The 144,179-nt window shown below is 34.5% G+C and overlaps 1 protein-coding gene across 6 annotated transcripts; it reads right to left on the reverse strand.

Moving 5' to 3' along the window:
* Positions 1-2,644: 2,644 nt before the first annotated feature.
* Positions 2,645-103,529, reverse strand: CDH19 (cadherin 19). Of its 6 annotated transcripts, none has more exons than XM_048939765.1 (13): positions 103,421-103,498; positions 59,176-59,230; positions 44,922-45,148; positions 41,795-42,086; positions 32,814-32,933; positions 32,005-32,169; positions 31,079-31,263; positions 29,576-29,829; positions 26,340-26,476; positions 18,443-18,564; positions 14,441-14,558; positions 12,226-12,477; positions 2,645-7,638 (listed from the first exon to the last, which is right to left on the reverse strand). In XM_048939765.1, exons 2-13 carry the CDS (start codon positions 59,204-59,206, stop codon positions 7,148-7,150), a joined length of 2,394 nt encoding a protein of 797 aa, XP_048795722.1. In that variant the 5' UTR covers positions 59,207-59,230; positions 103,421-103,498; the 3' UTR covers positions 2,645-7,147. The 6 variants fall into 6 exon arrangements, with proteins under 6 accessions (XP_048795722.1, XP_048795723.1, XP_048795725.1 ...); XM_048939766.1 differs by lacking the exon at positions 103,421-103,498 and adding an exon at positions 63,407-63,591; XM_048939768.1 differs by lacking the exon at positions 59,176-59,230 and having other exon boundaries at positions 103,421-103,529.
* Positions 103,530-144,179: the final 40,650 nt, after the last annotated feature.

The following is a 144,179-nucleotide window of genomic DNA, read 5'->3' on the forward strand; positions in this document are numbered from 1 at the left end:
ACAGCAACATTATTAATTACATCCAAATATTGGATCTTCCAAATATTGGATCTCTTGGAAAGAGTCCAGCGGAGGTCCATGAAGATGGTGAAGGGCCTGGAGCATCTCTCCTATGAGGAAAGGCTGAGTGAACTGGGTCTGTTCAGCCTTGAGAAAAGAAGACTGAGAGGGGACCTGATCCAGGTCTATAAATATCTAAGGTGTGGGGGGCAGAATGGCGAGGCCAGACTCTTTTCAGTGGTGAGTGGAGACAGGACAAGGGGAAACGGCTGGAAGCTGCAGCATAGGAAGTTCCGCATAAATGTGCGCAAGAACTTCTTTACAGTGAGGGTGATGGAGCACTGGAACAGGCTGCCCAGGGAGGTGGTGGAGTCTCCTTCTCTGGAGATGTTCAAGACCTGCCTGGATGCCTACCTGTGTGACCTGCTGTAGGGAACCTGCTTTGGCAGGGGGGTTGGACTCGATGATCTCTGGAGGTCCCTTCCAACCCCTACAATTCCGTGATTCTGTGATATCTGCTTCAACCCCAAGGGATGATATGGGACTGCACAGTGGCCTGCTATAACAGGTGCATTTGCACTGTTCCCACAATGATTCATGTCGCAAAATTCTCTTCCTGAACAGTAAAAAAGCAAACAAGAAGGAACTAAACCGGAATACTTTTCTCTGATTTCTGCTATTGAAAAAGAAACTGTAAATTCATAGCAGAAACATTCACTTTCTGGATCATTTTTAGAATATTTTCTCTATAACTATCAGATCCTAATTAAATTTTTCTCTAATGGTAATGGAAAAATAACACAAACCAAATAAACTAAGTATTGCTTGTGATAATTTTTTTTTGTTTGGTTTTTTGTTTTTTATTTTTCTGATTTTTTATTTTTTCTTTTGTGTTGTTGGGTTTTCTTTTTGTTTTGTTTGACAGTTGTCAATGGAGAATTTTGTGAATATTTAAACTCTCTTGTTCATTTTTGTTTTTCCACGATTAGCTGTGGAATCTTAGTTATGGATTGCTGTTTCCAAAGTACCTATACGAAAGAGGACTCACCTCCATATACTAAGGCTTTCTATTCCTTTTACAGCACAGCAGGGAAAATGTAGAACTGGGTAAGTTATACATAATCTAGAGGACAAGAAAATGCTTACTTATCATGTTCAAGATCTGTTTTACTGAATGATGCCCTAACTTTTTTGTCTTTAAGCCATTCATGTACTTACGCATACTTCTGGGGGAAAAAAAAAAAAAAAAAAAAAAAAAAAAAAAGCTTAAATAAACAAAAAAATAGCAGTTGCATTAAATTTCCCCTTGTTTCTTAGAGGTCAAATACAAAAAACTATTCCAAGTCATCTACAAAAACAGAACTAGTGAACTCAAGTGTTAAGAGCATTTTATTTAAATTATTATTCATATACACCAAAAAGAAGCAGAAATAGAGCTGAAAAACAAAACAACAACAACAAAATAAAAAAAATAAAAAAAATAAAAAAAAATAAAAAACAACAACAAAGGATAACCTAATACATGGAGTCCAGGGAATATGGCAGAGGACTGAGTGGAATATCTCAGAATTTACTGCTTGTTTCCAGCTCAGGTGATGACCAGGTACATGAATCTCTTGACCTCTTTTGGCCTTGATTTTTTTTCTCATTCTCTGCATTTCCTGAAATATGTGACCGTGAAATAGCCATCTCCACCAGGAGCTGACTTGGAAATATTTAGCTTTTAGGAGAATACTATAAAGCAATATTAATCATTTAAGGCTGACAGGCAGTATTGTCAAAGAAAAATATTTATTGGGTTGCTAAAAATAATCCCAGCCGTATAGAAAGGAAAGAAGACAAGGCAAGAACCTTATATCACCATCAGATTGTGGAAAGCAGGCAAAGCTTTGTGAGTGATTTATCATGGATTAGGGTCCTTAGTGATATGATAGAGATGTGCTCACAGGAGTTCTTCAGTGTATAATATTTACTATGCGTAAGCTGTTCCCATAAGGATGCTGCAATAATTTTACAGTTCTGGAGCATGTCCAGCTTACCCCAAACTTCTGAGTTGTTGACAGGACAGGCATACTGAGTTCACAGCAAAAAAGGGAACACAAGGTAGAAAAGAAGACTTTGAGCCTTAGTATTTTTCAGTCTTCTGCTATAGTCAAAACTATTCAATACCATGAGTCTGGTACTTTCAGACAGAGATTATGAGCAGTAATTTGGGGGGGCACTGGATAACTTGCAGCAATTTTTAAATGATTAATGTTAGGTGAGATTAAATGCAGTAAATGCAAACAGTTTGAGAAGATAACTAGAATGCTTTTAGATTCAGTAATGGTGATAATGGGATAAAATTTTTGTGAGGAAATGCTGGTTTGAGAAGTTCAGTGAAGTACTGCTGGAGTTGCAGTAATTCTTAATGATTAACATAAAATTGTCATTGATTAATATAAATCTCAAGCCACTTGAAATGATATTTTGAATTTGAGTGTAATGTAGATAAAGTGTCGTTTGTAACAAAAGAAATGAATTAGACTATAAAAGGAGATGTTCAAGGATAATATCTTCTATCTCTCTCTTTTTTTTTTTTTTTTTTTTTTTTTTACTCTTATCTTTTATTGGGCACCATGTTTGGTTTTGCCAGAGAGTATTTATCCTCTGGAAACTCTTTAACAATAACTAATATTAGAGCTACTTTGGTTATCTGTTTCTGTGTCAGGGTAATATTAGTGTAATTGGTCACTCAGACAAAAGACAAGAATTAAATGTCAAATACTTGAAACATTAGATAATCAATCTTAATATAATTTCATGGTCTGCACTTTCTTTTGCCTATTTTATTTTTTATTACAGCTTTGGTATATATTTTATATTTTATATTTTATATATTTTTTAATTTGCATCTTTTAGGCTGTTCACTGTAAGTTTAGGAGCTAAGATATCCTTTGTCTTGCTTAATTAATCCAGATAAATGCCCGGGATAAAACTGATATTTTTTAATAGCTATTACTACAGTAGATGATCAAGTATTTTGTGCCATCTATTTGTAACTATTTTCTATTCTTCATTCTTCAAAACCATCTAGTTCTTGCCTTTATCTCAGGCATCCTCATTATATGTGTTTTTTCTATGACATTTGTAAGGCTAACATACAGAATCAGTACTGCAGCTCACAGGCTACCAAAACTGTTTATGATATCCTTTGTGAAATCAATAATTTGCTGTGGAATTTATAATGGCAGAAATGAATTTACTCATAACAATGTCAGAAGTGGTACATCATATATCTGTGCATAGATTTACATACTTCTATGTTTTAATCTTTTTTTTTTTTTTGTCAGGTATATGTGTGTAAATATTGTTTCTCTATAAACCAATGTTACTTGAATCCCTACATATGGAATGCTAATCAAACTGTAAACTTCAATGTTATTAAAACACATTCTAAATCACAATTAATCTGTCTGGGCACTATTAGACATTGATACCCTGTTCCGGTCTCTGCTGTTGTAGAGATTTGTGAAGTTGTGCTGGTTCCCAACCATATTTGTTAATATTTGCTTTCAGTGCCATTTCTTGAGTCTCATGCATATTTTTGCCCATTGTTGCAATCCATCTGCCTTGGGTAAAGTGTTTCATACTTATCTAAGTAATCTGTCTTTACATATATTGTATCCTATCTGTAGCTTACTGTCCTTTAGACTCTGTATGAGACATAGGGCTGATTTAAAAACATATATGAAGATATATTTTTTTCAGAGTAAAGTTACTGTTACAAAATGCATCAACTTTTTCAAAATATTTACCTATTTTATTTTACTTCATAAATTTCTGGTAGAGAAATCATTGTAAGTAGCTACTGACATTCTTTTATAATTTCTTTTATGTTTGTTTATATTCTGGATCAAGGATAAATTTATCCTTTGCCAACATGTATAATCACATAATCTCCAACTTCTGCTCCTAAGAGAGCATATATTATATCTGACTTCAAACATAAAATTCACACTCTCTTATCAAAAATATTTTACTCTCATCAGACAGGGCTACTCCCTTGCCCCCTAAAGTTAAGAATGAGTGTTAACCACAATTCCAATGTTAATTTTCAAAGCAAAGCAAGAAATGTAATGACAGTGTCTGTGAGAAAACACTATAAAAAAAATTACGAGAACTAAAGACTGAGATTGTCTTGTGTAGCAATCAGGAGAGATTTCAATGTTATAGTTAAAAAAACCCCTCCATCCTGATAAAAAAAAAAGAAAATTAAATGAAGCCATTTTATTTTGGATGAACCAATAAACAAACCCCTCCCTCTACAGTCACAATAATAAGTATGAAACTGCAATATGATATCAAGCAATTTTTTTTTTCTTACCTTCAAAGAGTTGAACATTATTTATTAAAGTATGCATAGATTTCATTTCCTTTAAATAATAAAACTAATAACACGTAATTAAATTCTTCTGAATGAGGACTGAAAAAAAGGAAAATTATCTTTAGTCATGTATTTCACCAGTTCTTAACCTGTTACAGAATACAAAACAAAAACAAAAACAAATAAACAAACAAACACACAGAAAATTTCTCCAGAGTATTTGTACAGAAGACATGATCTTCTCCTTTGACCAGATAACACTTAGATAACACTTCTTTATAGTCACTCGGGCAGGTCAAAAACACTGAATATATATTTATCTTTTGTTACTACATTTTCACTCTTCAGCCCACAGCATGGCTAATCTTAGTTACTAGTGAATTTTAAAAGGTAATGGAAGATTCCCTTAAGAACATCATTACACAGTTTGCCAGATCTCATCAAATACTCCAGTTTATAACTTCTCCTTTATTAATTTCATACTAGTAATTGTTGGAATCTCTCAAATTTTTCATTTCCCTTAGGTAATCAGATACTTCTATAAAACTTTTCTGCAGATCTTTTTTTTTTCAGCTAAATTAAGTACAAATTATCAAATGGAATATGAAGTTACATAGTCAATCCAATGATTCATTTCTCACAAGTGGAAAGAAATCAACAGGTTTGACTTAGAATATCAGGAACCTAACAAGATGCGGCCCAGTAACAACTAAGAATATTTTCTTACTTCAGAGATAAACACCGTTTCCCTGTTGTACAGATGTGATTTTAGGACTTTGTTGGATAATGGGTAAAAAAAATTATTTGAGAGCTACTGTAGGTCATCCTTGTCTTTCATAAAGAACTCTCTGGATTTGACAACAGTATACACTGTTTACAAAAATTATCTATCATTACAGTTCATTACAGTCAACAGAAGAAATCATAATGTCAGGCAAAACATGATTAGGTATTCAAAGTTACTTCCTCATCTAAACAGAGAAACTATTTCGATTGAGAAAGGATCAGGCATTTTTATCCTATTTGTACTAAATACAACATGAAAGTATGAGGAATTCTAGTAAGGCCAATGTGGCTATCTGTGGATTTTTTAGGGTAAAATCTGTGTAAATCTATAAACCTAATACTAAAACCGTAGATCTCACTATCTCCAAACAATAAGGGCACTCTCTTTCTCTTTGCTGCTTGGATCAAATAATTAATATGCACAATATTATATGCATATATATATAAAAAAGAACACACTCAAAATTGCAACTTGAGAGCTGAACACAAGTATTAGAATCATCAATACAGCAGTAGGTTTAGGTTGGACGTCAGGAAAAATGTCTTTACAGAAAGGACTGTTAAGCACTGGAATAGACTCCCTAGGAAGGTGACTAAGTCACCATCCCTGAATGTGTTTAAAAACCATTTGGATGTGGTGCTCAGGGACATGATTTAGCAGAGGGTTGCTAGAATTAGGGTAGTATGGTTAGGTTATTGTTGGACTTAATGATCTTTAAGGTCTTTTCCAACCTGAGCAAGAAGGAAAACATTGATTGAAAATCTGTAAAGTAAGCAACTAATGGAAGAGAAATAAATAAAAAACAAGTGGGTCCCTTTTTCCAGACAGAACGTTTTGATTATATTTGATTATTTGATGACGCTTAGATCCAAAACTGCTGCTGAGTAGCTATATATGTAAAAGCATAGAAATCGTCTGAGATATCTTTGTATTGACTGTAGACTATTTGCAAAAAACACAGTGGGAGATTAATTTTGAAGTTTTATTTGAGTCTAATAGAATGATACAGGATCATTTTCAGAAGAAATGAATCAACATTAGAACATTTTTCTATCCTATTATCCAATGTTATACACAAAGTTTTATAACCATCAGCTTAGTAATTTAAAGATCCATGATAGTGTTATGGTAAAATTGATTACTTCTGATAATATTGCATTCCATAATAAAAAAAAAATAAAAATAGCTCTATGCTGGTATAACAGTCATATTTAAACTCTTAAAGATAAATACTTATGCTTTGATAATATTTTGTTATAAGTACAGTAATATAACATGGTGGACTACAGTATTTATGTTGAATATTGATTCTAACTTGAATTAATTTCTTTTTTTTTCCTATCTTATTTGCTAAAATAAGTATTAGTTTTATGTATTTCCCAATAGCTCCATTATAGATATTAGTATGCTGGTGTTGTAACAGGTATTTATTTTTACGTTTATAGGAAAGAAGATTTATTTTAGTTTTATCATCTTACAAACAATAAATAGATTATTAAGTACTTCTGACAATTGTATTCTACTTTGTCACACAAGTGTTTTTATATAATGAAGCATTATACAAATATGAATATTTAACTTTGTTTTATGAATATATTCAACAGTGAGAGCGAAAGTCAACTTTGGAAATAGTTTAAAGCTTGTGGATGACAGAATATTTACAATAACAATTTATGGCTTATATTCCTTCTTCCGTACTTGCAAGACCCAGGTTTTCTGTGCCCAGTATGGGGATCTTGATATCCAAAGCAGCACAATCTTAGTTTACTCTTTTTTTTTTTTTTTCTTTTTTCTTTTCTTTTTTTTTTTTCTTTTTCAAATGGAGAATGCCCATCCTCTCAAATAATGATAGGTATGATTTTTCAGAAAATCACCACATCCAAGATTTCGATCTTTATTTTTGTGCTTGAATGTGGTATGACCTCCTTTTTAAAAACTGAGTTGATTTTGGTTGCTGAGAACTTATGGAAAAAAAACAAGTGATCAAACAATAACTAATCTCTAGTACTCCTTTGGGAAGCATACATGCCTGCAAGCTGTTTAAAGTGAGGTCCCCAGCCTACAAGGTATTCATAATTTTGATCTGCATCTGACATATTTGAGCCTAAGGAGCTGAGAGATCCTGCTAAAGAGCCAGTGCCCTCAAATGCATATGTCTGAAGTGAGTCATATGGAGGAGCACTAGGGTCTGTATTGGCTTCTTCAAGCTTTTCTGAAATGAATTGCCTGAAAATAGCACTATCAGGACCAACCTGCAGAGACTGTCTGTAGAGACTGTGGATTTCTGTGGTGATTTTCTTTCGAGGTTTGTGTGTTCTCAAGACAGTGCGTGTCCTCAGTGCTGAAATGTCAAAAGCTTCTGTGTCCTCCTCACCACCTCCTTCATCATCATACCTGACAATGTTCTCTCTGAATTCTTCCACTTTCTCTGGAAAGAGAGTCTTCTTCCTCTGCTGTCTTATGCCTATAATCGCTGAAAAGAACACTGACAAGACAAACAAACAAAACAAAACAAAAAGAAAGCGAGGGAAAATATAAACAAAGCCAGAGACTTTGAATGTGCCTAGAAAGCCTTTAAAAATAATAATGTTTCTTAATATCACTGCAATTGCAAAGTGAAACTATCTTATCAAATTTATAGAACTGTGATTATTACAGATTTTATGGTTTTGAACTGAGTATAGTATGTGGTGGAAAAACTGCTACAGAGGGACTTATAAAATGGGTGAATGAAATGGAGCAATTCTTTGAGTAGATGAGAGTTGGAAGCAGTGATGGAAACAGATTATGTTTTTTGAAACTGCTTTGTTTTATCACATAATATATCAATTTTATATTCAGAATTTAAAGTTTTTAATCTCTCTTTCACATTAGAGACCCAGGAAGAACAGATGAAAAATGAGGCAAAGAGCTAAATATCCTCCTCAATTGGCCAAAAATAATTCAGTTCCATAGATCATGCAGGGTGTGGCTCAATTTTTTATACAACATTGATTTAGAAATTTGAGGACTATAACTAAATTTTGTGTAATGCTGTAGCAGTGGAGTCTTATGAATAAGAACAGCTCCAATTTTAACATATGAGAATCTTTTTTCTTTTTTTAAATATGTTTTAAAGATTTTTTTAAAAATCTTATACCATTTCATTTTTAGCTGAACAATTCAGTTTAAATATTCTACAACATTCAGAGAGATTAATGTTTCCCTGCAGAAAGGATCTGTATGTCGCTGGTGGACAACAGGTTGGCCATGAGCCAGCAGTGTGCCCTTGTGGCCAAGAAGGCAAATGATATCTTGGGGTGCATTAAAAAGAATATAGCCAGCAGGTTGAGGGAGGTGATCCATTCCCATCTTCCTCTCCCTAGTGAGGCCACATTTGAAGTGCTGTGTCCACGTTTGGGCTCTCCAGTACAAGAAAGACAGGGAGCTAGTGGAGAGAGTCCAGCTGAGAGCCACAGATCTGATTTGGGGCCTGAAAGTATCTTCGTTATGAGGAAAGGCTGTGAGACTTGGAGCTGTTCAGCCTGGAGAAGGAAGACTAATAGGAGATCTTATAAACTCTTATAAATATCTAAAGGATGGATGTCAGGTGCTCTAACTGTAAGTTATGACTCAGGATATAACATGATATAACTGCCAATCATGACGGGGTTTTACCTCCCTTAGGGATATGAAGCATCTTATTTCCCCTCATACTGTTTCATGAGATCTTGAAATACTAGCATAAAACTTGGATGCACTGGAAACAAAAACTTTTATAATGTTATTATAATTATATATAATTATAATTATTAAATTATATTTAAAAAACAAACAACTATGTAGTACTCCTAGTTCTCAAAGTCCTTTGCATAGTGAACAGTTACAACAGTAAATATCATAATATCAACTAAAGTAAAAAATGAATAAAATTTAATGCTCATCTGTAAGTTGCAAATTGTTCAATTTTGAATTGTCCTAAGTATACATGAGAGGGCTTAATTCATTACTTAACTAATGGATATTAACTTCTGTCTAATTTTTTTTAATCTATATTCTTACTTTAACTTTTATGATATTCATAGCCCCAGTAGACAGCAACTGTTTTCTTCTGAGAGAGATCTGTCTGCAAGTGACCAAGATGGCCTTGATAAAGAAGTGGCAGTGACTACTTTGCGTGGTCCTCAACTCTGTAAATGCATAGCAAGTGACCAGGTTCAGATATCCTGCAACAAGCCTCGAAATACACTTTGGCCCATTTGTAAGCTTGCGCAGACTAAAAGGTATGTACTTCAGTCAAGGGAGCCTGCATTCTAATTTTCAGCTCAGTCAAGGTGACTCTGGAAGTGCAGGGAAGTCTAGAAACAGCCAATCCCTATTATATATTCCTGTTTTCTCTTTTGAAAACCAGGAGTGAGAAGTGGTGGATCTACTGTATTCTGGACCTTGCTATGGAGTCAAGAATTGACTCATTTCTGGCAAGATTACTTCCATTTAGATATAACCATAACAAAGTACTCTTTCATTGTTTTAATCACCCTATCTACTCAAATTGTTCAGAGAGAGAAGTAATTTTTTTTTATTTTTTTATTTTTTTAGAACTGTGGGTTTTCTCCATTTTCCTGCATGTTATATAATCCTAAGAGTCCAAAGACATATAAACTCCTTATTCATAACTCATAAGCATGCTGCTGCAGTGCAGTACATGCTGCTGTAGGACTATGTTATGGGTACATTCTAGGAGAAATTTCAGTGAGTTCTCATCCAGAGATTCAGTTGAAAGGTCAGAAGTAAAATAACAGGAAATAATTGGATCTAAATTCTATGCCTTGTGCTAAGGTAAAGAAGGCCATAAGCTTGTGGATAGAATGCAGAATATGGGTGATGTTCACTTGTTCAACGTAATTTTTCCCTAATCTAACATTAAAATAATTCCAATATCTGTCTGGAACTTCTTATTTTCTTGTATTGATACTACAACAAATCAAAATACTATATCAGAATAGTTGCCAGACATCATTTTCAATCCTGTTTTCTTATGCTTAGTGATAACATGCTTTATATGCTGTTAATCTTAGATTAGCTGAGGTCATACTGTATAATGAGGGTAGATAAAAGAATGTTCTTTACATCCTCATGAATTTTCATGTGAAAAGCAAACAACAAAAGAAAAATCGGGTTTATTTACTATTGTTTTATATTTTTTTCACTGATATGAAAGTCTATAAATGTTAATACTGTATTTGCTCTCACTAACAAATACATTGAGACGTTTATCTCTGAAAATTTGTTTCATAAGTCAATGAGACTTCTGCTCTTATTCCTTTTTTCTAGACATTCTATTTGAGCTGTCAGATAGTTTGTTGCAGTTTACCTGCTTGTTTTGTTTATGATTATATTTTTTTCTATTTCTTAGAAGTTTCTGAAAAACGGGTTATGCTAAGTTTTTACAATTTAAAATGATGATTTGATACCGGTGAAATCTGTTTTCACCTTCATTTTCTGATGTTGGGTTTGTTTGTTTGTTTGTAGAGTTGCACTATTGGTTGAAAAATTGTTTCCCTAAGATCTGTCAGTTATTTGGTGATATTTTGGGGTATGGTATTTCCTGTGATATTTTATTATAAAGCATAACATGGATATGCCATATTATTCCACAAGTAACAGAAGATGAAGTTGGAGCTGAAAGTCCTTCCCTGTGGCTTTATTCTCATCAGCTTGATTGATAAAACAAACCTACCCAGCTTAATCACCTTTTTTTCTTTCTTTCCTGGCCTCAAACTACAAAATCTTAACCATAACTCAGGCATAGATTTGGGAGAGACAGTTAGCCTTTGGTGAATAATTTCTACAATGGGCCTGCTGTTATAGTATGTCAGTGTCAAGTCACTCATCAAACACTTCAGGGATATTGTGTCCGATTCCCTTTTTTTGAAAAAGAGAAAATGTAGTTGAGATAATTGCATGCTTTCCAGGGAAAAAAAAGCTGTTTCCCTGAGTACTGTGACTACACTGTGTCTTGCAGGGCTGAAAATGCCAGACTAGACTGTGCAGACTCTTTTGTGAGTGTCATTTGTTGACTATGCATAATTGAGGCTTCACAAGCACATCTCCTATTTGTTTAAGGTGCCTCCTTTTCACATCCACACTTTGCAAGTAGTAGTAGAGGATAATTTTATGTTTCTTGAGAGGGAAAAAACGTCCAACATCTGAATAAAATGTTATCTGAAAATGCTGTTATTACAGAATTGCAGAAAAGCCGAGTTTGGAAGATTATTTCTGGAGGTCAGGTGGCCCAACTCCTTCTCAAGCAGGGCCACCCAAAGCCATGTCCAGGCAGCTTCTGGCAATCTCCAAGGAGACCCCCCAACCCCCCAACAACCTCTCTGGATAACTTTTGTTAGTGTCAGACACCTGCATAGCGCATAAGTTCTCCCCAGTGTACAGAGGGAACCTCCTATGCTCCAGTTTGTGCCCATTGCCTCTTGTCCTGGCACAGTGTATCACTTAAAAGAGCCTGGCTCCATCTTCTTTACACCTTTCCTTCAATTACTTTTAACACGTTGATAAGATTTCCCCTAAGCGTCCTCTTTCCTACGCTGAGCAGTCTGGACAGAGGAACATCCTGCTTGTTTCTAGAGAGAAACAAGCTTTCTCTGAGAGAATTTTCTTTAATTAAATTACACATATCTTAGCTATGTATTTGGCATAATTAAGGAAGAATGAGCATTTCTCTACCAAAGGTATCTTTTACTAACCCATCTCCTTTCATAACTGTGTCAGCTTTACCTGGGCTCAGTACAGACTTTGTCTTTCCAGATCTTTATTCATGTCAGTGCTGGAGAAATAAATAGAATCATGGATCAACTAAAGCCAACTTTTATAGCATTGTGTTAGGAATCAAATTTTACTGTAAACTGGAAAAAATAGCATTGCTTTAGAAAGCAGAAAAGAAACAAAAGATCTACATTATTATGTTTTTTTTCTCAATAAGACAATATTTCTATTTTTTCCCCAGTCTAGGAATCACTTTTGCCACATAATCTGAACTACTGTAGAAGAAAACACAACCATATATCTTACTCATACTTACCCAGGAGTATTAGTAGGCAAGCCAAAACAGCAACTAAAGCTTCTGTGCTGAGGCCTATGGAATACAGGAAAGCTCCATAACGACAGTATAAGGTGTTCACTTCAGTATCACAGTCACAGACAGTGACAGTGAGTGTATTTGTGCTTGTAAGTGGTGGAGATCCATTATCCAGAATTAAGATTGGCAAGAAGAAATAAAACTGCTCTTGTCTACTGAAGCCACTTACTGCTGTGAAAATTCCAGCTGTGTTATCTAGAAGATAAATTATACATGATATACATTTCGCATTTTGCAACAACAAAAATGCAGTGGAATCCAACCTATTTAAAAACAATGCTAAATATGATAGATGTTAAGAAAGTAAGTCCAGTTATGGACACGTGTCCTTTGCTTGTGTGAACTGTGAATAATGTATTTATTTTGTCATATATTTTCCAGTTTCACTAATAAAATTTGTTTTTAAAGCTATATTTTTAATGTTCAAAGCTAAAAAACATCCCACTGCTCTGGCCAATCAGCTGATTCTTACAATGATGCTGCGTATATAATCCAGCAGTTTGCAGATGAAATACAGAAATTTACCTGTGAAAGGTCTCCAAAAGTGTGCCTGACAGCACACAGAGAGAGCATGTGGAAACTGAAAGAACAGAAAGCAAAGAAGTCCACTGATATAATAATTTATTTCTTTCCCTAATTCAAAACTTGATCTAGCTGAGCTCTTATTATCTAAATGAAGGAAAAGCTGCTAGAGGCTCTCACCTTTCTTTATATTTAACTATAAGCATTCAGAAATCAGTTCTGTATAAAGCTCAATAAGCAGATTAAGTTCAGCTTGTGCTGCATATCAACGAACTTGAATCTGAAACTTAGCTTGGAAAACAAAATAACCTTAACTAAATCTGTGTAAAATGGAAAAAAGAAAAAAGTAAAAAAAAAAAAAAAAAATCTAACGTGAATATTTATATAATGGCAGGGAGAATTACTACTTATGTGCATATGTGTAGAAAGAAAAAAAAAAAGCACAAGTTTTTGCAATTATCTCTACAAAATATTTATGCAAGCAATCTACTGAAGTTCTTTCATGTTTCTAAGTCAAATTTTAGGGAGATAAAATGCTCCAGATCTGTTGATTTTCTCTTGCTTCTCCCTGGACCTCTTCCAGATCACCTAGCTACTCGTGTGAAATTCAGTAGAAAGCTAAAGATTGTGGATTGAAAATATGATGATTGAAAAGATTTTTTTTTTCACCAATAGCCACTGGATGCACTGTCTTGTGCAATGCTTTGCTATGATTTTGGGCAGAATGAGAAAAGGTGGGAATGTCTTATTCTTCTTATAGAATTTGACCTTTATTTAGAAAGTTATCTCCTCCTGGCACTGAGTGAGACATTATTGAAGATGGAAGATGGAAAGCATATTAAAACTTTTAATTTAACTTTGAAGATTATGAGAAAAGCAGTTTGCCATTTAACATGGTCTAAACATTCCAGAGCTTATTTCCATTGATTTAATCACCTAGCCAGAACACTAGGATACACTTGTGTGATGGCATCAGTAATGAAGGAATGTAGATTAAACTTTTAGGAAAACAGATCACATTTCTATTTATCATAGAATCCTAGAATGACTTAGTTTGGAAGGGACATTAAAGATCCTGATGTGGGCTGACTTACCACCCACTAAATCAGGCTGCCCAGGGCCCCATAAAACCTGGCCTTCAAGACCTCCAGGGATGGGGCATTCACAACTTCTCTGGGCAGCTTCTCCCAGTGCCTGACCACCTTCCCCCTTGTCCTATCACTATTTAAAGGCAGTTTAAAAAGTCAATTTTCCTCCTATTTATAAGCTACCCTCAAGCAATAGAAGGCTGAATTGAGGTCTCCCTAGAGAGGACTCCCTAGAGTCCTCCCTTCTTGCTGATGTGGTGAAGTAACAGATTTGTACTAACAGCAATTTCTTCCTGGCAGTCTTGTTGCATAGATAAGTAGTAATGGGATGTACCAACTTTCTTGTTAAAATTGTCTCTTAGATTAGGAGTATAAACTGAAAGGAATAACTATATTTTTCATCTAAGATATTTTACTTTCCTTGACATGAAATCATCTTTTGCTGCTTAGTTACAATGACATTTTCATTTTAAGTGAATAATTTTTTAATTGCTAATGTGAGGGGGGTGATGTCCATGCATCTTCATTAGAGTTTTTAATGACTCTACCTTGATTATCTTTGACAGTAAAACGCGAGTTGTTTGTGGCCTCCTGAGCCAACGAGAAGTAAAATTGGTGACTTTCTGCTGAGTCATCTTTGTCCACTGCACTGATGCTCTGAATTAGCTGGAAAGAGATATGCACAATTGTTTAATAATTAAAGTGTCTAATGCTCCTTTAAAATTGTAAAAGAGCATATCAGATATAACGTTAAATGGTTAATGCTAGAAATTAGATTTGCAAATACATATTAAGTACACGTTATCTGTTCACAAATATACAGCTCCCATACCTAAAAGTCAATTCAAGACTGGTATTCTGCAAATATTTTACTTTGTGTTCTTTTTTCCATCAGTTTGGGAGAGATGGGCTTTAAAATCTTCAGAAAATATAAGATTTCCCAGATCAAAAGACAAGGGGCAAATTAGATTTCCATAAATGAAAAGAAGTAGAAAAGAATCATACACTTGAATGAATTCCTCTATACAAAATATATTCCTTTGAGCCCACAAACACATTGATCTGATATATTGTAGCAGCAGCAAGGGAGATGTTTACAAATTCATGTGCTGAATTGTTGATTATAAATATTATAACAGACTGATTATGGATTTTCTTGGCCTATTTCTGGTCAGGAATATAAAGTTGCCTTCATTTACAAATGTGTCATGACCAAATGAAATCAAAACATATAGCGTTCATTATATTTTATCTCTGTAAATAAGTAAAAACCTTATATTTAATGAATTCTAAATGTTTCTGCTAATAATAAAAATGTGGGGTTTATTTGTTTGTTTGTTTGTTTACTTTTACCAGTAAATATTTAGTTAACTGGGCATCCACATATAGTAGTGAAAATAATCACTGATATCATTGATTATAAGGAAATCTAGCTGATGAAAAGCCAAAAAAAAGATATCTAATTTGAGCTTAGTTTTATTAGTCATCTCGTGCCTTACAGATATTTCTATCTAATAGTCTTGCACTTTCAACTTTCCCCAAACCGGAAATCACACAAATGCTACAAGCACTACTTTAAAAGCAAAAACAACAGTAAGTCAGCAGAAGCAACTACAGCCTTCCACCTGTGCCTTTGAAGACTCCTTCCTGACTAAGATTTCTTTTAATGAAAGAGTTAGGAATTCAATGTTTGTTTTCCTTTAAAGCAAGCTAAGTTTGAAATCCACAAAACAGTGTAAAGAGTTTAAAAAGAGAAGTTAAAAAGAGTGTAAACCCCTAGAAGCTTTGCATTCTTAATATTCTTCCCTTCTTATATGCAAAATTTAATTCAAACCTGTAATTTCAAAATATTTTATTGCTAATAATGAGAGTAGTGATTACACCTGGTGACAGTGTACAAAGGCTATAGCTTAAAGGCCAATCAGAATACATTGTGCTTACACAGATTTATCATGTTTTTACATTCTAAGCGATGTCAGTGAGGGCATTGCTCCAATGTTAATCACATACCCGTAGAACTCAAGTAAAGATTTTCTTTATTTCCTTCTGTATCAAATGAGTAGTTTTCATTTTTACTCTAACTGATGACTAATTTATTAAAGGTAAAGCAGTAAGTAAATTAATGCTTTTTTTTTCTTGTCTCTAGTTTAAAATGCTCTGCATATGTGATTAGTAACAAAAATTACTAAGTAAGCTGCAACACTGAAGTCATTTCATATGTGATCTCCAAATAATATGAACTCAGAATTGCCAGGATTAATATGTATTAGAGAAGCATTAATTCAGTTTGTATCCAGTGCAGCTTGTCTTCAGCTAAGTTCTGTTTCCTGCATAACAGAACTGCTATGGGGTCTAACCCAACATCCACAAAATATAGGTCTATTTTGGATGCTCAGCTTGCTTACTCAAGATGCGAGTTGTCTCATAGTTTACTTCAAATTTTTGTCCCACAAATTAAAAGTTAAATAACTAATGCCTTTAGAATTAAGCTTTCTGGGAAATAGATTTTTACTGTGATGTCTCTGGAATAGTTTTGGCTCATTTTACATCCTGATTGTTTTTATAGTTTCTTGCTTTTGGAATTCAACCCTTTGTCGCTATTGCAAATATCTAAGAAGAAGAAAATAAAGGGTTCTGGTCATCCTCTGCCAAGTTTACAAGAAGCTATAAATTCAAAGAGAATCCCAGTTTTTAGATACCTTACTAATACTGTAATATTGATTTGACACTAGTTGTAGCTGCAATTGGGTGGAAAGCTATTCTTCATAGCTACTTTCAGGCTCAAGTTATTTTGAGACTAATATATTTAATGCTGGTAGGGCAGATAAAGTGGGTTTTTTTTTGTTTGTTTGTTTGTTTTCTTGTTTTGGTTTGGTTTGGGGTTTTTTTCCCTTCAATGAAAGAAAGAAAAAAACATGTTGTGGGCAATATATAACTGACTTATGGGTTGTGAGATATTACAAATAGTGAAAAATACGTTCAAAATATCTGATAAGTATGATGAGTGGATTTAGAATGTTGCCAAAATAATACTATATTTTTTGCACTCATTTCTATTGTAAAATTTCAGAAGACTGTCTCTCAGTCATAAAAAACAACAAAATCTTTTTTTATATATTATTGTGTATCAGGAAGGACTCAAGAAAAAGTCATTAAAATAAAATTTAACTTTTGACATTATCTTTCCTTCTTCAGTGCTTTTCTTTTCTCTTCTCAAAGCTTTGTAAGTTGGGAGATGCAAATCTATTACAACGTAACTCATGAAAGCAGACACAAGTCGGCTGTGAGAAATTAGAATTCTGGAGGTATCCAGAATATCTTTCAGCATATCCTTTCCAGCTAAAAAGAATGAGAAAGCTACTTTAAAAATTGAAATGAGATAGAATATCAATACAAGCTTTGACCTCAGCTCATACTCTCTAAGCAGATTCCTGGAGTCTTTGTAGATGATTGCAGAAGTTTGCCTAAACAAAGACATGTGACGTACTGATTAAGCTCCTCCCTTACTTAAACTGACTCTTCTGAAGTTGTATTATTCAAAGAACAACCACTGCAACTTACAAAATCACTTTATAACCTCTAGGCTTCTAGCTGATGAAAAGGAATACACATTCTAATACGTGTGCAAAAGAATTAAAATCAAGAGAGAAAAAATAGCTGATGTGTCTCCTGTATGTCTATCAGTTCAGTTGTAAGTTGTAAACATTAAGGATAATAACAGTCTCTAAGTGGTTATTATGCATATCAGTAGCAGCTTTCTGTTGTTGCTCCTAAAATAATTTGCTAATGAGAAGTCAATTTAACTAGCTCTTTGAATGGTCTCCACATGTCAAACTAAAGCCATCTGAGACTCTCACAAACTGTTATTGATGAAAAAAAAAGGGGGAGGGGAGTAATAAACCTAAAAAGTAATTTAGAGCACCTTTTTGTTTGTACATTGAAATGGAAGATCTTTTTCATCCTTCATTCAAACTTTATAATGTTAAACATAACTATTTTTTTTACTTTTTAATTAAAAAATGCTTTTTAAGAGAAATCACTAGTGGGCTAATATACAGATGTTATTTATTAAAAAACAATTGTGGAGTAATAAAAGCCTTGGAAGATAAACAATCTGAGCTTTTTTATATTGTAGACAAGTGCAGAAATAGATTACAAATACAAATTTTATAGGTTTCCATGTTTTATTAATTGATACTGAGTTATTTAATTTCAAGCATTAACTGTTGATTTAAGAAATTTATATTGGTTTACTTTTATATGTTTGTCATATGATTTTTTGTCAAAAATTAAGACTGTTTTCTATGTATTGTGAAACTTTTTAGAATTATCAGTATTATTTTGTTTCAATTAAGGGGAGAAAATACATATCAGACTTCTGAAATTGGTATTTCACATTATACACATATCAACAGAACTGATTTTGAAATTAGACAAAATGCATCCTATGCTTGCAATACTGCAGTAGTCAATAATAGAGAAAGCATTAATATCTCCAATTAAATTTTCATAATAATGAGAAAAATGTCTGCTAACTCATTCACACTTACCTGACCTGGTACTGCATTTTCACAAACAAATGTTTCATAATATTTAGGAAATTCTGGTGCATGGTCATTTACATCAAGAACTTGGATATATACATTTGCTTCTGAAATTTTTTCAGGATTTCCTAATGATTAAAAAAGGCAGAAATTCAATGTTACGTACTAACTACTATATATTTTGAGGTAATGTAACATTAGAAAACTTTATTACATCTGATGGAGAAGAAAGTAGCCACTGAGACCTACAGACACATTACATACTAAACTGTTTTTATTTATTTTGTTCAAATTTAACCTGTAAAATGATTTAGCATGTTCTTTTGAAGCTAGAACAAAAAACATAATCTTAATTGCTAAAACAGATCAGAAAGTGCTGAGATTTTTCTTTTTGTTTTAATAGAGTTCTATCTACAAAAAGGTGTTGGGTTTTGTTTGTTGTTGTTGTTTGTTTGTCTTAATTATCCAATACATCATGTTAAAATACAATAATACATATTGAAATATGTAAGGATATTTCTCATAAAAGTTTAGATTTTTCACTCTTCCATTTACTGAGTTGGAAATGGAATTCAGTGTAAAAATAAAATCTGATTTGGAGAAATTAGATGAGGATTAGTTCATGCAGAACGGCTTGATGTACTAATAAAGGATGTTGTAGTGACTGGTCACAAGCTTTTAAGAAAATGAATTACATTTTCTTGCTACCGTTACTTACATGATGATCTTTTACCATACTACACTCCTGTCATGGTATTTTAAGATTTTTACCTTTTTAGTGAAAACCATACCAAAAACTTAAATACTTGCAAAATATTTCTGCCACTGTCAGCCATATATATTACTTCCAGTGGACACTGATACTTAATCCTAGTAAATAGCATACTATTTACCTAGTAAATAGTAAAGCAAGAAATTTGACTTCGAAGCATATACTTGTAAAGAAGTCAGAGTTTACCTACTCACTGGTAGACTTAATAGACTGAGATTACAATTTTGTTCTGAGTATTATTTGCACAACAGATTTAATTCTCAGGCATTCGGTACTTGTGAAAACTGTACTGCCTCTGTTACATGGGTGACTTTGCTACTGCAGCTTTAGATACAAAAAAACTATATATCTTCCTCCCCTATGAAAAGGAAATCAAAATTTGTCTGTATAAGGCACTTCTATTCCTGCAATTACTGCATTTATACAAAGTTACATTACTGTAACTATCTTAGATGAGGAAAAACCACACTCTATAAAACTGTGTGTGTATTAGGTCTAAACAAACTATGCAATACAAATGTTCATAAGAGTCACCTAACTCTGGTTTCAGCTGGGCTAGAGTTAATTTTATTTAGCTGGTATGGCGCTGTGTCTTGGATTTAGGAAGAAAATATTGATAACACACTAATGTTTTAGTTGTTGCAGAACAATACATACACTAAGTCAGGGATTTTCCTGATTCTCATACTTCCTTGCTAGTGATAGAGCCAGAGGAGCTGAGAAGGGATGGAACCATTACAGAAGACTCATAACCTGTTTAGCCTAACTTTCTTGTATGTTTCTTAATTATAACATCTGTATATTCACTGATTACACAACTGGTCATACTCAACCTTTACAAAGAACAGCTGAAGAGTCAAATAAGGTGTGCCACCCTTTATGTCAGTGACCAGCAGGAGTGCATGGAGATCAGTATCGGGAGGGATAAGGACCTGACAGAGCTTGTGAGTTGTGATTAAATGGAGAGAAAGGACAGGTGACATTGTAGTGGAGGTCTGGTACAGGCCACCTGATCAGGAAGGATAAGTGAATGAGGCCCTGTACAGATGGATAGGTCTCACATTCACAAGCCCTGGTGATCACAGGGAAATTTAACCACACCTATACCTGCTGGAGAAACAATACAGCAGAGCATATGCAATTGAGAAGGTTTCTGCAATGCATTGATGGTAGTTTCCTTCTCCAAGTGGCTGAGGAACCAATGAGGAGAGATATTGTACTGGACCTTATTCTCACCAACAAAGAAGGGCTTGCTAGGAATGTGAAAGTAAAAGGCAACCTTGATTTCAGTGACCACGAAATGGCCAAGATCCTTAAGGCAGTGAGGAGAGTGCAAGTTCACAGCCCTGGAATTTGGGAGAACAGACAATGGCTTTTTCAAAGATATGCTTGGTAGAGTACTTCAGGACAAAGTCCTAGATGGAAGAGAGGCTCAAAAAAGCAGGTTAATATTCAAAGATCACTTTCTCCAAGCTCAGGAGTGATGCATCTTAATAAAGAGGAAGTCAGGTGAAAGTAGGTCTAGTAGACCTGCGTGAAAGAACAAAGAGATTGTGATCAAATTTAAACAAAAAAAAAGGAACATTCATAGGGTAGAAAAAAGGACAAGTAACCTGGAATGAATACAGATATGTTTTCTGAGTAGCTAGTAATTAAATTAGGAAAACCAAAACCTAGAATTGAATTTTTCCAGGAAAAAGGCAACAATAAAGACTTCTACAAATACCTCAATAACAAAAGAGAGACTAGGAGAAAATGTGAGTGCTCTCTTAAGAAAAGAGAAGATACAGTTATGCAGGACAATGAAAAGACTGAGGTACTGAATGCCCTATTTGGCTCAGTCTTTACAGCAAGACCTCTTTAGGAATCCCAGATCTCAGCAGCCTGGCTGAATGGCTGGAGCTAGGAAGACATGTCCTTGGTAGAAGATTAAGCTGAGGAATACTTGAAGAAATTGGATATACACAACTCCATGATCGCTGGTGGCATGCACGCAGGAGAGCTGAAGGAGCTGGCAGCTGCGGTTGTAAGGCTACACTTGTACAAGCTGGATGAGCAGACAGTGATGTGGATCAAAAACTAGCTGAACAACCAGACGCAGATGGTTGTGGTCAGTGGCACAAAGTCTCGTTGGAGGCCTGGAACAAACAGAGGTTCTGTCCCAGTTAACATCTTCGTTAATTGTCTCAATAACATGATAGAGTGCATTCTTAGCATATTTTGCATGTGACTTGAAACAGGAGGAAATTACTTACCAGAGTGTCATGCAGCCATCTAGAGGGAACCTGACAGGCTGTAGAGTTGTGACGACAAAAAACTGCATGAAGTTCAACAAGGAGAAGTGCAGAGTTCAGTACCTGGAGAATAACAACCCCAGGCACCAGTATACAAGTGCTACTCAACTCCAAAGCAGCTCTGCAGAAAAAGACTTGGGGGCACTGGTGAACATCAAGTTGAGCATGAGTCACAAAGAGTGTGATTAATCCAGCTCCTCTCAGTTTTGGAAATGGTAGCAAAGCCCGCTCCTGAGAAATGATATCCAACCTTGACTAAATCCCCCCAAGTTTTATTGTTTAGTATGATATCACATGGTATAGAATAATGTTTTGGTCAGTTTGGGTCATCTGTCATGGTTCTGTTCCCTCCCTGGCAGGCCCTCAGACTTTTCAGTGGCAGGGAGATGCAGAAATATATTGATGTATTATCAACATTATTTTCAATCTAGATCCAAGACAGCACTATGCCAGCTACTATGAAGAAAATTGACTCTATTCCTGCTGAAATCAGGACACACCTGAAATTAACAGAAAAAAAGATCTGCACATACTGAATACTCCTGGAGGAGTCTATCATCTATCAGCAGATTCAATCCTCACTTAGATAGCACTAATCATCACTTAGCTGTTAGAAAGGTCTATTTTCTCCCCAGTGTAACGCATTACTGCAGGAGGCAAGAATTTTCATGGCAACAGTATCATTCACATTAACTTAACTGTATTGTAGGATAAGGGCCATATATGCAAGACATTTTCCAGTGAATAAAATCATCTTTAAAAATTCCACGAACCCTAAATATCTGTTAGCCTAAAGACCTGACAATATCACAAACTGTTCTGTCTAAAACAAAAGCATGTTACTTGCAAGAATATTCATTATAGCACCTCATGATGTGTGTTAGTATCACTGCTTCTGCCTCATTCAGAAGACCTGAAGGAATTTTCTTAAAATAGTCAAATGGGCATTAAAGAGAAAATCTTTCTGCCTTATCTGAAACTGTAGGATTTGGGTGGTTCTTACATTGCTTTTTAAATATATAATTACCTCATTGCTTGCAAAAAATGTTTTTTGTTTTTTTTGTTGGTTTTTTTTTGTTGGTTTTTTTTTGATCTTATGGAATTTGTGCTGAAACTTTTGAGTCTTTTGCCAAAGTGGCAGCAAAAGCAACTAAAATAGAGAAAAACAGCTGGATGCTCAGCAGTTTCACATTGCTATTTCTCCTGTGAAATCACTAGATAATATAAGAGCAATGAAACAATGCTTGGTTTAGTTTTGAAATAAATATAAAAAGTAACGCATAACCCTTTTACTAATGATATTGTAGGACTGAATCTGTTTTACATAGGTCAAGATTTCATGTATAAGGCAGAGATGTGGCTTGACTGGTACCTAAAGGAAAGTTTTATGATTCTTACTGGGAGTTGGGGAGTACCTTTGGTGGCTTCATACGTACACAAAGTGGCATGGAAAGAGCCCAAATACTTAGCCCAGTTCCTAACTTGCTTGCTCCCAAAATTTATGTATTCCACATTGGATGCCTACTGTCAAATACTTGAACAAGCACAGCACCATGTGGAATGTAGCTGTCATTCCCATCTGTTTTCTTTCACCAACTGACCTACACATCTTTTTCACATCATCACTATTTTTGGATTGTCTTTTTTTGTTTTGGACTTTTATTTTAACCTCAATGTATGGTAAAATAGCAAGAAAAATCATTCCCCACATTGCCATTGGAAAATAACACTGTAGTAGAAGTCTGTTTTTCATGGGAAGTGGGGAAAACACTAGAAGTTAAAGGTAATATAATATTTGTACTTCCTAACAGATCATTAGCTTTTTTACACTGAAAACTGATTAATAGTTCCTGCTCCATCCCTGGACAGGTTGGATGGAGCAGTCTGATCTGGTGAGTGGCAGCTCTGTCCACAGCAGGAAGTTGATACTACATGATCTTTCAGGTCCTTCCCAACCTAAACCATTCTGTGATTCAAATCCTTCTGAAATCATAGGAGTTCAGTAACAGGCAATACTGATTTTTCTTTTATTCTTTATACAGAAAAATAGTTGTCAGAATCTCAATACCGTTAATATACATTAGATTTATTACATTACTACATTAATCTAAAGATCTTTGTCATAATCACCAAGAGAGATCACAACTTGAAAATAAAATTATGTGAGAACAGAATAGCAGATGCAATAAGCTGGATCAGTGTCAAGAATGAGTTTGGTGGTCTAAATACTAAGAATCAAAATAATTTACCAATTAATTTTGGAGCTATGGGGGGGGGAGAAAAAAAGCAGTAGCAGTCCAGAGGTACAGAATAGAACTCAATACTTGCAGGGTATTAAAAAGTTTGGAATTAGTACCAGCCAGTAAAAGGAAACTTGAATTAAAAAATAATAATAATGCTGAAGCAGGTTTCTTTAGCTGCTTTATAATATATACATAATATATAAAATATACAAAATATTTAAAAGAAACTATAAAAAAGAAAAAATAAAAACAAAACAAAACAAAAAAAAGAAACAAATGTAAAATGTAAGAAGTCTATCAACAAAATTATATGTGAAAATTAATTATATGCTCCAAGACTGAAACCTTCAAAGAGCTGCACATTCTGCAGTCATGCAGTAGTTTTGAAAAGCACTGTAAATGAATATTTGCAGAACTCTTTAGACAAATGATTTGTCTCTTTAGGGTGAGTGTAGATAAATCTAGTATTAATTTTAGCACAGACATATAGATAAATGAAGATCAAAGTAAGCTCAAGGCAATTGCTATCACAGAGAACTTTCGTCATTCACCCCTAAACTTTTGTCATTCACCCCAGTTTGACTGAGAAGTTGTGACAGATATCGCTCTTCCAAATAATAATAATAAAAAGTTTATCAATTATCATATAACTTATTGAATCATTGCCAAGTAAATCTGATTGCTTAAGGATTTTTTGCTCTCATGCATGGCAAGAATGCTTCTATTTATGCTTTGCCCTTTTACTCAGTGGAAGCTGAGTAAAAAACAAGAACACCTGATCAAATTTTACTTGATTTCTCTTGATCTGGAACCATCTTTATAGCATAAAGTAGAACAAGACTCTACACATTGCAGATTCCCACTGCTTAAGTTTAAGGTCCAGTAAATAAGGTCTGCTTCTGGGTACCTTTAAAATAATTTATCCCAACAGGATGAGAACAGGATGATGAAGACACAAATCTTGCAATAGAAGACAGGTCTCTAATCTCTGATCCTTGTTATCACAATAGAGGCAGGTTTGAGTCCTGTACAAATGCTCGGACATCAATAGGCCTACAGAGATGCTATTTCCATAACAAAGTTATGAAATGTATCTCAACTGCAATTAATATGTAGTATGGATGAAGTCTAATGTCATTTTGATTTGGCTTCAGTGGAGATACAATGTCATCCACAAAATGTCTCATGCACACAGCATATTTTATGACTATATTCAAGGAATAAAATGCTACTAGTTCGTAATATAAATCATTTCAGGTATGACCATACCAAGGTGACCTAACTTCAATGCTTTTGAATGTAGTTTTATAGATAGTGATCTTATCATCATTAAAGAAATAAAGAATAAGTATATGAAAATAATGAGGGCTCAGTTTCTTTACAATAACTTTTGTTGCTATGAAAGATCCACTTTCTCCTGCTGCTGAAGAGACATTCGTTTCTAACATTTGATTCTTTCCTTTTTTATTGTTTAGCTAAACAGAAAAATCCAGACTAAAGTCATCCTGCTGTGCTTCTATAGTGCTATTCAAGATACGATAAAAAATATGCCAGAGATCAGTTTTATCATCACCTGCTAGCTGCCCAGCTACATGAAAAGTAAGATATATTTATGTTTTAAAAGTCCCAGAGAAGCTGAAAAGGAAGATAATACCATAAATTCCCAAATACAAAATAAAGACTTCAGTGAAAATTGCTGCCAGCTCTGCTGCATTGAACTTCTAGCAGTACTATTCTGACACAGATACAGTGGATGCTTCCTTCTGGGAAAAGTGCAAGCAATTAATATATGTTTAAAGCAGATTTATCAATAAATATTTTTTTACTGAGATTCAGGAATAAGAAAGCATGCTAAAAGTATTTAGAAAATCTGTCTAATCTATTGATTAGCCTCCAGTTTTGTATGTTTCTTCTCCCTAAGAAGAATGTGAAGTTATTAAATACTATCCCAATAATCCTGTTAAATCACTTTGTAAGTCAATAGTTAGTTGTTAATTTTCTGGGGCATTGTCTCAGAGTTAGGGCAAGCAGATAACCAGAAGTGCAAATACAGGCAATTTGCATTTGACTTTCAAACAAACTGACAGGTGAACCCTATATAAAGGATGTTTCAGAGATTAAATTGGCACTTAAAGTCTAGCTGATTTAAGCCTTATATTCAGAATTAATTTGAGCCACAAGTTTCTGACTGGTGTTAAATTAGACCCAGGCTAATTTTATACTAGTCAAAAATCTGGTGTGAAATTAACCAGGGTCTAATTTAACATAAGTACTTTCACTACAGGAGCAATTCATATGTTTCAGTCTAACTTGAAAGCATTACAGTTTCAATCCTATTACAATTTCTTTATATACATATATATATGTGTGTGTGTATAATAAGGTCATCTTTTATGAAAGAGCAGAGGACCTTAGAGCTCAAATATATTCTGCTTCTATTTAACCAATCATTTTAATAATGCTCCTTCATGTACCAAGAAATAGTGATATAAAGAAAAGCAAGCATATGTTCTTCATTTAAAAGAAGGCATATTCAGAGGATAATTACAGTTTGCAGTACACAAAACACAGTGTTCCTTAAAATTCTTACTCACTAGTTTCTGTGGCTGTAACAGTTATGTTGTGCCAAGAAGTTTTCTCTCGGTCCAGAGGTTCAGTTGTAATGATTGTTCCATTGTGTTCATTGATGCTGAACAATCTCTTTAAATGCATGCCTTGGACAATAGAATACCTGCATTAAAATAAATTAAAAAAAAAAAAAAAGAAAAAAAAAAGGGAGAGATTCCCTGATACTGAAAATCCCTATCAGAAACAGGGACATATAAAGCTACTGTCAGATGAGAAAACAGAACCGTGCATATATACATATAAATGTGTGCAGCAAGAACTCAGAAATAATGAAAAATGTACACTTATAAACATTCAAAATTTACTGCTGTCGAGATCAAAGCTCTTCTTTTTATAAAACTAAATATATCTCAGATCTATATTAATATGAACTGAACCTGAATTGTATTATTCATTCTTCAGGCTCACAGCAGGGGAATGACTTTGCTGAAAAGAAACAGCGAAAGTGCCACTTGTGAAATGAATAACACTAACAGTTAAGTGGATGTATAATGGTAAATCTATTTTATCATTGTTGACATGCTCTGATGCTGAGGCAATGGGCATTATAAAGAAAGACAACTATCTATAATGAGGTGCCACCTGGGCAGGGTACAAAACCCTAAAGTAGAAGATGAATGCAAATCAGTCCACTGCTCCTGAGTTGTCACTTAAAATGCTCTGCAGGCTACTTCCATATGCAGACATGCACATGCACACATACATACCATTCAAATTGTTAAAGTCTGGTCACAAGCCAGAGATGGACTGAAAAAAGATACCAAAAGTATTGGTTCAGATGGAAAGAATATTTGCAGATATTATTCATGACATTAAAGAAGGACTATGTGTCACAACTCCAAGCAGCCAATTTCAGAGAAGAAAAATCTGATTGAAGGATTGAAAGTTCTTATCATTCCAGTTTGGAATTCACAAGTTTAATTGTTCCCTCTTTTTTTGCATTTCTAATTTTGCTTGATAAAATCTTTTTTATCATAGAATCTTATACTTGTTTGAATTGGAAGGGATCCTTAAAGATCTAGACCAACTCCCCAGCAATGGACAGGAACACTAACAGCTAGATAAGGCTTTTCAGAGCCCCATCCAGCCTAACATTGAAAATCTCCAGGAACAGTGTTTCTACCACCTCACCGGGCAACATGTGCCAGTGCTTCACCATCCTTACTGTAAAAATAGCTTCCTTATACTCAATCTAAATCTCCCCTTTTATCTCTTACTGGAACTTAAGACTCTAGCTCAGATTATGTGTCTGCATTCTGATAAGTATCTAACATTTTAATAGTTATTTTTTAGCATGTTTGGAAAATCACTAAGAGAATAAATTAAGAAATCTCATAACAAAACCATTTATAATATTTTTCATTTAAGCCAAAGGCTTATCTTTTAGAAACTTCTGCTTTAGCAGCTCATAATTCAATATTATTTAAATTATATATATATATATAAAAATTATATATATATATATATATATATATATATATATATATATATATATATATAATTTATAAGTATATTCCTCATCCTCTGCATCCAAAGCTTGCTGGAGGTTTTCTGATACAGTTTCTCTTGGATGTTTTTTGTTTTGTTTTGTTTTGTTGTTGTTATTAATCTGATTAATCACTGATAATTGTTAGAAAATCAATGTTGGATGGATTTTAGTTATTTTTTTTTTTATAATTGATGTACTTCTTTTATTACTGCGTTTTTTGTTGCATACCTTTGCTTTCTTTATTTAAAAACTAGGGTCCTGATACAACACAGCCAGTTTCCTATATTTTAAGTACCTGTCATTACTTATAATAGCAACAGTTTCAAAATTAGATTAACGGCTATATGTTAGGTGCTGTATTTTAAAGTAATTCAGCTATGCAGTGCATGTTTTGCTGCACTGGGGCTACTCAGACACATCCACTTCATAGTGAGTTTTATCAAACTATTTCAGATTCAAAAGTTGCACTCTGTTTACATGTTACTGGAGATTCTGCAATATCAGGCAATATCATCTAAATGAACCATGTCTCATTTCTTTGAAGAAAAGTACTTTTTTATTATTCTAATTTAATGTAGCTTGTTTAATAAGTACCAGTAAATTAATATGAAAACATAGCTTTGCACTGACGATTCAGCCTGGAGAAGAGAAGGCTGCGGGGTGACCTCATTGCAGCCTATCAATACCTGAAGGGAACCTACACCCATGAGGGGAGTAAACTCTTCAAAAGGGCTGACAACAGCAGGACTAGGGGAAATGGTTTTAAGTTGAAGGAGGGAAGATTTAGGTTGGATGTTAGGGGGAAGTTCTTTACTAGGAGAGTGGTTAGGCCCTGGAACGGGCTGCCCAGGGAGGTTGTGGATGCCCCGTCCTTGGACGTGTTTAAGGCCAGGTTGGATGGGGTCCTGGGCAACCTGATCTGAATGTGTATGTTTGGTGGCCCTGCTAGGCAGGGGGGTTGGAACTACATGATCCTTGGGGTCCCTTCCAACCCGGGTGATTCTGTGTGATTCTGTGATTCTTCTGAATACGTGTATTTGATTTTGCCATTGAGAACCTAATAAGTTAATCTACATGCCATAAATTATTTTGTATGTCATTCATTTGTCCCTTAATGCTAACTTCTTTAAACCACTGAGTACAGTAATGTCAAGTAACACAATAAGCAATTTTTAATTATAAACCCAATTTTAAAGATTAATTACCTGTTTTCTCCCTTAAGAAACAGCATAATTTGTAAAATTAAAAGCCTGGAGGATTCTTTTTATATAATATCTCTTTGTGGTTATAGTAGCTGATGTAGGGAATTGGTAAATTTTGATCATGTTGAGGTGAGAAGATGCCAGTGGAGTTGTTCTGTGTCTTCCTCCCAGCAATGAAACCATATCTACGTATCTCCAGAGTTTTGGAAAATAGACTGGAACACCTCCATGCACTTACAGGTTTGGTTGAGGTACCCTGGCTCTTCTGTAATGCATGCCCTCTTCCAGGCCAGTATTTAATCTATTGCCCTATCACAAAATCCTCTTAAAATGCACGAAGCTATTTTATTGTTATTTTGGGTAGGGATCAAGATTTAACCTAGAATAATCCTGGTTATCACAATGAAAACACGATGAAACATGAACCAAAATAAGGAACACAAATCGCCTTGGTAGCCTTTGGAAATACTATGATTATATTTGAGACATGTTTAGATTTTGAATTAGGTACCTGACTGGGCTGTCATCATTGTCCAGATCTCTTGCAGATACAGTTCCTACCAATGAGCCACTTACAGCTCCTTCAGCAATCTCCATCACATAGCTCTCCGAAGTGAAAACTGGAGGTTCATCAGCATCTACCACACTGATTTGTACAATAGTTATGTCTTCAAATGGTCCTTCTTTCAGGAAATGGTCATCAATGTACCTGTTTACAGCTTTTACTCTAACACTATGTTTCCTCTTGCTCTCATAATCCACTCTCTGTAAAGAAAGAAAATGAAAGATATTTCCTTTTTTCACATATGAGTTAAAATAGAAATCCACAAGCAGCATGAAAAGAAGTACAAAATAATGCTGCTTTTCTGGGGGAGTGTTTTAAAGGTAGATAATTCTAAGATTTTTTAAATGTAAATAATATTTATTTTATTTTAATAATTAATAATTATTTTATTTAATTTGTATTAATTTTATTACAATTTAACTGTATAACGCCGTTGTTTGGTTCAAATGTAGGCCAGTTTTAACATTACCATTGAACAACACTGTAAATAGGTCTTTCAATAGACAAGAAAAACACCTTCTATAACATGGTTATATAATTATTTTTACTGTCAGTATGTTCTGAAATCTGAAAATAAAAGGCAAACAAGTGACAACAAAACTCTCCCAAAACTCTCTTCTGGAAAAAAAAAAAATTCCAGAATTTTAACAAACTTAAATTAGGAAAACAAACAAACAAACAAAACAAAACAAAACAAAAAAAAAAACCCACAAAAAACAGCAGTAACAACAAAAAATGTAAAAACATTCAGTTCTTCAGGCTCCTGAATTTCACTAGTAACATTATTTCAGATGAAGTGTCAGGTGGCCTGGAATGTTTCCTCTGCAAAATAAATCACATTGTATCACACCTGTGAAGTATCTTACTTCATAAATAGCATAGTAATGTATTTAGTGCATTTTTAAAGCTATGCAATTGCAAATAAAATCCTCTTTCTACATTCTTTCTATAGCTTCTTTCTTCACTGAAGTTTAAGAGGAATTGCTGTGTTTATTTTAATGATAAAGGTTTCACAGATGATGCAAAGAAGAGATTGAATATATTGTCTCAATGAGGTACACTGTGCTGCACCTCAAGGAATAGCATTAAGATATTTCGGCTGCCAGCATTTTATTTAGTGGCTACATGAATGAGACAAAAAGAAAACAGAAGGAAAAAGATGTTTTTGTTTTATCCCTCTAATATTCCAGTCAAACCACATTGCCTGAAGAAAGGAAAATAAAAATAAAAATAAAAATAAAAATAAAAATAAAAATAAAAATAAAAATAAAAATAAAAATAAAAAAAATAAAAATAAAAATAAAAATAAAAATAAAAATAAAAATAAAAATAAAAATAAAAATAAATTGGTAGAATACAAAAGAACAGGCATTTTATTTAATATATTTCTTGTTTGAGGAAGATCTTCCCCATATTTATGTATTTTTCAAATTGCTACTGAAATCTCACCTTTTTTAGTAAGATAATTCCTTCCTGAGTTTCCCTGTCAGTAATGATGCCAAAAACATCTGAACTGTCTTCCTCAATGAAATAGTTCATGGCTGCATTCTCCCCTATGTCGCTGTCTTCTGCCAGGAGTCTGCCTACAGTAGTGCCCACAGGAGCTTCCTCAGAGACGTTCAAATAGTAGAGTCCTAAGGAAAAAATACTGACACAGCTCAGTGATCCATCATGGTTAATAGCTACTGAGGCTATGATAGCCTGGGGCTCATAGAGAACTGGGGAAAGTCCTCAGCTTTTACTAGAGCAATGTACCTAACCCAACGATGGATGGACCCCACAGGCAAGGTGAGACAGACTTTCATCCTACTAGTCTTTCTCTCTGAGTTCCATTTTAGTTGTAAATAAAAGGCTTAGGAGAATCAGCTATAGCAAGTTGAAAAAACAGCTACATTTTATTAGTTTCTCCCACTAGCCCATTTAAATGACTGCAAGAAACTACCTGGACAGGCAGTCACATCATTTGTCAAAAAGGTTACAGTATCTGCTAGGAAAAATAACTAAATAAATAAATAAAAATGAAGAGAGCAGAGAACGAAAGTTCTTGAAAATTGTACTTAGAATCCTGTTGCTGAGATATTAAGCATAGGTAGGGAAATTATATGGAAAACAGATTAGTAAGTAAGTAATTTGTCTCCAAAGCCTCATGAAAAATACAGCAAAGTATAGTCTTTTGATAGTGATGGGTTTTCTGTTTCTTTGTCGTTGGTGTTTGATTATTTTTTGTCCAGTTGTTTTTTGTTTGTTTGCTTTTTAAATCTTTAATGCTGAAATCAAAGCACAGACTTGTGCAGAGAACATTTATAATTTAACTTAATAGGGCTATGGTAGATCTAAATTTTCCCATGTCTTCAACTATTGTAGCCTACACTCACTCTGCTGAAATTTGGGTGGATTATCATTGACGTCAGAGAGGTTGATGGTAACAGTGGCCGTTGTTGAAAATGCTCCTGCTTGTCCAACCATATCTTTGGCCTGGATGACAACCAAATACTGATCTTTTGTTTCTCTGTCCATTTGGGAAGCCATTCTGATGACTCCTGAAAATGAAAAGCATATTTTTAGGTCCCTAACATATAATACTTATGATTTTTCCCAAAGCTGTCCATATAATACAGGTTTAAAATCCACCTTTGAACACAGTCCAATTTTATATGGCCAATTCTAGGCTATGCTTATGGCAACATCTACAGAGTGTTTAAGATTCATTCTGTATGCTTAGAATTCAAGGGAACAGAACATACCATATATCTTATATATCATATGTAAGCACCTTTCTTTCCCAGAAATCACAATTTTGAAGGGTGATTTTGATTCCTCCAACACAGAGGTAGAAACAGTCATACAGTGAATCTTGGATCTGTTAACCCAGAAGTTTTTCTGGGTTGACTTGTTGGATGAGGTATTCAGAATCCAGCTCTTTTCTTTAGCAAGGTAATTTCCTAACTTTAGTTTATTAGGAATTATAGAAATTTATTGTTGATTCTCTAAAGAGATATAAATATTGTCAGCTTCCTTTGGGAAATGAAGTGTTCATTTTTTTTAAGTGTAGGACTTATGCAAAGATGTAAAAACAAGGTGGTATCAGTTGATATTTTTGCTGAAATGAGGAAAGAAATTCTGGCTTTCATCCATTTTATGTTAGTTTATGATTTCTTGAGGTGACAAGATCATTCTCTATTACCTGTCTTTGGCTCCACAGAGAAATAAGGCTGACCCTGAATGAGACTGTAAAGAAGCCGGGCATTATTCCCATAAGAAGGATCATCACCATCTGTAGCTGTTACCTGTGTAACAGAAGTACCTCAAATAAAAATAAAATATAAAAAAAAAAAAAAAAGGAAAGAGAATAGATTATTATCCATGTAAAAAGCACAGCAGAATCAATCTGCAAAGACTTCATCTTTGACAGAGAGCTGGCTATATCCTATACACAAGAATGAGAATGAACTTATGGGGTCTTTAGGCATGACTACCTTTCAAAAGCAAACATTCATTGTACTGTCACTTAAGGTAACCTTTATTTTTATCTCTTTTTTCGTCGCATAACTCCTGCACAAGAACACAGATAATCAGTTATAATCATCAAACCAGAGAATGGCTTGAGCTGGAAAGGATCTCAAAGATCTCTAAATTCCAACCCCAGTGGCACAGACACAAGTGCCAGCTGCTGAATCAAGTATTAGATCAGATTGCCCAGTGTCCTGTCCAAACTAGCCTTAAACACCTTCTGGTATGGGGTACTCACAACATCTCTGGGCAACCTGTTCCAGCACCTCACCACTTCTCAGTAAAATTTTTCTTATCAGGAAAACAGGAAATCAAGCTTCTTTCCAAAAATTCTCTAGCAGTTATTCATATACTTGTGTCTGCTTATAGCTGCAATATAGCTTTAGTACATTTATGTTAGAGGAGAAAAGAAGAAATGATGGATTGCAAGGAAATAGATCTGAAGCACCTTTTTATGGCAAATTCATACTTAATTTTTTTTTTACTAGTAAAACTTATATATTCAATTCTGAACTTACTATTATAGAATTGAATAAGATTTTCACATAGAAGGGTGTGCTGAACATGGCAAATGAAATGTTTTTATTATTTTCAAAAGTATTCATACTTTCCATTTACTATTAATTTAGTCAGCAGCATTCCAAGTGGCTCTGTAGTGCATGCTAACTTCCCTCAGAGTGGAGGTACACTAAGATGTTATTCATACCCTAAGATGTTCTTCATTACTAGCAACTTTTGGAGTAATATATCCTTCAAAATAGCTATAACACCAAACTTCTAACATGCATGTATTAGCTGTGTGTCATATATATGTATATCACTCCCTCTTGCTTTGGAGAAACATTAAAATGTCAGACTGTTATTTAATTGAGAAACATACATACCTCAGAAATAGCAGTATTTTTTAACAAAACCAACAGATAAAGAAAACAGAAACACTCAGTTACACAGCTGTTACGTGGAAAACTATTCTAATACCGGAAATTCAATCTTTACGACATGTTAGCATGACTATAATGAAGTTGTTTTGAAAGACATGGATTGACAAGCACTGTGGATAATACAGTAAGTACAGCCTGTTATATAGCCTATAAATGCAGTTTTTTTCTGCTAAAGAAACCTTGGAACAAATGATTAAATTCAGAAATCTATGTATTTACAGCACCACATTTAATAAATTTTCTAATTTCTTAGAAAGATGGGACAAAATAAACAAAACTGATAAGTTTATAATAACAGCTGTTTGTACCTCAATCATTTAAAGATAGATTTACTTCCTATAGTTAGCATTCAAAGACAAGTTGAAACTAAAATGGTTTTTGCTGCTTCTGTGAACCCCAGACTACTTTTTTCTTGCCTATTAACTCTTTGATAGTATCACAGAAGGCAGAAGAATGGTATTTCCTCAGGAGGGCTCAGGGAGCAGGAGCGTAATGGAAAGGTGAAGCACGGAAGGGCTGTCTGGTAAAGAGGGAGCTGATCCGAAGGGAAGGAAGAAGATATGTCTCCTGTATTAGGAGGAAGTTGATTGTAAAACTGGGGCTAAAAGAGTCCACACAAGTAGGGGCTATGATTTCTCATATTGTTTGTGAACAAATACCTCATAATCAATACATAAAGATTTAAATATTGACTACGAACTGAGCATAAGAAAAATGTTATGCAAAGTTTGAAATTTTTTTTCCCTAGTTTTTAATCTTTCACTACCATGAAGCCTGTATTGCTTTATGAAATTAACTCACATCAAACAAAGTCATTTGCTGAATGGAGCTATGTTTTTACACAGACATTTGTGTATGGATGACAGAAATTAAAGAAGTAATATTATCTCCCAATAACCATGGATGGGAGAAAATGAATCAGAATAGATAATATATTGAGAAAAAAAATCAGTTATCATTTTTTTATCTAAAAAATACAAAAGTCAACTCTTGACATTGAAGATATGAAATTATATAAATGAGAATCTAATTATGACAAATATTATGAAAATGGATATGATGCCATAGACATTAACTAAATATGCTTGAAAGTTTCCAAACATGCATTTTCTGAATGTTTGGGTATAACACTGGTATAAAGTTTAGCCCAAAATACATACTGTATGTACACATAAGTGTCTTAAGCTACATAGTAAACATATTTACACATTCTGCACTTTTCATTAGGATCTACCTGATGCAAGCAACATTTTTCCAATTGCTGTATAAGATTTTTCTTTCTATTCCTGAATCCTTGATTTTACTCCTTTTGCATAAAACATAATTTTGCCAATAATACATTGCAGCCTATTAGAAAAAATTGGAGGGTACTCATATAGAATCACAGAATCATGGAACGGTTTGGAATGAAAAGGACCTTTAAGATCATCTAGTTCCAACCCTCTGCTATAGGCTGAGACACAGTAGTTACTCATTTTTTGTAACTAGAGCTTGAAATCTCCCAAAACACTACGTACTGATTAGTGACTGCATCTGACTCAACCGTTCCATCAGACATACTGCATTTGTACAAGTTTAACAGCTATATGGGAGGCATTTAATGTAAAACTGTGCCAAACGCCTGAGGAAAACTGCAGATCTATACTCTCAGAAGAGAGTCCATTTGCTAACACACTGTTCATTTACAGTGACACCTGCATACAAAATCCTAATAAAATTTAGTGCTGAAGATAAAAGAGAGGTAAGAAAGAAGTAAAATGTATTCTAATTTGTTTTCTCTTGAATACATGTACTGATATTTTTACGTAAATTTAGGTAAAATTATCTATGCCTGTTTTTGGTTTTTCTATGATTCTCTGAGGCAAGTAATACCCAATCAGCTGTGAATTATTTTCTCATTGCTTTCTTACTTCCAGACAAAATGCTCAGTAACTATGGACTGTTTTTCAAGTTTTGTCTATGTTTTCAAGTAAATGAGTAGAAGATTCCAGGTCAAGTACCACTGAGCTGAACAGCTGCTGGAGACCTCCACAATAGTGCAAAATCAAGGCTCAACAGAACTATGCAATTTAAACTCTTTCCAATCTATGTGCTTGCTATGCAAAAGAAGGTAACATTTTACTAGAAGAAAAGCAGTGACGTAACTGTTGTAGTGACATAACGGGGCAAGGCTTTACTGAGCACGGGGAAGGGGAGATGTTGTAGTAGGCGCTAACGGGGCATTGGGATGTGACGCGATAGGACCTTCCCCTGCTCTGTGACAAAATTATGATGCATGCTTTAGGGGCGTAGACAAAGCACGTAGGATATATAAGCCGCTGTTTAGTTACAATAAACACCATTTGCTTCATCCTCCTATTGGTGTCTGTGTCACTATGGCCCTAGCGAGGGGAGATCTCTAGCCCCTGGCGGACCGGACCTTGGAGATGGGGACAACACGTAACAAGCCACTGTGATACTGATGATGCAAACTTGGTTGGTTATTGTTTCCATCTGTTTAGAAGTTAGAAATTTTCTTCTAAAGATTAATACCTTAGTATACACACCAAAAAAGTTTCATTTCAGAAGTACAGCAACTGTCCTTGGAGAAGCAGGGAAACTGAGCTCAGAGAGGATTTCATGACATGCCTCGACATTTCCACATATTGGATGTGACCACTGTTAAGGTGCATACATCACTCTACCTATACTCTCTGCTCTTGCGAGACCCCATCTAGAGTACTGCATCCAGTTCTTAGGCCCCCAACACAAGAAGGACATGGAACTGGTGGATCAGGTCCAGAGGGGGGCCACAAAGATGATCAGAGGGCAGGAGCACCTTCCCTATTATGAGGACAGGCTAAGAGAACTGGGACTCTTCAGCCTGGAGAAGGCTCCAAGCAGACATGATAGTGGCCTTCCAGTATCTGAAGGGGGCGTACAGGAAAGCTGGGGAGGGACTTCTTCTAAGTGCACATAGTGACAGGACAAGGTGAAATGGTTTTAAACTGGAAGATGGTAAACTAGATATTAGGAAGAAATTCTTTACTGTTAGGGTGGTGAGACATTGGAACAGGTTGCCCAGAGAGGCTGTGATTGCCCCCTCCCTGAAATCATTGAAGGCTATATATAGCAGGAGGTTGGAACTAGATGATCTTAAAGGTCCCTTCTAATCCAAACTATTCTATGATTTAAGACGACAGATATGCCAATGACATTAATTTGTCACTGTGTTTGTTTAACCCGGGTAGGTTGCTGAATACCACACAGCTGCTTTCTCAATCCCCGATCTCAAAGGAGCAAGGGAAGAAAATACAATTAAAAGAAGATCATGAGTTGAAATAAGGACAGGGAGATCACTCACTGTTTACCATCACAGGAAAAACAACTCTGGGTAGAGAGATTAATGTAAATTATTGCCTAGCAGACTAGAGGAGTGAGAAACTAAAAGCAAATTAAAAACATTCCCTACATCCACTTTCTTTTACCTCCTTTTTCCAGTTGGTGCAAATGGAGGCTGCAATCAGTCCATACATAACACTTTGTTTTTGTTGCTCCTCCATGATCACTCTGCCTCCTCTCTAAGTGGGTCCCACTCAAAGCATGCCATCCCTCCTGAACTGATCCCATGTGGATTTCCCACAGGCTGCAGTTCTTCCAGCATTTCTCCAACATGGCTCTGTAACACAGGGCCCACCCTTCAGGCATTGCTCCACCCTGGGTTATTCCTATGGGGGTGCCCACGAGCTGTGCTTCCCTCAGGCCTCATCCGCCTCTGCCTCATGGGCTCCTCCATGGCTGCACAAGCAGATCTGCTCCATGCAGCGCCCATGGGCTGGAATGGGACAGCCTGCTCCTCTGTGGGCTCCTAGGCTGCAGGGAGCTGCTGCTGTGTGCCTGGAGCTCCTCTTGCCTTCCTTCTGCACTGACGTTGTTGCCTGCAGGGCTGTTCTCTCATATCTCTCACCCTGTCTCCCAGCTGTTATAGCACAGCGGTTTTTCCCTTTCTGAAATCTGCTCTCCCAGAGCATACCCAGCATTGCTCACAGTTCAGTTCTTGACAGTGCATCCCTTTTGGAGCAACTGGAGCTCTGATTTGAAATGGGGCAAATGAACCTTCCTTGGCTTCAAAGCTGCATAAATACAACAGGTATATACTAGTATCTAGAAGGAAGAAGTAGATACAAGAATAACCTTGGAAATAACTATGGTATTAGTGCTAGAGGCCAAACACAAAAGGAGTGTAGAAATTATTTCGGATTCCACAGGACTTAACTAAATTAATGCCATACAATGATTGACTGAAAATCTGTGAGTTTCAGTACAGGTTTTGGGATGCTGTAGGATGCTGTCTTATTTTTAACCCATTATGAGAAATTACGTAATATTACATTTCAGTTAAATCTTTGTAATAATCTTATAGAAATATTAAAAATAGAAAGGGCTTTGCAATTTCATTAGTCTTATGCTGAACTGACACAGTACTTGTATTTTAGGAATTTAAACATGTGGTAGATGATAGGAAATTAGCTAAATACTGCTGAACCTTCTATTTTTAGGTTTTCAGATTATAGGCAACTCAAGTCAATACAGACTGAGATGTTGTACCTGTCAACAGCTTATTGTTGATTTTAGGTGAAAAACAGAGGTGCATGTGAAAATATTACTGTTCTTTGCCAGGCATACCACCTTGATATACTTATGTGAATAGTTACAGATCTGGGTGAATGTCAGTTGAGCCATATTAAAGTATCAACTACTTTAAAGTCATTTTTATAAGAGACAGAATGTCTAATAAATAACTCATTATCACTTAAAAAAAAAAAAAAAAAAAAAAAAGAAAAAAAAAAAAGGAAAGAAATTGTTATCAGAATCTTAAAATCTGTGTAATTCCAGATAAAAACACCCAGCTAATTCTAGACTATAAACCATGTTTTTTAATATCATAGAATCATAGAATGCCTTGGGTTGGAAGAGACCTCAAGGATCATCAGGTTCCAATCTTACTGCCACAGGTAGGGTTGCCAGCCTCTAGATCAAGTACTGAATCAGATTGCCCAAGGTCCCATTCAATCCAGCCTTGAAAACTTTAGGAATGGGGCACCCACAACCTGTTCTGACATCTCACCACTCACAGTAAAAAACTTCTCCCTGACATCTAATCTAAATTTCCTTTCCTTTCTTTCAAAACCATTCTCCCTTGTCCCATCTCTATCTACCCATGTAAAAAGTTGATTCCCCTCATGTTTATAAATACCCTTTAAATGTCATGATGAGGTCTCCCCACAACCTTTTCCAAGCTGAACAAGCCTGGTTCCTGCAGCATATCTTCATAGGAGAGGTGCTCCAGCCCTCTAATGGTCTTTGTGGCCCTCCTCTGGACCCTCTCCAAAAGCTCTACATCTTCCCTGTGTTGGAGACATTCAAGAAATGTAGAAATGTGACGCTGAGCAACGTGATCAGTGGGCAGCACTGGTGGTAGGTAGACAGTTGGATTAGATCTTAGAGATCTTTTCTAACCTTAATGATTCAATGGTTCTATGGTTGGAGGCCTCAGAGTTGGGCAAAGTACTCCAGCTGGGACTTCACAAGGGCAGAATAGAGGGGGGTTGTCACCTTCCTTGCTGGCCACCTCTCTTCCAATGGAACCCAGGATATCATTGGCCTTCCAGACTGCAAGCAGATGGTGCTGGCTCATTTTTTCATGTACCAGGACCCCTAAGTCCTTCTCAGCAGGGATGGTCTCAAGAAGCTCTTTTCTCAGTTCACATACATATCTGGGATTATCTTGAATCAAGCTGAAAACCTTGCACTCTGCTTTCTTGAACCTCATTAATTCACAAGGGCCAAACTTTAAAGTTTATCAACTTCCTTCTGGATGCATACGTTCCTTTTGCTGTATCAACTACACTTCTCAGTTTGGTGTCATCAGCAAACTGCTGAGGGTACAATTTTATTATGAGCGCATAAAAGAACTGCAAAGAATTCTGACAAAATGTCCATCTTCTCGCCTCTAAACTTGAGGCAAAAAGGCCACAAGTGCCCTCTGAACCACTAACAAGTCATTTTAGAAAATTATTTTAGTAAGAGCTCAAATGCAGATGTCATGAGAAAAAAACTATTCTGCCTGAATGGAAGAAAGTAGCAGTGAAGAAACAATGTAACAAGTAGTACATTGTGTAAAGCAGGGTTACCAGGAAATAAGTTGATTAAATGGACATCTTTTGCAACTATTGCAGGTAGTAAATGTGAACTACTGCTTCGCAGCAGGAATTAAGACACTAACCTCTCTTTTAATTAAACTCCAAAAGTGAGTATGTCTGGCTTGGAAAAGCTATCCAGAATGACAGAAGATGATTAAATTTACAGCTCCTTGTGAAAGATTCACTGAAACTATCGTAAAAGTTGGATAATGCTGAATGAAACATGTTTTGTTACCCAATGCTATTAAGTTAATGTGCTCATTAATTCATACAATTTCAAGTAACACAATATTAAATTTTCTTTTCATAGAAATAACCAAGAGATAAAAGTAGGAATTTAAAAGATTATTTCAGTAAGTTTGAAGAAGACAGTTATTGGGACAGTTATATAATAACAATCTACTTGTTTATGTCAGCTGCTTTCACACAAGTTTCCAGATAGATACTCCAGATCTTTTTGACATGTAGATAATGTCTTTTGACATGTAAGATAATGTCTTCCACACATGTAGAAGTGTGGAAGAACTGATCCAGAGTTTAAGTCATTGCTTTTGACATCATGATTTCAATTATTTTTTCTCATTAACTTGAAATACTACTAAATTGTCCATCATCTAATCCAAACAAAGGGAAGCTTACCAATTGGGATAGAGGCTTGGCTGTGGAAATAGGTAGGCATCATACATGATACGAGGAAGGTCATCACATCAGCCCACTTCATTCCTGTTCTGAACTCATTACTTACAGGAAGGAAACTATCCCTATATTTGGGGGAAAATCATGAGTGCTTTGATGTAAATTTGACTCTTCTCCAGTTACAATACAGTATGATTTATATTACACAGAGTATAATAAAGGTCTACTGTTTAATTGGCAAGCAAAATCAGAAGAGACTGAAGAAGGCTGCTGAGTACATTTTAGTTCATCTGAGCTTATATTTATGTGCTTAAAGAGTCAAGCAAGGTCAGTGGCCATTAAAGTTTAAGTGTATGCTATTTTTCCATCACATTGGTAGAAGCCTGAAGAGCTGACAGGTTATAACAATAGTCATACACTGAACAATTCTATAGACACTAGGGTGCTAACTTGATTAAAAAAGCAGTGAAATCTGTCTGACTAAAATCTTCCCTGCCGTACAAACTTGTTACAGTACTCTACCTATTCTGAAGTGTGATGATGTTTTTTGTTTTCTTGTTTTCCTTTTTTTTTTTTTTAATTAAGTATTTGTTTCAAGGCTGAGTCATTATAGAAAAGGCAGGTTTCTATATTCAACACAAGTATGAATCCAAAATCTGTAAAACAACTCTGAAACATGCAGGTACCTAAACATTTAAAGGCAGCAATGTTAATAGGAATTATTCACAAAATTCAGTTTAAACATATATCTCCTTAAATTTGCAATGTTGTAAAATATCATGGCTTCCTTCTCACTGAAAAGTTGTCTATGGAATATTCTATTAAGATTTTAAATGAATATAGGATTGAAATAATAATAATCAGGAAATAAAATTTTAGTTTATAGCATGCCATACCTTCAGGTGACATCTCTGGAACAGTAGCCACATAAGGTCCATCTAAGAATTGTGGTTCATGATCATTGATATCTCGAACTTTGATAATAAATTCTGAATCGGGTTCAATAGGAAGATGAGTTTTCCTATCGATTACTTGTGCTCTAAGAATGTAGAAGGATTTCTTTTCTCTATCCAGCTTTTGTCTCACATAAATTTTGCCATGTTCATTGATGAAAAAAATGCTGTCAGCTCCCTCCCCAGACAAAATATATTGTAGGCTGCCATCCTCCTTGTCTAAATCTGATTTCAGCTGTAAGTGAAAAGCAGAAAAAATATTATTATTATTTAATTCCCACATTCAGGTGGAAATAAAATTTGGAATATCAGTTTTCAGTTTTTTATGTTCTTGTTCTGCAGTAGACCCCCTCACCAGTGGACCTTCTTGGAAACTAGTATTTGAAAGGGGGCATCGTCACATTTTTACCCAGTTGTGTCTCAGTTTTAAAATACTGATATAGCTGACATATAAACATATGGTAAACCTGAAAAAGGTGCTTCAGCCACATTGGAGAGAAATGAATTAATGTTATGTATATACCTTAGCTCATTGCTTTATCAGCTTATGCTGAGAACAGTGCAAAGGTCCTTAAAAAATTATCTAAATTCTTTGTTATTACAAAAGTTAAGTGTGTCTTACGATTATTACAGAAATATATATATATGTATATATATATGTAATTTTTATACTCAGCAATACGAAGTGTAATCATCACGGAGATTGGTGTTCCAATTTTATTGTAATATTAAAAAGATGAAAAGCCATTCTGAGGTATAGGTCTGTATTATTTATTCTGAAATAAATTGACAGACATTTTCCATTTCCGTCCAGGATGATCTGCATCCTCTCTTATCTTGATAAGATGAACTTTATGATGATGATTCCTTTGATGAAGCTGAGCCCTGGAGACTAGTGTGGTCCAGCTGCATTTTTTTACATCAATAAAATATTAATGTTAACGATATGCAACAGCACTTCTGTGATGGCAGGGACTGAAACACTTAGCGTGCCAGTCACCTGCAGTTGATATTTTTCCCAACATCATTTTCCACCATATCATTATTTCCCTATTTCTTTCTTGTTTTGATTTGTTGTTGTTGTTTTGTTTGTTTGTTTGTTTTAAAATTTATTTTGGGTTTTGAACAAAACATCAAAATATTTAAGAGCAAGGATAAGTACTGAATAATTCAATGTTATATATGTATATAAATATATTCAACTTGCTTCTCCTACAAAGTAGTGTGTTTTAAAAGTAAATTACATGTCTAGCTGTTCATTTAAATAACAATCCTGTTTTGCTTCATTCTTACTTTCTTATTAAACCTACAGCTCAGTGTAGACCACACTTTAGAAAAGAAATAACTGTGGCACACTTCTCTATCAGATCTACTGAAAATGTTTTGTGATAACTGCTGATGTTGTAAAAGTTTCTGCTTTTCTTTGGAAGCTGTATTTTGAATTGTATATTTGTTCAATTTTATGCATTAAGTTGACAGTTCATCTAAAATGAGTCCAGGACACTGCTCTGAGATATGAGGAACACAGTGCAGAGTTCCTGTATTGAGTCTTTCTAAGTATTCAAGCCCTAAATTTTCAGTTGATTTCCCTTAAAAACATGGAATATCATTTTTAGGGTTATGGTGTTTAAATTCTTTAACATAGAAACATCTTAAACTCCAAAGTTTTCAATTTATGTAGTTTGTTCAAAACATGGGGCGGGTTCACATTTATGTGGTGAAACCAGGAGGCAGGATCTCTCTATGAGTAGTCTGGTCCCACTTGCTAAATTTGAACAGCCATCTGAATGGCTGCATAAGGAGTTATAATATGGAATAACAATTAACAGAGACTGTCTAACACTATCATTTTGTTCACAGAGTTTCTTCTGGTCTTTATTTACTAAAAAGTCATTAGTTGATCATAGATTTTCACTTTATTTACAGAAAACAGAGTTACAGAGTTTACTGTACTCAACAGAAAGCCACAAGTAAATGTCTGATCTACAGAGCAGTTAAACTGCATTAAATAAACAATAGTTCTCAATTAAAATTCCCCACAGTTTACCTGTGTAAAATAAAAACACAATATTATTAAAGTTGTCCAGAGCTGAAAATATATTTATGAAGTTTCTTTCATGGGAGACTGTTTTTCCCAGCTACAGGAAAAGTAATAAAGATTTAAAAATGAGTATTTCTATACCTGTTCTTCTAGAACTTCTGTAGCAGTTACTTTGGAGGGGCTGAGAGAAAGTAATTGATGAATTTTGAGCACTTCACCCTTTGGGCCCAATTAAATTTTAGTGCTAGTTAATTAGCAGTTAAACTTACTTTGGTTCATTCATCTAGAATGTACCTTAAAGAAATGAAACTAGATCTCAAGATTACAATTACTTCTAGCTTGCAAAAATAAATAATAATAATAAATAATAATATGAAAGTGAACAAAAAGGGAAAATAAGAAGTAGATAAAGTCTCATTAAAACAATTATCTTAAAGAACATTTTTAAAGGAGGGTGCAAAGTAATTGCTCGTTGTACAAAAGCTACGTTAACCTAATGAACCATGCAGATTCCTGGAGTTTCTCAGTGGTAAAAGGATTTAGTATTAATCTGGTTCATTAAAAATTAATGAGGGATGAATCAGCTGCTACTTAGTGTAATAGAAGAACATTCTAAGTACTGTTTGTGAACTACACTGCAATCAGTATAGCTGCTTTGATGCAGTGCCAAAAATAGCACAAGCAAATTGCTAGATGTTGATAAACGATTCTTTAACTTTCATTCAGAAGACAGGGTGTTTTCGTTTTGGTATCTCTGTCTACTGTGTGCAGTTTTAGTTTCAGTAACTGAGTGAGCATTGTGTTTCCTTGATTGTGGAGCCAGATGACAGAAGGCATTTGACTACTACCATGACCTCTAGTGCCAGTAGTTCTTTGATCCCAAATCAGATCACAGTAATGTTGAGATGTTGTGCTGCCCAATAACAGCTACCTTAGGTCATCTTCCTTTTTCTTGATATCTCCTGGTCAGATGGTAATCAGTATGTTAGATATAACCTTGTATTATCCTGTCATTATGACTTGTCATACCTGTCCAACATACATAGGCATCGTTGAGGTCTCTTCCTCAGTTACAAAAAGTGGCTCCCATATCCAGTCACGCTTCACTCTTTGAATTGTTGTGTAAGATTGATCTGTGTTTTGAGCACTGAAGTTCTGTGTGGTTGGAGAACAAAATCGAAGTAGAACCAGTGCCAGCACAAGAGAGGGAAAAGTGGAGCAATTCATTCTGAGATCTCTTTTCAAGAAATTTTTATCTGTGGAAAAGGAAAAAAAAGAAAAAAGAAAAATCTTTGGCAAAGCATCAAATCTATCTTCCCACTTTTACTTATATATTCTGTGCTAATGTAAGACCTGATTTGCAATCTTAAAACCTCCTCCCCTCCCAGAAAGGAAAGAGCTGAAACAAAGTCTGCTTCTGATTAAATTGGGGATTCCTTAAGATGCCCTGACATGAACATCAAGTTCCCTTTATGAATATCCTACACAGGGACTTTTTAAGCAAAAAACGTCCTCCAATTAATTCATCTTCCAAATCAAACTGGGCAACTGAATTGTAGCCCAGGAATAATTTGATTGGAATAATTGTATGTTTCTGCTTAGACAAAGCTCATTTTGAACTGCAGTCACAGTACTGCCTGAAGGTTGTAGAGTACTTTGTTTTGTTCTCAATTGTCTCCGGGTTTAAACCTAACACCATTTGAAACTTAGATATCAATTTCAGGTGAGCTAGTAGTCTGATATAATAATATATAATATAATTTATATATATATATTATATATATATATATATATATATATATATATATATATAATATTATGTATACAATATATACATTTATATATAATCAATTAATAATATATATTATAATATATATATAATATAATAATTTATTATAAATTCTGACAATAAAATACTAGGGAAAGGCAAAACAGCAATGTTATGAAGTATTTATCTATATATGGACAGAGATGATGAGCATAGTTTCTGTTCCAGTTTACATATCTGAAAAATAAGGGCAAAGACACAATTTTGTAACAAATTAATAATAACAAGAACACAAAAACTTGAAATAAGCAAAGTCTTACAATTAGGAGTTGCAACACGCCGAAACATGATAGGTAAGAAACATGAACGTAGATACTTCTTAAATAGGGGCCCTTAGGACCACTTCATATATTTACTTGATTTTTTTTTTTTTTATTGCAGGATATATTTCAAAATATTTTCTTGAGGAAAACAGTTATCTCTGTCCTTTAAAATACTGTGCAGAAAAGAGAAATACCAAAAAGAAATTCCTTTGGTGTAATTAGGTGATGTCTTTGCTTGTGTTTATAGAATCAAGCAAACAATAACAGAAAAGTAGAGTAATTCATGTGAGCTCATCAAATTCATTAAAGGGAATCTTCCGAAATACATTTTTTATCTCAAGCAGAAGCCTAAACGTGATGATGTGAGTTTTGATTTGTGTGCAAGTGTTATTATGGTTGTCATGAAATTTGTCTCCCTTGTAAGCTCTTATCTTTAATCTTCCCTTAAGTTAAAGAAACTGTGTTTGTAACTAACAGCAATGCATTATTGAGCGTTAGAAAAAGGTTGGTTAAACAGCAGCATTCCTATTTTCAACTATACATATGTTCATTTGTAGTATATCTACTATTTGTCCCACTTTATTTTATGTGACTGATAACTAGTAATACTAGTGGGTTACAGTGCAGCTTCTTTATATCTCTTCAAGAAAAGGTTGCATGTGGACTCATTTTTACTGCCAGTTCAGGCTCTACCCAATGTGATAGACACTTGGTTACATTTATAACACACAGTGAAATAATTGTATGTATGTAGGAATCTATATTATGTATATATGCGTATTCATGTATTATGTACATATAGCATATTCAATTATTGAGTGTGAATCTTTGTGGGTTTTTGTTTGTTGTTTTTTGATCCTGATACTTAAAACTTACTTACTGTTTGATTTTTAAAAAAGGAAAGAACAGTGGTAAAATATTCCTATATTTGCATAATATTGGACTTAGTCCTATTCTTGCAACTTTTTACAGTTGCAGAATTTTACATGACTTTGGGCTGCTACGTCTAACAAATATGCTAAATGTAATTATACTCTGGTTACTAGAGCTATCATCTAAAATGTAATACCTTCAGTTAATTAATTAGAAATATATCAACAATAACCTTGCTAGTCTAATGCATGCCTAGCTATTTTAAAAGCTATTACTTGTCCTTGAGAAGTGTCCTCTTTAACATGTCATGATATGACACTTAACTAAATCATATTGACTTGTATTGCATATTAACACACTAACAGCTTCATGTGTCTCTAATAGTCACCCAGCACTTCACTTACATGGAAAAAAAATTACTTAGATGTTATGAATGTGACATGAATTTCACTTTATTCTAACTGGGTCATTATTTTCTTCATTTTGTAAATATGCTTTTGTACCATTAGGGAAAGACTTCAAACTGTTACATAGAATTGCCACAGTAATTATGTCAGTTATACGTGAACAAAATAGGTTTAGAAAAATTAATTTTTTAGTTGATTAGTGCCTTTACATCTGTGTATTTTAATCAATGTAGAGCTGACTGACTAGAAATCCAGCTATTGCTATTGTTTTATAATGGTGTACTGATTATTATTTTAGGCAGTACATTAACACATATCAACAGATTTCAGCATTTTACTATGTATATACTGCAGTATGTAAAAATCCCAAATGCCATTTCAGATGACAAAACCTGAGCTTTCAAATCCTGGCAAGCTGTTGGCAGAAATCTATAGATACTAAAGAGATTAAACATCTTTTAAAGTGTCAGACTGTGATATTTATTTCTCAAATGCTATCTCTAATATTAAAAGCATCTAGAAATATAGAGAAAGGTAGGACATTCATTTTTAATGAGAGGAAAGGTCAAAGTTGAACAATAAGATTTTCTACACTGACTGAATACTGCAAGTGGGATAGCCCTATTCAGCCCACAAGCTAAAGGGTATAAGACAGGATGGAAAGACATATTCTGTTCTACAGTCTTAGGCTACAATGTATCTTTGATTCTCATTCTGTCACTGAAACTATACTAATCATCAAAAGACATAAGTAAATGAATGTGGAGAAATACAACCAGACTTCTTTCTGAATTTAAACTAGTGATTATTCATCCTCACATAATATGTTCCATCTGATTTTTGTCACACGCAGCTGGCTACAAAATACTTACTTGCTAGTGACTATGAACACACAAGATGAGACATCTTTTGCCCTTTTAAGTCTTGGTCCACCAGCATTTTCAGAACTGAGCAATTGATTATCTACAGTTGACCAGATATGCATGCGTCTGGAACGAGTCCAGTATTTCTAGGTCTGGTTAAACAAGCCTATTTGTCTTCCTTCAGGGTGACTGCTGTGTGCAGAGTCCAAGAATTTTGTAAACATGAAATGATTATTTCACTCGCTTCTGTCAGTAGTACTACACGGATATGAACGTGTAGCTTCAAATACTTCAGTTGGAGAAAGAGAACTAATTTTTTTCAGTAGCAGTTCTTTGGAGTTACATTACAGCTAGTAGCAACATCTATCCCCAAAGTCTCTGGGGGCAAAGAGAGCATTACCCACACCATTCCCTTCAACAGAGCATAGCTCTTTCAGTTGGGACAAATTTCAGATTGCAGGACTCGGTCAGATTGCTTTCATTCTGTGGAAGTGACATTTTGGAGTCCCAGTTAAGATACAGTTGGATTCTGTAAGATTTTTCATGTTTTTCAGATGGAATCCGGCGAATATTAAAATTAAATCTGGAACATCAGAAAGGAATAAAGAAAACTTAAAAGAGTCTTTCAGAGTTTACTCAAATACTTAAGTGGTATCATGGATAATGTCATGCTGACATACACAAAGAAACTCCCACAGATTCTCTGTTGGTGATTAATCCTTTAAAATTTATCCAAAGTTATTGCAGCATCTTCTCTCCTTGTGAAAGCAAAACTTCTAAACATGCTACTAATTAAATAGAAGTTGGTGAAAACTTCATAAACATGAGGTATAGATATTCCTACTTCATTTTTCCTCCCTATTTATTGCAATAAATAAAATGGAAATATCTGTGTCATGTTTTCTAAATACTGATGAATTATCATATTTTGTTCTATTTTATTTTTAAGAATGTTGAAAGAATGCAGCTTTCCTCAGAAAAGTTAAGTAATATGAAGAGTATGAAGGGCAGAATCTGTCCTCCTTTAAACAGAGGAAATAAACAGAATAATATTTACACTTTTCAGAATCAGGATAAATTCAGATGGAAATGAATTAACTGAGAAACTTGCTAAAATGATATTGTTCTTTCTTGGGTTTTGTTCTGTTTGTATAGGTTTTAGATGATGAATCTTCCATAACCAGCAGATTTGAAAATTGTGCGGATATTTTCCCATGTAGTTCTTTAATGGAATAATGCTTCATGAGATTCACACCAACACATATTAAAAAAAAATCCTAAAAAGAGATTGCCTTTTTTTTTGTCTATTGATATTTCACACTCCAAAAAGTAATGATTTTTCAAACTATATTTAAAAGTTATTCCACGGATGTGAGTTACTCCTCTGATAACACGGAGATTTAATTTTGACCATTACTTCTAAAAAGGGAATGTCTGCTTTTCCATAAAATGAAGTCTCATTTTCTTGCTAGCTACTTAGTACATGTAATGTACGTCTTCCTGTAAACTGAGGGAAAAAAAGTACCATTTATGCTTGTGCAATCATTCAACATGGTTAATGCCTTACTTGGGATTGAATTAAAATATCTTCAGACATTCTCATTAATTAAAATATCTTTTATAAAACCCATTAATCAGAAAGTCAGGAATACAGCTAGTAATTTTTGTTGAAACTTGCAATTCTGAAAGTCATTGTTTGGGTTGTACTGTTTTGTTGCATTCTTTTTTTATTGGAGAGTTTAAAAATTATCAAAGACTTCAAGAGCACCATGAACATTCTGCTGATATTATTTAAGCTAATTATTGTTATTAGTTGACAAGGTTACTTATCTTCTTCACTAACACTCTTTGTACAAAAGAGCTGGGCACACAAGATAGCAAAATATTCTTTTTTTTCACCATGTTTTCTGTTCTGCATCTTTAACTCATCATTAATTCCTTTCTTCTTTTTAACAGTTTTCACCTTACTGTAACACAATTCTTCCTCCTCTTAGCCTATTTCTTTCCTAGGATGGCACTGAGACTCCCTACCCACTTTATTCATACTCTTCATTCAAAACCTATTCCTCAATTTGTACCTAAAATTGATGAATTACGTAGTTACCCACCCATCAGTTCTGTGCTACAACTGCAATTCATCTGCAATATGTTTACTGCATCTTTAGGCAAGACACATCTTTGTGTGTCAGTATCACCTCTTCACCTGTGTGAGGAGCCCCTGTTGCTTCTCAGCCATACCTCTCTATTATATGAAGATATATAATAATATGTAATAATATATAATAATATTCATAATAATATGAAGATTATTTTGATATTTGACTTCACTGAAGCCTCCTGTGAAAAATTATCTGTTTTGTATTACGTTGTTAAGCCAGAGTCCTGTGGGTCATTCAGAAGGTAATTTTGTTTATTTCAATAATGCCTTAGCTTTTGTATTCCAAATTCAGAACTATTTATGTGATATGTTACTATAATGACAAAATGCAGTAACTGAAATGTAGGAATTGTAGAAATTCAGGGCAAAAGTCCCATGTCTGGCAGAAAGCAGAAATAAATATTAAGTACTCTCAGTTGTTTCAAAAACACTCTAAAACCTCTAATTAAAAACTCTTTTAAAAACCACTCATAAAACGTCTAGAAGAGGGTGTTGGTAATGTGACATTTGTACAGTTCATTGCAGGGTAAAAATATATTCTCCAGAGCAAAGGAAAAAAAGAGGAAAAAAAGAATGAATAAAGAAAATTACAATCAGAATTGTGATCAGGCCTAGCTGATGAAGTGGCACAATACATTTTATCAAAAGAAGTTTTGCTGTCAAGAAAGGAGCAGAGTTTGTGGAAGGCAGAAGCCATATGAGACAATGTAAAAGAACTGTGGAAATCTGTGTAGCAAAACAGGAGGCATAAGGCTTGGGAATTAACCTAAGGAAGAAACATGAGGCCTTTGCAAATAGCAAACTTATCAACAGATGATGCATGTTTGAACAGGTAACAGTGCCTAGATTTCTGTGTTTCTTTTAAATAATTCCACAGATTGTGTAAAGGTGAAATACTATGTTCATGAATAAATTTTCTAATTAAAGAATGAAAGTAACAAGGAAAAGCTAAAAAAGTAATTAAAAAAATAAAAACCCTCTGAATGAAACTTGAAAATATGAATAAAAATTACCTTCTCGAACTGATTTTTCATTTCTTCTATAATTCTTTCTGATATGTATTAATTTTCTTAATTAGATGCAGTTATGTGATAACCAATGCTTGACACTGAGAATTTACCTTTAAAGCTAGAAAACTCTGGTTTTCAGCAGGCAAAATAGGAACAGAACTGTTTCTGTCGTGACTGTTTCAGTCAGTTTTATGCTTATTTAAGTTGGTGACTTTCATATGCCACTGCAATTTCGGTTAGAGATTCGTAGAGAAAAACAAGGATCTTGTTTCCCATCCCTCAATGTATATGTTAGTATTTGTGAGATAAGTTGGGGTGTTTCTGTCAGAAAGTAAAATTTTAAGAAAATCCAAGGGTAGAAGAGTAAATATGAGTAGCGCTACAAATCAAATAACTTTTGTTTGGAATAGGCAAAAACTTTAATGTAGAATAAAATGTAATTTTCAAACATGTTTTTTATATTCATTAATTGGCAGAAAAAAAAATAATCAAAATCAAGTAAAAAATTTCTGAAATGTCTTAATGCCCCTTTAATTTTAGAGACTGTTCTTTGTTTGTTTGCTTGCTTGCTTTTGACTACATAGATATTCCTTTCTGTGCATTTCTGTCTATTTAGCACATAATGATACGTGTGGACTTTCTGTGATGACCTGTATGAGCTGAAGGTGCTGAGACCAAATTGTAAAAAGCAGTTAACTACACAAACCATCAGCGTTCCCTGTACTGATTAGAACAATACCTCTTTCATGGAGATAGATACATATATTTCCGTCTATGTGTGAAAATGATACATAAGACTTCTTTCGAAGTTCATCCCCACACAAGCTCATGAAAATTGGTAACAAAGAAGTGCTTCCAATCCACTGAATTGCAAGGGTACTTTTCAGGGCACCTTTTTGTCCTGGGAACCAGCATGCCTACTTTGTAGGCATTTCCTGTTCTTATTTAGACTTCCTCAGGTTCAGAGCATTCTCTGGTTCTTACCAGTTGAGTGGATAACTTCTATCCATATAAACATATGCATGAGTCCTGAAAGATGTTCTAATTCACTATAACATATTGTATAAAACTCTGTATAAGCCCTCAAATTAAGTTCTTACTGAAATTTGTTTGTATGGATACCTCCCTCCTTCAAACTTTATTTGCAATTACCCTTTTTTCCAGGATTCTGTCAGAGTTGCTGACTATTTAATTCATTACAAGCCAGCCGAAACTGGGGAGTCCATAGCATTGCCATAGTAACTGAACAGACAAAGACTTAATTCATTAGTTTATATAAGTGAGAACTCATATCCTGAAGACAGTAATGGTTATAAATTATGTATGTCTATAAAGTCCACTGCTAATGGATTATATATATTTAATTAATAGGTGGCAATTCCTTAATAGTGAAAAATGGGCTATGGCTGCCCCAGACTCATTCAAAACCAGTTTTGTGTTGGACAGTAAGCCAATCAAGAAGCCAAGGGAAATAAAAAGGAACAAGAAACTACAGTAACAGTAATGCTTTCCATGTGTGCTTTTTGTGTTAAGAAAAGCTATGAATCATACTATTAACTTATTAACTGCTTATTTTGAAGAAGACTGAATCTCAGCTGCAAAACTCCATAAGGCTGTATAGATTTAGAGTAACATTTCATTTTAAATTTTGCAGACTTTTGAGAACAACTGATCTGAAGTTAACTATTATTATTGCCAGCCTACTAACATACTTTTCAGGGATATTGCTAGTATAACAAGAAAGAAGTGAAGGAGCAAAACTGAAGGAAAAATCTCTTGAAGATTTTTTTATGAATCACATCACTATGTCATAGGCAGCATGAATTAGGGGCACTAAATTCTGTTGTACTAAATAAAAAGAAAAGAAAAGAAAAGAAAAGAAAAGAAAAGAAAAGAAAAGAAAAGAAAAGAAAAGAAAAGAAAAGAAAAGAAAAGAAAAGAAAAGAAAAGAAAAGAAAAGAAAAGAAAAGAAAAGAAAAGAAAAGAAAAGAAAAGAAAAGAAAAGAAAAGAAAAGAAAAGAAAAGAAAAGAAAAGAAAAGAAAAGAAAAAAAGAAAAGAAAAGAGGGTTACATAGTCACCACATGCACATTTAATTCAAAGAGCAGACTGACACATATATTTCTCCCTAGATGGAATTCATGGAATTCATGTTTTTAGATTTTATCTTGAGTTTCATGTTTTGTTTCATATCAGGCGATTTGGGTCCATTAATCAATACTTGTCCAGGTCTTGTGGAATATTCGCTGAAGGTAATTTACTCAAATGTCCACCTCCTGAGAAAAGGTAAAACCTCAAGGCTGGAATGCACTGAATCATCCGTTCAGTGATAGTTCCCTAAGACCTGAAACCCTAGCTGTTAGTAAATATCAGGGGAACCTAGAATTATAGAATTACAGAATTACAGAATGGCTTGGGTTGGAAGACCAGCTAGTTCCAGCCTCTCTGCCGTGGGCAGAGTGGCCAACCACAAGATCATGAGTATAATCCAGTATGCTGAATTTAATAGAGAGAAGGAAAAAAAAAAAAAAAAGAAACATGGAATGTGGAGCAGTCCCATGGCTAAACTCTGTGATCATCTTGCAAGGATGGAGACTTGATCATACTATTGGAACCCATAAACAATCTTGCTTTCATTAGCCAGCCATGAAACAGTAGTTAAAAATATGTTTCTGAGTTAATGCACTTTACAAGTGGCCATTAGAGCCAATTTGAATGTAATTAGACGAACTGGTCAGTGAGCTATTTGTGAATCTGTAATCGTGACAGTTCATATAGTGAATGCAACTGGGCTTATTGTGCTGAATGGGACATCACTCAGAATCTAAGTTCAACCACTCCCAGTCCCTCGGATATCTGAAGACAACTGGTACTTAAGGAATTTTGTTTTCTGCCAAATTTCCCTTTTCACACAACACTTCTAACACTGTATCAGTGGGATGAGGGGAACAGGATGTGGTGGAAAGCTATTTAGAGAAATAAAAAGATTTTTAACAAAAAGGAAAGAAAACAGGAAACAGATATGCCACCACCATAAATTTCCATTGCTATCTCATACAATAATAGAAGTGTTTTCTATTTTGTGATTTGGGATTGGTGTTGTTTGGGTTTTTTTATTTTTTTATTATTATTATTTAATTATTATATTGATTATAATTATGATTATGATTATGATTTTCCTCCATGTATGTGATTTTAGGTAAGTTCTGCTTTTTCCAGGAAGATCTAATTGGCTATGAGTTAACATAGCAACTGCCTTAATAGTAATTTTCCTCTTATTTCCTTTCTCTGTCCTTCTCAGTACAGTACAATAATTTTTTTACTTTTGAGATCTCTTCTGAAAAGTGTTTTTATTAAATGATATCCTGTAATAAAAGACTGCTGAAAGAAAACCAGTCTATAAGTTTCTTTTCTTTTCAAAAAGATGTTGAACATTGAATTAAGTATGTTAAACTCTCAACAACAACAGCTGATTTTAATAAAAGTATCTGGCCTGCAGAAGCTTAGACTTGAAAGATTGCTCTGCAAATCAGTGCTTAAATTCCAGGAATGTATTTAACCGCCTGTACAAAGCAATATACCAACATAATGAATGGAAATGCATTTTTCTATGCAGAGTATTTACTGAAGGAGAAATACTTTCATAAAAAAAGGAAAGAAATGACTGTAAGAAACATGCACACACATTCTTCAAAGGAAAAGAAACAGCATGCCAACTGGAACAGGGAGCAGATTGGTTTTAGATCTTGTGAACTTGGTTTTAGATCTTGTGAACTTGGCTTTCAAGATATCTCGCCATCCTCTCTACACAATCAGTTAAGCTTTCCAAATGCACACAAATATTTAAAAAAATAGAGCAGTAATATTTTTTTAAATTAAAACTATCTTGGGAAACATATTTTACCTTGAGAAAACGGGGAAAATCTGAACTGTTTCAAAGTTGAGTTATTGCAAGTTGATCAAATTTTCTGAAATGCCACAAGAAATATATTTTCCTCTGTTAAGGAAAATTATTAAAAAAAAAAAAAAACTTTATCTCATAGAAAAACAAATAGATAATATAAACAGGATAAGAGCGAATATTTAACTGCAGCTCATACCATTTTTTTTTTCTTCAAATATTGATGTCGAACTGGATGCTGAGATATTTACAGCAAAGATCAAGTAGAGATCAAGACGATTTTGTACAAAAGCAAGTTTTGAAGAAAATATGATATAGTACCAATACTTTAGCAATTTAATCTATTTGGATTTACTGTGTCACTGTTGTGGAAACACCAATCAATTCAGTGTACCAGCCACATAATTCACCTACAATAAGCATCCTTCACCTTGAATAGGACTTCCTTCACCAACTATCACTACAATATGGTTCTATATTTAAAAAAGAAAAAAAAATCTTTTTGTACTAAATGGTAAATGAACTGTAAACAGTCTCCTTATAATTCCACTATCTTGGCCATCCACAATTCTCTTAAATCTACCATTTAAAATATTTTTGATAACACCACTGTTTCTGACTACTTTTTTCTGCTCTTATATCATCCATTTTGCTGTCAGCCCTTCTTGTTTTTTGCACCTATGAACTAACAATTTGCTTGCTGTGAACTGAACACATGTAAAATAAATAAATAGATAATGGATAAATAGATAATATAAAAACCCAGGGTAGTTTGTGCTTGCACCAGAACAACTGAAGTAGAATGTTTGAAGCAGAAAATGCATGTAAGGCAAGAAGGAGACTGAGATGCTTATGGCATGTTTAAGGCTTCAGCTCCTTGGGCAGGTAATTGTTTCATTTACAACCAAGCTTAATCTCTTCATATTGCAGGGCTTCTTCCTGTGTAGCATTCAGTTTGTTGGGAACTCTAATACAATATAAGAACTCCTTCCAACTTCACTACATGGAAATCCAAATGTTTGCACTTCATATCATTCAGAGAACGTGTTCCAAAACAATGCTTGTTTCCTGACCATAAAACAAAGACATTAAAAGAACTGAAAGAAAATACGTATTTCCAGATAATGTCTTCTGATTTTGGTACAATTTTGTAGCTGATACTTAAATATTGCAAATATTGGCTCAATGTACGAACAAGCACAAACTAAACAAAGTATCAGAAATTTCTAACTAAGATTCTTCATGGCTTTTTCACACTTTGAAATGAGTTGAGTTTAATATAGTAAATTAACTTATATATGTTATTATCAGCAAATGGCAAATTAAACTCAAAACTGGTATTCCAGTAAAAAGATTTCCATGTTATGTTTGTAACTTCTAGATCCTTCTAGTAAGCTGCTGTTGAGGTATGTTCTCTAGAGGGTTTTAAGACACTGTCTGCAGTGGTGGATCCCTGAATGACATTTTTATTTCAACTGATTAAGTAGAAAATAGAAATTATGGAGGGTTTTTTTTTTGTTTTTTTTTTTGGGGGGGGGGTGGTTTTTGTTTTTTATGTACATAAAAACTGTGTAGTGTAAATTTTAGTTTTATAAAACTCAAAGAAGCTTTTTTATTTTTTCTATTGGGAGAGGGATGGGAGGATATATAACTTTAAATTTGAGATTCTGGACTGATTTGTAACTAATCATGAAATAATTTTGAACCATTTGTTTTAATCTAATGGTTAACTTCATGAAGCAGAGCAAAACAACTTTTGAAAAATAAACCTTCTGCAATTTGCCAGCAACAGAGAAGCAGCCTTCATGCCTGATCTTGGTGTTGTGACTGGCAGCAGGGATGGTCTGGCTTAGCATCCCCCACTTATCTGCTTTGTCCAGCTGCAGGAGGCAGCAAGCCATCAGAGGCTGCTGAGACTGTCACCTATGGTTCTCCTGTGCATCAAAAAATCAATGTGTCTGACGGGCAAATACTTTATATTGTCTTTTACAGAAATGAACTTGCCACCACTTGACAGCATTTCAACCTTTTGCACCTATTAAGGAAGGAAACATTAATTCTGTTCTCTTCTCTCTAGGTTTTTCTATATACTACCTCTGACCGTGTCCTAAATGAATCAAGAAATCAATTTGCAGCCCCTCTGCCTCAGTTAAATCAAGCTTATTCACAGTTTCTGCTGAGTAAAAAAAATATTCAGCTCTTCTCTACAGGTATCTGCTGCCACTTTGACAAGGTCTATCAAAGCCTTGACCAGTGTTATGATGTCCAAAATGTACCATTTCCCTGATATTTTTTTAAGCCTTACTTGTAACACTTTTATTATTGCATTGCTTTTGTTAATAATATCTACGTGAAACAATTCTTCTCCCAGAATCAGTGCCTATTAAATATAACTATTAAATGAGGTGGAAAAATTAATGCTATTACTAAAAGAAGAAAATATAATATAAAATAAAGTCCCAGAATGCTTCCTACATGCAAGAAAATGCATATATTTGAGGGCTTGATTTGATTTCTCTTGATGTTCTTGATTTGATTTTCTCTTTTCTGCTGAGACAATTGTTTCAGTTGCAGGAAATTATTTATTATTTAATACTGTAAAGACTCTGTGTAATAAGAATTGATTATTATTTTTGTGTTGTTTTCTTAATACTGAGTTGCTGAGAGCACAGTTATTCGTTTGAGTTGTTGATGATAGAAGAATGCCTGGTAGTGACTTTTCATTATTTAAAGAGGAGCTACAGGAAAGAAGGGGACAGACTCATTAGCAGGGTCTGTAGTGATAAAACCAGAAGAAATGGTTTCAAGCTTAAAGATGATAGATTTGGGATATAAGCTTCTTGGATATAAGGGAAAACTCTTTTACAGTGAGGATGGTGAGGCACTGGAACAGGTTGTGCAGAGATGTGGGAGATACTCTGTCCCTGGAGTCGCTCAAGGTCGAGGTGAACTAAGCCCTGGGCAACCTGATGTAGCTATGGATGTCCCTGTTCATTGCAGGGAAATTGTACTAGATGACCTCCAAATGCTCCTTCCAACTCTAAGGATTCTCTGATTCTCTGATTCTACAAGAACTAACAAGCTCTGCTCATGAAGAAAAGGCCTCAGAATCTGACCTTGGACTAGGATGTGAAGAGGCTCATATTTCCATTGCGGATAGCTTGCAGTATCACCCCATGTTAGCCTCTCCTATTGATGGACATTCTTTGATTTTTACTACCTATCCATATGTGTCAGCAGTGCTAGGACATGAACCCCAGTTGGACCCACCGTGCTGGAAAGAGCCGCCCTGTTACTACAACAGTGGTTCATCCTGTGTGCAGTCACCCAGACAGATATGGCCACAGGCATATGTGCAGTGAGAAATTACTTGCATACGAGTGGGAAGATCCAAGGGGGAACAAAAACACCCCAGAGACCTCAGTGATGGCTCCATCTTGGACTGCAAGACATAATAGCAGCAGCCGTGCTTATCTGCCTGATCTAAATTTCAATGGTGCGGTCTGTTGCAGCATGGGACAGAGGAGTCATGTTTCTTGTAAAATTACATGTATTAGTTGAATGATTAAAATTTTTGACCATCTGAGCCCATTCAATTTCCACAATGAAAATCAAATTGATCTTAAGTCATGGCAGTCTTTGAGACTGGGTTCTCTTTTCCTGTAATCGTAAGAGGGTAGAAATCTCTTCTTGAGACTAAAAAATTGCTGATTTAAAGAGCTGAGTAGAACAACATTACATGTAAGGCACCAGAAAATAGTCTAATTTTATAACATTTGCACAATCCTAAAAATGCTCATATGAAAAGCTTAGCAATCAACACAGTTTATCTCCATATGACATTTCCAAATTCTATTTATGTATTTCATGGGTCAATCTTTTACAAAAATAGCTTTGTACACCATCTATCTAATGATCTGGCATTTGAAAAAATTCAATTTATACATTAAATTTGATGTGAGAGGAAAACCAATACACTTACCACTTCTTTGTGATGTAAGTCCGGATGTCATCCTAATTTGTCAGGAAACATCTTTCTATATTCCAGGGGTACAACAAGGGATATAAAGTAACATAAATCATTCTGGCTCATCTATCATAGGGATTTACTGCTAAAGGTAAATTTTGACCCAGCCACTATATATTCCAGAGATTCATAAACAGGAGTACTAGCAACATCCTAATCTTCTCTGACAGTTATCTGCATTGCGTGGAAGATGAAAGAGTGAGAGATCAGTCATTGGAGGATGAATAGGGCAGTAACTTAAACTAGCACTATTGTCCAGTTTACTGACAAAGGGGCTGCAAATGCTTGGACTAGAGTCTGTGCAATAGCAGGACAGCTAACAGCTTCAGCAACTTCAGCTTAAAGGAAGTGCTAAAACGATCACATTTCTATAAAAACAAACAAAAAAACACACACAAAAAAAAAACAAGAAATGATAAAAGATAACTTTAAAGAAACAGGTACATGATTCCTGTATCAAACAAACAAACAAAAAACAAAACAAAACACCAAAAACAACTTCAATCAATCAATAATCAATCAATCAATCAAAAAAACCAAAACAAAACAAAAAAAAAAAACAGAAAAACCCAAAACCTTGGCTGAATTCCATTAAATTCAATTGCAATTCTCTCATTTTCCTTTTTACGTACTCTCCTCACATTATTTATTTGTTGTATAATTATAGACATTCTCTTGTAATTCTTTGTGTTAGAAAAACATAGTTTCACTACCAGAGCTGAGTAAAAGCAATTTTTACAGTGATGATGGACTCTAGGAGAATATGGTAGTTTTCTGTATTCTTTGTGTAGGACGAAAGAGAGTCCGAATTTGCACCATTTGGAGAAAAAAAATACCATTTAATAATATCTTAATGTCATGGATAACAGTCAAAAGACATATGATTGCTCCTGGGCTGCGTTCGTAATCTCAAAAACGCATGTGAGCAAGGATGACAGAGGGCTTCTGTTCCTGACTGCACATTCATGGCAATCGCCACAGAAATACATAATGCAAATCACAATTTTCTGTATATGTGCATATATTTACACATCTGTTTTCAATAAAAATTCCAAAAATAGGCAAGGAATTATAGATTATATAAACCTTCAGTGCTACTGCATTACAATTTCTCTATTCCGTTTATGGACATTTTTGGCAGTTTTCTTGAATTTTTTTAGAGAGATTTCAGATGGCAAGAAAGCACAGATTAACAATTTCACAGGGTTTTTGTTTGTTTGTTTTTGTTTTCTTTCTTTTTTTTTTTTAACTAACAGGCTTAAATACCGTGTGTAATTGACTCCTAAAAAGTCTATCTTGTTCATTTTGACCAAACCTGTATGAGAATGAGAGCAGGGTGTTTTTAATATTTATACATAGAAGTCTTTAATATATTTTAACGCAGTTGCAAAACACTTTTTACTAAAAGTAAACCAGGAAAACATCAAGTGACAATTCACATTTCATCTAATGTTTTATCAAGAATTTTGCCACTCAGAAATTGGAAAGTGACAATAGTAGGAATGCAAATTAAGTTTGTTCTTCACAAATTTAATATTGTAGCAGAATAAGATATTATTGGCAAACTTAATTCAAGTATTACTGTGCTTTTATTTGTAGCATTATGTTTGCAGACACAGTCTTTTACTGTGGTGCTAGGTGTTTTGGTTTTTTTTTCCAATTGAAGACCCATTGTGCTGTTTCTTATTTGAATGTCTCTTGTTTCAGACTTAGAAAGAGTTTGACGTAATAGCTAGAACAGTGGTCTGTGAACTGGAGATTCTAATTTAATAACACTCTCCATCTACAAAGTCTTCACAAAGTTTATGTCCCTGCTAGTAAGGCTGGGGAGTAATGTCCTTTTGCAAACACTTAACAGTTGCTGCTTGTTAGCACCAGCAATTGTCATTCTTTTTAATACTGAGTCAAAGACACTGTGGAGAAGAGGTTTGTATGCCTTTATATCCAAGCATAATTATGTTCCCAGCTCTGTCCCATGTGGTCTTACTGACACTGCTCCATCCTCATTAACTTCTTCTGTAATGGATATCCACCTTGTCTGCTTAGCAGGGCTCAGAATGAAAGTTTCCACAATACTTGTGCTCCTTTTGGCCAGTATAATTGACCACACAGCACATGCTTGCTTGTTCGTCTTCAGAAACATGTATTTTCTTTGGGTATGTATGTTGAAAGGATGGATAAGGAATACATTCTGTTATCTTTTCTGCTTAGCATTGTGGCTCAGAAGCACTTACGAACATAGTTGATACAGAGAGAAGATTAAGAGACAATGGTAGAATAAATTTTTACTGCCAGTGGTAGAAATCAAGACTTTCTGTGACTTGTAATATAAATACAACCAAAATAATGCTTTTCACCTACAACAGAACTAAAACTCTGAATTATGCATTGTATTGCTAAATTTGTTGGTAAAACTACAAGTTTGTAATTAAACAGATTCTAAGTAGACAAATTAGGATTAGTGCTGAACCAGAATTTCCCATGTGTAATTAAAATCGATATGATGCAAAGGACACAGTATGAAAAAAAATTATGTCAAAGAGTTATAAAGTATCAAAGCAAAAAAAGGGGGGGAGGGAAGGAGAGTGGGGAGCCAACGATAAAAAGCAACAGGGAGCATAAAAGATGAGAACATGAAAAATCTGCCCTATAGCATGCTACATACTGCCTTATTAATTCAATATAAAAATGTGCAGGTATCGCCTGATATTTAGTTTAGGTTAGTAATTACAAATTATTCTGAAACAAGGAGGCAATGTCTTGAATTCATTTTTAAATATTCAACATTATACACATTCCAAATGTAAGATATGCATTAAAACATCATAAATTATCTGAAATAAGGTATAAATCATGACATTTGTGCTCTAAAAATGTGTGGATTTCCATGGTAGGGCTGTAATTTTTATTTTTTGATTTTAAGCTTCTTTTCACAGAATGCTTTGTGGGCAAGCTGCTTTTTCTTCCTCCCTCCTCTTTCCTTAAAATCGAATCCAACAGTGGGTTTTCATTGTCTTCTAGTTCTTACGTCAACGTGTTTTTCAGACTGTAGAGAAGCATAAATTCCAAACTCCAGACACAGGCCTGTCTGTATTCATTTTATGTAATTGCTTGGTTCAACACTTCTAACAGGAAAAAACTGAACATTGAAACGTATCTTTATAACTCTCAAAACAAAATCCACAGACCAATTTATGTACCTTAGTGCAAATTTATCCTCCTACAAATCAGAAGTAGTTTGTCTGAAATGATTTTACAACTGCAAATGACTTTAAATTACAATTTATTAAAAAGTAATGACATAATTTAAATGCCATTTAATTCTATCAATTTCATAACAAAATAATCTGTGAAAAATGAGTGAATTGACAGATATTTAGCATTTTAATAACAGTGCATAGCTGTTAAAAATTTCTGGGTTATATTTTAATGCATACATCTCAAATAGAGGCTAATCAATGAGTTTAAACATGAAAAATAGATTATAAGTATACATTCTAACAGCATACTATATAAATATTTTGATAGTATATATATTGCACTACTCTATGAAAATTTTGTTTATTGAAAAATTGCCATTTTTCATTTCAGATCCAATAAAAGTAAAATAATCTTTTTTTTTTTTTTTTTTTTTTTTTTTTTGTCTGAAACATTTTGCAGTTAGTAGAGGTAGAATTATAAAGAGTAACAAAACTTGATGTAAAGCTAAGGCTGAGCTGCATTTTAAGAAAATAGATTCTTATTGCTACAGTAAAATGGAGAACAGCAAAACAAGAAGTATTTCAAAGTATTCCTGTAAGATAACAAGTTTTCACTCTAAGCACTGTAAGCACATTTTAATGGCAATTACTGGCATGAGCATAGATGAAGTCTTCACAAACAATCTGTCAGAGGAGGGGCTCTTGCAGAAACAGCTTGATAACCAGCATGAACATTTTAATGTGCAAGTTGTGCAGGCATAGCAATGTTTTCACTTGGTAAATTCAACTTAGTTAAATTTCAGCACCAAGTGGAGCTACACAACAAACTCAGAGGAAACAGAAAAAGTTGTTTTCTCCTTTTAGAAGTTTTGGGTGGCTCCTGGCTTTGTCTTTGTCTGTCATGGATTTTGCATTGGAGACATCCAGATAAATATTTTCAGTTTAATTTTTGAAGATAACAGTGACAAAAAATATAAAAATCTTACCTGCGTAATCTCAAGGCCTTCAATGTTTGGAGAAGTGAGTATCGTTAAAGTCAAATGAAACAACAGATGAGGAGAAGGAAGAAGTTCTTTTTGACTTCACAGATCTTTGAAAAGCTTTAGGAGTTACAGCTTCCTGCCAGTATAAGTCACTCCTGCTTTTATTTTTGAAAACTCACAGTACAACACTGCATACTGCATGCTATTTTGGGTGCCCTGAGTAAAACTATGAACACAGGCACTTTTGTGCAAAACATCATAAGGCCTCTCTGATGTTCATTCAGAGTTCAGAATTAAAATGCAGAAGGCTCTAGCAAGCAAAATACGAGCTGAATTTCTTTTTCCTATTGGAAAAATAAAGTACTCCCTGGCAAGTAACCAAGGTGGTGGGAAGGTAATTCATTTTGTGTGAGAGTACTTTGCAAGTGAAAAGGATATGCCCTCTGTTTAGAGATTAGTCAGGGAAGCAAGTAATCAATTTAGAGTAGTCACAAAAGTTAGTGAAAGAAGAATTTCTGAAATCCTTTATTACTTTTTTTTTTCTTTTCTTTTCTTTCCTTTTTTTTTTTTTTTTTTTCACTCTAGACTTTTTATTTTCCCCAAAATAATTTAGTTTCAAGAATCATAAAATCTCAACAATGAGGAGGAAACAAAAACAGCAATGCCCAACATATAGTTGAATGTATTTATGTATTTTCTTATGTATTTTGACAGCTTTTTCTTGCAATTGTCTATAAAAGATGTTTTTCTATTAGCTAGAATTGTTTCTTTTTATTTTTCTTTTTTTTTTTTAACCACCTGAAAAAATAAGGAGATGGTATAAGCATCATTAAAAATAATTTTAAAACATTGTTCAATAGGAATGTATTTCTTTCATTCAAATGAAATTTTATGTTAATTAGATTTAGGAAATTTTGAACAACAGTTTATATACTTCTTGTACTCTCCTTGCACACTCAAAAAGACATTAAGGATACTTTGGGACTACACAAGAGATGTGGATTACAGTAACAGTTCTGTAATGGTTATAGTAGATAGGTTTATAGGTGAGAGAATATTAGCGCTACACAAGTATTATGCTAGGCCAAGAGGCTTTTTGAGAAGTCTAGAAAGTTAAAACAACAACCGTGGTGTTTTTCCAGACTTAAATGTATCCTGCTAATGATAAAACTAATCTAAGTAAATAAAAGCAAGCAAGCACAAACAATATTCTGTTCTGGAGTTTTCCTGAAGTTTCCATTGGTGACTTCAGGAATGCTTTCTCTTTCTTACTTCTTCCTCACTCAGACAAAGAAGCTTTAGCATCTATTCCTTTGTGGAAATTGAGAAACTTTTATATGATTGTTTATCACATTTTTTACATATTTATTTCTAAAAAAGAACAAAAGCAAGTTCAGCTCTGCATACCTTGCTCAGACATTCAGAAATCACGGCCAGAACACAGAAGACAGTATATAAGAAAACGTGATTCTTCAGTATATGTAATACATTAGTCTCACTGACTTACTAGTGCTGCAGCATAGGTGACATTTCATTCTCCAGAGCAGGATTAAGTAGAAGTATGTGAAGGAAAAGGATAAAAGCATTGCTGACAGTAGTTAAACAAGGGGTGTTCATTTGCTGAGCATGCTGTCTTTTCACAGGATATAATGTAAGATATGCCATCTGAAGGGAATAGAACAGAGCAGTAGGAAAGAAGGCAAAATGGGAGTGTTTGCTGAAGAGATTATGAGGCAAATTGACAGCAGAGAGAAGGAGACTTTTAGCAGGATACAGTTATTGTGCAACATAAGGACAAAAGAAATGAGCTATGTAGTCTGCTCCTTAAAAAAGGCATGCAAGAAGACAAATTCCAAAAATTATGAAAGAAACATTTTTCAACCAAAAGAAAAACACATGCATACACACGAAGTAGCATTCTCATATGACAAACAGTCTCCACTTCTCTTTGCCTACACATCTGTTTGCAATAGGCTTTTTTATATTAACACTGAAGGGATATAATTTTGACTGCCACATACTGATGAAAACATTTACCCTGTCAGAGATTTTTTTTTTTTTTTTCTGGTCTCATAGACCATGTTGTTTCCTGCAGAGAAGAATCAGCAATATGGCAGCTTTCAGCTACTAGCATCACTTTGGCTGTTGACACAGATTCCATTTAAGGTATATTTAAAAGCTTAAAATCATCTCACTCTACTGGGAACATCTGTTACTCACTGCCAGTGGAATTAGGAATGGAATCAGAACAAATCGACAGATCAGTTGGGAGGGAACATATAATGAACTTTGTGATTGCCTCAGCAAAATCTTGCTGGAGGTTTGGAAAAAGTTGAGCGTACACTAATTTATCCAAATAAATGAATAAGTTAACATAGAGCTATTGGAAAGAAACTTCTCCCACAGATCTACAGAGGGGATGGCAACCACTTTAGCTAAACATCATAACGGCTGCGGGTCAGAATTCAGTCATAAATTATTAGAAGATGTGGTGAAGAACAACAAGATGTGTATTTTTCCCATGTGGTTAACTGTGTAGCCCTCATACATTTTTTCACATATATGGACAGCCCACTACAAGAGTTAAAAAAACTGTTCTATCACTGCAGTGTGTAGGTAGATATGTAGGTAAGTGTTCTTACACTCATTCACATGTAGAAAAAAATAAACAGCATGAAGGGAGTGAAACATTAGAAATGTTAACCACAGATTCATGAAGGAATAATAGGGAGAAAAAATCTATAGCTATGACTGATCAAACTATTGTTCTGATCTACTATAATTTCTTGGAGAACTGATATAGACATTGGTTTGAGAATTGGTCAATTCAACCTCATTTGGAAAAGACATTTGTATATACATTTCAGTGGCCGAAAAATAACCCTGCTGGGTTTGTTCTACAAAATGAAATTAAATATTCCATTTTCAGAAATGTCAAAGGGTAGTTGTTTTAATGTTTGTGTGTGTGTTTTTTTTTAATTAATCCCCGTGACATTTTCATTCAAAAATGTATGACATTAAATTTAACAAAAAAAAAAAAAAAAAGAGTTTCTTGTCTGAAGAATCTGAAAATGTCAGTGCTTTATGCTAGTTTTACCAGCTAAGAATAAATCATAGGTTTGAAATTGATGGCTTGAAAGACAATTGTATAAAGAGAAAAGCCTTTGAGATGAGCCACTGGGTGAGGAAAAGATCCAACTGTCATCCCTGCTGCCAAGCAGAGCTGCATGGGAAGAAGAAAGCAAAAGGACAAAATATTTTCTTTTTGTCCATGGGAACTATGAAGCTTGCACAAGACAAAGTTCCCTTACTCTAATACCTGTGGACCACCCTTAACGTCTAAATTTCTGTGGCTTTCTAGGTATGGGAGAGGGGAATATAATAAGACCATTTTTCTTGGAGAGCTCTTTTTTCTAGAATGAAAGCTAGAGTTTTCAATTATGGCCTGAGAAAAGGTCTTTCTCCCAACAAAAAAAGAAACTAAAATTACCATGCTTTCTTTGATGTGCCTTTTTTTTTAGTGGGAAGGAGATGAAAATTCCTCTTTCTTTCTTTCTGTTGCTTTAATTCAGGGAGAGGGCATTTGGAAAATTTTTTCTTTTTACTTTGCAACTTGTGTTTTGCATTCAGATTCAATGGTAGATATAAGAGAAGTCAATACAAATTTCATAGTGCCATTCCTGGGACAATTTGATCTGAACTGTCTTAAAATTAATCCTAGCTTGTTTTTTTGTTGTTGATGATGATAATTGCTTTCACCTGATTCAAGCCTATCACAAACTAAAATAATTTCTTATTTTGGTGAGGTTTTTTTTTTTTGTGGTTTTTTTTTTCGTTGGTTGGTTGTTTTTGTTTTGTTTTGTTTTGTTTTTTTGTTCTTTTTTGTTTGTTTTGTTCTTTTTTGTTTGTTTTGTTGTGTTATTTTTGAACATATGAGTATATAAATAAAAGCAGAATTTAGAGCATTTAACCTGCCCATCTTCACAAAAGTACAGCAAGAGGGCCAAATGAATTACTTCAGATGAAATAATCACTCTGTCTTCTATAAAGACAGGCTTACAACATTATTTATTTTGCTGCAATTCTCTCAGTAATATCCACACTGACTGTCTCTTTTTTATGTCTGTGTATAAATGTAAATATTAACAGTGTGTTCTGTCGAAAAGCTAGCTTGAAGCTGCAGTAAAGTCAGTGGAACTCTTAAGGCAATCAGCAGATCAGTTAATATGGGCTGAACTTCAGAATTCTAAATTGTGTTCATAAACAATAATAAAATTTACATTTTTTGTTTGTGTTGCTCTGTTTTAGGGAAAAAAATGCTACTGTAACTGTTAACATGGCACTATCTCTCACAGATTCATAGCTGGTGTAAGATAAGTTCACTCTTCCTTTAAAAGGCAAAGACAGGTCAGTTAATACAGAATAACTGCTGGTTGTAAAATGCTCCCGTTTGATCTGTGAACGGGATGGGCAGAAGTAAAGCTTCATTGGTGTGGTCTACACCAATCAGAATAGCTGACGAATCTGACAATTTGGCACCAAGAATGTAAGATGTTCCTGTAGAATTAGTTCTTGTTAATGTGTGTTGTTGGGCTTTTTGCAACTAAGTAAGAAGAAAGAATATATGTGTGCAGTTGGTAGTGATATATCTAAAGGACAATAAAAATACAGCGCAAATATAAAGATTAAGCTGTTACTTTTTGTAACAGGTTGTGGGAGAAGGTTATTTTTTACAAAGGAATAGAGAATAATAAGAAAGTTGCATAAAGATATAGAAGTGATTTTGTGAGTAAAAATTTCTGAGTATCTTGGAAACCTTCTGCTAGTCCCTGGCAAATAGAAAAGGACAGGGAAAAAAAAAAAAAAAAAAAAAAGAGAGAGAGAAAGAAACAGCCAGACCTCCCCTCCAGATTACAGAGAAATTAGTCAAAATTAAATATGTTGTAGATGCAGTAAGTAGGCTGGAGATAGAGGGTAGGGAGAGACTTTGCATTCTAAATTAAGAACAGTTTATTTGTCTTCCCAAGAATAAACCAGATGGAGAAAAGTGACTTACACAGCTTGGTCACTAGCCAGACAGAGGACCATCTTTTCTGGCAGTCAGGGGAAGGAGAAAGCAATGCTTGACTAGCACAGAGTTCCAGTCAAATGAAGACATGGGAGCCCAGGAGCAAGGTCAGCCATGCCATAGGTGCTGGCCAGTTCCCTTGCAGCCAGATGGAGAACAGTTCATAAAGCAGTTGAGCAGCTGCCTTCAGGAGCCATCCCACCTCCCATGCAACCAGCAGGGTTGTGAAGTTTCACACAGGGAAGGAGGATGATCGAAAAAGGAATTATCCTTGCCATTCAATGACTCTGATATTTGGAAAGGGCTAGGGGATTCAGGAAGCTAAATCCAGTAAGGATACAAAACAGACACTTGAATTCCATTTGGTACAGAATGCAGAAGCTTCTCTCTTTTTGACCTTGGCTTAATACCTTGTCTCCCAAAATGGAAAAGAAATATCATGTTATTATTCCAGTTGCCCAATGATTTTAGGATCACTGGTAATATTTATCATAGGCCCAGACTCAAATCTTTACGTTCCTTAGAGTACTTAAAGGTCACATTCATAATATTATTGCTATTAAACTAATTAAAATGTTTAATTTTTGTTTCACATCAATAACAAAATATTCAATATTTACTTAAGAGTCTGACATAGCTTTCATTAGTACCATACTATAACTTAATGGTGCTACTCTTGTTTTAATACCAGTAGAGCAGACATAAATAATGCTTACATTGCAACTTTATAATAGTAATTTGGTGTTAGCCAAAACTTTTGTCTGTGTCCTATTTTCATCTATAGGAACATGATCAGAATCAAACAGTAACATGGACAGAATCAAACAAGACTACAAAGCTCTGGGAGTGCAAGTGAACAGCACTGGAGCCCAAGTTATCTTCCCTTCAGTTTTGTTGCTTGGAGGAAAGAAGAAAGCCAGAAATAGACATATGATGCATAACTTCTGATTATGTGAGTGGTGCTGGAGAGAAGGCCTTAGTTTTTATGACAATGGGACTTTCTGTGAAGATTATAAACTGCTAGGGAGGGATGAGATCCACCTGTCTAGAAGAGGTGGTTCAGTCTTTGGCAGCAGACTGACTAACCTAGTAAGGTGGGCTTTAAACTGAAGGACTTTGGGGGTGAGTTCCAAAGGGGCAGTGCTCATGCTGTTGCAACTGATGTGGAAATAAGTCAGGCCAATCAGATGAGAGACAAACGTTAGCTGCTTCCTGTGATATGAGGCTGAAGGCCAGATGTCTCAAGAGTATAGCTATGGGGAATCCTTTTGCATTCCTGGAGGAAAACTGGCATCCTCTGCTCCCCTTTATTCTCAGAAGTTTCTGTATACCAGTGCACACAGTCAGGAATAATCAAGGAGAACTAGAGAACTGTATGCATTTCACAGGGCCATGATCTCATTGTGACCATAGAGACATGATGGGACAACTCACATGACTGTAATGCTGTCACGGATAGCTATGTTCTTTTTAGGAAAGACGGGCTGGTGAGGCAAGGTGATGCTCTAAGCAACTGGAATATATCAAGCTCTGCTGAGATGCATGACAAATGACTTGAGAGCCTGTGTGTGAGAATAAAGGGTCAAGCAAATATGGGTGACATATCTGATATATCTGTAGCTTCATTCACAAGTACCTAAGTACCAAAAAATAACAAGAAGGCAAAGCTTATTTTCTTGGGTACATTTCTGACCTTGTGTGATTGCATGCACTCTGGGATTGATCTTCTCTACGTTAAAACAGTAGACTTTGAAATAGTGATAGGTACAGCTCTTATCTTATCTGTCATCTCAACTTCAGTGATGAGCGCTGTGTGTGTTAGCAAGGAAAATGTTTCCTGACGTGCAGGGTCCCTCTTATGCTGTGGAGGCTGCTGTAGTGATGAAGTTTATCTAGCTGAAGTGTGAAAGATCACTGATACCAGTATGAAGAAAAATACTGTGGCTATGCTTAATAACTGATGTACCCTTATCTTTATGGTTCTGTACTGCATAATATATAAAATTGTCAGCATGTTTTATTGCAAATTAGTGTCTTCATTTCACCATCTCTATACAGTCTCAGTTTTCTAGTGAAGTAAATACTTGAAATACTTGTTTAGATCTTTAATGTCATCAATCTTGTCTGCTTTTCTTATGGAGAAAGTAGAAATTTTCAGAATTGTAGAATCCTAGAATCACAGAATCATTGAGGTTGGAAAATAAATTTAAGACTATCAAGTACAACTACCAACCCATCACCACCATTCCCAATAAATTTAAATCCCATTATTTTTAACTATATTACTGAAAACAGTACGTAATGGCATATGACATTCTAAATTCTGCTTTCAAATATGCTCTAGACCTGACCTGGAAACACAATTCTCAGTATAGTCCCCTGCATAGCTCTATGTTAATTGGAAAAATAGCCTCATATACTGGAGTATATCAATACAATCAATTAATCAGCTTTATTGTCAATGACCTATTGGCTTGACTTTGGAAAAATTAATGACTCAGTGTGTGATCCATAAATTAACTTCAAGCTTCTTAGGAACTTCTTGAAAGCAAACAATCACAATCTTCTAGCTTAATATAATGACATCATTCTATTCTATTTCTACACAAAGTTTTGTGTAAAAATAACACCCCATGTCTTTGGAATTGCCAGACTTTGTTTGGACTCACTTTGAATATAATTTTTATTTGTTTGTACATTAAAAAAATTGTATAATATATAATATCAGATGATTTTCTCAGTGGTCTGCAAAAGAGTATAAGGACACTGCCTGGATGTGTGGGGATGAGATCAAGAAAGTCAAGACACAGTAAAAGGTAAACTTGGCAAGGAATGCAAAGAATATAAGAAGAAAAAAGAAAGTAAAAAGAAAAGAAGAAGAAATACAAGGGAACTACCTTGAAAGAGAATACTAAATGGAGTGCAACTACGCTGATAAATAAAATAAGAGAACAAATTGGAGAAAGCTGAGGTAATCAAATATTTTTTTTTGCCTCATGACTTCCCTGTCAGTCATTGTTCCCACAACACTCAAGTCTATCATATCTTTGAAGAACCTCGAGGCAGGGAATGAGAGAATGAAGTCCCTTCCACAGTGAGTGAAGACCAACTTTAAGACAACCTAATATTAAATTTATATAAGTCCTAATGAGATGCATCACAAGATCCTGAGGGAACTTGCTTAGGTGCTTTCCAAGCCACTCTATCATACTTAAAAAATCATGACAGTCAGAACAATCTCAAGGGACTGGAAAAAGGGGAATGTCACTGTCATTATTTTTTTTTTTTTAAAGGGTAGAAAGGAAGACCTGGGGACCTGCAGACCGGTCAGCCTAATGTCTGGGAAGATTATAGAACTGATCCTCCTGGGAGCTTTGTTAATGTACATAATAGATATGGAGCTGATTCAAGACAGTCGACATGACATGACCAAGGAAAAATCATGCCTGATCAATCTGGTGGCCTTCTATGATGGAGTTACAATAAGTGCAGACAAGCAACTGACATCATCTGTAAAGCCTTTGGCACAGTCCCACAGAACATTCTTGTCTCTAAAATGAAGAGAGATGGATTTGAAGGGTGGATTCTAGTGAATAAAGAATTGGATGGATGACCACATCCAGAGAATGTGTAGAATGAGCTACCACTCAGGATTAAAATGCTGCATAGAGGAGAGGAGGCATGGGATAATAGCAGAAGTCTTAAAATTACTGGCATAAGATGACACCAGAGATGATCATTTCCAAAGGAATTTAACCTGTTAAGATGGACAAGGATGAAAGAATAGTGTATATAGTGCATTTGGATGCAGTGTGGACATTCAGACCAATGAAGATAGAGGAAGGTACAACAAACATTAAAAAAGTAATAAAGTCCATCAGTGAGGAGGAAGACAAGATCTGTAACATCTTGCTCCTGTCAGTGAAGGGCTGGGGATGCTGAAGATTCACTGTAAAATTTCCTTTAAACCACACTGAAGCAATTGACCGCATCAGTTTTAAGGGCACTGTACACTGCTGAGCTCTTAACCAAAGAAAAGGGAAGCATACTATGAAGTCTGAGCATATTAATTTTATTAGGACATATTTGAAATACAACCTCCAATAATTGTAACCAATTATTATGTCATTAGACTGCTGAGACTTTAACTAGAGTAAAAAATTTTGATTTTGAATAGATGTGTTTGTTTCCCTTGGTTTATAATGATATTTGGAAGTGGCAAATTTAGGGGAATCCAAGAAACCTACTCTTGAACTTGGATACATCAAATTGGTAGCACACATATTCACGTACCACAGACTTGAGATTTTCAACTGAAAAATAATGAATGCTTATGAGTAGTCATTTATAATGTCCTGTTTGGTCTTCTGAACAAAGCGAAAAAAGACTTCATGTACACAATATGGATATTAAATGAAATTTGTTTTAGCTATTTGAGAAGAAAAGTTAAGAAGATATAAGATATTTGGTTTTGCATCTCTTGCCAGAGTAAAGTATGCAGTCTGCATGTAAGAAAAAGTAAACTTTGTGAATGTAGTAAAGAATAAGCTGACAATGAAAAAAAAAAAAGTTCTTCAAAGTACAAAATTCAAATAATACATTACAATAACAAGTTGAAAGAAAAATTATTTACTCCCAGTTCATAAAACCTACATGGTGGAGATATTAACAACATTAAAATATTCTTTAACAGAGTAAATAAATTCAGCTTGTAGACTGGTAATGATATTTCAAGTGGAAGTTAGATGATTATGTCCCCAAAAGCCCAACAATTGCATAATAGAAACATTTGATCATTAAACATTTCTTAATTAATTTCTCCAATTAAATATTTACAGTATGTAAAGTATACATCAATCAGACTATTTCAAAAAAGTCATCTTCAACAAAATCAAAAATAAAATTTATAGTATAATATCAATACATTAAACAAGATTGTAGTTTTTTCTCATCTTATTTTTCTGGTATCGTTATATAATCCAAAATTTGCATACCACAGCTTAGCACATTTTTTAATTTAAAATTACACAATTACTTTTAGAATAAGCAATATATAAGGGAATGTAGGATTTTTTATTTTTTATTTTAATAATTAGTGAGTATTAAAGTTAATGTACCTATTACGAGGAATAATATTCATTGTCTAGAGATCAATGATTGACATTTTATATTCAGTCACATTTGGACTTATGCTCTTTTTTGCTTCTGAGGCCAATATATTGACACAAACCAACTCATTCTTTACTGCTGCTTCTTAACCACTTGATATTATTTCATAAATCCTTCAATCTATTAGAAAAATATATGCAGTCTTGATGTAATTCTGTTGAAATCAGGGGCACAGCTCAAGAAATAAATTCAACCGTATGTGTTAACCACTTGGTTAATGATATTATTGGTTTTTCATACTATGTGCAGTAATGTCTAGGAGACTCTAAAAGCAATTAATTGTGTTAGGAAATGTACAGAGAAAAGAGTAAGTTTCTTTGTCATAAAAAGAATGTAAACTTAAAAGAAAAAGAATTTTTCTTGCTCTTTTAAATGATTATATCTGATATTCATCAAAAAGATTCATTATTTGTATCTAATCTGTTCATTTTAAGCATAACTGGAAAAATACCAGAAAATGGATTCTTCTATCAACATTAATAAAAAGCTTGCAAAAGTCTTTAGTTTTGCAACAGAACACTTCAAGTACAATGTATTAATCTGTGAATTGTCCAGTGTATGTGAAAAGGTGAGATTTTAAAAGAGTCTATATTTGTAGAAGACTATGAATCTTCTTAGTGACTCAAGCAAGTCAGAAACAGGAAAAAAATCTGAAATCTTTCCATTTTACCAATTAGAAAATGTAGAAATAAGTACAAACAAAAACTAGATGCTTAGAGTTTCCTGGATTTTTTTTTTTCAATTGAAAAAAGAATGTTTATCTGTATTTGTGTTCAGTTCTTGATTAACTCAAATGATTTTTCTTGTCTTTAAGGACAAATATAAATTAGCTAGGCCAGTTATACTTGCAGAATACATGTAAAAATAAAGTAAGACCTACTTAGTCTTAATAAGCAATAAGAAGCAGTTGATTAGGAGAACTATTCACTCCAACAAATTTATCCAGAATGAGAGGAGTAAACAATTATAACCTAAGAGTCAAGCATACAAAAAAGAAACAAAATAAGCTACTGAGTAAAACAGAATTTTATGAAATATAACTTGGTATTAAACTGAGGGTTGAAAGCAGGAAATTATTTTAAAATATGGCACCAAATTAAGAAACAGTTGGTATTTGTAAAGAACAGATGTTAAAGATCATTATAGTAACCACTGGTGATATTGTATCTCATAATAAGCAACATATTAACACAAAATAGTGCAGGAGGAAAACTAAACCTACGGTGAAAATATTCTCATTTTTTGGGGTGAAAACGTGTCTTGATTAATGTTGAGATCTTAAAAATACATTAATACCTTAAATCATCTAGCAAAGTCATGGTCTTCCCATTAAAAGAGAAAGGAGAAATTAGCATGCTTTGTGCAGAAAAGGAGCCTTAGTGGCTAAATCAGTAAGAAAGTTCATTATGCTTTGAATAAGACTAAAGCGTACACAGTGGGAGTCAAGTTTTATTGTGGAGTGCTAAGTGGGAAGGAGCTTTTCACATTTACAATGGAGCAGATGACAAATGTCATTATTGTGATCAATATCAGCACACAGGTTATGTGCACATTTGGACAGTACAAACGTATCATAAGAGATGTCACAGCCTGCTGCTAGCCAACCAAAGAAAAGTACTACTTTTCCTATAGCCTACTGCAAACATATTGTTTTAGAATCAGTGGGCCATTCAATAGATATGTCAAAGAAACAACATGAAAAGTTAAAGTAGTTGATGATCTACCTCATAGCGCATATAACAAATGAAGCAATAAGAAATTACATGTCAGGAAAAAAATGCACAAACAAAACATGCAGAGAAACTTCAGAGGAAAAAAAAAATAGTGTTCTTTCTCACCTCAGTTACACTGGAGTAGATCCAAGGATTATGTTGTTGCTTCTTTCTCTGGAATTAAAATCTAGAACACTATAACCAATTAAAAATAACTTATGAGAAAGATTCTCCTCCTTCTTCTCTTTTATTTTATTTTTTACTTTTAGTACTGATGTTTAGTTGGTTGGTGACTTTTTTTGTTTGCTTTTTTTTTTTTTTTTTTTTTTTTTTACCATCTATTTACAAAATTTTTAGGGAGAACATTGTTTTTCAAGCTACTTTTAGTAGCAATAATTTAAATAGGTTAGCATGTCAGATAGACAAGGAGCCTGGGATAATCAGATTCAAAACTAGAATCTACTGCAACAAAATATACCCAGGTAAAACAAAGCCACTGAACTACTCCCAGTTTACATGTACAACCCTATTAATGTGCATTTTTGTGTAGGAATTTAGCCCATTTTATTTCTCTGGGATTTAAAATAGCTTCTGCAGCCTGTACTTGACTTGGTAGTCAAGTAGACTTGGTTTGTGTTTTCATATTACTGCTTATTATATTTTATTTGTTCCTTTCCCACTTTCTATTTAAGAAATTGATTCTGCAAGAATAAAAAAAAAACACAGAAGGGGAAAGAATTATATAATGCAATTCATACAGAAGTGCTGTAAGTGGCTCATTTAGATATAGTTTTGACATATGGGCCAGATTAAGACTTTAAATAGGGCAATACATCTTTTAATGCAAAAGAAAAAGTATAAATGGGACTCAATCAATGAATGGAGAATGTAAAAGATATACTGGAAAAGTTATAAATTGCTTACTAAAATAAACCAGCAAAATTAATAGGTAATGAATCTTGTAGCTCGCTGTCATGTTCTCTTCGCCACAACAAGCTTATACCCAGTTATTTTACTTACTGAAGTCGCATGAGTGAACACTGATAAGGATAATTGTAAGTCTTTTCAAATTCCCAACAAAGAAATAAATCAGAACTTTGTATAAAAAGCATCTTGATTCTTCCATCCCAATGTATTCATGCCTGGCTGCCTTATTCTGAAACAGGGCATCTATTGACAAGCACTTAACTCTCAAGGTGAGGGGATAGCTTCTGCAGATGGATGAGCAATGTCAAAGAAGGCACCCTAACCATGGGAGAAGGAAAAATATAGAGAGGGGGAGGACAAAGTCTCTGTTGCAATTCACTGGCACTGATTTTCTTTCCAGGGCACAAGGCAGTAGAAAGTGTTATTTTCTTCCCTATAACTGTTGATGCTACTACATAATACTGTCTTGTAAGATAAATAATTCACTTTAGGCTTCATCAGTATTATTTCTTAACTGTTGGTTTTGACCTATTAATATAGAGATATTTTTTCTTGATACAACATTATTAATTTATTCTAAGGCAATCTAGCCGAACTTTCATCCAAGATCCTATCAATTTTAATATTACCTTAGATTTAATAAATCTTTTATTTATGTTTTTTTTTTTTTTAAATCTAGTTTCTTCCATAACTACATTTCTGTTTGTTTCTTCTACTTTCTTTCTTGATCACCACATATACTTGATACTTTCTGACTATTATTTTATGCATCATTTAAGTCAACACTGATTTCAAGGTTGCTAAAATGCCCTCATAAAATGCCCTACAAAATACCTTCTCTATGTCCTCAAATGTTTTCAGCTTCTTTTCCCTGTGAGTTCTTTTCTCTATTTGTGCATTTTAAAAACTTTTAAAAATGGTCATACAATGATATTTTAAAGGACAGGAGAAAAAGACAGAATTTAAATCAATTGAATTGAAACTCTAATACAACCTATATTCAAACTGCAAACTACAATTGAAAGGGTCCTTGGTCTAATATTCAGTAACTGATGGAAGATGTCTCTGCAGAGAGGAACTGTGGACTCTGGTGTTCAGTAAGCTTCTGATGACAATAGACATTGATATCCCTCTTCAAAACATTTCAAGTTTCACGAACAGATATTTTCACTAAGATTCTCTAAAGCAGAAATAGGGAAGATTGAGAAATCGGTCCACTTAGGTTTATTTCTTTTATTATAACTGCAGAAACCTGAAATGTTCTCTCTGTATTTAATCACAACACATTTACTTGTGTTATCTTGTTTTGGTCACATTTTAACATATAAAGCAAAAGTGCCTTTCTTTGTTTGTTCTGGGAGCAACCCAACCATAACAAAAAAATAGGTTTGGGCTTTCACAATCTCAGGGATAAATAGTGTAACAATTTAGATACAAGTTGGCAGCATGGAAAATATGATAGCGAGCAATCTTTAAATTGAGAGTGAGCTGTTTGAAATTTTAAATTAAACGAAAATATCATGATAAAGGCAACACTCCAGGAATATGATAGGTAAATAAGTAAAGAACATTATATCTGAATGCTGTTAAATCACAAATGAAATAAGAGCATATTATAGATAGGGCAATTTTTCCACAGGGCTGATAAAAAGCTTATGATATAGAATATTTTGAAATACCTGCACAGCTATTGTGGTGTTTTATAAAGACATTAATTGTGGCAAGGTAGTATATTACAGTATATAATTTAAAAACGCATAATATTCTAACATCTGCTAAGATTGTAGGTAAAAACAAAAGATATGCATGAAAGAGTAAAGTGTTCACAGTGATCATCATGGTAGTAAGAATAAATAAATAAATAAATAAATAAATAAATAAATAAATAAATAAATAAGAACCTGATTCTAAGCCTTACAGTGTGAAGTCAGATACCAGGAGTATATACATATATTTTGTCCAACAGTGAGAATATGCAAGTACTATTTCTTTGCTATAAAATAATAGTCACTGGGATAGGGATGATTGACGCAGTTAACAATTTTATGTAATAAGAAAAGGCTTGAGGGTTATAGAGGTCTAGATATGAAATTGAAGTTCTACCATTTTAGAGCAGATTATTTAAACATCTGCCAGTAATGTTTAAGTTCAGGTAAGACTGTCTTTGCGCAAAGGAAAAACATAATAACATGGAAAGGTCCAACCCAGTCCTCATTTCCTATGATTTCAGAGTTCTGGGATCTGGCCAACATAATATCTTTTATTTTAACATAAGAATGTTGCCAAAACAATTTGTTTCAGAAATCAATTTTCAAAACTACAATAATTATCCTCAGCCAGTTCTTCTACTTATTATCTTATTATCCACCACATTGACACTCAGAGATTGATTTACACCAACTAGATGAAAATCATCTTCAGTTTTCAGTAGTTTTTAAATCCAATAATTGAAACATGGATCAACCTTTTTTTTTTTGTTTGTTTTGTTTTGTTTTTACTTTATCTCTCTACTCTGAAATCTTTTAAATCTTCTGTTCTGTTCTTGTTCTTGTCTTTTGGAAGCTCTCATCAACATCGGATAGCCTGGCATCAAAGCTAGTAATGACAGTGATTTTGGTTGGCACTGTCGACTATAGCAGCTGGACCTCATTTAAAAATCTGAGTTGATTACAACATCTTTTCTAGATCATGAAAATGGTCAAGCAATGGCTGACTTCCACTCTTATGTTTATATCCAATCTCTGCTTTTGAAATTCAGTGAAATAGAATGAGCAATAATTTTTCTTCCTTCAGAGAATTTATTTGACTTCTGGATTAGCATTTATTTATAAACATCCCTATGGCTTCAGTCCCTGGTCAGATAAGAAATTACACTTTAAGGAACCTGTCAATTAATATGCCATTTACTTCTATACAGAATTAATTAACAACATCAAGCCAACTAAACAAAAGAACGAGCTGCAAAATTTGCTCCACGTATTCACATAAATACATATATTTTTACATTAAATATTTGATAGTTAAGTACTGACGTCAGAGTATGAAGCTAACTATTAATATGCAGGTTTGTCAATATTAAATAAAAGACATTGCAAAACTTCCAAATGCTTGTTTTTCTTGACGAAAAATTGATTGTTCCATTTATAGAATACTCAAAAGTGCTTTACATCAGCAAAAGTTAATATCATAGACATCTGAATGAATTTTTACTTCACAGTGAATTATTGTTTGTGTCATCCCAATAGATGTATAACTCCTCTACAACGTTTTCATTAAGATTTAATAGTTCATTCCTAATTATTTAGAATCTTTTTTCTTTGCATTTTTTTCCAATAGTAGTACTTGCAACTAACTAAAATCATATAATCCAGTGACACATACCGGAATGTTTCTGAACTGTTAGCAGAGAAATACTTAGCAAAGAATATCATACAGAGGTTGGAGTACTCTATTTTTCATGTAGTTGTATAATAAGAAGTAACATGACAGGCAAGGAGGAAGAACCTTGAAGTGGTAGCTACCTGCCTAGAAATGAAAAATTGAGGGAAACGAGTTGAGTGACCTTGCTCTGTCATACGTGTCATACTCCCAGATCAGTGATCAATTCTAGCAGGACACAGGCAATTGCCTTAGTGACCCCAGCTTGCGGTTGCTGGTGGGTGTCAGTTAGTACTGTAAAGAATAAAAAGAAGCAGTGGATTGGTGATAAATAGAAGAGACTGGAGGGGAGGAAAAAAAAAAACAGTTTGAAAGAAATCTCCAAACAGTACGAATCCTTGGAGAAGGACTGTTGGCACAGCATGTGCTATATTTCCCAATTTTATTTTCTTTCTCTGTGTGTGTATGTGTAACTTCATGAAACTTCACTCTCATGCTGAAAAATATATTTCACATTAATATATGGCCTCCTGTGCTTTATGAATTGTAATAATAGGGATGATTCTAATGAAATATTGGATTCAGAGACTTAAATGTTAGAGACTTAAATGTCTCTAATACAAATAACTTAACAGTGAATGAACAGCAATGCTGTGCAAAGAAAAGGAATGTTGCTTTGCTAATTGAGAAGAGATCATATCAGATACAAGATGAAATAGCCAAACTATTTCATTCTGGGTTTGAGTTGATTGTGTTCCTTTTGTACTCCAAAAATCAGACAGAGGTGAATTACTAGCTTTATCTTGAGTTCCTTCATAATCTATTTCATTTTCTGTAGTTTTGATCCAAACCAGAAACCCTGACATATCTTTAATTTGTGTCCTATTTAAAAATCAAAATGGCAACCAAAGAACATCTAAAGATATGAACATTAAATTGCTTCTTCTGTGAAAACTGAAAAGTAACACAAAATGAGTGATCCAGTTTAACGAACTCTACTGTGATGATAAAATTTTTTGCAAAGATATGAAGATGTAAATTTAGCTATAAATATGCATTAAAAGATGTGACATAAAGATGAAGAAACAAACCTCACACTACTTCTATTACATAGAAATTTTTTTGTCCCATGTTTACTTGTGCAAAATCTCATGGGGCAAATTAGTAGAACTTAGAAGTCACAAATAAGCCATATTTTAATGTCCAAGATATTAATAGGTTAAGATCCTAAAATTCTCTTTATTTTCAGTTCTTTTTAACTTGAATCACAAATGTCTGTCTATTTTGTCAGGCTTTTGAACATGATGAATGAAAAATTTTATTTCAACATAAAGAAAATCTTCCCACTTGAACATCTTATATTGAATAAAAAATCTATATAATTGTGCTTGCTCAATATAATCATAAAAAACTGTAGATCCTTATTGGGTTTCTTAAACAAGTAAATATGAATCAGTATGAATGAATGCTATAGTCCGATTCTAAAATGTTCTTATTGGTGATATGTACATTATGTTCTGTCACTGGCTCTTCTCACTAGTGGTTATTCCTTCTTTTTCTACTCTCACTGGATGCAGGCAGCATCATACAGGAGTGTGAGATTATGCCCTCTGCTGAGCAATACGTATGTGCCCTGAATCTGTCTGAGCCAGGTATGGGAAAAGATGACAATCTATATTCTCACTGCATTGCCCACGGTACTTGCATCCTCAGCAAGCAGGCACAGGATTTCTAATTTTTCCTCTTTTTTTTTAAATGACTTTTACTTGTGAGTACTATTATGACATCATGCTCTGTATTAAGTGCTGTGGCAAAATATTTTGTCTTATATAAATAAAAGCCATTGAAATAGATTAGCTGCCAAGACTTTGGAAATATATAGACAAACATAGACATGTACTTTCCATATACGTACACATATGAACACCTATTTGCATCTCTAAACTAATGTTCCCAAGCTCTATTACTTCTTCTTGTAAACAGGATTTTCAGATTTCCAGACAAACATCAGTTATTTAAAAACATAGTTTAAAGGCTAAGACCAGTGAATTATGTGGAAGCTGACTGCCATTGTCATGAATACAGACTGTTATCAATGCAAGCAGGCATATGGCTGCATTGACTTTGAGATACACTGCTGGGCTTTTGCACAAATGTAAACCTGTTTTGTCAAGACAAATTGAGTTGCAAATACAATAAACCAAACACTCATTGTATGATACAAACAAATGGTGTCAGGATCTTGCTAAAGAAGTAAAAGCCCCATAAGGTATAGCTTTTGCCTTCCCTGAAATACAGACTCCAAAAACTGAAGGAAAAGTAAAAACCTTTTTCTGGCTGAACAGAAGCAGCAACAAAGGTGCAGGGGGAGGGAGGAGGAAAGAGCAAGCCTGCTGTTATGAAGGTTCATTCCCCCCACCCCTACAGAAAAAAAAACAAAACAAAACAAATAGTTGTAGGTGTCACCCTGACAAGGGAAGTGGCAAGTGGCCATCTCGGTTCTGTTTGTAACTTCTTTCAGAAAAGTCAAGCTGTTTTTCCCACTCTATTCAGCATGTTTGTGAGTGCTTGATTTGTTCAGAAGACAAAAACGCGCAAGAGCTCAGAACTCAATAGAAGGTCAGAATGGCAATGTCTTTTTCTGGGTCGGGCTTCCTTTTATACCATGACATCTGGTGCTAATACCAGAACAAATTAGAGCAATTCAAACCACCAGCAGGGGAAAGAGGGCTTTCTGTTTTTCATATAGCAGAGCTACACATTTGAGGACAGAGTACTGGGGCTCCTAACAACTCAGCATAGCAATAGATTTGTTACACTTGTTTTACAGAGTCTGACTACAGCAAATATAATCAGTGATTAAGATAAAGATGTGCATCCTTCAGAACATCTCCCACAAAAGGAAGAGAAGAAATAATCATTCTGATGAGTTTGTGCTTCATTTTCAGCCTGTTAGAACACTAAGCACTAATATAATGGAGGAGGCTCTCTGCAGAAGGCATTGAGTGGCTCCCCTTCCCCCATCTGGCATTTTAATATCTGTGGCTAATGGAATTGCCTTTTTTTCTTTCTGTATTCCAGGAAGTAATGACACATATTTTCCTTGTAGATAAGGGCATAGCCTCCTTGGTCTATCTACTGTGTTAAGTAGTTACTAAAAGCAAGTAATTCTGAATATTTGGCCTTTTTAAGCTATATTGTTCATATTCCTCCCCATTTCCTTTGATACTTTAATAGAGGTAAATTTCTTCTACTCCCCACAAATAGGCGAGCTGCACAGTTAATACATCTTCTAGGTACACTAGCTTCAGGCAAAACAGGGTTTTAAACATGTAATCTGTATTTGTTAGTGGTACTCCCTTGAACAGTAAATAATTTGTTGTGTCAAATTGGACTGAATCTTTCAGGGGAATTCTGCAGTTTTTACTGTTAAAATATTTTCTCTGTAAGAATTCAATTTTCATTTTGATCGTATAAGCTTGCTTTACAACACACACCTTGCTGTGATCTTTCATTCAAGCAGAAAAAATGGATCTTGATAAGGCTGAGCAAAATCTTATGTGCAATACCAGGGTCTTTCTCCTTTAATAGAAAATGGTTCACCAGTGTCTTAGTTTCTCATAAATTATGCAATATTAACAGCATAGCACTTGTGAAAACCTCTCCCTTGGGCGTATACCTCACTTTCAGTCTGAGACCCTATGCTTGAGCCATATCTCTGACACTTAACTTCTGGGCTGATGGCCTTCAGATGCTGCCTTTCACTTCTGGTACTATTACCTGGACATCAATCCACTGCAGATTCTCTCTCAAAGTGTAGATTGTTTGACTGACTGTGCCACTGCTGTACACTTACTTATAGAGGGCTTCATCAGAGATTTATGACATAAAAATAAGCTCTTTAAACTAGATCTTTAAGAATACAATGAGTATCCTTTAAACAGGGCTAATGGCTTGATATGGAAAAACTGCACTCACTGCACATTGAGGATTGAAGGACTGAAAGGTTGAAGGATTTAAACATTGAGTTCCACTGACACTGTAAAATTAATCCATCACAAATCAAAAACTAACTGTCCTGACTCTACCACTAATTGCAACATCTATATTTTCTGTGGGTTTTTGTTTTGGTTTGGTTTTTGTTTTTCTTTCTTTCTTTTATAGCCTTGGAGCAATCCTCAATTTTCCAGAACTGTGATCTCATGAAAATAACATCTATCACTAATTTAGTTCATAGGAGCATGGGGCAAAATTTCCACTCTCTGTGTATTAGCTATTATCTACTAGTGTTTTCTCATTACATCATCTGCTTGCAGACATGATGCTGTTTTGCCAGCACAACCCTTGATACTTCAGGGCATCAGTCATCAAAAAGATCAACAGCATTTTAAAAATCTTTTTGGATACTGGAAAATGTTTCCCCATCATCTAGATTGCTAGAAAAAAATATTTCAGCACTGGTTACCCGGAAGAATTCAGATACCCTTTAAGATGGAAGCCACACTATGGAGAGATTATTACTTGTAGAAACTGCAATTTGAAACACGGTTATTTACACCGTTACTTTGTTGTTGTTCTGCTTTGTTTATCTGCTTTTTATGGAAATTGATAGAATTTCTACAAAGATGAATGCAAGACTGTCCTGATGGAATTTTATTGTAAATCCCCACTTTATAGCATAATTTTAGGTGCTAACCTATAAAACTACCAGAGCAGATATATGAGATCTGATTAACAGAAATCACATCAGTTTTTATACAAACAAACAAACAAACAGTAACAGCAAAATCCACAATCAACGCCAGTAAAGCTGAACAAACATTTCTGCCTTTGAATATAGTCTAATCATGCCAGGGTAGTATCTTGTCAGAATAAGTCATACTGAGCATGCTCTGAAAAATAAAGATAAAGCATGAGCTTACACAGATATGACCTTTTTATCCATTCATCAATGCAAAAGGTCACACCATCAATAGCACTTTAGAAGGCAATATATGTATATTTCAACATATGGCATTAGTATGGTGAAATATCTGATTTATGAACAATTATGTAGTTTATTCAGAATTTGGCAAACACCAGTAGATTAATGGATTTTGAAAGTGTACTATGGTTTCAGCTTGGTAAAACTCTTTGTTGAGGAGGTTATACTTTATTTAGTCCAATATTTACCATAACCAGTAGTTAATTTCAAATGAAATCTAAAAACAAATGCTATGGCTTCCAGTGATCATCTCAGTCTAAGGAAAATAATCTTAACATAGTTCATATGGTATATTCATTCATTTACATATCTTACTTCTCTGGAAGTACTCATATAACCTCAGTTTAGGATCAATGTCAACAGAAATGTAAGTGGAGCTTTAAGAGAGTTGCATTTCACAGAACATATTTTTACCTAGAGGCGTTTACTTGATTCCTGGAAATAATTAATGTCAGTGGGTCCTGAGGAGAGAAACAAAACTATCCAGGGTCTTCTTCATGATAAATCATTTATGACTTTTGACAGTAGCATTTTCCTTGGAGAAACAATGTTTTAGGATACTTGTTTTGTGTATTTATTTCACATTATGAATGATGTTCATTTTACTTATGCTACAAAGAAACCTACCTCTTCTTGAACATGCTGACAGAATGTGAATCACATTCAAGGCTGATAAGCATTTCTGTTAAAACTCGTGTCAACCAAGATAACATTTTATTGAGTTCTTTCATCCATCCTTTCTCCTACCTATTCCCCTTTTAAAATGCTTCATAATTAATGTAAAACTGTAATGTTAGTTATTATATTAGTTAGTAATGTTAGTTACGACAGAGAAGGAGCTTATGACATGATCAATATCATCACACTTTTCCTACAGAGATGAATCAAATTAACTATGAAAAGTACTTTCTACTTTCTCTTTTTATAGCCTTCCACCTTCAAATCTGAGGACAATGAACAGAAACTGTAATGTGAACTTATAATAAAAAGGTATGACTGTCAATATTCATGATTGTTAACCTGAGTAGTTTATTACAACCAGTAAAACAGAAGATGAGCTTAGGGGGACCATGCCAAGGTTGGGGGTGAGGCCAACAGCTCAGCTCAGCTCAAGTGCACCTACATCAATGGACACAGTGTGGGCAAGAGAATTCTCTCTCACCAAATTCTCTCTAATTTGACTAGGACAGTCAAATTTTCTCATCTCTAGTGAAGGGAAACACATCTGCCTGAACAGGTTTTTCTAATCATTTGCTGTAAACAATGACAATAATGGTTATTAAACTGAATTTCAGAGAGAAGAAAAAAAATTTATCTGTTATTCTTTGTTCTGCATGTGCAAAGTAGCAGTCCTCACAACAGTAGTCTGGCACCAAAACAGCTTAGTTTTGCAGTAGGCTTACAGCCGAACATTTTGTGCAGGCTAACAATAGAAAATGATTTCATAGGCAGAGGGTCTGCCCTGAGCTCATCCGGAGGCTTGAAGACATTCACACAAGCTTTCTGTTCCACTTGGTCCTTTCTCTCTTGTGCCCTTCATTAACATCCGGAACACAAATCTTCTTGACAAAATTTGATGCTTATACGAAGCTCTGCCTTGCCTGCTGCTGACAGATTTCCAGTGTCTTTAAGTACTTAGCTAAAATCTCTCTAACAAAAATTGGCATTCTTAGACATGATGTAATCAGTACACCCCACAATTGCAAAATGGGATAAAAATATGGTAAATACTTCAAAATAGACAAATTGATTTTCTGTATTCGAGGGCATACTACGTATTAATGATATAACTTTTAGATTTTAGGTGAATAGAATGGAAGTGCTGCGTGTCATAAAGAACACCACAAAAGTTTTAGTTTTCACCTGACAACACACAAAGGTGGAAGCAGTTGTCAGACAGGTTGTATTCTTCAGACCTGACCCGTGAGGTGCTACTGAAAGAGATTTTCTTGCTTATTCCAAAAAAATTAATATGAAAACTAAATTTCACAGCAGTTAAAGCACTTAGACACTCTATATTCAAATGATACCTGAAAGAAACTGCTTCTTCCATATATCATGTAGACCTTTTTTTTTTTTTTTTTTTTTTTTGCCTCTTCTAACACTGTGAGAGTTGTGCACTGCCCACTTCAAGACAAGGCTTCAAGGGAAATTTCTCATTGATTTCTTTAGGACATAGGCAGTCATTTGCTATGTCTGATGTGTTTAGGCCTCTCAAGTAAAAGGAGAACTTTTCCCAAATAATAAATAGCAATGGTTAGATGAATAGATAAATAGATAGATAGATAGATAGATAGATAGATAAACAGACAGATAGATAGCAATGTAATATTTTTTGAGATTAACTATTAAATAAAAGAAGTACCTAATAAACATTTTTTCTCCAAAGTTCTACATTCTTTTTATGGCCTCAAGTTGTGCCAGGGTAAGTTTAGGTTGGATATTGGGAAAAAATTCTTTACAGAAAGGATTGTTAAGTACTGGAATGGATACCCCAGAGAGGTAGTTGTGTCACCATCCTTGAATGTGTTTAAAAATTGTTTGGCTGTGGTGCTCGGGAACATGAGTTAGCTATCAGTTGTTACAGTTAGGGTAGTACAGTTAGGTTGTGGTTGGACTTGATAATCTTGAAGGTCTTTTCCAGCCTGAGCAATTCTATGATTCTATAATTCTATGATTCTATGATTAAATAGTCGCTTTACTTAGTTGTGGTTTTGTTGTTGTAGTTGTTTGTTTGGTTTGTTTCAATTCTACCTTTTCAGCAAAGAGGAAGTATGATGCATGCCCTTTTAAATAAGAAGTTGAACCTCCCCATATACTTCTAGCTGTAGTAGTTAAAGCTATGATAATTTAATAATAATATTTCAAAGGCATCACTTGCTTCCAAGTGTCATGAATTTGGTTAAATCTATAAAAAGAAGGAAGAGTTAGCAGCAAACTATATCACAGGATCTCACAGTAAGTTGTATCTAAATTTTTTCCTGTCTGCTTCAGTAACAGATTGAAAGAAAGTTTGAGACCATACTAGCCATCTTAAATGTATTCCTAACACAGACTTGATATTTTGTCTTGATATGTGGGTTTGTTTTTATCTCCTCAGATTTTCAAAACTATCCTGTAAGGCTTATTTGGAAATTCTGTTTCTTCTTTCTCTTTTCCTTATATTTCTCCTAAGAAGGAAAAGGCAAACTGATAGCATACTAGCTTTTCCTTTCTAAGTTTTCCTTTTACTATACTGCTAGTTTTTCTCTCTTCTCCATTTCTAAATTTTTTTTTTAGCTCAACCTCTTTTTCAAATTACTCTGAATGTTTTTTGCATATTCATATCTCCTTTTACACAGTTAATCCAAAAGCATTTCTAATGTTATTATAGCAACAGTTCATGCTACGTCCTTGGAATTACTGTGAAACAAACAGGTAGTGTGGTTTTTTTTTCAGAAATTTCTTGATACAATGTCTGTTTTCCACTGAAAATCTAAATGATTCTTAAGATACAATGTCCCAGTTTCCTCACTTTTATTGAACACTATTAGAATCAGTGACGAACATACAGAGTAGAAGGTACCAACTGTGATAACTAGCTTTAGGGACTTAGAAACACCCCTCGAAAGATGTGTAATCTGGCCTCCGGTGTATCTCAGAGGGAAAAATAAATTCCAAGGTAAGTGAAAAAGAAAATGAAAAAGAAAAGAGCTGTCTGGATGGCCCTTTTTACACCTCTATCACAGATATGCTAAATAAATTAAGAAAGCATATGTGTTTTAGTTCTATTGACAAGGAGAGGAAAAACTTGATTTAAACACATTTTATCTAGTCGTTTTTTTTCAAAGTAGGTTAGCTTCTCAGATATGGATATGATTCTTGGCACAAGAATGAAAAAAATGTCATAGATTTAATTAATCAGTTTCTTGAACACTGCAGGACTATTGTGCAAGGTTTTATAGTTTCAATCTCATAAACAGTAAGCTTTCCAGTACTGCATATAGACATTCTCTCTCTGCATGAGGTGCATAACGTGAACTTCTGCCAGTGACTCTGATGGTTCTGATGTCCAGGCCCCCTATGTCTCGGAAATAAGGTTTATTGCCTTCCCCAGGCATCTTAAGTGACTCTGACTGAGAATTAAATTTTTTCATCTTCACATTTTATGATTTCAAGGGTATGTGGCAGATACGCATATTATACATATGGGCATTTCGGTCAGACTTTGCTGCCAGACTACGTGAGAAGTAGCAGACAAAAGCAGTATATAACAAAACACACTTCACTGCCTTAGTGATTCTGTTGCTCTGAAGTGCTCCAGGGTACTTTTGGCAGCATACTCTGATGTATCCTCTGTATTTCAAAGGTTCTTTAAAGAAGCATTTCTTATACTTGTACTCTCTCTCTTGTCATGGCTGGTCATATAGTTAAACCAGAGTAGCATTCTATCTTCTCTGTACCTCAAGACCATAGCATCCAAAATGCATAAATCAGTTACTGTCTTTTATAAGGAAAGATTGTGAATTTTGCCTCTTTATCTTATTTCTACATTAATATGTGTTTCTGCCATTCTGAGTCTTATAGATTTTCACTCCTCAAGTTCTAGCCTTACAAAATATGTATTTCCTCTGAGACATATGCTGTAATTGTACCTTTGGGAGCAAACCGACACTCAAAGGCATCACCACTGCCTGATGGGAACACATACATGCTGATTTCTTTGTCCCTGGGACAAAAAAGATTTGTTTCAGCTTCTCTTTGCCAACAGGGGCTTCCAGAATTGAAGAAACATTCAATGATTTATCATAAAATCCACTAGCTGGAAGAGAAACTTAATGCTAGAAATTACATTCTCGTTTTTTAAACTGACAATAATTAAACACAGGAATCTTATAATCGATGTTCTGTTGAACTCTGTCTCTGCAACTCTTTAAATTAAGACTCTTTCAAAAATAAATTTTATAGCTCCACCAGATGCTATGTTCACATACTACAATACTAAGTGACAACATAAAGTTCTAAGATATATATAAGAACTGATGGAAAAAATGTCACCTTTGCAATTCAGAAGGTTAGATTAAGTGACTATAAAGTCTAATCCAATGGCTGGAAATTGATGACAGAATAAGATGCCTTGCTATCTCTTTTTAACTTGGTCAGTCTTACCTTTAATGAGAGCTGTAAAAGAGACTGCAGAAGAAGCTGTACAGACCACAGAAAGAAACACTTGTTTGGAGATAATCCAAGCTGCTACTGAGATTGAAGTAGCTTTGCAGCGAGACTAATAGCTGTAATGTTGAGATATCGTTACTGAAAATATAGCGTATGTAAGAAGAAATGTTTTAAATTCATCCAGATTTCTTTCCACTATTAATTCTTAGCTTGTTACAATTTCTAGTTGCATAAATTTATCTTAGTCCCTCCTGACTTCCATAAGTACCTATTTTTAAGTATGTGAACTGATTTAAGTATGTTTAACTGATTCAGTATGTGAACAGATTTCTTCTTTCAGGAAGACATCATAGTTTTCTCTGTGCATGTGTCTTTTCTGTGTGTGTTTGTGCCTAATATAGCTCTCACTTAAGAGTAAGCAATTGAAATACTACTTAATTCTGCGAAGGATTGTCCTTTATAAAAAACAACTTTTATACAAGAGAAAATATATTTACGTTGGAAATAGGGACAGCATTTGTACTCAATACATTCATCACTGCTTTTGCTGGTCATTTTGGCAAAGCTGAGAGAACGTTGACTTTTTTTTCTATCCTCAAAGGGTAGAGGACCTCAGAAGGAGGAATCCCAGCAACCATTCAACTGCAGAAAATCTCTTGGAAACCCATATTTCCCTAAACCTGAGGAAAACAATTTTTTAATGTGAATGTTGCCCTGAGGAGAGTTAAAGCAAACAAAACTGTACAACTGCGCATAATTCGTATGTTAAGAATGATTAATTTTCTGGAACAACATGGTAACTGGCAAATCAGAATCACTATGCTGAGCTACTATTTTCATCACAAGTAAAAGCAAAAAACGAGAGCAGTTGATGCAGTTGGAGTGCTATCAGTGGAGAATGCAAATCTACTTCTTATATTACTAATTTACTTTGTATTCATGATTTAGAATTTTCTGATGAATCTTTCTGTCACATCATCCATCACAGACTGTCACTAGAGAGACGGAAGATAGAAAAATTAAAAACCTGCTTGTTACTGTAAGCTAAACAGCATGAACAACATCCATCAAAGACAGAAAAATGGTAAATAAAAAAGTGCTAGCCAGAGTCAAGAGACTGGTGATGATTTTTTTTTAACATTTATTAAAATGCTCTAAATGCTTTCATTTGCTCAATATTTATTGTTGTTTCTTTTGTTATGGATCAAAAACTGAAAATGCTGATAAATTAATTATAAATGTCTGTAATTTTGCTCTTGTTTTTATAAATACATTTACATATACTGCTGAAATACCATTTTTTATTTTTGAATTAGCAGAGATGCATCCCATATTGGCTGTTACGAAATATGTCTCAAGACAAGGCATCTGTAATTAGGAGAGGACGGATACTGCATGGAGAATCTGTGACAAGGTTAGCTACTGCCTGTGAAACTCTTTTCATTGATTCAGTAGGCTTTAAATCACACTACAGATAATTTCTTGTATACCCTCAAATCATAAATAACTGAGCTCTTACAAACCAACAAATACAGCAGTTTACTCATTAAGAAGTAGATTGAATACCAGTCTGTTTCCAAACTAGAGCTAATGCATTCACACCCCAAAATTATACAAAATCAAAATATACACCAGAATCACTTTTCTTTGTAGATAAAATTGTAATGTGTAACATTTATGATAGCCATCCTACTGAGCGTTAGAAATGCAAGAAGTGATAAGAATGTAAAGGCTGGACCTTGCAACATAACCATGGGGAGAAATGTCTAACAAAGGTAACCCAGGTGTGTACAGAAAATTCAAAAATCCTTGCTGAGACCCAATTCATGTAGTTCTACCTAGCGATTTCACCAATAAAGCTAATGGGAATGGATAGAACCTCTTTTAGCTGCAGGGGAAGAAAAAAAGAAGCATTTTTGAGGAAATTCATGACGAAAGCACAGACGAAAGAGAGTTAGGAGGCTTGTGGAAAGTGAGTTAAAATCAAATAGTCTGTCAAAAGCTTAGCATGGGCAGATGTTAATGAAAAACAGAGGGACTGCCTGAAAATAAACATTAAGAAACATGCCAGGCAACACTCATTGTAGTCTAGAGCAACGCAATCCACCTATGAAGAGAAGAAAAAACAAATTCATGCAAAATAATATATTTCAAATTAGTTTTTTTACGTAGCAGGAAAAACGTTTGTGTAACAGCACAAGTACCACAATAAACTTTACTTCTAAAGCTAAGAAGTGGTAAAAAAAAAAAGCTAGTATTTCTTCTATCCCATTATGAGGAGGTAGAAAATGATATAAGGAAATTTTTAGTAGAGGGTTGATATGCACTGCATTATTCCAGTTTTGTGTCAGCAAAGCTCCACTAAAATCCTGTATTATCGTAGTATACAGATAGTCAGCCAGCTGTATTACATTTTGCTTGCAGCAAGAGTTCACCTCTCAGCAAAAGTATATTGGTTGCTGGCATAGCATTTTCAGACTCCTACCTCTGCAATTCTGTTTTCTGCAAGGTCAAAAATGATGCCTATGTCTTCTTCATATACTAAAAAACATGGACCCCGTGGGAAATCTCAAGATCCCTGTTTCTCCACTGGGCCATCAGGCTTAGAATGAATATTCATGTATTAACCCTATTTAACTTTGGTCATTTGATTTAGAAGTTGGCAGGCTTTTATGTTCCTTACTGAATGTTAAGTCATCTTTTGAAAATTTATTAATGTACTTAGAGGGTTGACTCTATTTTAGGTGCTTAAGCTGGATGTATAAAGTTAGACCTTGTGTTAGATCGGTATGTGGTAAAACCACATTAAATTTCTCTGTATCACAGCTGTAGCAGACCAACTCCTTGTAGCTATACAAGAAACTGAGACATTAATAGCTTGCTGCCTCCAAGAGGGAAACAGCAATATCCTCTTTCCTAACCTCAGCTCCTTCCATACTCCTGCCTACACAACTCCACTCAACCTTGAGACACTGCAAGCACTTTCTGTGTTGTAGACCAACTTGATTAATTAAATTCGAAAAAAAGAGAAAACAAAAGACAATAAAAGCAACTAATTTTCTGTTACTACAGCAATTTGGATGGGCTTATCCACCCTTTTCTTCCACAGACTCTGATGAGAATTTTCCTTCAGTAGCAGACATGACAGAGCAGATGTGAGAGAAAGGGAGATATAGCAAAAAGACTCTCCTCCTGCTACATGTATGAAATTGGGAAGGGGAGTTGGAGAGGAGAGGGAGAAGAGTATGAGTGGAAAGAGAGGGAGATACATCCTTGCAGCAGCAGAGAACAGTTAGGTCTTACTTGTTATCTTTGCTCTGCATCCTGAGAAAGGATTAACCGTTTTTTGATATCAAAATAACTGTTTTTTCCCTCTATTTCAAGAGGTTACATGAAGCAATTCAGTTACATGAGTTAATTTTTGGTTAAGTAACTGCACAGGTCACACATCAGATTTTTTGTTTAGAGTTCGCATTTCTCAATTTTTAAAACTCTAATTTGACAATAGATAGATGTCTGCATTGTGTTTATGTTTACTCACTAATTCTAAATAATATCTTAAAGATAAATGTTCCACTGCTTCCCAAAATTAATGGCATTTGCTAGTTTTATTGAAAACTGAGTTTTAGTTCAGTTGTGTTACTGGGGTTACACAAATTCCTAACCTAGTGAGACTAACACAGGCAGCCTGTAGCAAACATATTCATATCATATCCATACACCAGTAAAATAGAAAAAAAGTCTCATTTTGTTGCCTAAAAAAACTTCCCTTCTCTGTCTGAGGTTTGCTTTGTTCATTTCCCTTGTGAATTAGTTTAACTGTGAGAAATTTGGAGGGGCTTTTCTTCCTCTTCCTCTTCCTCTTCCTCTTCCTCTTCCTCTTCCTCTTCCTCTTCCTCTTCCTCTTCCTCTTCCTCTTCCTCTTCCTCTTCCTCTTCCTCTTCCTCTTCCTCTTCCTCTTCCTCTTCCTCTTCCTCTTCCTCTTCCTCTTCCTCTTCCATTTGTTTTTTTTTTTAATTTTCCTGCCTGAAGCGTAAACTCAGGCTTTAGCTTTGATCTCATCTTTACACAGACTAGAGATACCTCACTGGAATTAATGAGAGCCTTCATCTGGATTTAACTGTCCCATGTCATGTTCTAGATTAAAAATCAAGAACTCAGTTATTGTGTGCTGCTATTGCAGGTTATTCTTCGACTTTGTAAAGGAGTTGGCTTAAATGTGTAAAGCTTTGGTTTATATCAGAGTGAAGAGTCAAGATAGGTAAAGGACTAATTTTGGTATTGTCCTTAACTGTGGGATCTGCTGTGGGCTTCAGCAGGGCACTGCAATAGCCAATGACCTCTACATAACTTCATCAAAAGGCCTTAATCAAGATTCAAGCCTAATTCCAGAATAAACTTGTCCCTGTGAATGTGTTTAACGCTCTGGCTGTGATGAAATTCCCAAACAGTGCTAGTTCTAGCAATGGTTTTGCTATGACATCACCTGTTACAATCACTGAAGTCATTTTACATGTGTTATGGAAGAGATATTAAGTGTGGAAAAATTAACTTATTTTAATCTGCAAGTACAAATCTTTCTATATGTTGGAACCAAGTAGAATTTTCATTCAAACAAAATTAACTTTAAAAAAAAATGTTATGATATTTAAATATGTGTCTTATTTTTGCAAAGACCTTACCAAAAAATAAGTATTGAGTTTCTAATATTGAATACAGCTCGTAGCTTCTTTTCTATTACTTCTTTAGTTGCTAAGTTGAAGGCTAAAATCTGTGTACAGAGGCAAGGGTATGTTTGGCAGTTTACTGTTCATAAGCAAACTACATTTGATTATGCAGCTAGAAAGATAGGTTTATGAGAATATACTTGAAAAAAAACATTTCTGCTTTGGATATTGTTATGAATATTTGATGAAAACATAAAATGTGTCTGCGTGACTACAGACCATTCTTCAAATTTCAAGAGGTGAATCAAACTCTAGCTTTCCAGCTTATAAAAGAAACTGATACATGTTGATCACGGATTTTGAATCTGAAGAACATTTTCCACCATTAACAGCATAGGAGTAAATAGGAAATTGGAGCATGGCTCATATAAAAGATAATAAAACTGTAGATCAAAATACAAGGAAATGAGAATAAAGGAAAGAGTATAAATGAGTTCAAGAGATTTCTAGGACACAAGTGTTTCTCAACAAGGAAGAGACTGATGGATATGATGAAAAGGTAAGTTGAAATGTGGGAATAAGGTAAACCTCGGGGGTGGGGAGGAGTGGAAAGTACACATGCTGAGCTGCTCGGGCACTTTATATTTCAAAAGTGTCTCATGTTCACTAACCTCTGATAGAATTCTTTATCACTTTGATTTGATCTTTCTGCAGGGTGCACTGTGGCAGACTTTTTCCAGAGCTGCCCATTGCTTCAATGAGAGCTGTTAACTAGAAAGTGTGATGCTGTCTTTAATTATTTCTCTTGAAATATGGTGCCCTATTGTGTGTGTTGCATATTATTTTTAAATAAGACTCTCGAGCCTCCAAGAAAACCACACGTGGCCAAGTGGCAGTCCTGGGTTTTTGTATGCTATTTCAAGGGACATTTTCTCTTTTTCTTTTTACAGAAATATTTATATGGCTTGATTTTCATTTTAGTAATGAAAATGTCTATGATTAGCAACTATTATGTACTTGCTTGTTCAAGTCATATCATCACCCTGAAAAAACAGTGTTTCAAAGCTCATTTTCACCATTTGTACATTGGGACAGTTATTATGTGAAAACTGCCAGTTTTATAGTTCAATGAGTTAGCAACCTAGCCTAAAAATAATGAACAAAAAAAGAAAAAATGGCACAAAACACTTCTTGCTGCCACTGAAAACAGGTGACTATAAACACGGTTTGTTTTCTGCCTTCTCACTTCCTTCCCTTTTTGAAAGGCAGCAAACCTGGGGCCTTCATTTTTTTTTTTTTCAGTAGACTCTAAGTGGGTATTTTCTATACTAGTAGGAGCCAAGGGAGATTCAAAATTTCTGAATCAGACTATGAAGATAATAATCTTAATACATAATGCCTTGCTTTCACTTTGTTACTAAGCTCTCTTTCCTGTTTTCAACTGGAAAGCAGCAGACCCAGCATACCACTTATGTATAATTAAATAGACTATTATCTGATTTCAATTGGCATGTGTTGTCTGAGGAGAACACATGCACTGTTAAACTTAGAGACTTCTTGTTCTTTACAGTTGAGGACGTAACATAGGCCACAGCTAAAATCAAGAGAGAAATTTGGCAAAGAAAAATAGGGTACACTGATTACATCTCTACTCTTTCACTTGATTTCTTCTGCTTTATCTATAACAATGATCATACACAGTCTTTATGTTATATGCATAAGTAAATGTCTGAACCGGAGGAAGTCAAAGAGCATTGTCTTTTTTTTTTTTTTTTTTTTTTTTTTTGTCAGTTTTCTTTATTTGGATTTCTATCAGGTTGCTTTTTTTTTGTTTGTTTGTTCACTTCAACACAGTTATTCTAAGGCTTGCAAGTCATCCCAGCCTTCTGAACCTGCTTGATCTTGCTATTACATGAACTTTGTTTCCTGAAAGGACCTTGTATGTAGTTTGTGAGCTCTATCTGGAAACACAGAGAGGAAGATGGCCCTCTGAGGTTGGACCTGCATTCACCCAGCACTGAGAACTGTGGCTGTGATCCAGCAAAGCATTTAAGGTTAGTTCATCTTTAAGCTGTATCCCATTGAAATAAGTGGCATGACCCATATACTTAAACTCACAGTTGAGTGCTTTGCTGGATTGCAGCCAGTGACCATGGTGCTCAACACCTTGCAGGACTGAACTCACTCTCATCTTCAATACTGGCTTAAGGCAAGATATACAAAGATGTGTGAATACGTGTTCTTTATAGATGAGGGGGTTAAATAGAGTATTATTCTCAGGATTACTTCATATTCCATTCAGTAAAAGATATTCTCTTACTTCTTATAACTCTTGCCAGTTATACTGTAAGTGAGGATATTACAATTCCAAAAGAATCTCACTGAGCCTGTCATTCTTCTTTCTTTTTCTGATCATACTGAATTTCATAACTCAAGAGATTCAGGTCAAGCTGGTGTTCTGAATTAAGGTAATTTGTTAACACACATTTTTTAAATCTCTGCCATATTCTGCTGACAAAAGGTGATTTAATATTCAACAGATTCAACACATCTCTACTGCCAGTATACATTTTAAATAAAAGTGTATTTTACAGCTTGGACTACCTTGAGCCATTTGGATCTGATTGAATGTCAAGAGTTTCAGGCAGACAAAGTTAAATATTTCTGTACCTGAACAAGTTTTTGTTGTTGTTGTTGTTGGGTTGTTGTTTTTTTTAAAGCTGTTTTGAATAGTGAGTCCTACTACTCGAAATACAGATATGTTTTGAACATTTTCACAGTAGAAAATATATAGAAACAGTGGTTGAGGTCTATTGAGGTGCGTTATTGATTTGGGAACATATTTAGAATTTGGAATATTCATAGCTGTAACAGCATGAATTCAATTCAAATAGATACAGAAAAAGCAGTTGCAAGTTTTCACAAAATCTGTTGCTTTATTTTTTCATAAATTTCAAATATATGTCAAAACCACACACTGCGCTGTCTCTGTCAGGTGAAAAACAACTGTAATGTCTGCAAATGAAGTGAAATTATTGATGCCTATATTTGTACATATATTTATATATAATTTGGCTTTATCACAGTGTATTTAAAGATAACCTCAAATCAGACTACTGAGAGTAACTTTGGCTGTAAACGTGGATTAATTTGAGAGATGCTTTTCTCCTTTTTTTCTTTATTTCCCTTAAGCATCCTTGTGAAATTTGAAGTCCATATCTTTTATCTAAATATCAACCAATCCGACTTTTTTGTCTGCACAGACTAATGATACATTCCAAGTATTATTTACTTGATTATAAATTCTGGTTTGATGGGATACAATCACTTTTCTGTTCTCAATCACCCACTGAATGGTGACATTACTCAGAATTCCATTTAGATGATGCAAATGACCTAATCGGCTTGTCTTTTACCATGGCAATAACTGAACTGAAATGTCAAAGCAATCTTAGTAAACAAAATCTCTCTTATGTAACTGAAATTGTGCTACAAGAAGTGTACGGATAGTTATTACAGAAATTTTTCTTTATATTATATAGGTATACACTTTCATACTCATGTTCTGTACTGATATTTCAGTATTTTGTATTCTAAGCAATTAAGAAAGAAAAAATACAGAAGAGGTAAATAAAAAGAGATTAAATTAAAGCGGAAGTACATTTATTTGTTGTATCCATAGCTTCTATGGTAAGCTAGGCCTTTATTCAAAGTTCGAGCAAACTTTATATGAAGCTAATAATTCTTTTTTCAATAGCTGATCATAATTGGTCTGTTTTCTTTATTTATTTTACCTCCAATAAAAAACCTGAGCCAAACAAGCAATGAATAAGCATTAACAGAGCATTAGTAGAAACAGCCATAATAACTCTTTGTATTTTTATAGATGTAATATGAGTCACATGGATACGTCCAAATTTACTTTAAATTGTATAGCTTGGTAACAGCATTCAGATTGCTGGGAAACCACTGCCTGTTTCTGCTTAGAAGGCCTGTATACCTATGGCTGGGCTTGTTGTTGTAATAAGTATTAAATACATGTCCTATTTCATACATTGGTTACCATATAGGCTTTCACAAAACTACCATGTAAAGGATGGACATTGTCTTCTGATTCATATCAAGTATGCAGAGATGCCTTTCCAAAAAACAATGCTTGAAACTGTCTGGTGATCTGCAAAATGCATCAAATTTGAGAATCCTTTAGGGAAATCAAAAGTATTTAGTACATTACATTTGTGGCATTGCTGTGACAGATTTGGGGTGAGAGACAAAGATAATAAGCCTGCACATATCAGAGTCCATAAGAAATGTTTCAAATTCTTACTGATAAAATTCATGACTGCACAGTCTGTAGCTTAGATAGATCAAGCTGGTGTTGCAGAGCTCTCTGGCTTGCAAAATACGATTTCACTGTCAGAAGTGAGATTCTTATAGACATCATATTATTTACTACACCCAACCATCAGAATCTAAGAGGGAGATGAAGGCATCAAATTTAAATTAATATTATTTCTTCATAGAATCATAGAATGGCCTGGGTTAAAAAGGAACATAGTTTCTAGTTCAACCCCCCTGTATGTGCAGGGTCACCAATCACTAGACCAGGCTGCCCAGAGCCACATCCAGCGTGGCCTTGAATGCCTCTGGGAATGGGGCATCCACAACTTCCTTGGGCAACCTTGTTCCAGTGCTTCACTACCCTCCGCATGAAAAACTTCCTCCTAATATCCAACCTAAGCCTCCCCTGTCTTAGTTTAAAACCATTTCCCCTTGTCCTATCACTATTCACCCAGCTGCTGCCCGTCTTGTTTATACACTCCCTTCAAATATTGGAAGGCCACAATTCAAAGTGGGTTTCCTTCATAATGCAGTCTGTTCTGTATACAGGTGGCATTTCATAGGATTAGAAACAACATGCAGTATGTTCTGTTCTTTGACTAAGCAATGTGTATTCCAAGCCAATAAAAGAGACCTTTTAAGCAATTTAGTATGTTGTCAATCCTGCCAAACCTTGGAAAGGTACTTAGCTCTATTTTATCTAAATCATTTAGGTTTTCTCTGCTTTTGTCGTATTTGTCACATTATCTCCACACAGTCTAAGTGAATTAACAATGAATTGGTAAGTTTTGGTTAAGGTGCAGGCCACGAAAGACAAATACGGAAACTTACACAAAGGCACTTCTAATAGAGAAGTGTGATTTTTTGGTAAATTTACATATAGAAGGTACCAGGGATAAATATAGCGAATGGTATCAGCTAAGATTGGTTTTTATTCTATGAAAGATCAATGATCATGTTTCTCAGTGATGTTTTAATATGGGAAGATACCACATGAGGTCTATTGGCTGTATAAATAGTTTATTCATTTCTCTTTTGCAGCACACAAGAAAGGTTAAAACTGCAGAAGAATGTATGAAAGATGATACTGCATTGTTAATGTGTTGGTGGACTTGTAGCAAAGGTCTAAAAAGGTTTTCTGAGTAAATTTTCATATCACTCAGCCTCTGGGAGAGTTATCATTAACACTCTAATGAAAACTGCAATTGAGAATAAATCTGTATTCCATGTTGTCTACTTCTGATGTAGATGTGGATATACAGCTGCACTTTTGTATGTGTGGTAAAATTATACAGAGAAAATACCAAACTTCACTTTTCCAGAAGAAAAGTCACAGTTAAATTTAATGAAAGACTATCTGATCTTAAGAGAAAATTTTCTTTCAGTTTAAACTGGCTTGATTATTCATGACTGTACAAAACATGATTTATAATAAATCTTTCAAATAAATTAGTGTAAAATTTTAAGTGTGTCTATATAAAAATACATTTAATATTTAAAATTATTGCATACATTTGACATAATTCCGTCTTCTTTACAACCATACTGACGTATTAATTATGTGTGTATATATATTTTTGAACATTTTGAAAAGATGAATTTATTACTAAGAAGAAGTAAAACAAATCAAGACAAGAAAATCAATCCATACACAGATTTCCATAATGGACTCTATTTTTCAAGTACACTGAAAACAAAGGAAATAGATTTCCTATCCTAATTTTTGGCATGAATTCCTCCTTATTTGTGGATCATAGACCTGACAGTGTAGAAAGGCAATGATTTCTTTTATTTTTGGTGTTTCTAATCAGTTTATTTTTAGGTAAATAGGCAAGTGGTTCAGGATTGTATATGCGGAAATCAGGCTGAAGTCTGTTGATGGCCGTATTTTGCCTCTGTATGAGGAGTGGAATTATATCATATCTACTATGTGCACTGTGATCAAATGTGTTGTTCATAAATGTCCTTTTGGGATCAGTTGTACAATTTTTGTGTACAGCAATATACTAAAGTTTCTAGACAGATAAAATTTACAGAGGTAAAAATGAGCCAACCTGTACTTTAAAACACTGATATAGGGAATGTGAGTCTTTAGATCCCTGAAGAAGAGCAAAAAATAAATATTTGTGGGTAGTATACACTCCATAAGTAAGTAAATGGAGTAATTTGAAGACTAAGACCAGTTAGGCAGGTAGTGTGAAAAAACCTGCTTTTATTAAGGAAAATGAAACTCTGCTTCCATCAGAGTACTATATTCAGGCTATGGAAAATGAGTTGCTAGACTATGAATTATACTGTATTAGTTGCTCAACCTGTGAGACTTGCAATATTATAACACAGGAAAATATGCAGCAGCCCTGCCCACCCTGCAGCTGTTTGTATAGGAACACTTCTTGCTTTGCGAGGCAGTAAAGGTTTCACTGTTGTTGCTGAATTCCCATTGTCATAATCCTTTTTTAGGCCATCATAAAAATTACTGTGATGAAATGGACTTTGCACCACGTTTGTGAGAGGAAAACGTTTAATGCAGTCCAGACACATAAAAATCTTCAAACCTTTAGGCTCTGTGATTCAAGGATAAAAATGTGATTCCACAGTAACAACAGGAAAGAATAGACATAGATACTGATTACTCCTCCCTGTTGCCTTCATGATCCTTTCCTGGGGAAAAGAACTAAGAGGATTTTTTACTTCCATCTTTTATATTTCATACCACAAGCCTTTCTGCAGTAAGCCAGGATAGGAAGGGTAATTGGACCAGGCTTTCTACCATGTAATGACTCCAAAGCAGAATGCTGAAGCTTTTTCTTGGTTAGTCACCCTTATTACTGCTGCACAAGAAGTGAATGGATAAATATCCAGTACTCTTATGACTCTCAACAAACATTAGAAAAATGAAAAAAAGGAGTATGTCAAGCATGATAAAATTGCTATGATATTTTGCAGAGAGGCCTAAGATTTTTTGTAGAAATTGAATAAAAATATCATGCTAATTTTTTCCAGGCACTCAAGATTGAAAGAAAAAATACAAGAGATATTGAGTACAATGCTCTGCCATTATATCACTACTTGAATTGATCAAATATATCAATGATAAATTGGATAAATTTACTTTGTTGACTGAAGCAAGCCATAGAATAATTCTAAGCTCTTTAATTCTAGAATAATAAATTAGTTTAATACGTAGACTATGTTTTGTTTATTAGTATGGTTCTTTTACTTTCTGGACAGTTTATAACAGTTTATACTTAACTATTGCTGTTTTTTACTGAATGTATTGATAATGAACAGAGGAGGCATAAAACAACTTGTAATACTTTCTGTTTATTTATATATAAGCTGAGGAATAAATTGTAGAAACAATCTTGATTAGTGTATTCACTTTCCTATTCTTAGCTTTAAACTATTAAAAAATAAAAACAAAAATCCCTGGTCTATAAAAAAATGAATTAAAAAAAAAAAAAAATAACCATGGCCACAAAGACTTGTAATCTCTAACATTTTAATTAATATTTGATTTTGAAATGTAGATCATTCTTATTTTCCAAAAATGAAATATATTTCAGAAAGGAAGGATGTTTTAAAAAGAAATTTTTGTATATTTGGAATCTGTGTATCCTCAAGGTTGAAGGCTGCCAATTCTGACAAAAAGGATCAATCAAATCTGCGCTGAAGTGACTACTAAATGTCCTTACTGAGTCCTGTGTCAGTCTCAGTGAATCACACTTTAATACTCAGAACTCTTTGGTTCAGAACATGAGAATAGGATTGATAAAGGTCAATGATTTCCTTCAAAAGCTTGTCCAGTTTTCCTGGTATGAGATCAAAGCCTGGTACAAGATATCACAACTTTTTTTTTGATTCCTTCTTTCACACTCTTGTGCTTCAGAGACAATTATGATATTTTTTTAATTTAATGTTTGCCATACGGTAGTCAGTGTAGATTATAATACTTGTGTTTCATCATAACTATGATCTGACATAATTCTGAGAAAGAAAAAAAAATAAGCCCTGCAGTTCCTACATCAACTACTGAACTTCTCATAGTCAGGATTAGAGAATGGCTTCAAAATCAGATATTAAAGAATAGAGGGAGCCAAGACTCATAATTGAAAGATAATGATAGAGGCATTCATCTGTGAAATGTATGTGTGTTTTCAATTAGTTGCAAATGTTCTTTATACAGCTCAATATATGAGACACATTAGTTTGTAAAACCCACACAACGTTTCAAACAACAGACTCTAGTTTTAGGATGACCTAGAGTATTTGAAACTGAGGAAAATACATGAAGGAATAGAAGTGAGAAGAGGAAAACTGTGTGTGCTAGTTACTATGATGAAACAACAGTAAGGCTCAGTGAAATATAGTCAATTTCCAGCTATCGAACTTATCCTACGAATATGCACATCACTTTCTCAAAGGTTCAGAATACTTTTACATGTAATGCGTTCTCAGTCAACTTTATCTATACAACCACATCCTACACAGAAGGAAATAAGGGTTCTGCTGCTGTCAAGACCAATCCTCTATTTTGAAGTATAATACGCTAAGGGAGTCAAAAACAAGTGCTGAAGTTTAGAGGGTAGACACGCAAGTGAAAAATAAATGTCATACCTGTTCTCTTTGTAAAATCAGCTGTGCCCCACTGTCAGGGAATTCCTCTTAAGTTCCTTTTCTCTGTGTGTGGCTGTGTCTCGGCATTCACTCCTTTTGTATATTGTTTACCACTACTGGCACTGGGAGCTACACCAGCGTCCGTGGGATACGTAGTATGTTTTGAATGAAAGCTCTCCTTGTTACCTTTAACAATGTCAATTGTACTAAATCCCCAGCACTCTGCTCTCCCCTTTGGTAGTTAGAAATAACATTGTTGGCCGCAGTGAGAAAGGGTTTTGAATAAACATTAGGCAGACAGCAAACTTCTACATATAATCATTACATAAATTTGTATTTTAAACATTGGAAAGTTTTTTTGAGTGCCAAAATTCGAAACCTTCTTTATAAAGTGACAAAAATTGTCTAGGTAAACATTTTCAGCCTATACTCCAATAGAAAGAGCTAAGCACTTCTGATCCAAGATATTGCTGCACTACATGGAGAAGTCTGAACTCAGGCTTTTCAAACTCAAGAGGTTGTCACAGTGTAGATATATTGCAGACAACAATTCCATCACTCTGACCTTTTTCCTTTAATTTCTTCCTTTAAAATTGCATCCTGATATGATAGCACCTCTGGTACAAATCTGCATCACTCAATCTTAAGAAGTGTTGTGCATGAGGAAACTTCCTGATGCATGGAGAGCTCTGACTCATCTCTCACCATCTTGCTCTCCAAGCAAGCTGTCAGTGGCTGCCTTGACAGCAAGAAAAACATCTGAAGTCTATAAGGAGACTGCCTAAGGATCTCTGTGTTCCCTATTTGGGAGTCACATGCATTCAAAGCTAAGATAGAGTATTTAGAGTAATTACTCAGTTTCTGTTCTGTCCTTGACATTAGCAGTTTCTGGAGCCATCCATAGATGGGAAGCTAAAACACATTTTTTGGAAAACAACGTAACAGAGGTGTGAGGAGAAATTCCTAAAATTAGATGCTCAATGACCCTGTCGTCATAGGTGTTGAGAATGTATTTCTATCTAGACCCACATGGGTTTGGTGACTATCCATACAATTAGGATGTATAATTTATATCCAGTTATTAAAATAGCTATACACTTTCCCCCAGCTGTAGTATGCCATTCACCAATCTCATTTAATTCTAGCAATGCTCTCTAATATACTGTTTTTTGCACAGTAAAACAACTTTTCTGACTTTACAGGTGTTCATATTAGTGGATAGGATAGTTGAGAAGTTTCCTGTCCATTCTCAGGCATTGTGCTAATTCAGGACAGAGAGAAACATGCTTTCAGGGGTGTATGTGCTCCCTTACAAAAACTCTTTCTGGTGTTTCAAAGCCTAAAAAGTACGGTGAACACAGTTCCTTTTACAGTAAATTATTTCTCTGATTTTCACTCAAGTGAAGAATGATTTGGACTTCTGAAGCCTGCAGTGGAGCCACATACCTTCAATTGCTGAATATCAGTTGACACATGAACCTAGGAGACTCTTGTCTCGTACATAGTCAATTTCCATGCTCTGTAATCTCAATTTCTTAAACTAATAGTGGACACAGTAGAGCTAGAAACATGTTTAAGTGTTGTCAGTCTGTTTCACTTTGGACTTAAGTTCTGAATACGTTCAAAAGCAGGTTATAAAAATAAATAAATGCATTCAAAAGATGTGGGCTCAGGTAGGCAGTCTAATCATATGTACGACTTTACTTTTCCTCAAATTGTAAACCATGACTGAGGTATAGAGTTCCTCACTACTCCTCAGTTTCTGAAGTATCTTAAGTCGAATGGGCAGAGGGACTACTCTGATGATAACAAATGCTTACTTGCACGTCATTGCTTCCCCTCTTATGATTGTTTTAGTTTATGAAATTGCAACAAGATTTGTGTTGTTAGAAGTCTTTCTTAATTCTTCTTTTTGGACATAAGAGATTCATTTCAGATTCAAAATGGGCTTAAAGTCCATTGATTTTGAGGAGTTTGAGTGGTAAGAGGCAACTGATAAATGTTTCAACTGCAGAGCTGCTCTGTGCTTCTGTAAGTGAATATTGGTTTAAATGATTTCATTTGCATGGCCTTAGCAAAACAGAAGCACTGGCAAAAAGAGGAGAGGCAATCTGTAAATAAAGGTCTGAAATGACATTTTCCTCACGTTTTTATCAGCAATTTAATAAAACATCTGCTACCAGATTCTGGTTGCTTAACATGGTAGGTGTGGCTGCCTTTTTTTGTTTGTATTTTTGCTTCAATTAACCAGCCAATCAGAAGCTATTTTTATCCTCTGTAATATCTAAAAGAGAATCCCAGGTAATCACATGGAAAGATTCTGATCATTGAAGCTAAAGTCTGGGGAGACTGGGGGTCCACGTGAATACTGTTCTGTTTTCTTTATGATCTTTAAAGCTAAACAATTACTTTAGCTGTTTGTGCCTTTAGATTTGCACTGCCAGATGAAGCAGGTTTTTTTTTTTTTCTTTTTTTCTTTTTGTTCAAACCCAGAATTTTTCTGTGAAATGTTTAGGAACAGAAGACTGAGCACAGCATTAGCAAAACTAAGATATGATTTCCCTCACTTATTTCTTTAATAGGGACATCAATCTCCTTGTCGTGATTTCATTACTATACACATATTGCTTTTTTCTTTTCCCCCCCTCTCCCCCTCCAGCTTATTTATTCATATTTTACATTGAGGGAGACTAATAAACTAGCAAGTAAGCAAACCAAACCGAAAGAAGCACTGAATAGCAGAAGTGGAATTAAAACCTGGTTCTTACGAAGTGAAACATTAAGTGCAAGTTGTCACAGCAGGGAGTATGCTGTATTTAAAGGCATAGTGAGCATTGAAATACTCATTTCCTTGTAATACTTATAAGCATTGCTTCTTTTTTTTTTCTTTTTTTTTTTTTTTCAAACCCATTTACTGCATTGTGTGCAAGGTACTGAAAAAGTTTTCAGTTTTACATAGCACAACGTGTTTGAGACTTGCTCCTACAGTCAGTTTAAATACACTAAAAAAAGAGAGAGCAGCAAACAGCTGCCACCATCACAGCTAATGCTACCTTGGACACAGTAATGATAAGTAGTTGTCCTGTTTTAAGCTGAGGCGGTTTTATTAGCAACACCAGTGTTTTGGTTGTTGCTGAGTAATAGAATATGCTTAGAGACAGGCAAAGTCATTCAGTGTGGAAAAGTCACTGCCTTTATGCTGCTATGGGAAGGGATGGGTTGGAGACAGGACAGCTTCATTGAATTAGAACAGGGATTATGCAATACCACATGACATTGTGAAGCAAGCCATTAAATTATGGGTGGGAGTTGGCTGTGGGTGGGCTGCTGTTCAAATATTGGTGAAATACTGCATTGTTGGCTGGGTATCAGTTGGTGATTAGTTCATAGAATGGCTTGGGTTGGAAGGGACTGTTTTTTTTTTTTTACTTTTCTAATCACTCTTAAATGAGTTTAGAAATGACTGCGAACTGTTTAATAATAAGTAGCAAATAAATTAAAACAATGAAGCCTCCATGGCATCTGCCCATTTGAAACTTGTATATAAGACTGTTTTGAGGATGTTTCCTGATATCTTGGCAGTGATTAATAGAATATGCTATTCAACCATTGTAGATATGTTTACACCTATGCTTAAAATTGAAAGGTTTTGGCCTCAAGGCTCAAATTCATAAGGGTCTAGTTTATCTTGCAAAAGTGCTGTTGTATTTGCATTAATTTTATTTTCTAAATTTCTTAATTACAGCTGCTATAACTTCATGTATTGCTTCCCCTAACCTTAGTTCCACATTAGAAGACACTAAGTGTAACTGTATGGTAAATTTACTGTTATACTATTAATATTTTCCCAAATTTCCAGGAAGGTTTTGATTTTCTTATTTATGTCTACTTTAGGAGCATGCAAGGTTCTCTAAAACCTTCCACTTGTTAGGATGTGCAACAGATTCTAAAGTTCCACCCTTTCCCTTCTTACACTTCGGGTCTTCGTTTAATGACAAATACCTCATTTTTCTAGCATTGATCACATATCTATTCAGCACCTGAGAGTTAACAGTGAAGTAGGGAAGAAAGCAAACTTGCTTTCAGTTCTTTATGACCTAATTTTCAAATTGTTCTTTTGCATGACAGCAAATGAGGCCAATATCACTTTTCTGTACAAGTAATGGTATGCATGTAAACGGATCTGGAAATCAAACACTTGAAAGATTTGTCTATTGCATTTTATTAATCATTTGTCTAATTGTACCTTTTCATCTGCACTAATATTTTTTAACAATTAGGCCTTTCTCATAGAGAAAGAACAGGAATATTACTTCTTTAGTTGTAGTTGATTTCTCTTTGGGGTAACAAGAAGTAGAATATAAAAGTGTTTTCCATGCTACAAAGATTTTCTGGCCTCACATGATTTTCCCTGCTAATTAAAATAAGTAATGTTTGGTTTTTAGTTTATGTTGTTGTTGTTGTTGTTGTTATTATTATTATTATTATTAAATCTATTATTACTTTCTAGCATTCATATTTTTTCCTGTGCAATTCTGAAGCAATGACAGATAGTTATTCTGGGTTAGATAAAATACTCAAGCAGCTTTGTCTTTTAAGGAAGCATATCTCAATAAGCAACAGTTTATTTATGCATCTCTTAGAATTAAATTATACCATCTGAATAAATGCTGTTAATAACTTTGAATATGGCCCAAGGTAGGAGAATGTCAGAGTCTCATGGATTGCAAAAGATCTAAGCAACATTTTTGCCTCATATTCAATTTGATGGGTTTTGGTGGTCTTGTTTGTTTCTTTGTTTACTGTTTGATTGCTTTGTTTTCATGGAATTCTTGTTAATGTTTTTGGAAACATGTTTCGTCTTACACATAGAAAGCTTCATAACATGATTTATTATTTCTTTTGCATTTCAGAGGCAATTGTCATCATTTTCTATTTGACAGTGTTAGCAAAGTCTTCATACTAGATGCATCATGATTTCATTTTATATTCCTCTTCACCCCTATCACCCCTATATTTATGCTGTATTCAAGGTAAAAATCAATCTCTTCTCTGTGCTCCATTTATTGGTAAGTTAGACTGCTAGTGACAATTTCAGAAACAATAATTAATCAGCTCAGATATTCTGTACAAAGAGAACTTAGCTTGATGGGGCATAAGTTTTTTATTATCTTACAGCTTTTGAGTATCTGTAAAAAAAAACTTTTAAAAGTGATTTTTTCTGATTTCCCCAAAAAAGAAACATTAAAGATTAAAATGTTCTTATTTCTCTTTCTTGTGGTAGATTTTCTCAAGTGTGATAAGATTTCAAGCACATCAGACTTCACCTAGCTCTGCAAATCCACTTTGTTTTATGAAATTTAGAGAACAAGTGCAATGATTTATAAAATACTTTGAAAATCCTAAGTTAGTGATGGATTTTATTTTGCATTAGATAAGAAGGATGACATTTCCTACTCATACAAGTGTTTTGTTCATACAAGTATGTATCAAAGCTAATTTCTTCACTGCTACTTATATACCTCCCTGCCTCCCCAATATTAGGTGATGTGTCTGTTATACGAGTTATACGGACTTGGTGTTTTCAGCATCCTAGCATTTTCAGTTTTATTCCTGCTAGTTCAAGCTCAGGTCAAGGCTGTTTACAGTTATCTTCTCCTGTTAAGAGGATAGTCATATTTTTGGTAAACTCTGACAGAAAGTAGCGTTGTCTTGCATAGTTACACACAGGTCATCCTTGAATTTTTCAGAATAAGCATTTTCTAGTTGATGATAATGTAATGTGAAAGTAATGAAATACCTTTTAATAGTCCCTCAATTTCCAAGCACTGAGGAGTTAGCATGAAACGAACAGTTCTTATGAACAGACTTGTTTGATCTCACATCCATTTAATTATGTTTTTTAAGAATTACAGTTCACTGCTGTAGTTATGTTAGAATGCATTCTCTGGGAGCCTTTTATTGCTTTAGATGTACTTGCAAACGCCCACTGAATTTTCACTCAGCCCTAGTGGAACTTAAGAGGTGCAATAGGGGTCTCAGCATCTGAGCAGTGGTGTTATTTGTGTATGCTCTATAACAGAAATAGGAACCCTACAGGAATGAGTTGCAATGCTCAAAGCTTGTCAAAGTACTTTGTGGATTTGTAGAGGGAAAAAATACCAACAAATGCAGAGCAAGGTGAACCTCATATGAACCATATACTCCCTACTATCAAGTATTCCAATAGTTTTCTGAGGTTTTCAGCTAGGTAAAGGAAAATCACCTATAATTTTCTCCTCACATAAAACGGGAAGCGTCACACAAAATTTCCTGCAGGTGAACTTCAGAGAATGTGAACTTACAATTGCAAATACAGATTGAGCTCTTTCTTATAAATTTGATATTTACTTCTGACACATTTTGCATACAGGTAATGGAAAGGAGTGGAATTGTCAAAATGATCAGAATGTTTTATTTGTAGATTTTCCTGAAATGTTCATTCACTTACTCCTGCTAGAAAACTATCTTGCATCTAACAAATGTTTGTTTGAGGAACTCAGCTGTCTAAACACACAGAATGATCACAGCCAGCGGTATCCCATAAGTCAGATCATTTTTCCCTGTATTTTCAATGCACCCATAAAGCAACATCCAGTTCTTTGTTGAACAGAAGCCAGAACATAACTACAAATTGAGATTTCAACCCTCACAAAGATATGAAATTTTAGAGGATAAAATTATTTGCAAGATGCTTTATTTCATAAGGATGCTTCAGTGGATGAAAATAACTATTATCAAGAAACAAACAAGGAAATAAGAAGATGTGCCTTGAATCCCATAATTCTTCAGAGTGCAAATAAATTGAAAGATCAGATTTTTTTCTTTCCTTTTTTTTTTTTTCAGTTCTCCACCCTTCTTTATTTTTTCTTGTTTTTGTTGTTGTTGTTGTAGTTTTCAAATTGCAGCAGCAGAATGTATATAAATGATCTTAATTTTTAAATTAATTCTAAAGGTGGTAATCAGCTTCAGTTCTGTTTATTATTGAGCCTAAAGTAAACCAAACTCTTGATTTGCTGATGACATAACTTTGGTGCAATTTGTTCAGCTTAGAAGGAAAAGTTATCAGATATTAAATCATTTGATAGCACTGGGGGTGAAAGGCAGATCAAATAAATTTGTAGGCTCTCCAATTCTCTTCTTCATATAGTAGGAAGAAAGAGCACAGTGTCATTGTAACTGTCCAGCATTTGCACCAAAACTGAGACAGGAAATGTGAAAGTCACCTTAGTATGGAACCAGAAATGAAGAACCCAGCATTGTCAGAGTTGTGCAATATTAAAAGACACAATCTCTCAGTGCAGTAGACAGACCAAATTTTCTGCGTTTTTTTTTACTAGGAACTTATTGTTATGCCTCCAATACGTGAGCTTGTTTGTCCCTTAGTCTTATGGTTTATTCCAGAACAAAATTACAGTCTCATAAAACAGCGTACTGGTGCTCTAACTATGTAATTAGACTTCAGTATGAAATGTTGTGGAGTGTTATTAATAAGTGATTGTTTTGTTTAATTGTTGATTATAAAATAATATTAAATATGCACTGATAAAACTATTATAAGCAAAACATTGTAAAGATATGTTGAAATAATATACATTTTGTAATTATTAAGCATAAATATGGGCTTCTATAATTTAATAAATCTTGCTAAGTGTTTAGTCTTTTTTCTCTGACTATATCATAGGCTGTTGCAGCTCCACTAAGAAAACTTGCTTTTGTAAATACTTGAGGTAATCTCATTTTCTGGGCCCTCCTTGGAAAATATTGTGCTTCAATTTTTTTAATACCAGACTATCATCTTGTATATTGTGAAGACTTTAAGGCCAGATAACTCTCAGAATGTGAGGAATGAAGCTCAACTGTTTGAAAAATTTCTCTGTATGTAAATACTTACTTCTATTCAACTGAGAATGCTCCAACAGTTAACTTAATTAAGATTTTAACCTTCCTAATATTTCTTAGACTCAGTTAGAAAGTAATTACATTTTTTTATTTCTTATTCCAGAAAATACAGAGATTGAGATAAGACTGGAGTAAAAATTATCCTGGATGTTTAATTTATACTCTTTTTTTCCCCCCAAAATAATGAGTCTCCTTCCTTTTCTTTCTTTATTGTTCTGCTCCTATTTGTTAAATGCCTTCTTTAAAATTTACTAAAATATAAAATTAATGTGTACATTAAGTGTGCAGATACAGAAGCAATTTTATTGGCAGATATAGTAGGAATTGAACCAGTGAGATCCAGAAGTAAACATTTAAACTTTTATTTCTATCAAAATATTCAACAGACTATTACTGGGGGCTATAGGAATTTACTTTGTATGTCTGATGGTCTGATGGCTCTGAAGAGTACTTGTAATTTGTTCTTGCCAGTGGATTACATATTGCCATTACTTAAAAAAAAAAAAAAAAAAAAAAAAAGAGGAAAATATATCTGTAACACCTATAATTCTTAGGGCGTATATGGGGAATTATGTGTGGACACTTAAATTTATGAGTTTAAACTTGCTGTTGAATTTGACCTTGATTTTGTAATTGTGAGTTCTTCAGAGCATAAGAGTGTTGTGGATTTTATAGTGTTCAGTGGCCTCTGTATAGATTTCTAAAGCCATGAGATATCAGAGTCCTTCATGAGAGAAAAGCCCTCTCTTACTCAAACTGATGTTTCCAGTTATAGCTCTGTAAGAGCTTTCTGAGTCAGCTCAATGAAATTCTGTTGTCAGGAAGAAGTAGATTAGGAAGTAATCTACTGCAACTGAGACTAGGTAGATTTAGCTGTTGTACAAGAAAGGTGAGAAAGTAATTTGAGAGAAGAAAAATAGTTTGACCTAGGAACCAAAACAAGAACTTAAGAAGACAGAAAACAACTTTTTGTTTGTTTGTTTTTACCCAGACTTAGATACAGGGTGCTAGCCTGATGGATTTTTATAGAAAAAGTCATTGTCATATAATCATAGAATCATAGAATGGCCTGGGGTTGAAAAGGACCACAATGATCATCCAGTTTCAACCCCCCTGCTATGTGTAGGGTCACCAACCACTAGACCAGGCTGCCCAGAGTCATCATAATGTCTTCTTTGTTTGTTTGTTCTTTTCATATAAACATAGAATGGCCTGAGTTGAAAAGGACCTTAAAGATCATCTAGTTTCAACCCCACTGCTCTAGGCAAGTATGCCAACCACTAGACCAGGCTGCCTAGAGCCACATCCAGCTTAGCCTTGAATGCATCTAGGGACAGGGTATCCACAGCCTCCTTGGGCAACCTGCTCTGGTACTTCACCACCTTCTATGAAACACTTCCTCCTAATTTCTAACCTAAACCTCCCCTGTCTTAGTTTAAAGCCATTCCCCCTTGTCCCCTGTCGTCGTCCCTGTGATCACTGTCAACCCATGGAAACAGGGTTTTGATCATTTTTGTTTGCTTATTATCCCCAGTATGAACCTGAAACTTCTTATTTAGTGAAAGATGGTAGAAACTTAGTCTTATATGTTTATAGAACAAGCTTATGATGTAATGCTGTAAAGTTACTCCCCTTGGTAAGGAAAAGTTTGCCTTCAACCCTCTCCACAATTCTCAAAAAGAACTACTATCTTTCCAAAGAGTCACATTACTGCTGTTTTTGTGTTGTTTTTTTGTTTTTTTTTAATGGCAAGAGTTTTACAAACTTCTAAGAGTGGTGAAATATGTTTGTGAAATACTGTGAATAAATGAGTCACATTTCTGAAGTAAACATCAATAGATTTCCTTTTATTTGTTCATCAAGTTCATCAAGTTCATCAAGAAGCTACCATCACTTTCTTCATTTCAAGCGCAGATACCTTCTGGGGAAAACTGTCTTACTTCCACTGATTTCCACTGAACCAGCAAATGTTTCTACCACTTTATGAACCTGACTTTCTGTGGAAATAAGTCTTATCCAGTACAAAGTCAACATGAGCCACCTGTACCCTCACCTCTCACATTTCAAAAATATATGAACTCGCTGATCAAGTGAAGACTAATTTGAGAGAAGTGGAGCTCTTAATCTCTTAATGCTCTTTTCCTAATTCTGCATCATCTAGGAGATGTGACTGTGTGTTTCAGTTGTTGTCCCTTGAACATCAACTCCAGCATCTTAATTTTCTTTCTCTGTGATTCAGGAATAGCACAGAATCTTCCTTGACTTTTGCTTTACTTCTCCTTACTTTACTTCCCTTCTGTTTGTTAAATTAGTATACTGTAGTGTCCTGCTTTAGAATTAGAATGAAATCAGGCTATGAAAGACATAGATGCAAGTACACTATTTGAACAAAAAATACCTTAGTACCATTTTCAAATCAATAAACATGACCATGATAATTGCATTTAGCAAATAGTTTGTGAAGCAAAACTGTTGCCATTTTATTACTTATGCGTCCTAATAAATAAAAAGGAACTGCAGGTCAACTGTCGTAGCTCAGGTAGAGCTGGCAAGAGAAAAACAGTTTAAACAGATTTTTGTCTGTACTTTGTGAATGTTTGATATGAAAATTGCTGGGAAAAGCAGTAAAAAATAGGATCCCTTTAAGCCATTTGTGAGTCTTAAAAAACATCAGTGGAATATATGTCCCATAGGCAATGCCATTTGTAAATGACTTCTGTAAGAACTATTCATAAATAAAACGAGTAGAGTTCGGAATAAAAATGATAAAGCTGACATTTTTTTCTAACTGAACTTGCCAGTTGGAGGGAAGCATCCCCTAGTGGGCCATCTCTAAGAATGAGAATAACGGAGGTAACCGCTAATGAGGATAAATGTATTGGGAGCTTTTTGAAGGTTTTAAGTGCCAATAGATAATCTGCAGTCTTCCTTAACTGCAGGGAAAAAGGGATTCAGATCGATGGGGAAAAAAAGGCTTGAAAATGTGGCACTCTGTCCTTGCTTTAAGTTCTTAGATGACCATGCTAGAAAAAAGAAAATTGGCACAAAGGATAATAAAAAAAATAAAACCTCAAGAGAGCAGGTATTTATCCTTTATAATAATCAGAAAGTATGGGCAAGAAATTTTCAACAATAAAATTAAATATAGAGCTATTGAAAAATCAAATAAGGTCTTAGAGTTTATGGTAGTGACACCATTTCTTTTACAATACCGTTTGGAAGCTATTCTGTTCTTAAATCTGATAAATGATTCTTTGTACATTACAAAATTTCAGCATCCACAAGCTGAAGCCCAAAGGATTCATAGTAGTTGGAGCAGTACTATTTTTATAAAGTGGGCTAATCACAGGCACAATGATTTAAGTCCTTGTAAAATAAAGCTTTCAAGAGATCTGACTTCCCTTTTTTTTTTCTTTTTTCTTTTTTTTTTTTTCTTTTTTTTCCTGCCACACAGTAGGGGATATCTGAACTTTGAAAAATTAGTCAGGCATACAATAAAAAAGTTAAGTAGTGTCATATCCATTTGGATTTCAGCTTTGAGAATTTTTTCTCATCAAAAAAGCAGTCACCAGAAGAAAACATACAGAAAAGAGGAATAGAGAAGAAAGTTTATATTAAAGCAATATGCAGGTTAGGAGACCCTAGTGGTCATAAATCGAGAATGTCATTGTTAAAAATCTGGTTGTTTATTTCCGGAAGCATTTCCCTGTCTCATTGACTTCTATTCTGAATATTTATTTCCCCATGAAATAAGTTTAAATTGTAAAAAGTATATATATATATATATATTTGTATGCAGACAGTTATGCACACCAATGCATTTAAAATTTCATAATGGTTTAGAACTTAACAGTAACACACTTAAGTCCTATTCAAAACTTGTAATTTTATTATACATTTATGAGACCTTGAGACTGGTCTACCTTCCAAAATGCAGTTTGCAAATTTTTCAGTGCAGTCAGAGACAGTTTAGCTTACCTGTTGCCACTTTGAAAATATATTCCTAATCAATGGGAATTAAGGTATACCACAGTTCCAGGTTGATTTTAATAACACCACTCACATCCACCACCCTCGCACAAAATAGAAAGAAAAAAAAAGGAAAAATTCTGGAAAAAATTAGAGACATTTACAGACTTGCATGGTCTGCTGAACAAGGAAATGCATTTCAACAAATCTCATCTGCAAGCATGTGTTTTTTAGAGCTCCTTACAAGACATTTTGGTTTATGGCACAATCTTATCTGTCTTTCCCTGCTCTCCTCCATCTTCTTCATATAAATAATATGAAAAATGAATATAAATTAAAGAAAATGAAATCTCTTCTTATCCCTTATTATGTTGTTAGCAGTGACAAATGTTTATTTTTTTAGTGTTCAACACTGTTGCATTTAGCACCATACACAGAAGATTTTCTGAAATGGCACAACTTCCATAACTCTCATGGAAATTTTGGAGTTGTACACTGTTATAATTGTAACTAACTTATTCTCTGAAGATTTGGTCATTGGATTATGATTCCTTCCATTTAGATTTGTAGAAGAACTACACCAATAATACTAACATAAGTAGCATGTACTTTGCATGTAGCTTATTAAAATGTCTGATATCAAAACAAGTATTAGTGCCATGTCTGCTCAGCAGGAACAGTATGAAGACAAACTCTGTCAGTTTCCTCAACTTTCAGTAGTTCTTGTTTTATCTGCCATGCAGCATACATTCTATTGAGTGCTCACTACATTGGCAAAAGTAACCAAGTGTCTACCCTTGGTGACTTAACAGTGACAGTCCTTACACAGCAATGGATTTTCTGGTAGTTAAAATTCCTGGCCAAAAAAAGTTCATAGTGTCCATTGCTGAATAGTGTAACCAAGCATGTGAGACTGGAAGACGGAAGAAAGGCTTAACCATCACGTCTTCATATCTTGTGCTTCTCCAAGTCAACACATAGAGAACGACTTGCATTGACAAGTGAGTACTGATAGTCCAAAGAAATCCTGATGGCAGTACAGAAAAGCTACGTACAGACAGGAAACAGAAAGATTTAAGTTAGTATTCCTCTATATACACAGGAGATTGCAATTTTATCTGAAAAAAGCTGTATTTAAAGTTTTTTTTCTTTTTTTTTTTTTCATAGGGCTTTTCCTTGGTTTTAGAACATCAATAAAGGGGAAAAAAAATCTATAAAATTAACAAATAGATAAATATAAACATTTATATCTAGCTTGAATCTAAAACAGAAAATTGCCTACACTGTACTCTTCTCCACTTTTTTTTAGTTTGCAATTCCCAAAGTTATTGGTATGATTTTTATTCATTCTAGGTGTGTACTTCTATTTGAAAGAGTGTATATGAAGTATGCTCAAGTCAAGTAAAGGACTGATTAAATGTCGTCAATACTATTGAGTTCAAAAGCAAGGTTCTTTATTAATTTCATCCGGTATCTAGTCTCATAGTGATCCAGAAATTTTTTCAGATTGCACATTCTGATGTGGTTTCATGCTACTCTCCTTCATTTTTCAGGACAAATTACTAATTAAGAAGGCTCAGTCTCTGAAGATAGAATATTGACATTTAAGTGCTTATATAAAAAAAAAAGTTCTTGTAGGATTTTTTTTTTAAAGAAAATTATATAACATGTAAAGTATTTTAATTAAGTCTTTTAAATTGCAGAAGGAAATACATCTCTTTCTCCTTCATTAAAAGAATTTTAATAGCCTAGAGTAGGCTATTATTCAACATTGTGAGAATACTGAGTATGCTAAATTAATCTGTTTATTTCTACAATGCAATTTTCATCCTTTTAATCATGGAATAAGAAATGGCCAGGAGAACTCAGCCTTAAAACTTTTTATAGTTCTTTTTAATGTTGACACTTCTTTATATTTCTAATTCCTTTAAATTTGCATTGATTCCTGTCCTATTTACAGTGACTTTAAAGTTCAAGACTTTTAGATTTGCATTTGAATTTAATGGAAGTAAAATATCGTGTCACCAATCGCAAAGAATAGCCTTTCTTTCAGTTTTTTTATATTTTAGTATTTTATATGTTGTTTAATCATGCTGGACCATTAAGGACTACTATGCTTCTTAAAATTCTATGAATATGGTAACTGAAGTGTTACAAATAACAGCTCTATCATTTCAATATGTGCTATATTTCTCATTTTAAGAATTTTATTACAAAGGTCACTATTGAATGAAGAACTCAGAAATAAGGTATTTAACAGAACTGCACACAACTGCAGCAGCTCACTCAAATTTAAGACTATGGAGAATCTGAGAGAAGCAGCAAGGATAATTTGAAGGAGTTGTTTTCATACAATCTTACTGTTGCAGTTGTTATTCCAACATCTAATATCACAGTCTAATATGTGGTGTTAATATGCGAAGTTAATATGATGTCTACTATGTGCTAGTAAACAAGATCTATTATCTTCATAAATGTGAATATTAAATAAAATTAGATACTGACAATAACAGGATGCTGGGATGCTGACACAGGAAAACATTCCAAATTAGTAGATAATTTGACAGAACACGTATATTCTAACTGATATATCTCAACTTCATATTTAGAAAAAAGTTGACAATTCCATTTTCCAGTTAAAAGCTTCAGGAAATAAGGGCCATTTCAGTTTATTTCTAACTAATCCAGAGATGGAATGGTGAAATAAAATGTTTGCCTATTTCTATGTAACTATATAGATTCCCTTGGTTTTTAATATCAATTTAATATTAATATCAATATTAATCAAATATTTAATGAGAACAAACAAGTGAAGAATGAAGGTGCTTTGGTGACTTCTAAGAAGAATAGCATGGAAAATCACATGTTCTCTACTGAAATAAAATTTTAATATCTAAAAACAATTTGAGAGAAAGAGTTGATTTAAAGGACAATAAGGTCTTACTGAAAAGAGATCTGAACATAAAGGGAAATAAATTAGACACTATGTTAATTAATTAAAGCAGTAGTAACATTAGAGAAGGGTAAATCACAGTCTCGATATGAAGTCTGCGTATTCACGCAGAAAACATTGTTTGACTGAAAGCCACATATTTCAGTCTCTTTTACTGCTATTTTCTAATTCCATATTTAGAAACTATTTCTTTTAAACTACAGCAAAAACAGGAAGAAAGGAAAATCTGGAAAACTTGGGCTGGTAAGCCCTCTGCATCTGGGAAAATCATACAACAGTACCTTTGTGAATCAATATTAAAACACATATATGACAAGGACATTATCTGAGACAGCCAGCATGGCTTCAACAAGGACAAATTGTGCCTGACCAATCGGTTTTTTTTCTAAGATAAAGTGACTGCATCAGTCAACTAGGGAAGACCAACTGGGAAGACCACCTACCTGGACTTCTGTAAAGCCTTTGACAAACTCCTGTGTATAAATTGGAAATATATGGATTTAAAGGGTGAACTATTCTCTGTATATAATTAGAATTGTTCTCTTTAGGTCTATGACAAAAGTACTGCTGAGACCCAAACAGTAATCATAGAGATTGTTAGAAATTGTTATGAAGGAGTTAAAAAAAAAAATAAATCATAGTATCACTTATATATACATACTGTGCTTACACTTGAAAGTGATGCATAATGCTGGTTACCTCCTATCAAAGATAATGGAATCATAGAATTGCTCAGGTTGGAAAAGACCTTCAAGATCATGAAGTCCAATCTAACCATACTACCCAAATTCTAACAACTGACAGCTAAATCGTGTCCCCGAGTACCACATCCAAATGGTTTTTAAACACATTCCAGAATGGTGACTCAATCACCTCCCTGGGGAACCTATTCCAGTGCTTAACAACCCTTTCTGTAAAGAAGTTTTTCCTGATATTGAGCCTAAACCTCCCTTGGCACAACTTGAGGCTATTAAGAAATGATGAAGTAGAACAAGCAAGGCACAGAGAAGGGCTAGACAAATCATTAGAAATAAGGTGTAAATTTCACACAAAAAAAATTCTTTTGCCTAGAAAACAAGTAACCTAGGAGAGTTTTGTCTGTCTGGAAAAGGGGGATGGGAATGTGCTGTGATTTAACCCAGCAGGTGGCTAAGTACCGCAGTTATGTGCTGACTCCCTCCTTCCCATTGGGCTGGGGGAGAGAATGAAAAAAAAAACAACAACAAAAAAATCCACTCATGAGATAAAACTATTTATTGAGATAGAAAAAAAAGGAAAAGGATAAAAGTTATGCAACATATGCATATACAAATGTATATAATAAGTGATGAACAAGCAATTGCTTGCCATCCCCCAACCAATGCCCAGTTAGCCCTGAGTAGTAGAAAAGAGACTGGGAGATAACTCCCACCCCTTTCAAAACTTTCCTTCTGCATGATGTTATATAGCATGGAATATTCCTTTAGCCAGTTTAAGTCTGCTGTCCTATTTCTGTCCCCTCACAGCTCCTTGGGTGCCCCCTCATTGGTTGGACAGTAGGAAAACCTGACTGTCCTTAGCTCTTACAGCACTGCTCAGCAAGAACTAGAAACATCAGTGTGTTATCAACGTTTTTTCTCCTAAAACCAAAACTTGGCATCATATTGTCTTGCTGCAATTTGTAGGAGGGAGAGGAGGTTCTTTTAATATCTGTAAAGCCAGTGTGAGATTAAGAAACAGCAGTTCAAATGCTGGTCCGACCAGTTTATTACAGATCTTAAACAGAGAGATGGGGAAGAGGCGGACGGACACTATTATGAATTAGGGTAATGGAGAAGGGAAGGAGGGCGATAGAAAAGATAGAAAAGAGGAAGCAAGGAGTCTTTATAAGAAGCAAGAGGGAGATAGTCACCACCATGGATCCAATGTGGTTCATAGTTCAGTCATTGATCTTCAATAGCGGTGGGTCATCGAGCATTCTTGTTCTGTTGAGGACAGTGGTGACCACAGTGATGATGGTCCCTTTTTTAATGATAGTACCAACTTATTTATAAGTCCAAAGTGGTCGAGCCAGCTCTCTTTGGAATGACAGTTTCTGGCTCTGGGATCTCAGCAGAAACTCCTTTGTTCCTATCTTCCTGGCCTTGCCAGCAGATAAGGGGGAGCAGAGAGGCACCAACTTGTATCTTGCCTTCACAGGATATAATGGCATCATCCCCCAGTCTCTCATAGCAAGCTGGAGTTATTTGGTCACAGGCTAGATCTTCCGCCACTAAACAGTCCTGAGCACTATCTTCCAAAGGCAAACAGCTAAAATTGTCCACACAGCAATGTTGATTGCCACACAGCAGCACCCATCACTCATCTGCTAGACAAGTCAGACTTATCACAAGAAATACCTCAGGAAGCAAGCTTTCAGCCAAAAAACAAAGAAGGTTTCTCACACATATCAGATGCTAATAAGAAAAACAAATTCTGTCTCAGCTGAAACTAAGACAGAATGATTACTTTTTGTTTCTTATAACAGAGAAACTAAGCCATAAGAAATAATTCTAACACTGGTTTTAAAACAAATAAAAATTTTCTTAAAAATTACATATAATTGCCCAGATTAAACATGTTACTGATGAACTTCCTAAATAAACAACTGAGGTAAACTTGAAAAGGGATTTCTCTAGGGTTTCTCTCAGCTTTGTATGTTTTTTCTCTAAGTCTTAGTATGAGCCATGTGTTAAACTAGATGTGTCTCTATGCCTGTAACTACAATCTTAAACTTAAAAATGAATTTTCTGGGCTGATAAAGATTAGCTCAAGGGTAATTATAACCTTCCTTCAAACACTTCTTTTTAGCAGTTTTGATATCTCAATCTGAATGTTAACAGTATTTACCTAGAAATATTAACAAATTAAATTGTTCCACATTTCAGACAATTCTGCTTAGTAAAACAAAAACAGAAACAAAAACTAGTTAGACACAGTGAGTGCCTTGCATTACTAGTACATTCTTCAGCCCTTTCCTAGACCTTAGCAATAGCAAAGTCAGAGGAAAGGAACTAATCGAGACTGGCTGGTAAGTGCTGTGTTTAACTTCCGTCGGAGCAAAGCAGATTCTCATGCAGGCCCTATTTTTGTACAATGAGAAATTTAGAACTACAAGGGTTACTTGGTACAAGAACATATACTCTTTATTCTGTGCTATTCCCATCAATTTTGTAAGAACTCTGTAAAGTGTGACACGTTTTCAGGTGGTGAATTGATACAAACACACATATTTCAATAGAGCTATCTCATTTCTTACTAAGAATTAGATCCCTCATGAATTAATTTCATTGACTTTTATACAGCAAATGAAATTTCAGTGAATATATTCAATGAAGAGCTGCCATTCAGCCTGGTGCTTTCTCATAAATTATATCATAGATAGCATTTCTGCAAATCCTAAACTGAGCATAGTAAGTGCATCATGTAAATGAAATAGTTTTTGCAACAGTGGGTATAATATATATGTTGCTGTTTTTTTTTTATTTTGTTTTTAATTCTGCTCCCATTACAAAGATAAGGTGTTCTTTTCATGAAGATAACAGAAATCAGTAAGTTCTGTACTACAGATTTGCAAAATTTGTTGCAGGTTACAGTAAATGATACAAACTTAGGTAATGAGGACACTCATACACAGAAAAAGAATAAAATTAATGTTCTTTTGTTCTTTGTATGGTCCACCTCTAAACATGATAAAAGGCAAGAATTAGCTGTGGACATACTGAGAAATTTTCACCACTCTCGCATTCTTTCAAGTGAAGGAAACGCTTTTTTCTACCCTGCCTTACATCATTTATTCCTCCAGTCAGATTTATACCCTAGAAACCACCAGATACACATTGACTCAGGATCATTTTCATCTGTAGTCACTGTTCTGATCATCACTTCTTTTTAACTCGAGAGTGTCTTAGTCCAAGAGAACAAAGATGATATTCAGCACCAAAAGTACAAGTTTCATTCACAATAAATAGAAACATAGAATGGCTTGGATTGGAAGGAACCTCAAAGATCATCTGTTTCCAACCTTCTTGCCTTGGGCAAAGTTGCCAACCAACAGATACTAGGTATTAAATCAAGTTACCCAGGGCCTCATCTAACACACCTTTGAACATCTCCAAGCATGTAGCATCCACAACTTCTCTTGAGTAGCCTGTTCCACCACCCTCTGAGTAAAAAATTTCCCTCTAAGGTCTAATTTAAATCTCCCTCTCTTTTTGTTTAAAACTGTTCTACCTTGTCGTATTACTATCAGACTTTGCAAAAAGCATGTCTCCCTCCTCATTATAAGCTTCTTTTAAGTACTGGAAGATCACAGTGAGGTTTCCCTGGAGCATTCTCATAACCAGGCAGAACAAACCCAGCTTCTTCAGCCTGTCTTCATAGAAGCAGTTCTCCAGCCTTCCAAAATCTTGACATCCTTGTAGAGCTGGAGGACTCAGGCCTGGATGCAGGACTCCAATTCTTTATCCATCAAATAGTCCAACTCTCAAATCCATCCCTCTCCATTTTAGATGTAACAGTTTGCTGTGGGATCATGTCAAAGACCTTGCAGACTTATACACATACTACATCAGTTGGATACACTTCCTTTGTCCATCAGTGCTGCCACTCCATTGTAGAAGGCCATCAAAAGCATCAGGCATGATCTACCCTTGGTGAAATGAACTTCCTCTCCAGATACACAATACTTTTTCCTCAGTTACTTGAAGAATGATGGAGGTTAATGCATTTAGAATCAGAAAGCAAACTGAAGACTATAATTATACTTTATATACTGCTGTGCTGTAGAATAATCTTTGTAGATTTTTTTTCATTGCTACTTAACTCTTAGCGAGGTATTACATTACTTTTATATTGAAAGGAAATGCAGTCAAAGGTGGTGGGGCACACCATAGGAGAACATATGTTGTAAACCTACTTTCAGTATAGTACAGTTTTGTTCATAGCAATATTACTCCTTTAATTAAGCAGAACTGAGAAAAAAAAAAAAGAAAAGGAAAAAAAAAAAGAGGGAGATTCACCTTTGAAGACCTGACTACAAAGCTGAGTCAGCTTTTTTTTTGTATAACATTTCAGTTCCTAGATTACTGCAACATATTTTCTACTCTTTAATTTGAGATTCAGCAAGTAAAATCTCCTGAAATCTTAGTATAACTATAAACATTATTGGAAAGGAGTGCTAAACATAAATAGTTCTCTTCAATAACATAGACCTTGATGCATATCAGAAAAAGGGATGATGAGGCCACTGGGCTTTTGGAGAATGCTGTATATGTGCAACATAAACGGTAAAACTAGAAAGCTTTAGTTGTATTTAAGAATGTACAAAGTACTAAGGTGAAAGTCAACATAGGATAACAAAGCTAATGCAGTTAACAGAAAACAGAGAAGCAGAGATGTGTCATTTAGTCACATTTGGTTCTTTCTCTTCTTTAGCAGAAGTACCATGTTAGCAAGTGGATGGCTGTTCATAAATATTGGCAGTCCCAGCACAGTGCATGACAGTTTTCAATAAAATATTCATTGTGATGCTTTGAGGTCTTCAGAGGTACATAAAATAGTCCCCAAACTGCACATTACATGCAGTTTTCCATTATACACTGCACAAAATGTCCTTGACATTCAAGAGTTTGCCATACATATTTTAACATGCATCACTCCAGGGTGTATTTGAAAATACCCTCCACTTGCCTTTAATAATAATGACTTGTCAAATGGAATCCAGATCTTGGTTAATCTAACATAATATGGATTTGATGACTTTTATTAACTGTCAAATGGAGCCCAATAGCCGTCAAAAACATTTTTCCCTTCTGTCATGCATTTGTTCCCAGCATGTTTCGTTTCTGATCACAAATGTAAAAGGTTAATAAACTGCAATATTAAAAGTCGTTAATATTCAATATTCATGGAAAGTGAATAATTTTGTAGATTTTTTATTTTGAAGACATTGTGGCATTAATGTGACTGTTCTGCAGCCTTACAGAAGCACGGCATGCTGCATGTAATAGCTAATTTGAAAGCTAAAATTTCTGTGAAGTATCAATGCCATATTAGACTGTACTCATCTTTATTAAAATTCACATGATTGCTTCAGTATTTTGATTGGTTTATTTTTTCCCCATTCTGTCTCCTCCTGCCCACTTTTCTTTTCTTGCTAATACAAGCTGTGATTAATATTATCTCATAAACATTTCATGTTTAAAATATAAAATGACCATGGGTAATAAACAGAAAGGGACAATTTTTAAATATCCATTTTGGTTGCTGTTTTTGCAAGGCTGGTTATCAGTGATCATTTTTTCACATTGTTAGGCTTCTCAAACATGGAAATCAAGTCAAACCTTGCTCTAATTACAGACAAATAGCCCGAGCACCAGTCAAGATTGTTAAAGATTCACAAGGCTAGAAGTACAGAGATACTGGTGGTGGAACAATCCTACTCTCATATAATGGGACAAAAACACACTCACAAAATTTGTTCTGGTGGCATGTTAGTAACACAGGGAACAGAATTTGATAAACAGTCCTTCAATAATATTTGAACTAGAATAGAAGGCGCAACTAGACACTATAGATCTATTTTTCAAACACATATATATAGTGACTTTATTTTTCCTTTTTTTTTCTTTTATTTCCCTTTTAAGTTTACAGAGTCTTAAATATCTTCATTGATCAGGAAGAAAACTTTATGTTTTAGCATATTTAGCGTATTTAGCAGAATTTTATATATGTGTTTTCTTATATGCTTTCTTTACAAATCATACATAGATTTTAGCTCTAATCAAAATAGATTTCCCCTTAAAATAAGTTCTGTCATTTGAAACTGTTAAGTTGACACTGAATTTCCTGTCAATAAAATGCATTTATTTTAGACCTGAACGTGTCAGATATGAAAAGTAGTAGCACTTAGTGGTGCTACAGACTATATTTCATTTATTTCCTTTAATACAGGCCACCATTGGGCAAAATACATTCCATTTCAGGTCTGAACTTTAATATTAGCTGGTTTCATTTCTTCTTGCATGGCTCTGTCAGCTTTATGATTCTTCAAAAATGTGAAAATGAGGGATTCAAAGAATGATAATTTTGAGGTTTAGCTGGAAAGTTAACCCTGGTATATTCTCTTTATTACTAGGAGTAATTGCCATGAATAGTATTTTAATCATTTCAGAGAGAGACATTGAGATGTACTGATGTATTTCACTGTGCAGTAAGAACATTCATAAAATATCTGATTAGCTTTGTTACTGAGTAATACTCAATTATTTCTTAATGTAATAGAAAACACACCTATTGTTGGTATGACATTCCTTGTTTCTACTGAGTACTGAAGCTGTTTAAAAAGAAAAAGAAAAAATATTGTTTCTTGTTTGTTTTGGTTGGTTATTTATAAGTTTTCCTAAAAGGAGAGAAAAATGATGATTAGCTTGTTAAGACTACATGCAGTGAATCTAATTTCAGACAATCTCTGAGCTATGCAGGATTTTTTTCTTATTTCCAAAGTCTTAGAAGACAGAATCAAATCATTAACATCATTCTTATTGAGATTTCTGAAAGTACACAATCATTTAAAAGTCCATTGCATTTGTGGCTTAGTTTAAACCCAAGATTTATTTAAAACTGGGCCTACAGACCAAACTCACCCTATGAAGGAGAGCTCTGATGGTGAATGACACTTGCAGTGCAAGTAATCGTGAAAAGGCATAAAATTGCTCTCTTTAATGACATTCCTACTGCTAGTTGTTCCTGTGTTCTGTGAAGATAAAGCATTGCTTGAACCCTAAGATAATTCAGCATGATGTGCAATTTTCATGGGATATGGAACGTTGGTAATTCTAGTAGTTACTGCTACTGTACTTCTGTACAGTTTTCTGCACTTTCACACAATTATTAAAAATTATACCTATCTTTCTTAACTATCTCAGAAATTGTTAGCTTAAAACAAAACTAGTATTAATATATATTCACAGGTGGGAATTATTCATTAACAATAAAATACACCTATTTTACATAGCGATTCAGTAAGCTAATTATACATAAAGCTTATTTGCTACTTGGATTACTGCTTAACAAAGAGCATTTTTGGCAGATATATCAACTCCATACTGCCAATGACTTTCTTTCATATACCATATGGAAAAGAAAATCCTGAAATGATCTTTGGAAGAGTCACAGTAATTATTTTGTTACTGGTTGGGGTGACTGCATTGTATGATATCTCATTGTATTTTTAATTGGTTTTCAGCAACATAAAGAAACATAATCATGCAGTGTGCTCTAAACACACTGTGTTTCCATACATTTGGTCTCATCACAGAAATCGACTTTTTATGATATTATATACAGAACTTGTTGCCAACTTATAATTATTAGAATCCATCTCAGTACTAACATGCCCTCTATGAATTGAAGAATAAGCCAGAAATTCTTTCTTTGGGTACTAACATGATAAAAATGAGAAAAGGAAAGGAAGAGTGGTAAGGAAAGGAACTGTAATTCCTTCTTACAAACTGTAATTCCTACAGAAATTGTAAGTGGGGATGAAAAAACCCCTAAACGTTTATTTATTTAATACTTAAGTTTGTTCATCTTGTTTGGTATTTTGTCTGTCAACTTATGTCATTAAAGTAATCAAATTTATTTTTTTATAAATCATGTCTATATTTTAAAATAAAGTATAAGGCTTTTATTGAAAGAATACAAAGAATAATATTCTTTCTTCTGTATTATTAATTGTTGTTGCTTCATGTACAGGATAGAGTCTTACACTGTAGTGACAGGACTATAGCACTGTTGGAAGAAGCTGGCTGAGGTCTAACTCAGAGTTGACCCAATAGGAGTTTAGGTGTGCTCACAATCCATTACAGCGTACACCTGAAATCTGCCATAGGTGGTGATATGGATAAATACCCTACAGATTATATATTAGTCATTAGAACAGCATCTATTTGAATACACAGCAGCTCTTTGAAGCCAGGAAACTTATCTCGCGGTATTGCAAGAGATTTATTTTCCATTCCTGCAAAAAAAGAAAAAGTACCTTCAGAACCTCTTCAGAACCAAGCATTTTCAACTTCCATCTTTAATCTAAATGCTTTTACAATCACTGCCTTTTTTTATTTCGCAATTCTGATAATTCTGTGTTCTGTGAATCTCCAAGAAGATACTAAAGATACTGGAATAGCAGAATGCAACAAAGCAGTTATTCCCTTCTCCTACTGCCACTTGCTCTTTGTAAGTGTGTTTTCTGCAGGGAAGGGCAAATTTCTCTTCTACTAAATAAATGAATACACTTTAAATAAACAAACAAACAAACAAACTGCATGGTTTGAAAAAAAATGTATTTGTGCACACTTTTAATTAACAATATAAATATTTTCAAAATAATAACATTTTTTTACAATGGCTGTAAGACATTCCAAAATAAACACTTAGTGGTGGTAATTCACACTTAGTGGTGGTAATTCATGCCTAGTTGCACTAATGTTGATGTATCCTTCAGCCTCATAGCTAGCTGCAGACACTAACTATGAATTAATGCAGTCACTGTTTACATCCTACTACATTTTATTTCTTAATTAAAAATGAACTACTTTATTAAGCTGGAGAAGCTTCACCCCCTCCTTGCCTGAATGAGTCTCTGAGCAGCACAAAAGTCGCTTTCAACTTTCCTCATTTCAAGCCTCTCACAGTAGCTATTCACACAGAGATTTGTTGACTGCTCTTGAATACAGTTGCTTCTTTTGCACTCTGGTAATCCATGTATTTGCAGGATAATGAGTTGTGGGAATGTCTAGACTCTGCACCCTACCTTTCTTCTAAGCTGTCTTCCTGCCATAATAAAATACCCCTCTAGAAATAAACCCTAAATAAGTACTTCTGTTACAGCAATGTAACTTTCTCTCAGTATTTTGCAATGAAACAGCAATGCCAATGACTTACAGGGCCATGACTTCAAAAGAAATAGTTTTGTTTTTTTTCCCACTGAGTTGGTTAGGTAAGGTACTCCGGAGTCTAGAAGATAAAAGCTCCGTGTAGCTATAAAGTTAATACATATGCTACAAAATTATTTTGAATCTCACGTAATATGAACTGATAAAAACTAGTATACTTGAATTAACCTAGCATTTCAAATAGATTTCAAAGATAAATTCATGTAATTAATAAAGATTGTGTTACAACTAGTGTTACTGCTTAGTCATCGTTTTATTCTTTTAAAAGCTTATACAGACTAATTATATTGTCCTTAAACTGGTTCATTGATTATTTAGACTTTCTACTGCTTTTCTTTGTAGAATTATTTTTCCTGATTTACAGGATTTATTCCCCTCTCCTTGTCTATTGTAGGAATATATTACTCATAACAAACTGTGATTCCTATACTATACTATCCCATTCTGTGCTATGCTATGCAATCCTATGTCATATTGTACTATCCTATACTGTTAACCTATCCTGTCCTACCATATTCTTCAGGGTGTTTTCCCTCTGATTCTTAGGAACTGCCAAGAAAAGATTTCCCGGAATACTGTCCATGGTTGAGGAAATCAGTCACACAATGCACCAATATCTTTACCCACCAATTCTTCATAAAGTAGTCAAGTATCCTCATGAGATTTTTACCTTCCAACTAGTTATCTACAAATACCTCGGTAGCACTTTATCTACAGATAGCAAGGGTGAGAAATATTTTGATCCCATTGAGGTTACTACCAAAGCGGAGTTTTTCACTTGCATTTTAGTCTTTGTAATTCACAGCATCTTCAGCATAAACACGTTCTTCCTTCAGTGAAAGGGTTATCCATATCAGTGAGACTGCAAGATGTCAAATTTATTTCCATAATTATTGCTCTAACATGAAACTTATTACTGCTTTTATGCAGTTATGAGTTCTGCTTGTTCCTTTATTTTTATCATTCTAAACATCCATTGCTAAACTCTGCCACAGAATAACACCTTGAATACATTATCAAACCTTTTGGTGATGACTTAGTTAGTTAGTTAGTTAGTTATCTGCCTAATCAGTGTCACACATTTCAGTTTTCCTAAATCATTACCCTTTGTGTGTATTCGAATACTACTGGAGTCTATGCCTTTAGCCAACAATTCAAAAAAGGCAAAAAAAATTCAAAAACATTACTGCAACAAAATGATTCCATTCTGCCTGAAATATTCAGGAAAAACTGAAGAAAAGCATTTGACATTATGAATGTTTTTTCTTAATACGTATCTTGGCCCTAGCTAATATCGGAGTGCTCAAAATAATTCAGTCATATTTGTGAGTGTGTGAGGGACAAGATATGGAAATAACTAGATTTAGATAAGGCATCTAGAAGGTCACATAGCTCCTAGTGGTATAAAATTTGTATTCCATAAATTGCAATCACAATTGGAGCAGATAATGTCAGATAGAGTGCAGTTTGTTTAATGCTTCTGGTTCTGAAGTTATACTCACCTGTTAATAATTTTGCTAGACTAGACACTTGGAGTGCATGTTGTATCACTTTGATTATGAATTCTGACATAAATCCACAACTTCCATGAATTTTAGAGTGTTCAGAGGAAAAAAAAAGTACTTTGCATAGAAAAAAGAGTAAGAATTCCTGTTTTTAAGTGGCAGTAATATTTCTATATCTTGAATGAGGTCTTTAAATCCAGTCCCTCCTTACTCCTGCCTCCTTGCTCTTCTTACTTCTCCTTTGGTAATGGACTCCTCAGGTATGATATGGTAAATTTTAAACTTCTGTGTTTTAGATACAATGCAAAGCCTTCCATGAAACATTCATTGACTGTTTTCCATACAGAAGCAGGTAATGAGCATTCTGAACTTATCAGTTCTGAATTTAGCCTATATTCGCATGCATATATAGAGTACAATGTATACTTCTACATAGTTCACTGACTGTACTGTGGACAGCTAACGTGTCATTTGTACCTTAAAAACTGTTAGTGATCTTTATAGACATCTCCATTACTATTTTTTGTTTTCACTGAACTGATATGTGGTCATACTCCAACAATGTTACAGCTTAAAGTAAAATAAACAAAGAAAGAAAACCAAACTAAAATTAGTAAACTACTGATGTTTGACATTTATTAATTATTAACATTTAACTGTTAACATTTTTTATCTTGACGTTCATGTTTGGAACATGTTTAGTAGATTCCACATTAAAAATGAAAAATATTCTCCTCATGGAGTTCGCTGTCCACATAGTCCATGCAACTGCTGTGCTTTTGAAAATGAAAATTGCTTGTTTCATGTTATTTTTGAATAAGATTTTAATCTATACTCCAAAAGCCAAAGACATCCATATGCTGTTAAAACAAGGTCCTAAGTTTAGAACTTCAGGCTTTTCCTTCAAATTGACATCACCATTCTGTGTTACTGGTCTAGGCTGTCCTGTGTGCTTCCTTTTGGTGTGAAAATTGTTAGTTATGCTTACAAAGCACCAGACTTACAAAGATTCAGACCCTGGCAAGTGCTTATACATATACATAACAATTCATAGCAATTTCTTTATATTGAAACTGGTTCTTGAGAGGTTGTGACTAAAAGGTGAGACAGTGTGAATGCTCAAAGTAATTTTCCATTGAATCCTCGATCATTTTGTTTATTTGCCTTCAATTTCAAGTTCTAGAATTACCAATATTGTGTGTTGATAACATGCTATTTTAAGGTAAAAATTGATTAAAGTTTCATGTCTGTAAGTTTCTATGTGACTGCATGGCATGAAAAGAATTAAAAGGCAAATCCCTAGGTAAAAATGTTGTTATTAAATAGGTATTATTTTTTGCAGCCTTTAGGCTAATAAAAACCAGTATTATAAGCTACATTTGTATTTACGGAAATGCGCATGTGCATACAAGCATATAGCGCATATTTAAAGGCATATATGTATGTGTACCACCTGAGATAAACAGTTTGGAGTTGACTTTTTTGGATATTAAAATCAATAAGAACTATTAAAAATAGGATTCTAATACGGGTTTTCTACATTATCTTCCTTGAACACATTTTTCCAAAGTCTGACAACAGAAATCTTTTGTATTAAAACACAGGCATATACTTGGGTGAATAAATATTACTAAAAGCAATCATTCAGAACTTACGAGGCTTGGAGAGGGCTAGATAAGTTTGTTCCATTTTGGTACAGAAATAGAAAAACTCAGTTAAACTATTTTAAGAGGGAAAATATCAATGTTCTTATCTATATTTTATCCTTAATCCCCTGAGTTTGCAAAAAGTAGTGAGTTTTATAACAGCGAGGAATGGAATATTTGGTACTAGTATGATAAGAACAGCATTTTTCTCAGGAGGTGACTTTCAAAATGTTTCTCAGTTAAATAACCCAGAACGCTTTCAGGCAGAGTGCACAACAGACAGGTAAAGACAGCAAGAGGTTTATTATAATTTAGAAAATTGTCTAACTTTAAGTTAAATAGTTCTATTAGAAAGCAGAATACCAGCAATGATAGAATAATCACCTTGAACAGATATGACCAGACAAACTACAAAAAGCCTCAAGATAAAGCCAATTTCTCAGCATCTTTTTCTATTTTTACAATCCAAGGACCTTTATAAGTGTAAGCATTGGACTTGCATTTATAATGATGGGGATGTTTTGTTATTGAATTCAGTGAACTGAACCCTCACAACACTCCTGAGTAGTGTTTATGTAAGCATGTTATCTATTTACTGAAAATATTTTTTATTCTCTTTATTCAAAATTATACCTACAGACTGTGATTATAATTCTAGCATGCTAGATAAAATAAAAACAGCTTAAAATTTTGATATTTTCTCTTTTTTTTCCAACTTTTTCAGCTTTTATACTCCAAATGAATCTTTTTCTAAAAACAAGAGCCTTTTTCTTAAATCCTATGAGGAACTAATTTCTTCTGATAAAAAAACTATTTACTGCCTTTAAAAAACAAAAATTCTATAGAATGATACATCTTAATTCACATCTAATGCACTGCTCAATATGAGTTAGAACTTGATATCACACTTTTGTTTAAAATGCAATCATAAGGCACTGAAGGCTTGCAATGTTTTTCTGTAAATAGCTTGAAAATATTATGGACATGGTTTTCTTCACTTTCAGAAGTTTCACATTTCCCCCAGAGTGAATTATGAATCAATTTATGTTCATTATTTCAGAATTACAAAAAACAAAAACAAACAAACAAACAAAAAACGTGTACCACTATACAATAAATTTTGAGATATTGAACATAAATGTCTTTGAGTTACCAAGGTGATGTTATTTCTCAAATGTGAATAATGACTAAACTTTGAATGTCCTGCATAAAAAGTATATAAAAGAATATCTAGTGGTATGATTTTCATTTAAAAGAAAAAATAAACTTTCAAGTAAGACTGAAATACATCCCAACTTTGAACTTGTTCTTGTATATTTGCTGACAAAGCATACCAAATCAGACACTGTGTTAGCAGGGGTATATTAGAAAAGAGGTGGGATTATTTAGCAAAGGTTAAGCATTATGAGCATGCAGGCTTAAAATATTTATGGGAGCCTTGCATCTGCTGGCTTGAAATTCATGTGTAGATATATTCATTGCCATTCTTAAGGAATGAGTGGAATGTCATGGTTTTATGATTTTTCGTTATCGGTATTCCACATCATAACATCATGTAGTGCACTGGGACTTAAAGAGTTAATGCTCAAGCTCCAAGTACTTGTCCAGAAGAGAAGAACTACATACCCCAGGGGGCTTTGCTGTCAGAGAGGAGATACAACCCCTGGCAAGGTCACCTGATGCGCTCTTCTTCGTCAGCCTCTCCTCCCTGCTGCTCAACTGAACTGTGCATCTCACCTCAGCATTGTGGTGAGGCCTATCCACCTTTTGTACACTCTCATATATTTGATTTATTAGCTTCAGTTCTAATTATATTGTATTATAGTGTGTTATTTTGCATTCCGATACTATATTTAGTAAATTAGTTTGTTTCTCCTGAGATTGTTGCTGCTGTTTTTAATGATTTTGTGGTCCCCTGTTTCCCTTTTCCGTAGGCATGGATCTGTGGATCCTTCCACCCCGCAAGTCACGGAACCGAGCCGAACCAGACCATAAACCGTTGACATGGAATAAATCCTGTGTTAAAAACCTGGAACTATTGTCCAATCAGATGGACACTGAAACTATGAAGTCACAAGCTTGTGTCAGATCTCCTTGGAGAAAGAGTCTTCTCTCAGGACAAACTTGTTCTTAGTGCTTAAATGGTCAGAACTGAGTAGGCTAAGATTTATTGTAGACTCACAGAATGTTTGAAGCTGGAAGGTCACCTCTGAAGTGTATATGGTCCAGCACTTACTTATGCTCAGTACTTACAGTAAAAAACTGTTTCCTGGTGTACCCAGGGACCCTCCTGTATTTCAGTTCGTGCCCACTCCTGCCTCTTCTCCTGTCACTGGGCACCACAGAAAAGAGCCTTTATCTTCTTTGCACTGTTTCTTCTGGTATTTGTAAACATTCATGAAATTCCCCTTTCCTCCTCTTCTATGTCAGCCTCTTCTCATAGAAGAGTTTCTTCAGGTTCTAGTCTTTGTCACTCTTCTTTGGGCTCTTTTCAGTATGCCCATGTCTCTTTTGTGCTAGAAAGTCTAGACTGAATTGGATACAGTACTTCAGACATGGCCTCACTGGTGCTGAGCAGAGGAAAGGATCATCTCCCTCACTCTTAAAACAGCCCAAGACACCATTAACCTTGTTTGTTTGTTTGTTTGTTTAGAGCAAAGGCACCACAAAACCCAGGTCCTTTTCCCCTCACTTCCTTCCTTAACTGCTCCATTTTACTACATGGCGACACAGCTCCTCCAACACTCCATTCCTCTTAATGGACAGAGGGTCGTCTTTCCTGAAGATCCGTTTCTACTGTACAAAACCCTGTCTGTTTTGAAGCCTCTGCTATAGCTCCAACACCTGCCAAGGAAGCTTCTCTCTGGTGTGTCACCATTGTACCTGAGAGCAAGTGATTCAGTGAGTGATTGCCTTTCCCTTTCTTCTACACAAACTACTATACCTGTTGGCTGAGTTTTGAATCTTGTCTTTGTTTAATCTTCCTACAAGCACCAGCCAAAAAAGGTGCATCTCTTCGACTGGGGCAGCTGCAGCAACAGCTCCAGGCATCCTGGATTGAGGGCAGCTAATCATACTCGTTAGAATCTACTAGAGCTTTCTTGGGCTAAAAAACTTAATTGTGTCCTTATCTGTCAGCAGCAGGCACCCCCACTCATTTCAGAGAGTTCCCAGATATTTCCCTATGATTCTGGACCTTGTTCCCAAATGAAAAGAGAACTCTGGAAACAGAACTTGAGACTGCAATAGAACAGAGACTGCAATAAAGGAGCTGCAGTTTAGGCCTGTTTAATTGTTGTCCATCATTATTAAATGTTTATATACAGAATTTTCCCATAGTTCTTGTTCTACATAACAAAGTTTTCCTTTCCTCTGTTTATTGCAAAGATCCTTATGTGGTGGTGTCCTAGTTCCAGCTGGGACAGAGTTGATTTTTTTTTCCTTCTTTATAATGTCCAGTATGATTCTATGTTTTGGCTTTGGGAGGAAAACAATGTTGATAACACACCCGTGTGTGGGCAGGCTGCTCCAGCAGGGGTATCCACGGCCTCCTTCAGGCTCTTGTCTAACATGGGTCAGTTTTTGGACTGATTACAGAGCCGCCCCTCATCACTGTTGAAACTCTGCCATGCAAACCCAATACACATTCCTAGGCTACTTGAAATGACCAGTGAAACACAGCAACAACTCTTCAGTAGAGTTATGCTAGAATAGTAGAAAAAGATTAGCAATAAAAATTCTACTTTGATTTGCGAAGGCAGTGATATCTAACATATAAGTGAAAGCAAGAATCTGTTATAAGTGATTTTGGAAAAAGAATTATATAAAAGTAAACAATCATAAAACTGCAGCAATTTGCCTGCACACTTCCATAAGTGTATAGAACAAAAGTCTTGAAAGTCTGCAGGAATCAGACTGTGCTAGGTACTAGTTGCATATGCAAATGACCAACTACTGGTGCAGAACTGGGCTGTGAGATAATAAAGCTTCTCATATCTGACATCATAATAGAAATGGATTAAGAGCACAGAAAAGACTAAAATGTGAAAGGCTGGTAGCTGTTGTGACTTCATCAGGTTTTGCTGTATGAAACTGATCACCTTGCTTTACTGTTGCATATACAAGTAATGTCACTGAAAGAAATAGTAGCTTAGCATTTGCTATAGGACTGTTAACTATGCTTGACTGCTTGCTTGAACACTGGCTGTTAAAGCTGATGAATAAAGTTTTGATTTCATTTCCTTCACCTATTTCTTTAACCTTTCCTTGTTTTCAACTGCATATATTCAGGAATCTGTTACACACATCAATTACTTAATGAGAAATATTACGATTAGTACATAGAGGTATTAGTATAATGATTAGAACGCTTATCATTTACATGTATTTAACAACATTTAGTCTGTCTCTACTTGGGCTTAAATGCAGACAGCTAATCTTTGAAAGCAACTCTGGACAGAAATTGAGGGTAATGGAGTCCTGTGGTGAAGGACATGAGTGAGCAATTAAGTAAAGGAATTGGAAGCAACTTAGTTTTAATTCAAACTCTGTGAAACTGCAGTCATAAGTATTCAAACGTTTAGTGAAATAAAATTAAGAAAACTTTTCTTCTATTTTGTTAATACATGTGCTGAAGCCACCAGTGTACCATTATATCATTAGCTGAATTACACTTTCTTAATTACAAGCTTGCTTAATTACAAGATTAAGGCTGCAGTAAACTAGGAAATCTTGTCAGAAATACACTTGGTGATGAAAACCCAACTCAGTCACCTTTTCTTCTGCATAAAGACATGATTTATTGGGAAGGAAGGAAAAGATTAAGATTTCTGTTCCTTAGCTCTGTGTATGAGTTTGCTAAGTGACAGGACTCCATCAGGGTTTAAATACTGCTGTTGCAGTATGACATTATACATTCTTCTCATAAGGTGACTTAACATTGATTCACACTTACAGAACTGATGTACACATTTAAGGATACACACCATAAGCATCCTCATATAGCACACAAAGGAAAATTATCAAGAATATCTTTCTTATCTTTCTTACACTTAAATCTCGGTTTCTGCTCGATTTCTGACTCTGGTACTTGAAACTATAATTACTTTCAGTAAGATTTATGTCTTGGTGGAAGTCTATTAGTATGAAACAACTGCTGAGGTAGGAGAGATTTTTTGGTACAAGTGAGACAAATGTCAGTGCAGTGAAGACACTTAGAAAAGCTTTGACAATAGGTATTATTTTATGCATACTGAGAGATCACTAAGCATACACATATGTTTTAAGTGTGGTTTGTTTATGAAATTTGAAATAAAAGAAAATTTACTTTTTAATCCTTTTTCCTTTACATTTTCAACAGCAAAAGCTATGCACATTAATAAAATTTACTGATTTGTGTAGTAATTTCTATTGTTTGGCTTTTGAGAAGCAGGATTTTTCCAAAAGCTTTTTCTTTTTACTTTTTTTTTTTTTTTTTTTAATCCAGTAAACATTATATTATTCACTGCTTCAGAAAGGATATTTATAATTCATATATGGACGCTAATCATTGCACAAATAAATACGCGCTCAGAATAGCAAGTGTCCATATTTTTCAGTGATTTGCACTCATATAACTTTATTGCAGTGACTTCAGTGTCACAAATGTAACAAAAACAAGATTTCACTTCTATATGATAAAGATTAATTCTTGTCAATAAAAATTTGCAAACACAATTTTAAACAATTCCCACCTGATTATTAGACTGTTTTTGGACTTCTCCCGTTTGCCTTGATTGTACTGCAGCTTCAATTTATGCATTGTCTCATGTAAATGCTTAAAATTATAGCTGCAATATTATTGCTACTGAATTTTGTCTAAACAGCCCATCCTCCCTAAGAGCAGACCTGGGCTGTAACTCAAGGCAATGGAGGCTGCTAATGACTTCTACAATAGCAAGCACACTGTCTGAATAATGATTGAAAGGACAATCACTTCAATATCTCAGCATTTAGTTCTTTGAAAGTAGAAACATTAGCAACACAAAATGAAATGCATGAACCCAGAACTTCTAATTTTTTTTTTCCCAGAACTGGAAGCAATAGAGCTAAAGAGCACAAGACAGTGTATTAGCATAAACTGGCAATTTTAAGCCTGAGCTAAAAATTCCTGTGCCACTCACTCAATCAATACTGCTTCAGAACCTGCTTCTGTGTCGGGTAATGCTCTAACTTGAGAAATAGGGCTGACACTGTGCAGAAAATGCTTACAGTGATTTTTCTAAGCAGATGTCAATGCAAAGAACCAATTCAAATGTGCAGTTAAACAAACAAAACAACAACAAAAAAAACAACAACAAAACTAAAACAAAACAAAGTAACACAAACCTGTTTCTGTTTCCTGCTCTGTGCTTTAGTTATGTCTGGTGAAAATACACAGTATTTGAATTTCCAAAGCTTGAGCTTCCTGACCAATAGCTGCTGAGATATACTCTGGAAAATATGTTTCTTTTCTGCACTGCATACCTTGACTTATTAAACCAACTCTCTTTCATTAAACCCCTTTATCTTTCTTTCTTCCCTCTTCAATTATATGCTGCATTTATAGTACTGAAACACAATAAGTAATTTCATAAACTGAAAATGTTCTAAATGTACAGTATTTTAGCTTCTAGAAGATGCATGACCATTACAAGAGGATTAAAGGTGAAAGAGAAAGAGGGCATAATGTTCTATGAATTGTCAACACATGTAAAGCAGAACAGCGAAAGTAAATAGATACAAATATCATCCATTACCTTTACAAAATTCAACCAGTGAAGTTCCTCAGAATCCTGCAGTACCACTATAAAAATCTTGAAAAACATTTCTAGCTGACATATCCTTGTCATCACACTCTTCTGAATGTTTTGTAATCCTTACAATATTTTATGTTATTTTGCTAAAGCATAACTTCACTTGAATTATTTGCTACTAAAACCTCTTATATAAAGACATTAAATTGATAAATGAAATTTAAATCTGGGTTGTCAAAATGCAAGGTAAAAAATAACTATGAATTTTTCTCTATAGGTGAAAGAAGTTTTTCCATGTATCATATAAGTACACTTTTGTGTAGAGAGCAAAGGATGCAGAAACTAGAGACTACTGGGACTTAGGGAAATAGGTGGATAAGGAGATACACCTATTCTGAATTAGAACAGCATTTTTATTAAGATGCTCTGTAGAATATAGTATAGACTGGATACATAGCGTGATAAAACTTCGTCTCCTCATTTCCCCTTTTCCCTTCTGTTCCTATGTCTTTATGCCTTCCAGAATAAAAATAAACTAGGGATCAGTTTGTACTTTCAGTTACTTAGATCAGCAATTTAGAGGTGAAAAAAAATAAAGCATATTTATAGCTTACAAAGTCAAATTTATTCCTTATTGTCTGAGAGTCTACATAAACCATGTGCAAACTCAAGTCTTTCAAAATCATATCTGATAATATCCTTCAGATCTTTTCCCTATTGCAGCCAGCTACAGATTTGTATGCAAGCCCCATGAAGGTCTCCAGTTTAGCTTGTGTGAAAAATACTGGTTTTGTGATTACATTTCAAAAGAGTAGGATACATTTGAAAAAAATACTAGAAAATGAGCTTGCACTGACCTTCTGATCATTCACATTGCTAAACTGCATCCTCCTGCTGACGTCTGAACCTGTTTCCCTAGTTCTGGTTGCATTTAGGATTATTCTGATTTCAGAATGTTGTATCATCTTGTATCTCATTCATTTTTGCTATCTTGTCTCTATACTTTGAAGCCACAATTTTGAAGAGAGTTCATTACAACATCAATGTACAAAACTTTCACCAGATTTGGCTTCCCCCACTGTCCAGTGGAAAAAAAAAAAAAAAAAAAAGTAGAGTAGAAAGTAGAAAGCCTTATCAGTGCGAACATGAATATGTTAACTGGAACATCAACATGTGTTAACCTGACCTATGTGATGGGGACATATCTCAGATTATAATAATCTATTCTGATGTTACAGAGTTTCCAATGTCTCCTGCAAGAGCTAAATAAGACTTTTATTTCCTAATAGCTTGAGAAACAGCTGAGATGATTCTTCAAGTACTGATCTTAACCTATCTTTGTACAGAGGCAAATTTTTGCCTTGGTAATAAAGTCCTAATAATTTTTTTTTTTCAATAAAAAACTAATGAATTAGGAAGTATTTTGTAATCTTGCATTGTTAACAGTCATATAACAGTCATATCTCAGATACCAACTCTTTGTCTGAATTCCAAGATTACTTGTAAGGAGCATTTGCAACAAATGTGTTCTCTCTTTTAATTAGTATTAATACCTCAGTGAGTTCGATGTACTATTGAGCCATCATAGTTGCCAAAAATCTCTTCACAAGAACAACGTCATTTAGTGGTAGTTAAAATATCTATATATATATTCACATTTTAGGGGAATTAAATTTTGGTATTTTTTGGTATTTTAAAGTTGTTAAATATACAGAATTACTTTTTTTTTTTTTCCTAATTAATAAATTCATATTGAATTTTTCATTACAGAATGTGTTTGTGTTTCCTTACAGACAATAGTTTAATCTATGTCCTCAAAGTCTAGACATTATCTGTTTTCCTCACTTTGGTAATTTAATAAATCATTCCCAGGCTTCAATCAGCCACATCCATAGAGCAGACACTATGACTTAGCTCTTTCTCTCCACTGTAATATGTTCTTTTTTCAGATGTGCAAAATGTTAATCTCTCATTTAATGACTGTGAATTAATTGTAGCAAGTAGAAATGAATGGGTTACCCAAACCAGGGTACAGACCTATACCCTGACATTTTCCCAGCAGTAATGAATGCACAACTGTGGGGGAAAAAAAAAATAAAAATGGCCCCAAATCTGTAGAACACTGGCTACAAAAATGAGTTAGGGTTCAAGGCAGTCTTTAAGTTATGTACAGCATGCACAAAGAACTTTTGTCAAGTGATTAATCCATACAGGGAGTCATAGTGAGTTGAAACCTCTTGCTTTGGAAAAGCAAAGCAAACTGAACAAAAAAATTCCCCCCAAAGCTCTATACATTATATAGTCTATAGTGTCTTCCCATTTGTATTACAATTTGTAGTTTAATCACAAAGCCCCCTCTAAGTAAGAGCTGAAGAATGAGTAGAGATAAGCAACACAGTTGTTTAACACAAAGATTAGGAAGCAAGAGGGGACACAAAGCATTACTTGAAAAATTTACTGCAGTCAGAAAATTATTTTCTATCAAAAAATCAAACTGAATAGAAAATTTCAGATTTCTTTATTTATATGCTTCTTTTTCTAATCCAGGTGCCTTGTGCAGACTATAATACCAAAAATCCATTTTTACTGTTCACTGAATTTTTTTACTGAATTCTCACTACTGAATTTTGATGAAACTGTTCACAAATTAAAATGCTACTTACTTTGTGTGATAGAATCATTGCTTTCCTTGATAGGTTTTAATCACAGAAACATATGTTATAATACTCTTTAACTTGGCCAGAAGAAAAATCTATTGAATGAACCAAAGGGTAGACTGAGTTGGACAAGCTAACAAGAGTTTCAGAGAATAAGTTAATAAACTCAAGAGATACTAAAAGGTGGCTTCAGGAACTAGGTGATCATCCTTTACTGATCTTCTATGATGATCCATCTCCCAGAATTATGTGAAATTTTATCTAATCTTTGAGTACAGTTTCATCCTGAATAGCCACCTGTATTCAAGGGGAATTCAGCTCCAGCTGTATTCATGGTCTGGACACATGTATTCATAAAAAGCTACTTATTATTATTTTCATGCAGTCTTTGTTATCTTCCTCTATTTCACCTATATTTTATATCCATTGTTATAAATAAAAGAGTTTTCATAGCTTATTCTTAACTGTAACACAGCTGACTCTCTCTGATAAATTATTTTCTGTCACAAAGAGTTAAAGTCATAAAGAGTTAAAAGCCGTTTAGATTTTCACAGTCAGACTTTATCTTAGCTTTCAAAGGCAATGCATTTTCTAGGCCTCCAAGATAATGAAAATATATAAATTATGGGAAGAGGAAGGGAAACAAAAAAGGTAAAAAAAAAAGTTTATTTCTGAAAGGTGTAAAGTTTGGAGTCTCTGAAACTTCTTTTTTTTGTAAAAGACTTTGTACGTGAGAAATGTCCAGGTATGATTATCTGTAGCAGATGTTGACTGATGTGTCTGAGCTAGTTGTCCAGGCATTTTAATGCCAGTTTTCCTTAAGCATGACATTTTTTTTTCTGTCATATTAACCGTCAGCCCCTTCCACCAAGAGCTACAAACTTAGATTAGATGTTACAAGGAAATTCTTTACTCACTGAGGCACTGGCACTGCCCAGAGTTGTGGATACCCTATATGAGAAAGTGTTGGATGAGGCTCTAGGCAGCCTGATCTACTGCCTGATTTAGATATTGGCAAACCTGGCCAGGGCAGGGGAGTTGGAACTAAGTGATCTTTAAGGTCCCTTAGAACCCAGTCCATTCTGTGATTCTATTATTAAGTCTTCACAACTGTCAGGGGATTCTGACCTTTGCTAGTATCAGGCTGGCAGAAACTTATTTTAACTCAGAGCTTTCTACTAATTAGTTCCATAAGTGTTTAAGCTATCAGAGTATGACACGACTTGGGTATACTTTAAGGAAATCTGTAGACTTTAAAAATGAAATCAGCATTGGGAGTGGTGGAAAAAAAAATCAATAAAATTTTTCCATTCTGTGTTTAAAACTTAGGCATGCTTAAAGAATTAAATAACCTTTAATTCTATGACTTTAATTCTTTCTAGATCCTTTGGTATTCAGCAAGAGTAACAGCACTTCTTTAAGACAGTGTTTCTATAAACAAGTCTTTCACTACATTTTTTATCTGTACAGCTTCACTGAATTTAAGGAGGTCATGCAAAGGAACAAAGCAATACGGATCTTGGTGTAATGCCATTATGAGAGAAAAGCAATACCTGTTTCCACTTAGTCACTGGCAATACTTCACAACAGCTTTACTAAGCTAATACCTTCTGTTTTTTAGTGCATTATGTGTAACAGTAGGAAGCATTAACAAAAAGACTCCAGTAGACTTAGCTCATGAATTTGAACAGTAGGAAATGCTTCCTGCTACTAGTTTTATATCAGCAGTGCTATTATTGTTGCATGTGTTTCAATGGGTCCTAAACTATAAAAAGGACTTCAACACCTGGCTATGAATTTTATATGAAAATGTCAGCATTAAAAGAAACATGTACTAAGTCTATTTCATGCAAGGAGATACAGGATCACTCTTAAGTGCTCTCTTTGACATGTTAATTTTTAAAGCAGAAATATTTTTCTTGAATAGATAAGAAAACTCCATTACAGCAAATCTCTCTCTTACATATTCAAATCCTTTCCAGATTTGTGGTGGTTTGAATTGTACTGGACTGAATACTGCATAATATTCAAGCTGCTGGATAAAAATGTTAGTTTGGAAATATCTTCTGTTGGGCACCATCTCTTCCTTTCACATATAAGTAATGAAATTGTTACCTTACCTACATCTTTGTGTTATGTGAGAATACTCATTAGACCAAGATCATAAGTGTGTGGGGAAGTGTGGGGCACTTGACTAAGCTAAGGTTGTACGGAGGTATTAAACTTTGTTACATTTCTCAAAGTGGGAAAGGTTTGAACACATGCAGAAATAGAATACTATGCAGGAGCAGAACTTTAGTCAAGGAAAGAAAAATGCCTAGAGGCATCTTTGGAGTGAAGGAGATGCTCAAAAAGGAGGTTTGGATTGCACTACTGGATCTATGTAATTTAAATTATGTTTTGAGTTGACTAAATCCTGGTACCAGATAGCTCAAATAAGTTTTTAATATATATATTATTTTTTCTTCAGGACGTGTACCTTGGACTATTTCCTTAAGGAGCATAGATTTTATCCATTTTCAATCTAAATTGTTTTCTGGTGCTTTTCTTCTTTCTTTCTTTTTAGTTTTGTTCATCTTGTTAGTTGCAAGAGAGGAAAGTGAAAGACAGACTGCCTTATTGTTCATTGTGTACTGGCAGTACACCAAGGAAATGTAATTAAATGAACAGTCTAGGAATACAGCTGCAGTAAGCACCTTAGGCAACAACTTCGAGGGGTGAACTGCAGCTCCAAGGGAGGCCAGAGTCTAGCATACATTGTTATGTTATGTGACTAAATGCAAACATGAAAGGGTATGTCCTTGTGAAGGCAAAGCAGAAAAAAATACTGAGTTTACCTACAGTATGTTTATTCTTAGTGGTGGATGTCAGAGGAAGAAGTATTGTAACATGAATTTTGATAAAGAACTAAAAACAGCAAAAAGAATCACTCAAATTAGATAGTTCTCCTTGCTGTTTTTGTGCCTCTCTCTTCTTGATCTTCAATACCGTTTCAGAGGAACAGCTTTCTAACCTTTTTTTTTTTTTTTCTCCAGTCAGAAGAATTGATTCTTAAAGGATTCTTAAAGAAATAATTTCATGATTTTAAGACTAAGAAACACAGTGCAAGCGTGAATGAATGGGCAGTGTCCCATCACAAGATGATGGTCTGCTCTCCCTTTGCTAACATTATGGAACCCTTAATACTGGGTTACTTTACAAAGACTAGGCTGAAAATACAGGGTAACATTTGTTATGTATGGAGGTTGCTCCAAAAGTAATGCCTCCTATTTACTTCCATGGATATTACAATAGCTATAAAGAGCACAATAACACTAAGAAAGAATACTCAACTACAAAAC

The sequence above is a fragment of the Lagopus muta genome, chromosome 3 (genome assembly GCF_023343835.1).
Source record: "Lagopus muta isolate bLagMut1 chromosome 3, bLagMut1 primary, whole genome shotgun sequence".
Classification (NCBI taxonomy): domain Eukaryota; kingdom Metazoa; phylum Chordata; class Aves; order Galliformes; family Phasianidae; genus Lagopus; species Lagopus muta.

Coding starts and splice junctions, on each gene's coding strand:
- CDH19 (XM_048939765.1), bottom strand. CDS start 59,206: ATGACATCCGGACTTACATCACAAAGAAGTG. Junction 12,478..14,440: donor TACTGTCAAAGATAATCAAG/GTAGAGTCATTA, acceptor TTTATCTTCTAG/ATAACACAGCTGGAATTTTC. Junction 7,639..12,225: donor TTGCCTACTAATACTCCTGG/GTAAGTATGAGT, acceptor TTGTCTTGTCAG/TGTTCTTTTCAGCGATTATA.